Source organism: Cnephaeus nilssonii, assembly GCF_951640355.1.
Source record: "Cnephaeus nilssonii genome assembly, chromosome: 4".
Classification (NCBI taxonomy): domain Eukaryota; kingdom Metazoa; phylum Chordata; class Mammalia; order Chiroptera; family Vespertilionidae; genus Cnephaeus; species Cnephaeus nilssonii.
Genome location: NC_137075.1, coordinates 69,111,349 through 69,233,885, shown reverse-complemented (window position 1 = coordinate 69,233,885; position 122,537 = coordinate 69,111,349). Strand labels below are relative to the sequence as shown.

The 122,537-nt window shown below is 42.8% G+C and overlaps 1 protein-coding gene across 1 annotated transcript; it reads left to right on the top strand.

The window, feature by feature from the left end:
* Positions 1-9,222: 9,222 nt before the first annotated feature.
* NIN (ninein) lies at positions 9,223-108,491 on the top strand. Its single transcript, XM_079767563.1, has 31 exons — positions 9,223-9,513; positions 10,032-10,085; positions 18,963-19,166; positions 30,459-30,540; positions 40,035-40,216; positions 54,125-54,164; positions 56,001-56,191; positions 60,255-60,401; positions 61,192-61,359; positions 62,086-62,222; positions 62,527-62,667; positions 62,907-63,081; positions 65,804-65,914; positions 66,300-66,389; positions 69,421-69,559; positions 72,635-72,756; positions 73,881-74,386; positions 75,555-77,705; positions 79,208-79,333; positions 79,442-79,511; positions 81,231-81,443; positions 82,793-82,906; positions 86,771-86,893; positions 87,607-87,720; positions 88,481-88,627; positions 89,835-90,014; positions 91,928-92,077; positions 94,616-94,717; positions 98,192-98,392; positions 101,790-101,903; positions 104,048-108,491. Exons 3-26 carry the CDS (start codon positions 18,984-18,986, stop codon positions 89,934-89,936), a joined length of 5,574 nt encoding a protein of 1,857 aa, XP_079623689.1. The 5' UTR covers positions 9,223-9,513; positions 10,032-10,085; positions 18,963-18,983; the 3' UTR covers positions 89,937-90,014; positions 91,928-92,077; positions 94,616-94,717; positions 98,192-98,392; positions 101,790-101,903; positions 104,048-108,491.
* The last annotated feature ends 14,046 nt before the right edge of the window (positions 108,492-122,537 follow it).

The following is a 122,537-nucleotide window of genomic DNA, read 5'->3' as shown; positions in this document are numbered from 1 at the left end:
TACGCTCCTTAGTGTAGTGGGCCCTGTTGCCACCCAGGCATCTCCTGGCCACTGGATGGCGAATCACTTCTTAGTCATCCTTATGCCCCTAAGGCAGTAACTTCAGCCTCTTTCACCTCGTGGCACACATAAACTAATTACTAAAATTCTTCAGCACACCAAAAATATATATATTTTTTGCCAATCTGACCAAAAAAATAGGTACAATTTTTATTCATTCACACCAGATGGTTATTGTTGTGTTGGCGGTTGTCATTTTTTTAAAAAAAATTTGACAATCTAAGGGAAAAGAGGTCAGTGCCCCTGACTAAATAGTCAGGTATTGCATGTTTTTAAAATTCCTTCGGCACACCGGTTGAAAATCGCTGCCCTAAGGCATGGAAGATATATATCACTTTTGCACCTGAAAAGTGCTTAAATAGCGTTTGTTGATACAAATCGAACGCTCCTTTTCTAGGTCTAGTGTGACGTTTTGCTACTCCTAATCATATTGCTGAGATTGTATTTCCCAGCTGGTTCTAGTTCCATAATAACAGATACGGCGCCTGGGGTTTGAGAACCGAAGGCTCAACTTTTCACCTCACACTTTTCTTCCCGGGGCAACCACTTGCTCCACACACCGCTCTTCCTAAATTCCAAGACAGGCTGCTCGCTCTGTTCAGGCAAGACTGCCAACCCAAGAAACGTTTTTGAAAGATCACAGTCAACACCATTGCCAAGAGAGAAAGTTCTTGGCACACAGAGAACCTGGTTCAATATGATATGCCAGATGGTGATTTCAACTTCAGCTAAATTCCTGCTGAAAAAAAAAGTGTTTGAACTGCAGATGAGAAAAGCTTCTATGACAAATTTCCAAGTGTTAGAAGCTTCAGAGGGAAATGGCAAGTGTTGATACACCCCCACCCCCAACCACATGCACACGTGCCACAGAGCTGCTACCTGCATCTGGTAGCTCAGATTCCCACAAAGACGCCTTTGCTCTTGAAGAAGACTCTGGCCCTGATTAGATTTTTCCTAATATTTAAAGTGTACTCACCAAATGCAGTGAAAGCAAATGCTATTTAATTATGTGCAGTGTTTTTTCAAAGGGCGTGTCCCTTCGTATCTGCTCTGTGCTTTTCTGGTACCTGGAGGCAACTCTCTTTCCTCTTCACCAATAACTCCATTTTTGGGGCCAGTTGATATGCAGTGTGTCTCCCTCCCTAAATACTTTCAAGTTCCAGGGGGATATATGGAAAGTATAAGTTGATGGTGCTTGGCTTGGATGCCTTTGGGTCCCTGACTTACTGGTGTAAACTCTGAGATGCAGTCTATGCCTCAGAGGGCCACTCGAGTTTCAGCTGAGGCTGGGCCTTTGTCTGAAATTGCACGCTTGCTGACTCCTCTGCTTTCTCCGTCTTGCTTCCCCCTCCCCTCCTGTTCCTCCACCACACCATGTCCCTTGCAGGTTTCTCCTGGGAGCAGCTCTTGAATAAAACTCTTGCACACAGATCCTCATCTCAGGGTCTGCTTGTGGGAACTGAACTAAAATTCTGGATGATGGAAAAGTCAAGGTATGTTATGCTAATAGAGAGAAGGGTCATTGTTTCTGGAGCATGGGGTGTATGTAAACTACTTCATCAATCAAGATCTCAAAGGGAACTAGTGGATAAATTCAAGTTAGGTATTTGGAGAATAGTTAACAAAGGGTCTAATTATAAGATGGTGGGCCAGGTGCAGAGAAACAAGCCTAGTGCCTGCCTGGAAGCTGATGTCAGGGGGCTCATTAGCAATCCCGGGCCTCACTGGCAAGAGGAAAGCTGGTGACAGAGTTGTGGAGAGGGCTGTGAGGCAGAGCTGTGATCTTTAGGGATGCAACCAGACTGCACAGACCCTATAGAGAGCAAGCTGGGTGAATAAATGCCCCAACCTCTCGCTCCTTCCTCCTTCCAATCTTTTGCCAGTGACTCCATCAGCTGGGCCTAATGGTATGCCTAGAGCCCTTAATGCAGTGCATCTAGGTTATCTAGGTTGGCCTCTTAGTGCATAGAGCAGGTGGAGGAGGGCAGAGAGAACAAACAAGCTACCGAGCACATCTACCTAATATCTCTCTCTCTCTCTCTCTCTCTCTCTCTCTCTCTCTCTCTCTCTCTCTCTCTCTCTCTGTGCACGCACACCCGCACAGACACACACAGTTTGATCTGCTGTTGACTTGTTGACTTGTGACCAGTGACACATAAATAGGCACTGATTTTTCTCTCTGCTGATTTTAGGGGACCCAGAAATCAGCTGCATGATGTGGGGGAAGAGACCTCAATCATCAAGACTGGACCAAATATGTTTGTGTTGAAGCCTGAGTATGGCATCTGGGCATCTCAGCCTTAGCCCCCAACCCTCAGCCTCTAAAGTGGCATTTTACTTAGATTGAAATCGGACTCACAGAGCTCACTGCCATAAGACTTGCCATCACTTTGACCTCCGTGATTCTGGTGCAAAGAGGCCTAAATTATATCCTTAGAGAACCATGCCCATTCTCTCCCAATTGAAAACAAAGTTCAAATCAAAGGTTTACGTTGCCTTTCGAAATGGTGTATGTATTGCTTTCTCAGCAATCCAGGTGCAAAAATGTCCTCATTATTCGGTTTGCTCCCAAATGCCCTCGTTATTGGAAGCCACGCTCTTCCTGTCAGTCTCATTTTCTGTTTGAAATGGCCACTTCTCTGAATTCAGCTCTGGCTTGGTTCAGAAAGTGTGCCAGTGGAAGACAAAAAGTCACTCAGTTATTTCAGGGTCTTGAAATTAACATGGACAACAACATGGGTCCTCGGGATGCCTGCGGGAGCTGATGCGGGTGGGGCGGAGGGTGGGAGATGGAGAAGCACCACTCCCACGGGTCCCGGGAGGGCCCGCGTGGCACTGCCTTCTTGTCCTCCAGCTTCTCGCTGTGGGTGTGCTGCAGACGCAGCTACAGCGGAGGAGGAACAGGCAGGCTGTGGGGCAGGCATTAACAAATGGCTTACAGGGTTGTCCTTTCTAAGCACTAAAGGAGTATGCTACATTTGGGCTATTTTCTTCTGAAAATTTATTTATTAAAACACTTTGGGAATCCACAGGTCCCATTTAGGGGAAGGTGATTTTAAACACATTTTTAAACACTGTTTCATTCTGAGACAGCTGTTTGCACCACCCATGAACCCTCACAGGAGGCCAGTGCTGGGGTGCATGGGCCCAGCCTACAGGTCTATGGCAATCGCTGTCTGATCATGTTGAGCAAGGCACCAAACCCTCCTGACCAGGTTCCTTGTAACGGGGGAGTGGGGTAGATGGAGCTGGCAGCCTCCTCCTGTTCTAACATTGCACTGTCTGGTCAGTGCCACTGGCCACATGTGGCTGGTCTGTATGGAGACCTGCTGTACGTGCACAATACACACCAGATTTCAAAGGCTTCATACAAATGATAATGCAAATGATCTCATTAATGCTTTTTACTTTGATTACATGTTGAAATGACACTATTTTTGGGTAGATTGGGTTAAATAAAATATAAAAATTTTACTTTTTGAAATGTAGCTACTAGAATTTTTTAATTGCTCATGTGCCTCACACTATGTTTCTATTGGACAGGACTGTTTTATTTACTTATTTATTTACTTATCTATCTTAAGAACTATTTTAACATATATACTTCTGGGTTCCCATTTCCTTTGTGTGTCCTTTAAATGCTAGAAAACTTAAAGTAGTCTTGTTTGGGGAAAAAATGTTACAGCATTTTCTAGTCAAAGTCTTTTTTATTTTTTTGGTTAATCCTTACCCAAGGATAATTTTTTTTTTCCATTCATTTTTAGAGAAAGTGAAAGGGAGGTGGAGAGGCAGAGAAAAACTGATGTGAGAGAGACACATCGATTGTTTGCTTCCTGCACGCATCCCTCATGCCCTTGACCAGAATTGAACCCGAGACCCTTCAGTTCCAGGGCCCAGGCCAACATTCTAATCCACTGAGCCAAACCAGCCAAGGCCAAAGGTCTTTTTTTTTTTTTTTTACAAAAAGGTGAAGATTTCATGTCATATTGGCTAAGAGTTTACTAAGAGGGTGTGAGGGGAAGAAACACCAATGTTTCTTAAACTAGGATTTCATTTCCTTTTACTTCAAACAAAGCTACGTTGTCTATCTTCAGGCACTACAGTCTTTAGAACAGCAGAACAGGTCCAGATGCCATGAAAAAGGAGAGTTCCAAAAATGATGACCAGCCACCCCCACCCCCACGCACATGTATGCAACATCTCTTCTCCATGTGAGTGCCACATAGTTGGAAAGCACCTAAATGTTCAGCCCATGAGTTCTGAAACCACATATTTAGTAACCACTTCCTGAAGTGCATGAGTTGCTGGGTCAAATAAAGAACAGTGGACAGAGATAAGGCATCAAGTATGCCTCGGGACTGATGACCTGGGTAGGAAGAGCAGCAGCAGGAAGACTCAGCAGCACACAGGAGCAGAGTGGAGGAGGGTAGGTTGTCTGGGGACGTTGAGAATACATGTGTTTGCATGAACCGGCAGGGCCTTGAGTATTGGGAAGGAGACTTAGGACCTGCTATGAAAAGCCGTGGTCTGAATGACCCGCCGGAAGCCATGTTTAAAGGGAAATCACTCCTTTCTTCTCTGCCATGCGGTATGTGTGCCCTCCAACCGGAGGGCCTGATTGGAATCCAATGCCACCTCACATTCTTCCCTTACTCCCTCGTGTGTGCATATTTTTGCTTCCTCAAGGTGCCGGGGGTGACCAGCAGACCCTGAGTGACGGATGAACAGATTACTCCGACACAGGTGTCTGTGAAATAGAGGCTAAGGGACTGTTTTACTTTAGAAGTAAAAGCAGTCCGGTTCGCCTGCCTCATAGTCTTTTTATTGTAACAACAGCTTGAACTCAAATTAACCTCTAGGTACAATCAGCAGGGTAAGTACCCTTGAGAAAGTATATGCTTCTACAAGGTCGGGTCTTTAAAGACTAAACATAGAGATTCTAGCAAAACGCCCTGTTTAAAAAAGTCAAGGCAGGGGTGGCCGCCTTCGGCAAGGTCCCCCCAGCGGCCCCCGACCTTTCAGAGAATCCTCCTTCCAGACATTCCAACCAGGTCCCGTGCTTCCCCACACCAAGGGAGAACGATACATTCCTTAGGGGCAAGGTTGATCTCTCTTGAATATCTCATGAATTCCAGGATAGTAGCAGGCACAGAGTAGGTGCCCAATGCTTACTTGAAAAAAAAAATCTTTTTAATTAGATTGTGCCAAATCCACTTCCTCTTCCTTCACACGAGGGAAAATGAAGAGAGAATCCCAATTCCTAATGAAAGCCCTTCCGGAGCAAAAGTGTACCTCAGATTGCCCTCTGACTCTTTCCTGTTCCCTTTCTGTGTTTTCCTCCGTCCTTCCCGCCACTTCCTGGGCTCATACCAGCAACATTTTGTCACTGAAAACTTCTAGTCTTTGACTCTCATGCCTGGAATCCAAATTTTCCCCTTCTTCCTTTCGCCACCCATTTCCTTAAGATCTTGGGAGAGTGTGCGGTCGCTTTTAGCCCCACAGTCCGAGGGCTGGACCATAACTAGTAATCTCCTTGAACCAGTTGGCCCTCCCTGAGCAGCTCTGCAACTTACCTGAAGACTGTTCTGATCAGTCCAAATGCTCAGCGAAATAAGAAAGACATGTATTCAAGAAATGTGGAAGGACCTGGGAGCTATTACGGAGAAATAGCTCGGACAGAACTGTGACTTTGGGGGAAATTAGACTCAGTTGGGTTAGAGGTATAGGCTTTCCCTGACCAGAAAACAAACAAACAAAAAAAACCCCACAAAAAAAACAAAAAACTAACTCTGCAGATGCCAGGAAATTTACAAAGCCTAAGTTTGCTTTGTCTCTCTCTTTTTAAAATTCAATTATTGTTCTCCTCACTCTAAACTAATTATCACGAAGTTACTTTCAGGAAGAAACAAAAAATAACCTTCTCTTCCATGAATTACTTTGTACTTAACTCCTTAGAGCTTTTAATCATCTGAGAAAGCCAGTTCAATATGTAGCAGAAAGTCACTCAAAACTGTCATCTAAAAATACTTGAAGGATCCTAGGTCCCAGAACAAGGCTCTTTGTAAACTGAAAGTCAGCATCAGAGGCAGACAAACTGCAACAGCTAACAATAAAGTGTAGTTTGTAAAGGGTATTAACACAGGGTAAATGTTTACATTTCTTTTTCCATTTTTCCTAACCCTATATAATAAAACCCTAATATGCAAATCGACCAAACAGCAGAAAAACCAGTCGCTATGACCTGCACTGACCACCAGTGGGCAGACGCTCAATGCAGGAGCTGCCCCCTGGTAGTCAGTGCGCTCCCACAGGGGGAGCACCACTCAGCCAGAAGCCGGGCTCATGGCTGGTGAGCACAGTGGCAGCGGTGGGAGCCTCTCCTGCCTCCGAGGCAGAGCTAAGGATATCTGACTGCCAGTGGGGAGTGGGCCTAAGCCGTCACCCGGACATCCCCCGAGGGCTCCCAGACTGCGAGAGGGTGCAGGCTGGGCTAAGGGACCCTCCCCCCCAAGTGCACAAATTTTGTGCACTGGGCCTCTAGTGTTGCATATAATGCAGAATTGGAGCTTGGCTACTATTTCTGCTGTTATTTTCATTTTTGTGGGGGTTTTTTGTGTGTTTTTTTTTAAATATATTTTATTGATTTTTTACAGAGAGGAAGGGAGAGGGATAGAGAGTTAGAAACATCGATGAGAGAGAAACATCGATTAGCTGCCTCTTGCACACCCCCTACTGGGGATGTGCCCACAACCAAGGTACATGCCCTTGACTGGAATCGAACCCGGGACCCTTCAGTCCGCAGGCTGATGCTCTATCCACTGAGCCAAACCGGTTTCGGCTCATTTTTGTTTTAACAGAGAGGAAAGTTCAAGTGATAGGTTCTAAGATAAGTCCCTGTTTTCTTCCAGTGACTCGAGTGGACAAAGACTAACCTTTCACCCTGTGCAACCTAAATTGCAGGAACATTGTGTTAAATTATCTACCTTAGTAGAATGGCTCTTGCAAAACTACACCATGGAGTAACCATGCTACTTCCTCCACTTTTGTAGGGAGACTGGAGGCTGTTAAATGTAATTTCCAGTTCCTAGCCTCAGCACTAACGCCATGCCATTCACTACTCTCAAGAAAGAATATCTTGCCTGGACGGGTTGGCTCAGTGGTTGAGCATCGACCTATGAACCAGGAGGTCATGGTTTGATTCCCAGTCAGGGCACGTGCCCAGGTTACGGGCTCGATCACCAGTGTGGGACGTGCAGGAGGAGGCTGATCAATGGTTCTCTCTCATCATTGATGTTTCTATCTCTCTCTCTCCCTCTCCCTTCCTCTTTGAAATCAATAAAAAATATATTTTTAATTTTTGTTAAAAGGAAAGAATATTTTTATTTTTCAAATTATATAACCCTCACCAATTCTGATCTTCCTCCGTAGAGAGTAAATACCCATTCCAACATCTCTGGCCCCCCAGAATCACTATGCCATAAACTAGTGAGCAGTCTCATCCTTAAGAATTCTTGCAGGTTAAAAAGGGAAGTTTGGAGAGAAAACCAGTAGAATGAGGCTCCCATGGCAGAAATGAGGCAAAACAACAAAAACATCTCTTTAGTCTTACCTTCTAAGACTTTATTTAGGCTGTTTTAGTCCACAGTGAACATTATTCTCTTATATATATAGAATGACACCTATGTAAGTATTCTGATAATAAGTTAGCTATTTACTTAACAGAGTGTATATGTGTTGTATAATTATTATTGGTCTGAACGACCTGCATAAAGTACACAGAACATGAACCTCTCCTCTTATTCTCCAGGCATACTGTGTTGAATGAAGAGAGCTTGGGTTCTAAAATAAGACTGATCTGCTTTATTTTTTATTTTTATTTTTTACTTTCTACTTTGAAGTAGCTGTAGATTCACATTAAGTTGTAAGAAATAATATAGAGATTCCTTATATGCCCTTTACCCACTTTCCTCAATGATAACATCTTGCATAACTAGTACACTATCACCAGGCAATTGACATTAATGCAATCCTCGGGCCTTATTCAAATATTGCCAGTTTTACATGCACTGGTTTGTTTGTGTTCTTAGTTCTATGTAATTTTATCATGTATGTGACCTGCTTTTGAATCCCAGCTCTTCCAAGTACTAGTTGTGTGATCCTGAGCAAGGTCCTTAACATCTCAGTTTTCTCAGCTGCAAAATGGGTATAATAATGTCTGCCTCCGGAAGGTGGGGCAAGGATTAGGGAAGGGCATTTCTGTCCACTGGATTCTCAGATGCTAGCTTCCTTCCTGTCTATCCCTAGTTCTCTCAGTAGCAAGGGGGCTTTCTCCAGTTCCTTGTTGAAACAACCAGACTTGTGGGTTAGTAAATCAGGCAGCTCCTTCTTCAAGGGCAACACTTTCAACCTTGCAGCTCAAAGACAGAGCCTTGGGTATTTCCCCAGCCCACAGCGGCCACCCATGTAGGCTGGCCTTGGGATTTGTTTGCATCCAGATCAGAAGTGTAGGGATGGGGGAGCCTTGGGGACGGGTGGAGGGAAATAGGAGGAGGTGGCAAATCCAGAGCAATCGTTGGCGGGAAAACAGCCAACGCCAAGGAGTGGCCGTCCTGTGCGGTCAGTGAGGGAAGGCGGGACCGGTGGGAGTCTGTGGGAACGTGGGGGCGGGGGCGGGAGCCGGTCCAGACCTGGTAGGAGAGGGGCACTCGCTGTAAAGGGTGCCCGCCCTTCCCCTCCTGGACCTTTCCTCCAAGAACGGCCCACGGGCGCTCCCGGGCTGACAAGTTCGGGGCTGCCGAGGGCAAGAGGCGCCCAAATCCTCACCCCCAAGTACCACTGGCTGGAGGCGGGCCTTTCCTCCGCACCCAGAAGTGGCCGCGGGTGTCGGGGCGCAGCGGGGTGTGTGAGGGCGCGTTTGCAAGGCCCGGGAGCGAGCGGGCAGGGGGTGGAACGGTGGACGCGCCAGTCTCTGTCCCGCGGCGACCTCGGGGCTCTGGTCTCCTCCATCTGCACCCCCTTGAGCCCTGGCCGCTCCAAGTTCAAATCTCGAAGCGACCGCCCCCGCCCCCGCCCCCCAGCGTCACGCGGCAGCCAAGACGCGACCGGGGCTTCTCGGGGCTTCGTCGACCCGAGCAGTTGGGACCCCGGGGGGCACTCCGGGTCCAGGTCGGGGAGACAGACCCCGCGGACGCTCGGCGCTCTCCCCTCCGCCGCCCCAGCAGCGCGGGTCGCGGAGGAGGAGCCGCGCCCGGGCCGGCACCGCCCCGGCTCCTCCTCCCCGCGCCCGCCCGGCCCTTCCCACCGGCGCCCAGAGCTCCGGGTGGCCGCGGCCGAGCCGGGAGCCGAGCGCGCTGGGCGCGGCCGTCCCGCTGCCGCTGCCGGCGCGTGAGAGCTTGCGTGCACCCGCGGCCATGGTCCCCGCGGCGGCCACCGGCGCCTGAGCCCCCGCACGCGGTAAGCGAGAAGCCCGCTTCCGGGACCCCCGCCTGCGGCCTGGGGGTGCTCGGAGGCCTCGCGCTGCCCCCGCGCCGTCGGGGCGCCCTGCACGCCCGGGCGTACCAGGCACCGGGACAGGCTGGGGCTTCCCCTCCGGGGCCCGGGGCCGGAGCGGGAGCTGTCCCCGCGGGCCGGGTGCAGGGAGCAGCCTCGAGGAAGCGAGTGGCCTGGAGGCCAGTCCTGCCCGAACGCTCCCGGGGGGCCCGGCGGGGAGGGGGCGGCTTCGGCGGCGGGAGGAGGGGCGGGTCGTGGAGGCGCGGGCGGGGGCGGGGGCGGGCCGGGGGCGGGGACGGCGCGCGCCGCAGCCCCCGGGAGCCGCACGTTGGTAAAAGCTGGGTCCTTACATATGGAAATGACGGTCGCGCGGGTTCCCGGTCGCGTCCTTTTGAAGGACGCCCGTCCCGAACCTCGGCGCCGCCCGCGAAGTATTGTCCCGCTCCCGGCGCCCTAACAAAGCGCCCGCCTTGGCTTTGCAGGGCCCTGGAGGCGGCCGGCCGGCTGTGCGGGCGCGACGGAGAGGCCGACGGAAGGTAGGCGAGGACGCCGCGGGCAGGGGGCGTGCGGTCTGGCCATACAAGGGGGTGTCTGAGGTTTCTGGGGGCGGCGATGGGCCGGCGGGTTGTGGACGCCTCTCCATCGCAGGGTTGCCAGGGACCTGGCCTCCGCGCCCGCCCGGCGGCGCAGCGGGTCTGGGCACCTCCTCCACCGCGTGGCCCCATCCCGCAGCCGCCAGCGGAAAGCGGCCACTCTGTGTTGGTCCAGGAGCGGACCTGAGTCCCCGAGGGAGCAGAGAGGGTGGTTGGTTCTGTTGCCGTGTGCCACCCAGGCAGCCTTGTGATGGAGCACCTGAAGAGAGCCCTGTCTGGAGAAACCCGAGGTGTGAGCCTGGGCTGTCTGGAGTGTCGGAGAGCTAGCTACCCTTAAAGTGTGATTTTCCCCAGGGGTGTGGGATCGATACATATGGAAAGACTTTCCCAGGGCAATTTACTACTAAGAAAGGGAAAAGAACAAAATGATACTCTGTTGCCTGGAAGCCCTGCTCGCCAGCGCAGCAGAATCAAGTGTGGAGTTTCTGCGGGAGCCGCGTCCAGGGTCCCGGAGCGGGGCTTCTGCAGCCACCAAACCGGTCCCTGACAAAAGGACAGAGCTGGTGGGAACAGTTGCCTGCAGAGGGCTCTTTCTGTGACGTTGAAAGCGAGAGAGATAGGAAGAGGCGATTTCCTAGCCCCAACCCTGCACGTTAAATGGGGGGCTGGGAAGATGGTTCCTCCAGGTACCCGGTGTCTAGACAACTAAGCTATAATGAGATCTGCTGCTGTCTTGACTTCACGGGAACAGATCCCCTCCTGCTGTTGAGGAATTCCCGAGATGGGCTTGCCATACAACTTAACTCCTGAATTTGTGAAATGAGATCAGATGGCTTGGTTGTCTTTTGTGAGTGAGGTGGTAGCTGTTTAGGATTGGAATCCTAATAAAGTCCACTGTGGCACATGGCTAAGCTCCTGAGACCCTCCACAATCAAAATAAATGCTTATGTTTACTTCTTTCCTGAGGCTCAACATTCTGCAAGGAGGAAATGTTTTGTCTGGGGCTTGTTTGTTTTTCAGTGTCAGCTTAATTTTATCTTGATCTTCTCTAGTGGCAAGCACATTGGTGGCTGACCTAGAATATTGGCAGATCTTGTTTGGCGTTGGAGGGGGCTGTGAACATTCCCGGACTACGTGTAAGAGTAACCTTGTAGGCTGAATGCAAAACCAGTTTCTTATGGTCTCCTCAGCTGTTGTCAATGTCCTTAGGGAGGTCAAGGGAACTGCTGGGGAGTTTCTTGGCAGATTTGTTTACTTTCACCTATTCTCTGGTGACAGCTTAGAGGAAAGCATTCTGAGCCGGGCATAGATAAGGGGTAGGACTTATGGATGTTCCAGATGGGTCGAACATGGGGCAAAGGCAGGAAAAGGCTTTACAGGGGACAACGGGAAGGAAGCCATCACAGGCACAGTCTTTGCATTAAAATGTCACGGATCAGTCATTTCAATAGGCACTTACTCAGAATGGCATGGGTGTCTTTTTTCTTGGTCTCTTCCACCCCCCCCCACCTCCCTTTTAAGTATGTGATGATCCTTAATACCAAAAGATATTAACTGTCACAGAGGGGGAGAACAGGGCTCCAATGAATTCTGAACAGCCAATCTTAATAGGCAACATTCTTATCATACGTTAAGTGTTGTTCAAATAAATGGTTTTAAATGTCACTGCAAATGGCTTTCTAAACTAACATTTCAGCCATCTTGATGCTTCCACTTTATGTTGATAATGAAAATACATTTTTATCAGGCTAACCTTGATAAAGGGTTGGCAAGTTTAACCAGAGCATGTTTGAGGCAGACAGCCTAAAGTCTTTTCAGGAGGTTTATTTTTGTAGAGGCCGATTCATTTGTAGGCCAGTAAATTGTGTGGTTTGAATTCTGGCTATTGAACATACATTTGTTGGGCAGGGGCTTATGAAGAGACATACTGAAGCTTGCAAAAAAAGATATTTTATCTTAATTACAAATAAAATAGAACTTTAAAAAGATGATGGGTATATGCAAGTGAGCAACTTTGAAATTAGGAGGATGTGTCTGTATTGCAACTTAGAGCAGCAATTAACCATTTATTGCAGCTTTTGGATGGGAAAATTACAAAGTATTCCTGTCCTAATGCTCACTTAAAAAAACCAAGTTGAGAAAACCTATTGTTTATAGATGTAAAAAGTGAAGCTCTTCACGTTGATCCCAACAAACTGTTCTCATACCTGCAGGCATTTTACATTAATGTGAGTTAATATGGCTCAAGAAGTGAAAGTTGTTACCAACAGTTTCTTTTAAGAAAGTGACAAACAGGCCCCAGTTTTTTGATTCTGTAGTTTTACTTGGTAGCTGATTACAGGTTATTGACCCTACAGTGTTCGAGGCTCATGATTTTATTCCTCCAGCTGTCCCGAGGTAACAACTTGATTGGGTAATCCACCTTGCTGTTAGAGTTAACAAAAGCTTGGCTTTGCTACATCATTCAGGATAGTAAAATACTAAGTTTATGTTTTAGATTGAATACTAGTAGGATACCCTTAGCAAAATTAAATTTTATAGTGTATTAGCAAAGGTGGTTATTCTTTCTAATTTAATGTGGCTTTTTTTCTCTCTCTCTGTGTGGTGGCATTTAAGCTTTTGTGTTATATTTTTATACCATGATTTTATTCTTGTTGATACTCTTTGTGCTTTTGGTATCCAGCTGGAAATGAGGTGCTATCTGAGCAGAGAGGAGGCTATCGCACAGTAATTAGTGTGAGCAGCAGTTTTGGGCAGAAATATTCCATATAACTACGTAAATGGGGACAATTGCTTTTTCTATTAAGCTTTTGCTAAACTTAAATTTAGTCTTGTCCCTATTTCATTTTATACTGAAATTAGTCCAAAAGAGTAAGGCTGGGAATCTTCGCAGCAAATCAAAAGTGCAGAAAAGAGAGAAGAAAAGGAAACATTTTAATCTGATCATTGGCATTATGAGGCTCTGATTTGCCAAACGGTGAAAGCTTGTTTATCGTTTTAGTTATAAAGTAACTAAATTAGTCACTTGGTGGCCACTGTCTGGTCTGTGGGCCCCCAGCAGCTATGTCTGATCACAGACCCAAAAGCATCTATTATAACACCCAGCGAAAGCGGCTGAGCCAGGAGGGACATGCAGACATTCCTCGTAGCTGTTCAGCTGCTGGACCATCTGGAGGGGAAATAAAAGGCCTGGGCGAGGGGCTCTGGCATTGTGCTCATTTATTACTTGGCCTTCCCTGCCAGGCTTTGTCCCCCTTTCACTCCCTGTGGCCCGGAACAGACGTCCCCTTTGGCTGGGGTGCCATTCTTACGAGCTCCTTTCTCTATCTTGGATGCTGGAAAGTTCACAAGTTCAGGCATCCACTTCATGCTGGCCTTACGATGGGGACTTCATCGTTCCAGCTGCACCCGCACCTATGTCTCTCCCAGCCCCAGTTGGCACGGTGACTTCATCAGCCAGGGCTGCCGGGTAGAGCACAATGACACAGCTCTGCCGTGGACCTCCCTGTCAGGGTCTGCGCATTTTGGCAGCCTTGTTTTGAGTTATTTGGAAGGAAAATGCTCCGAATAGTTCTCATTATGGGTGGTAAATGTTTTGATTAATGGCTCTGTGCATCTGCCTCTTATTTAACCAGCCCCAGTTAGAACTTCAAAATATTGCCCACACTGCCCTTTTGTTCCAGAGGAGTGGCAAAGGCTTTTGACAGTTCAGTCGGGAAGGTAGATGGTTGAAGGGAGGCCCAGGTTGGTGGCAGGCTTTTATAAAACTGGAATTGTTCTTTGCCATTTGAAAAAAGATTCATGACTCCAAACCCAACTCTCTTCATCTCTGAGTAAGATTCCCGTCCTTGGCGGGTGTCCGTTAGTTAGGCTTTGACTCCGGGAAGCGTTGAGTTGCACAGATTAGACCTATTTAAGTGTTTGGGGGAATTCATTTAACAGCTCTCAATCCCTGGACTTTGCCCATTATGGAAGAGATGGGATTCTTCAAGATCATTTTTACATACAAATGTATGTCTTCCTTGCTCCAAATCCCAAAGCTGCTTGAGTAAAAAGAGATTGCTTTTTCTGTGTATCCCTAATGCCCGGGAGGCTATAAATATTCAATAAATGGCTCAAGGGTGGGAGGGAGGAAGGACCCACCATTCCCCATTCCGACCTGGAGGAGCCTGCGGCCATGGTGTCTAGTACCGGGTACAGTTCAGCTGGTTGACACATAAAAGGCGGAGAGAAGTGATTTGCCGATGATGTCATTGCAGGGGCCCCATTCAAGAGTTACTACGTGTAGGATTGAGAGGCAGTAGAGTTCAGAGTCAGACCAGGGTTCCAATGTTGGCTCACACCCATGTTTGTGTTTAATTCTTAGACAAGTTCTGTACTTCTGCCAGCCCCCAATTTCTGCATCTTAAGTGGGAAGGTGAAATCTATCTAAAGTATTAGGAAGATTCAATGAGATCATATAGGTAAAGCACTCTGCATAGGCCAGACTTATAGTAACTGCTCGGAAATTTTTTAAAAAATTGTTTCTGCTGAACTCCCAACTATATTTCAGCCTTTCTGCTTTTGTTTCACATTAAGTTTATTAACAATCTGCCTTTAACGATTGAGGCAACATTGAACATTACCTGCTGCCAATATCGTTTAGCAATATAGCATTTTAATATACATCACATGTACCCTGCCCGTTCTTGCTCTCTGGATTCTGGCATCCACCGCTCCTGCTCTGCGCCTGTAAAGGCAGATCTGTGGCTGATGGGCCTGTGTGAGTTACCTCTCTTCAGTTTAACCCCTTCTTTGTACGTCACACATATTTTCTTGGTGGTTTTCTCAATTCCCCTCTTGTATCAGCTTTCTCTGGGATTTGCTACTCTCAGTTGCTTACCATATTTAACCCTCAGGACAACCCTTCCAGATGGGTATTACCCTTCCCGTTCTATGAACGAGGAGGCCTTTAGACAGACTGTCCCCCAAAGCCACGTTCCATAACAAACAAACGCAGCTCAAGGGTGAGAATCCACTGGCTCATTTACTTACTCCTTGAACCAAACTTCAGGTGGGCGACTCTGTATGATACAGTTTGGCAGTGGGTGCTGGCTTTCTACTTCTGTTGGCTACGTCTGGGACTGAAAATGCCTTTGAAAAAAGGTTGGATTGAGGTGGGGGATGGAGGAGTAGAGGTGTGTTTGTGGAAGAAATAGGCATTTCAAACTCTTTGTGTGCTCATTTATTTCTGTAGCTCTCATTCAGGATAAGTTTCCACTCAAGAAATCTCCATCGGTCTGCGGACTGGAAGGTCCCGGGTTCGATTCCGGTCAAGGGCATGTACATTGGTTGCGGGCACATCCCCCGGTGGGGGGTGTGCAGGAGGCAGCTGGTCGATGTCTCTCTCTCATCGATGTTTCTAGCTCTCTATCCCTCTTCCTTCCTCTCTGTGAAAAATCAATAAAATATATTTAAAAAAGAAATCTCCATATACCCAGTCAGTCCGTGTTTACTGCGTCCTGGTGCAAGGATCACACTGTACTGTGCGTTTGGGGGACACTATAAAAGAAATAGAAGTTGTGGACCTTCTCCTTAAAAAAATTTCTGGCAAGTGGGGAGAACAAAATTCTTGCACATGAAATTACTGATGAACATTTGGGGAATGATATCAACCAGTAAACATGCATTCTGTGCCAGAAGAGTACTGACAACTTGTCACCATATGTAACATCTTTTGGATGTTTCCTTACATACGATCCTTCGATCCTTTGTTCTGCAGGGGTAGGGCTGTTTTCCCCCTTAAGTGAAAAGAATGTTCTCCTAAGCATGGTGTCTTGGGAAGGAGAGAGATGAAATACAGAGATTAAAAAAAAAAAAGAAAGAAAGAAAGAAAAGAAAGCTACTGTAAAATGAAAGAAGTTTTATCTAGCAAAAATCCAGTGACCTCTCAAAGAGCAGGGCATGATAGTCTATCAAATTCAAAGCCATGAATCAGCTCAGGACTCCTTGGTATATTGTGAGTTTTATGGCCCTTTTTCATTGGTTTAGATGGACAAGTCCCAACCCTTAAAAATAGTTCTTAAAAGAGGAAGTGTTAGAATTCTTTTTCTTTGGGTTTTTTTAATATGCAAAATCAAGCAAAAGCAGAATAGTCTGACATTTATGAAGTTGGTCAGATTACAGCCCAAGGGACAGTTAAACTCAAGAGAGTGAGTCTGAGAGCTATGGCAACCCTGAAAACCCCAGAGCACCTTGGGGATTCTCAGCAGATCTTAGCTGACAATTAACTGGCAGACGCTAAGTGGATCTCATTAGCCAAGCCTTGCCTCTTATAAATTCCCAACTTTTGTGGCTTTGCTTAACACCTTGGTGTTTTGTTTCTGTTGCTTTGATGTTTATATAGCACTCTCAACTTCGTTTGAAAACATTGACATGGTGATTAGTTAACCCAACAGACCAGCCCGGAAGGTAGCCAGAACCAGCAGCACCTTAGTAATATGAAGACTGATAATTAGGAGAGACCTTCTCACACCAGGAGTCTGGACCAGAGGGGCGCCACTCCACCCACCTGGTTCTGCTGAAGATCAGGAAGATCGGGGCTCTGTTTCACCTTGTCATGTTTTGTCCAGTTGTCGGTAGAAAGAAAGCCACACAGCCTAGAGCATCATTGATTTGTATGGAAGGCTTTCTTATTTTCAATTCTGGCCGTGTTCAACACCTCAGCTCACACACTTCCCATGTTGTAATGATCTGCTCCATGGAACATCACCTCTAAGTTAGAGTTTCTGACCCACAGCTTGTTTTACTTAAAAGTGCTGCTTTTCAAAGTAGGATGGTGTTTGCAGGGGCTGGGGAGGGGGCAGGAAGAGTTGCTGGGCTGGGAGTATAGAGCTTGTCACATAAGATGAAAAAGATCTAGAGATCTGCTGTACAACAATGTACACGATGTAATGAACAATACTACTGCACACTTAAAATTTTAGAAGGCTGGGTTTCATGTTATGTGGCTTTTTATCACAATACAAATTATATTGCAAGATAAAGAAACCTTTTTTTAAAGGTGCTGCTTTTTACAGTCCAGGGCTGGTTCTGAGAGCCTTGTTTCAGAGAGCTGAGGTCATCGTCTCAAGGGTATAGGTCATGGGTGGCTTCCATTGCATCATGGGGAAGGTACCTTCAGATGTGCAGGTGCCCGACTCTGATGGGAAGGCCCGACACATTATACATGAACTATTGTGCAAGCAAATAAACAGGTATCATTCTTCAAGTATGATGTACCTAGTACTTTATGATGTACTAGAGGCCCCGTGCACGAAATTCGTGCACGGGGGGGTGTGTGTTCCTCAGCCCAGCCTGCACACTCTCCAATCTGGGACCCCTCGAGAGATGTCCGACTGCCCGTTTAGGCCCGATCCCTCTCACAATCCAGGACTGCTCACCTGCCTGCCTTCCTGATTGCCCCTAACCGCTTCTGCCTGCCAGACTGATCACCCCCTAACGACTCCCCTGCCAGCCTGTTTGCCCCTAACTGCCCTCCCCTGCAGGCCTGGTCCCCCCCAACTGCCCTTCCCTGCAGGCCTGGTCGCCCCCAACTTCCCTCCTCTGCCAGCCTGGTCACCCCTAACTGCCCTCCCCTGCAGGCTTGATCGCCCACAACTGCCCTCCCTTGTATGCCTGGTCCCTCCCAACTGCCCTCTCCTGCTGGCCTGATCGCCCACAACTGTCCTCCCTTGCAGGCCTGGTCCCTCCCAACTGCCCTCCCCTGCTGACCATCTTGTGGCAGCCATCTTGTGTGTTGGAGTGATGGTCAATTTGCATATTACTCTTTTATTAGATAGGATAATTTTAGTAAAAATGATTGTGAGAGTTATAGATGACTCCGTGTTTTTACTGATCCCATGGAAAGTGGGAAAGCAGAAGGTCTGGGGTTTGGGTGGGTCAGAGAGATGCAGGGGGGCAATGGCATAGATGCTAGAGGTCCCCTGAGATTCTGTGAGATTCATATGATCTGTGGCTCCTTCGAACCTCACCGTCTGAAAGGTTGGAGTATTGTTTTCTCCTCTCTCTAGGCAACTAATCATTACCTAAACCTCCCTGGGACTAAAGCCAACTTCAGGGAATACTCTTCCTGTCACACCTCATGCAATTGCACCAATGGTTCATTGAGTTGCTTTTCTGAGGAACTCTTGGAAAAGGCATTTGGTCCCATGTAAACAGGGAGGTGGTTTTGTATCAGACGTGCTCATCCAGTGCTTTCTGCTGCAACCATTTGGTCTAATTGCAACGGGGACATCTAGGCTGCAGGAAGAGAAACTAAGCAGCAGCTCATCCAGCCAGCGACTGCAACATCTGGACAGGTCGACTAGAGCGTGCGGACATGCATGGAAGCTCTGGTCCTGTGGTCTGTTGACACCAGCAGTTACTTTATTTGAAAGGGACTGGGTGTCAGAAGTGGCCTTTCACTGTCTGTAAGTCCTGGGCCAGATGAGCTGATAGAGAATCGCTCTCAGTCTTGAGTTTGAGAGACTGGCTGCTCACCTGTGGGGGTGCCCTTCTGCCTACAAGACTCCCTCATTCTGGTAAAGTTAGCCCGTGGTGACCGGACCTTGTGGGTGTGCCTGTGGGAGTGCATGGGACTGGTCAGGGCTGGTCCCGGAGAGACCCATGCTCTCGCTGGTGGGTGTGAGTATTCCCTCTCCTGCTGGCTCTCACCAAGGTCCCTTTTGGCCTGCACGAGGGGACCAGGGCGTGCAGAGGATAGGGATAGTGGTGCCGAGGGGTGGCAGTGGCAGGATTCCAGGGGCTGCCACCACTTGACCTTGTCTCTGTCCCGCACAGGTGAGCGCTGTGGGCTATGGGATGGATGAGGTGGAGCAGGACCAGCATGAGGCCCGACTCAAGGAGCTGTTTGACAGTTTTGACACGACGGGCACTGGGTCCCTGGGACAGGAGGAACTCACCGACCTTTGCCACATGTTGAGCTTGGAGGAGGTGGCCCCGGTGCTGCAAGAGACGCTGCTTCAGGACAACCTCTTGGGCAGGGTAAGGCCTGGGGAAGAGCACCGGGTGGAAGTGGGTGCGGTTTCTGTCGGGGCGCTGGGGGTGGGGCAAACCACACCTATTGCAACTTGTTTCTGACATCCTGGCTGTGTGCGCCCTCAGCTCTTAACCTGAGACACAGACCAAATGTAACGGGCGTGAGGTACCGTGCAGTTTGCTCGGGAGATGAGGTCTTGCTATGATTTGCACCCTGGAAAGGTGTGCCCTGAGCATCTTAGATAAAGAGAGAAAAAGAGGTCACAAGAAGATGTTTTCCTACCTTTTTCTTGTTACTCGTGGATCGTTGTATGGACTCCACTTTCACCACTGAGCCAGCAGGGAGGTGCCGGATTTCCAGGGCAGAGAATGGGAGTGCAGTAAGGAGGCTCCATTCACAGGAGAGCAGATTGCCGTTACGAATTTTACTCCCGATAAAGCCCTTTCTGCTGTGGATTGTTTCTGGGGTGAAGTATTAATTAAACTCTTCACCCAGGAAATAAGACAGGAGGATAAGTAAATACAGTGCAGGCTCATTTAAAACCCAGCACGACTCGCTTCCAGCAGGGCTGTGTGTGTGCTGATGTTAACTTCTGCGTTTGACAACAAATAGTCATGTTCTCCCTGTAGATCAAGTCACGGAGATCTTTTTTGCCCCTCTTGCTGTTAGTGGGGAGGATGTTTGATCCGTCACGACCCGATATTGCCTTCCATTCTCATAAATATTATTAAGAGCATCATGTGTATGGCTTTGGGTTGAACCTGCCTGTTGATTTTTTTGAATGAATGAGAGGAGAAAACGGGCAGTACTTTTGAGCTCTGCTTGCCGTCACTTTGTAGACAGGAGTTTCTAGCATGTGGTATAAACTGAGGAAGCAGTTGGGGATCTCAACTTTATTCCAGTGACTGAACTTCCTTTTCTTCGCTTCATTTTCATTGTTTCTTAGCTGACAAGTTGGGTAAGTGACCTCAGACTCTGTAGGATGCCCTGGCTCTCTGTAACGTGAGACAGACAGGAGTAGCAACCACCCTGAAATTAATGCCAAAGGGTAATATTCTCAGGGGCTGGCACCATGAATGTGGTGTTTAACAGGGCTCAGACTTAAAGGAAAAAAAACTAAGTTTTTGCAAAACTGGGGTCATTCTTGGTCACTTTGGAGGCGTTAGCTATGTGTGAATACATGTGGTCCCCCCAAAATGCTAAAAATTTTGCTTGGAAACCCGTAGAAATGGGGGATTTGAGGATTAAACCATTTGCTCCTCATCATGTAATGTACACAGGAGCTTTTTAGTTCTGCCTCACTCCCAGGCGCTTTGGGGAGGCAAAGGAGTAGCGTTTCCACTGTGGGCCGTGGAGATCTCAGGCTTGTCGGGGTCTAAGAAATAGTATGAAAGAGGGGAATCTCATTTAATGCTCATTAAAGCCCAAGAGGACAGAATAGAACTTAAGGTTTCCTTGAGAGATGTGTTGGAGGCAGTGTAACCATGGGAGCCCCTGCTGTAAACAGATCACACCTCGGCAGCAGGTTCGCAGTTTGCTGTCCAGATGTTGCACATCTTCGCCCTCATTTGGCAAACTGGAACAGGGGAGCAGTTATCGATTGATTTGTTAACGACCTGACACAACCAGCCCGCTTTTCATGTCTGCTGTTTGCCTGTGAATAAGGAACACCTAAGTGGTCCGTAGCGTGATATTTACTTAGTGAGCCTGTGATAAAAGTTAAATAGATGTCTGCATATTGATTTCATGTGGGAGTTCCTGGTGATGGCCTTGAGAGCAGGGCTGCCATGAATTAATACACTATGTTCCATTTGCATTTTTTATGAAATTGAATTATTCTCAGATGATCGCATAAACGTGGCCATATGCTGTTAAGACACTATATGGTCTATAATTTTAAAATGTGGGGGAAAAATTCCTCAGAATTCACAGAAGCAATCCATGTGCTAGCACCTTCTTGGGTATATTGAGTAGAGTCAGAAGTTGTAAAATGCTAAGTTTTTAATGTCAGCCATATGTTTTCTCTTCAGATATTATTTATAGAAAACTTAAAAGGGTTAGGAGTTTGGTTTAATAAAACAGGAGAAGGGAGTAGAAGCATGACAAATCTAAATATAGTCATCTGTTCATTAATTCAACAGATATGTATTGTGTTGTATGTGTCCTGCATGTCCAGGCATTCTACTAGTCTTATGGGTGCAACTTATGTTTATTGTAAACTATGGTTTTCCATTAAATTGGCTTTTGGATGCACAGTATTGATCAGTTTCCTGGTTTTAATTTTATCTTTTAAATCTTAACAAATATAATTTTAAAATAAAATAAAACTTTAAATTTACCTTTATTGGAATTAGGCTCAATTAGTCATGTTTCCTTGAAAATAAATAAGATAAAAAGCACTGTCCTCCTCAACTAAGAACATGAATATTGTCTATTATTTTCTTTTAAAATCCATCTTAAATAATTCTTTGTTCTTTTTTTTTTTTCTTAAAGCCCAATGTTTCTTTTGACAGTTGTTAAGGAAAGTAATTTAAATCGATTTGCCATTTCCATGAATTTTTCTAATAAGCCATTTACCCCCAAATTATGTTTCCATTCATCTGTCTGATCTTGCTTTATAACTTGAAACCATATTCCCCCCGCACAGTGGTTATACAGGGTGGGGAAAAAGTAGGTTTACAGTTGTGAGTACACGAAGCACAGTTTATTCCTGTATTATTATTCACTAGTTATTGTATTATTATCCCTATGAACAACTGTAAGCCTACTTTTGCCTCACCATGTATGTGTTTGAAAAGCCGAAAGATTGTGAATCACCAATTTGAAGGAAAAAGGATATTCCTGATAGATGTTTCCTACTAGTTTATCAGACGAGCTCCATTCATATCTTTGCCACAGTTAAGCAGTTGTCAGGTGGGTGACACCCCAAGACAAGGGACTCCTCAAGACACTGAAGAATTTATAGTCTGGTCACATAATGTAAGTAGTACTGGGAGCAAATACTACAAACATTTTAAAAAGGGAACCACATTAGTTCTTTTTTTTTTTTAATCTTTATTGTTGAGAGTGTTGCAGATGTCCCCCAGTTACCCCCCTTCACCCGGTTCCCACCCCACCCCAGGCCTTCACCACCCTATTGTCTGTGTCCATAGGTAATGCATATATGCATGTAAGATCTTTGGTTAATCTCTTCCCCCTGCCCCCCTTCTCTCTGAGATTCGTCAGCGTGTTCCATGTTTCCATGCCTCTTTCTATTTTATTCATCAACTTACTTTGTTCATTAGATTTCTTGTTCATTGAACTAAGTTTTCATCCAAACCTCCAATACCCATTGTAGGTGCTTCCTGGTTTTGTGTCTTTTAAATGAAGTGTTTCTATATGCCTCTCTCTCTCTCTTTTATTAGAAATCTGGACATAAATATGATCATGTACCTTGGTTTTTTGAAGCCTTTCGTTCTATCCTGTTTTAAAAATGCATTTTCCTTTCATTATGGAATATTCCAACTTGAGACAGAACAGCCCCCTGGGGTTCTGGTGAGTTTCCTTGCTATACTTTTGATGTGAATTTGGACGCTGAAGGGCCCCATGCCCTTGGCACCCTCTAGATTCAGAACAAGCTACCTGAAGCAGAACTCATCATCGCTCCGAAGAGTTCTGTGGGTATGCAGTCTTCAGTCATCAAAGGCACTTTGAAAAATTTTAGTATTAAATTTTGATACTTGTACAAATATAAAATTTAGCTCAGCTTTCCCACCTTTTATTTCAAGTGCTTGGTGTTCTTTTATAAATGTCAAGGTTAATTTCCCATAGAGGATTGCTTTTTTGTTGTTGTTATTTCCAATTCATTAAAAGCTTTTTAAGGTTTCTCTTATACACATTTTAACCATTTGAAAAATAAGTCAGAAATATGGAAGTATTTCCTGATTTAGAGAGAGAGAGAGAGAGAGAGAGAGAGAGAGAGAGAGAGAGATTTGTTGTTCCACTTATTTATGTATTCATTGGCTGCTTTTCTTCTATGTGCCCTAACTGGAGATTGAACCGGCAATCTTGGTGTATTGAGAAGATGCTCTAACCAACTGAGCTACCTGGCCAGGGCCCAGAAGTACTTTCTGGTGGTGATTATTTGGATTTGTTCTCCATGTGCAAAATTACGCTTGATCATATAGTGCCTATTTATAACCACCTTGTGTTCACGCTTCTGTTTCATGTTATTGATCTGAGGCTTTTTTGAACGCCTTGGAGGGAATGGTGGAAACATTTCTCATTGCATCTCTTAAACGTCTGAAGCTGTGCTGTATCTTACTGTTTAGCCACCATAGAGCAACCTGAAATAGTGAAGGGTATTTTCTGATTCCTAGGTTGGTCTTGTGACTCGGTATCTCTCCATCACTCCCTTCTTTACAATAATCTCATCTGGGGTCGAATTAAACTCCTAAGGGCATGTGATTCCCAATTATAGACAAGAAGACATTCTAAGTCAGAGGATACAAGAGTTGTCTCCATTCTGTATTAACACTTTCTTGTCAAATTCACTGCAGAATTAACTTTGGTTTCGCATACTGTGAACCTTGAGTCTCGTAGAGGTATTTAGTCTGACAAAGGCAAGGGCATAGGGGAGAGCCGTTGGGAAGGAGGGCCTTGTGCTCTTAGCATATGTTGAGAACAAGTACTAAATAGCTTTTCTTTTCCACCTGCTTTATTGCAGTAGTGGTCATCTCTTTCGTCAGAGAAAGTAGGGCCAGGAATGCTCACTAAGTTTCCCACAATATCCCATCGACCATTTTATGAGTAGCGTCTTGTCTGCATGAGGGCACTTAAAGTTCTTCAGGGTCTGTCTCAGGTTTTTGACTTAAATGTTCATCTGTATGACAGAGAAACCTGAGATCCAGAACTTGGAAAAGTACAGTGACTTGTCCAAGGTTAGGCAGCTCACTTGAAGCAGCACCAGAATGGAAACCCAGGTTTCCCAGTCCCCAAGTATGATTGCTGTCTCCACAGCCTCTTCAGACTCCAAATATGCAAAGATGAATCTCATTCTCTGTCCCCCTTCAACCCTGCCCCCACCACATCAAGCTAGGACACTATTGGAGCACCGTCTTTGAAGTCAGACCTGGATTCATATACTGACTCTTGCCACATTTTAGCCATATGGGCATATTATCTTAAATATTCTGAGTCTCGGGTTGTTTTTCTGTATAATGGGAAAAATAATGCCCTCCTTGTAAGCTTGTGGTTAGGGTTGACCTAGATTGTATATTTCAAATACATCATAGAGCCAGGTCCACAGCTAACTACTGTGCTCTATAGCTCCTTCCTTCTCTTACACACCTAGAATGCGTATTTGATAAGTAATGAGTTTCCAGCAATGATTTTCTGAGAAATCTTAAGAGTAGAGAATGGATTTGCTAGAAACTCGTATGGTGGTGGTATCATCTATTTCTATCCACAGGCAGGGTGGCTTGGAGCACAATTTCATACAGGTGCTTTCAGTTTTTAAAACTTGCCTTTTCAAATGGCCTTTGCCTCTCTCCACATTGTCTGAAGTACATGACAACTAAGCTGCAATAACTTGAATGCTTTACTCAGTATCTAACATTTTATAACTATGTCTTTCATTATGAAACCCAGTCTCTTTGTTCCTCTATGTCATTTCTCTTTGCATAATGCCGGAAACATTATTTTCCTCTACATTGACCTTCTGAGGAGTCCATATTTCTATACCCGTTTCAGCTAACACTATTTTGAACCTTCTCTCCTTGGCTTCCCTTTGTATATGAGATACAGACCTCCTTCGTGTGAAGGTAGTCACATGGACCTTTGTCTTGTTTCACAAGCTCACTTTGTTGAATGCTGGCTCCAGCTCTCTCATCTTGGGTCTGTTTGAAGCACTGCCTGCACACACATGGAAACTGTATGCATTTGATCTCCAAGATTGCACAAGATGATTTTATGCAACGTTAGGTTCCTTATTTTACTTCCTGTGGCTTTTGTGTGTGTGTGTGTGTGTGTGTGTGTGTGTGTGTGTGTGTGGTTTACAATAGTATTTGTTTCTTATGTGGTGCTTAAATTCTTTTCTCAGAAAGGCAAATTGTGTTTCTAAAATAGCATTCATGTGAAATTTGGGGAGCAAAAGTGATGAAGCACATTTCTATTAAGCGGTGGTGACACATGACAGAAAAGATCAGACTTGACTGGTCTTCCTGTTAATTTAGTTTAAATGTCATGTGTGTTTTCAGTCAGTCATGTAATTTTCCCATTGCTGCAAACTGCCCTTTGAGGCATACAAGATATAGGAATGCTTGTAAAATGAATGGCAGCAATTATTATTCAAATGAGGAGGTACCAGCCAGGGTATGCACAGCTCCGAAGCTTGTTACCCCGTGAGATTTAATTGCATTGTATATTTGTGGTGATTTCTAAATTTTAACATAATACAATAGTAAAACCCCCTTGGAGGAGAAAAAAATGGTACTTAAAAATTCCAGTTACTGAAGTCAGTGAGCCCACTGATGCACGATTCTTCACAATAGAGGGCATTTGTTAACATTTTGGTTCTGGGTTGTGCCCTAAGGGGCTTTTCTGCCCCATCAGTATTCATGAGCCTCGATGGAAAATAGCAGTCACCTGCCTCTATTAGAGAACTGTCTTCATGAAAGATATGAAATTTACTTCTGTTTCAAGTGGGGGGTCCAGAATCTATATACCCTTGCAAGAAGGAAAATGAAGATCAATTTAAGAATTAAAGCTGTTCCAATATTTTTTAAATTGAGGTAATATTGGTTAATAATATATAAGTTCCAGCTATAGCAGCATTAGCATTATAATTCACTATCTTTATACACTACAACATGCTCACCACCAAAAGTCGAGTTTCCATCGGTTACCATAGAATTGACCCCCTTTACCCATTTCACCCTCCCCCACTGCTCCAGTGGTTTTGAACAATTTGCCAGGTTTCTGTTTTTGCATTTTTAGATTTTTCTTGTTTGTAGGGGAAGAAGGGGTCACCTAGGTAGACATTGTTGGATTATAAAGTTCTCTGAGCTAATAATGATGTATAGTATTTTATAGACCCTTTTCTTCTAAAATGTGGTGGATTTAATACATTAAAAGTCCATTTTGGCAAACTTTAAGCTCTGCCTGTGAATATCTTGGAGAAGTCAGATGTCACCAGAGTCCCTCTTTTCCTCCCCTTGGCCGGGTAGGATATGCCCATTGGTCAGAGGCCCCTACCAGCTTGTTTTTGTCTCTTTCAGAACACTTACCAGATTCTACCCTGTAGTTACTAATACACTTTCTTCTTTTCTTCCCCTTTCCACCCTCCCACCCTCTAGAGTCTAGAGAATAGCTGATAAACTCCGTGAGGGCAGAGCTTCTGTGTCCCTTGATCTTGTATCCTCTGAAGTCCCAGTGGGCTGCTTTCTCCTTAGTGGCTTCGTGTAAAGTTGAGGATTTGACTTGGAGCAGCTGAGGGATTTCCCTGAGAGGTCAGACCAGGGTGCAGCAGCCTGGGGCAGACGAGTTGCTGCACTTTAATGTGTCCAGTGAGAAGGCCTGGTTTCTCCAAGTAACTCCTTCACCTTAAGACGTGTGGCCTTGGGCGAGGCACAGCTTTCTCTGAGCCTCTCTCAATTCTAAGGAGGGATGCCTGCTCTGACCATCCACATGGGCATTGTGAGGGCCAGATGACCAAATGCTCAGGAAAGAAAGAACCTACGCTAGTGCCCCCATTCATCTAGTAGTTTTATCCAGGACCCACATGAATAATATTTTCTAATAACTGCATCTCCTACCCCAATTAGTGGCAGCCTTTTAAAAGAAAAAATAGGTTAACCGTTGGGAATTAAAACTTTTTTTACTAATGTCTTGCCCTATTAAAGAGTATATTAAGCAATACAAGATTTTTCTTGATCATTTAAATCTTCGTGGTCTATCACTTATTCTTCTATAAGAATGATACCCTCCAGATTTTTAAAATAATTTCTAAATTTTTTAAATTGATTTTAGAGCAAGAGGAAGAGAGAGAGAGACATCAATGAGAGAGAAACTTCTATCTGTTGCTTACAACCTGGGTATGTGCCCTGACTGGAAGTCGAACCCGAGACCTTTCTGGGCACCAGGTGATGCTCCAATCACCTGAGTCACACTGGCCAAAACTAATATCCTCAGGATTTACTTAGCAGCACATAGATCCTTGCCCTAACACTAAATAATCCCAACCTATTAAGTTTTTTAGGGCATGTGACCTTTTTTATGTAATTTATATCGTTTTTTAAAATAGTTAAAGTACAAAATATTTATACTCTATTTTTGTTAGAGGGAGGTTGGTTAGTCTTTCTTCCTTCACACTATGTCAGTACTTATTTCTTGTACTTCTTGTACTTGCCTTGGAGTACTCCATCTTTTTTTTTTTTCCTGCTTCTAATCTGTAGCGGGTTAGGAAACAGGATAATGAAACTTAAAATAAACCAGGTAGAGTGAGAATGAAGAGCTTGTGAGTTGGCTCTGTGGCACTCTCTATGAGAGGACCGAGAGCTTCATGGTGCTGTCCTCAGCTTTGGACACCACTGCGTGTGTCCCGATTGTCTGCGTGCTCTAGATTACTGAGGCTGAGAGGTACGCAGCCTGCACATACATGAGGAGGATACTCTCTCAGAGGTGGGTGTGCTTGTATGAGGCCTAAGCGTCCCTTAAATATGGTATAATCAAGCCTTGGGAGTTGATTAGAATTAACTTCCAGATTATAGCTGTTTTGGTCATTTGGGGAGGGGGTGTAAAACTGAGGTACAGAGACCCCAGGATGATTTTCATGGCTAATGCTCACTGAATTGAACGGTTAGGACAAAATTCAGAAGGGTTCTTTCCTGTTACCTCTCTCAAAATATCCTCAGAAGACCCAGCAGAGGCCCCGAGACAAGGATAGCGGATTTGAAAGTCTCAGAGCGAGCACCTCTACTGAATCAGGAGCCTCTTTCTGTTCGTTTCATAACTCTGGCAGTGAGAGGCTTCGGTTTCATTCAGGTCACCTCCATTAATATCTTAAGACAGAGAAGAAAGCTGGAGTTGGGGTCCCTAAACACAGTAGGCTGGATCATTTGCTCCAACGCTGGACAACTTCCAGAGCGTGGGGGCGAGGCTTCCCTGCTGTCATCCTCCACCCTCCCCCAACACACACACACACACACACACACACACACACACACACACACTCACACACATTCTCTCCTACTCAGCTCGTTGGTTACTCTCATGGTCAGTTGCTTTGCTTGAGAATTCGGCCATGTTTCTCTGTAAAGTGTTGGAGATAGTTATGATGAATATTATACCTGTTAGTAGTAGTAGTAACTTCCACTTGCTGAGTGAGTATCTAATATGTCCCAGGAAGTTCTAGACACTTTATAAAACTCCCTAACACTTCTATGAGGGAGGTGATATTATAAATAACAAAATGTATGCAGTGCTGTTAACACAGCACCTGCCTGACTCCCATGACATTTCCTGAGAATGTGTGCTCCGTGGCAGCAGGCACCTCGGTCACTCACTCACTGCTGTATCACCAGGGCCTAGGACAGTGCCTGGTGCATAGCAGATGCTCAGCAAATGTTTGTTGAATGAATCATAGATATTAGTTGTTAGCCCCATTTTTACAGATGAGCAAACGAAAGCTCAGAGAGGTTTAGTAATTTAGCTAACTCACAGAAGGAAGTGAGTCGCTGAGTCAGGATGGGAACCAAAAGCCTGTGCTCCTAACCTCCCCCGCCCCGCCCCCGCCCCCCCCCCCCCCAAGAAGGCATGACTGTGGCAGGAAGTAGTAAATGCCTGGACATGCCCCTGAGCGGGGAGCCCTTGGGTGTGCGATGTCTGGACTGGCTGATTGGAAAGATGGCCTTGCCTCTGGGAACTGGAGCTGGGATGCCACGGGGCCTGAACCCCTCCCTCTGACCTTGGGACACTGCAGGGTCCCTCCTCCCTCCCCCAGGCTTCTCAGCGATTTGTCATCTGTGAAACCTAATTAGCACAGTTTCCATTTCTACAATCTTTTAACCCTTTCATGGATTGTATGGCCCTGGCTCCCTTGACAGATTTCTGCCCTGGCTCTGATTATGCTGATTTTTAGTCTGCATGATCTGCAGGAATGTGATTTTAGAATGTAATTCCAATTAATCAAAACGAATGTGGTAGGGAAATCACATGTGCTTTGGGAGAGTCTGGTAAGTTGCAAGTATATACAATTTTATGACAGGAATCTCAGTGGATTCCTCTCCTTTGCCTTGATTTGCATGGATAAGACATTATATGCTTCTTCTTCCATTGTTTAAGTGACTAGTGAGGTTTGTTGCTTTTCTGGTTTTAATTTGAAAGTGTTTTTCATCTGTCACCTATATTTAAACTCCTAGGCACTGTTTTGTAATGATATCCAAAGAGACCAAAACAGCACAGACAGATTACAAATTTGCGGATTTTGTGTTTAATGTGGGCTTCTGTATAAGTAGATGCCACGTTATCAAGCTAGAAATATGGTGAGAAGAAATACAATCTCTCTCTGACCCATGGTGAGATCCCATACATTTACATTATAGAAGAGTATACTTGGCCAGAAAGAAAATCATTAACCCCTTTAGCCAAAGCGATATTCCTAGTCTAAGTATTTACTTAAGTGAAGGTAACTGTGTTTTTAAGAATTCAGGGAAATGCTTTCCAATGTCCTTTTATCCTTTGTGTTTGCAATCGATTCCTGCTTGTTTATAGAATCATAGGGGCCTTAGGACATAAATATTAGATACCTGCCCCAGGCAAGACAATATTCAAGTCATCCTCAAAAGGTAACTTACTTCTTTCTAGAAATCTTAAGAGATAAAAGCATCTTTGGGGCATCATTACAATGGATCATTTACTTGGGAAGTTTTTCCTAGTATCTAACCTAACATCTTTCTTTTCTGGTCTTGTTCAGAAAAATAAAAGTAGTTAAGAGTTCCTAACACATCCTCTTCTGTGTTCATAAAGAAGGTTTTGAATAAGTATTGATATTAGCATTTGTGACTCTGGGTTGAATAAATATTGATATTGATATTAGCATTTCTGACGCTGTGGTGTCAAAAATAATCAGCCCACTTTCCCTCTAGTGCTTTAGAGAAATGAAGGGAAGGGGAGGGAAAAGGGAACAAAAGCAGGTTATGACTTACTTCAAGGCTCTCAGGCTGCTAACGCATGGTTCTGGTACCTTGTATGTAGATGGGTTTGTTACCTTAAGACTGTGGGAACTTGTTGTGAATTTATTTTTAATTGCTTGTTTTTAGGTGCATTTTGACCAGTTTAAAGAAGCGTTAATACTTATCTTGTCTAGAACTCTATCAAATGAAGAACACTTTCAGGAACCAGGTAAGGACACTACCTGTTTTCTCTACACTCCCCTTTCAAAGTTGTGCAGGGAAGAATGTGGGGACCTCAAAGCATGTCTGTGAGAGATTTGGGGCATCTGCCTTTCCCAGATTGAGCAGTTATTTTCAGTGGCTTGTCTTTTGATATTATCTTAAAAGCCTTGCAGCTGTTGAACACTAAAATGAGACTTCCTACAACAACAGCGAATTGTGGAAGAAATAATTGGGTTGTTCCTAGGCAATATGTCGGATGGTGGGCAATAACTCATATCATTCGAATGATACTTCCTCTGCCCTTCTTTCCTGTGTGCATGGAAGGATGTGCTTGAGGGAGAGGGGAGTTTTGCCTGAAAGAAGAAGGGTGGCCCATCTAGAGATAATTGTATTTAGTTCCCAGTGAATGGATAACACTCCACTGTAGACATGATTACATTTTATTATAATTGTTTATCTCCCCCCACCTCAAGTGAAAGTTTTTGAGGACCATTTGATTCATGTTTGTATTTTCAGGGCCTAGTAGAATGCTTAACCCATAGTAAGCATTCAAATGTTAATGGCTTTAATGTTTCATTGAGTTTTAAAAAGGCACCATAGATTATAAAACACATTCTTTTATGTATATCTAAGAAGAAAACTTGTTGCCAATTATTATAAAATGGGATCAATTGTAAACACATCCTAATTTCAGTGTTCAAATCTATTTGTGTGTGTGTGAGTGTGGCAGGAGGGGGAGGCGGTGTGAGAGAGAGAATTGATGAAATATGATAAACATCTAAGGGGAAGTTTAAACAGTGTTGAAATTTGAATTAAGTACAGTCCAGTTTTATCAAATCAGTGGTTATTGAGCTAGGGCTAGAGTTTGACTATAATGGGGTATGAGGGAATTTGGAGTGGTGGTGATGAAACTGTTTAATGTCTTCACTATCGGTGGTAGTTACAGATTTCATGAGTTTTTTCCAACCCACAAAACTGTGCACTAAAAGGATGGAATTTACTCTGTAAAGATTTTTATTTATCTTAATATAACTCTACTTTTAAAAGAAGAACATCAAAAATATAGTCCAGTTTTTGAGACTGAGGAGAAATCATTAACATTTACCGCTACAAGGAGTCATTCAATGTGACCTATTTAGACGAAGCACAGATGGGAACTCGTTTCTTATCCTCACTGGTGATCCAGTTCTCCGTCCACCTTCTGAAGTGCTGCAGATTCGTGTCACATGTATGAATGCTGTGGTTAGCACTGTTGGATTCCGGGTCTACTCTCCCCCTTTTGCATATGGTGACCACCCCTGGGAAGGCTATCACTAACCTGAGGCCTGCCAGAGCCTGGGAAGCCCACAGTGAGCCTGGGAGCGAGGTTGTCGCCTTCCACACTAACATTAGAATTTCTGTGTGTGGCCACTGCTGGAACATGGACTTTTGCTCTTCTGGGGTCTCCCATTTTATTGATGTTTTTCCTCATTTAAGGTTGTCTGTCATCTTGACAACAATAGTGCAATATCGAGGGGCCCTGAATAGAGCTGTGGTGACATCACCACATTGTAGTTAATGTGAGCATAGGTAATGGGAGCATAAGGTCCATATTATTCTGGAGACTGTAATGTGCTTTCATGCAGGTTTGGAAGGGGCAGCCGTGCTACTAGTCCACATGATCCTCTTGCTGCCCTTTCTTCAAAACCTGTACTGTCCCTTCAATTATAGACCATATCGTTGTCGGGCTGGAGAGAACTCCGCCATTTTCCCATGAGCAAATTGAGGCCTGAAGAGGGTCATAGCTTAAATTCTCACACATAGTGGCAGAAGAGGAGGCTGACGCTGTATCGCCAGGATGTGACTTCAGGAGCCGTTAGGTTCAGGGTGTCGACCCTCAGATGGATGAGCTGGGGATAAACCCATCCTTAGGGCAGCCTGGCCTGGGAGATTCTTACACGTGGCCAGAGGCAGCAGGAAGGCATGAATAAGAGTGAGTTTCACCTGATCGTTAGTGCCGGGGAGGCCTGTGCCCTCAGCGTTATTTGGCTGTTCAGCACTTAATTCATCTTCTACCATGAAGGCTGTGGTATTTTCATCTTGCCTTTTGAAATCAGAGGATCTCCTAGACTTTGAAAAGGGACTGAAGACATACGAGGGCCATAATACATACATAGCCTTAGAAACTGAATAAGTCATGAATTGATATTTTAGAACATCTATGGTTTTTATGCATTAAAAATCCAAGATGCTGTACCAAATCGTAATAGAAAAGCCAGCTTGATGTGGTGGAAAGAGCTTGGAGCCGGGAGTTATGAAATACTGTCCAGGCCCTTTTAAGTGGATGGTCACTTTGTATGTAAAAGTGTTTGTACTGGAAATACTTAGAATACTTTTGGCTCCAAGATTTCATTGTGTTGTCTCCTAATATCTGAATGACATTATCTACTTTTTTTAAAAACTTAGCTTTCTGTTTCTGTAACATTTTACCGAACATAAATTGACACTATAAAGTTTTGCTTCCTAAGACAGATGCCCAGTATATGACATGCTATCATATCCCCCTAATAAAAGGCAGTTATCTATAAATAATACAAAAACAAAGCTATAATAGGATTTGAGAGGAGATGGAATTATGTCATTATTTCCATCGTCTTGGGTTCTGCCGTTTATATCTTCTTTCAGGTACAGATTCTTTATGTTTAGAATTAGAAGGTATGGACTAGATTATTTTCAGCATCCTTTTAACTCTGATATTTATAATTCTAAATTTTAGGAAGAGAGTGTTTTCTTTTAAAAAAGCAAAAAATAACCACCACAACAATATGACAATATAATGAAAAATACTGAAATTCAGCGAAGGGCAGAGAAATGGATTGGGGTTATAGGGAATCCTTTTGTAAATTCCAAACTGATTAACATTGCTAGTGGCATAACTCCCTTGTATCTCAATCTACAACTTTGTTTTTAAATTATTTTCCTGGAAGAAGTGAGGGACAACGACTTAATTATTAGTCATTTATTCAGTTTGCTACGGCCTTGGAGGAGAGGGCGTTGGATGGAAGCGCTGGCACAGGCTGTGAGCTGCGTGGCATCAGCATGCTGCCTGGATCTGCCCCCGGAGAGTTTGTCCTCACTTGATGCATCTTGCGTTGGATTTCTGTTCTGTAGTCCATGCTAGCATAATGCAGCGGGCCCTTTCTTTCCCTGACATGGTTAATGTGAAATATCTTTCCTTTGTTTATCTGGTGAGGGAAGACTCAGGTTCAGAAAAGCCAAATCATTAGAAAAATAAGACTAGACATGGTTTTGGTTCTTTTGTAATAAACGTTCCTAATTCTAGGAATTACCCTACTTTTAATTATTTTCCTGATATTATGAAGAAGTTATGACTATAATAAACAGATACCCTCCATTCAGTTGGCTAATGTGCCTTGAAGCGGGTCTGATGACCAGACATTATACTAGATCCTGAATTGCAAGGTTTGAAGATTTGGGTTTGCAGCTATATTCAGAGGCCTTGGGCCAGGCCCTTCTGTTTTTAAGAGTTATTATACACAGAGAGCCCAACAGGCGTGTTCTGCTGCCCTCTCTTTGGTTAAGTAAGATAAGGAAGAATTGTATCTGTGAGATGCAACCAGTAAAGACCGGAACATTTCTCCATAAATTAAAAGCAAAATAGCCCTGGCCGGTGTGGCTCAGTTGGTTGAGTGTCATCTCATGCACTGAAAGGTTGTGGGCTTGGTTCCTGGTCAGGACACATGCCTGGGTTTTTTCGGGTTCTGTCCTGGCTGGGGTGCATACAGGAGGCGACAAATCCATGTTTCTCACATCAATGTTTCTCTCTCTCTCCCCCTTCTTCTCTCTCTAAAACCAACAAAAACTTTTTTTAAAAAAAGCAAAATAAAACCACTACTACCACTGTCACTACCAACAACAGAGGAGAGTGTGGGGAGTCAGTTCATGAGGTCAGGGGGAACAGGAAACGCTCCCACCCAGTGGTGGTCAGGTAAAATGGTAGGACCTTCTGGAATTGTGAAAAACATTAGGCACCAAAAACTATAAAAATGCCTTTGGCTAATTAACGGTACTCCCAGATTTTCTACTATAGAAATAATTTTGAGTGTGTACAAGGACATGCATATAAGGATAGTCATTTAAAATAGGGAAAATATATATCCAGCATAAATATTTGATAATGGATTGGTTAGGCAAATTATGATGCATCTGTATAATCAAAGACCAAGCAGCTATTAAACTGCTGTAGAAAATACTTATTATTATGATGACTTTACTAAGCGTAAAAAGGCAATCTTTAAAGAAAATATATGATGTGTGCAAAAACATATTCGTATTACTTAAAATGAAATCAGTACGGGTGGTGAGAATTTTTATAATGAAACAGTTTACTCAGGAGTTCTGCTGATGTTGTAAGTTTATTTCAACTTCAGTGTATGAGAAGGTTTCAAACGGGGAATGATCGATGATCGTTTCTACAGGGAGTGTTAGAGCTTTTGCTGTGTCCCTTGCACATCAGCCCACTGCCGGAGGGAAAGGAAGAGAAAATGAGGGCAATAATGAGAGGGAGGCAGCTCTAGTTTCTGAGATGAGGGACTGGATAACGTCACTATGCATTTGCCACTGACCTTACCTACTACACAAAATGAGGTCAAGGAAACTTGCTGGGAGATTGAGGGCTGTGAGATTCTCCCTGACTTCGCTGCACTGGGGCCCCATGTGGGTGCCCTCCCTGATCCCTGGCTCCTCCTGGGAGAAGGCTGGAGAAACAATCCTATCATCATCATCATCATCTACTCAAAAGAGTTTTCTCTGGACTGATCTTCACCTGCAGTCACCCTCCTGCGATGCTAACCTTCCCCTCCAAAATCCCTCCCAGGCAAGGCCTTTCTGAGCCACCGCCATTACCTTTATGTCTGGAGGCAGCTGTGTTCCGGCACGATGCATCGTTGAGACTGATAGGAACTGATGCCTTTGCATCCAGGGAGGACCTGAAAGCATCAGCAGAGAGGAGGAGCTGGGAGCACTGTGGCATGGGCCTGGAAGCTGCTGCCCCAGAGGGCTGTGTGCACACAGTGGGGGGTGATGACCTTGTCTGCTGAGGACCTCCCGAGGGGCTGGGAGCACGCTGGGAGGCAGAAGGAATGGCGGGTCGTGCCAGAAGACTTTTCTGATGTCCTTTTTATGTTGTTCGTTCTCTCTTGGCCTTTCTCTTCCCCTCCCCTCCATGGGACAGCCCCCACCTCACTTCTTTCCACCATTCCAATTCACCTCTACCCTCCTCGCCTCCTTTCCCCTCTCCCCACTTTTCCTTAACCTCTTGGTCTCCTCCCCCATCTGTTCCTCCTGGTCTGACTTCCCCTGCCCTCCGTTAGCCTCTGGGTCTCTACCCATCTTCTGTTCTCACCCCCTTCTCTGTCAGTCTCCATCTGTCTTTCTATCTCTCTCTGTCAAGCGTGTCAAACTCGCAGTCCATGGGCTGCATGCAGCCCACATGAACATTTTTGCAGCCCAGCCAATATAACAGTATGTAAGAACCGTTTTAATAAAAATTTTTAGGAACAAGGAATTTTGATTTTAAAAAAAATGATAAAATATCCATATTATTCCTCAATAGGTATAAGATAGCACCATGGCAGGTGTTCCGTAACCATGAGCTAAGTGACCCGGCCTCGTACCGGATGCATCTTGAAACTCTGCTTTCACTTCCCATAATGTGCTCTGGATGCTGCTTCATTCCAGCTCTTCAGCTTGTGTTTTTGTACACAGAGCGTTGATTGAATGACTGGTGTTTAGGCTTTCTGGTAACTGTCTCAGCTTCCTCTGGGGCCCTCATTGCTTTGCCTCTGGCTTCGGGAGAGCTCAGCATTCCAAGTGGCACTCTGCGTCACCCTGGGGGCTGTGGCGGTTCTGGGAGAGGGCACTGCTCCGTCAGAGTCGGGGAAGGAAGGGCATCGGGTCAGGGTTGGGGTGGGGGAACGTCAGTCATTTTCCCTGCCTGCAGCTGGCTTATCCCCTGAGGCTTATCTCACTGACACTGTATTTCAGTTTTTCTCTTATTGTAAGTACGGGACCTTCTGGTCACAAGTCATACCTGAGCCAGGTGGCCCGTGCTGCTCCTGGAAGGTGAGCATTATCACAGGTGCCTCTTCTTGGGACAGATGAGACGTGGAGTGAAGAATGTGGTGTCTGGGCATCGAGATTTTGTTTCATTTCTAAGGCTAGAAGGAATGGTTTGGTGGGTTTTGTTGTTGTTGTTGCTTTGTTTTTTGTCTTCTGAATTCTAATTAGATTTTTTAAATGTTTTGCCCACCTGCTCTTTAGAGACTATGAGTTGCTTCCATATTACTCCAGAAGTTTTTAGAAATTGAATCAAACCAACTGTTTGGTTTATGGAATAAAGCCTAGACCATCAAATTAGGTCAGGTAGGATGCATCTCATAATAAGGTCTCCAGGGTGACATCCAAGACTCCTCCAGGCAGGCAGGGTTTGCCTGCTTTCCTTCGAGGCCCGTTTTTATGTGTAAGTAGTGATGACAAATAGGAGACATGGAAAATGGGGACGTAGGGGAAATGACGTAGACGCGTGACAATCCAGGTAGGATTATGAAGATGTTCAAGGAAATGAAACACCCAGAGCAGGGCACTCCTTTATGATTGTGTTTGTCCCACTGGTGTTTCCCCTCTCTCCTTGGAGCTCATGATTGGAGCAGTTACTTACAGTTATGTCAAGGGGAGCAAGAGGATGATAAAAGTGTTCAGTATGAAACCCTGAACTGTGTATGTGACATCTGGATGCACTCATAAAATACATGAACTTTGCCCCAGGGCTGCGGGTTCACAAGCCATCATTGGGCATGGTGGGGGAGGGGGCAGGCACTCTTCCATTCAGGTGTGAACGTGTCTTTAGGTCCCCATGCGGCCTCCTGCTCCGTGGTCTGCCGCTGTGCACTTGGAAAGGCCTGATTGAGGTTGATAGGAGAATAATGGAGTTTTCAGATACTTAACAACAATGACTGTTGACCACGTATGTTCTCTCTGGATCTCCTTTTGCCCTCTTTTCCTTTTTTTTTATCTTGTAAGTACAATGATGCTGACACTCTGAATAGGAGAGGGATGCGTGAGTGTGTAAATCTAAGAAGTAACTTTTTCATTGGTGCGATTAGTCTCATTTATTGGTCACCTAGGTAAGTTGGGAAATTCAGTATGAGGAAACCCTAATACCCCATTTATCCTTCGTGTGTGCTAATATCCCTATTCCAAAAAGATGATACTGTTTAATAAAGTTTCTCTGACAATTGACTTTGTGATATATGTACATTCTGTGAAAAATGTTAAAGTTTGCTCAAAATTAGTAATAATAATAAAATAAATAATTTTTTAAAGTTTCTGGCAACACAAAAATAATTAAGTGAATAGATTGACTCAAAACCCACAGGATTCCTAATGGTTCACAATCCGTTACCTTCCGCTGCTTAGAAAAAAGCTGTTTCAAATCTCCCCCTGCTCGCTGCGCAGCGTGGGGTATTGAGTGGTAGACAGCTAAGGAGTTGTTTCTTGCACAGGTGGGTTTGGATTAAATTACAGCGGGTTTTCGAACATCGTTGCTTTGACCCACCGCTGGTTCTCCTTGGGGGAAAGTGCAGCGTGCATTCGGAGCTCCTGGGCCACTTCCGGCCACAGACCATGGCTGTTCCCGCACTGGGAAAACCCTGCGTCCCGTTTTCTGCTGTTACCATTTTCCCTTTCATCTTTTCCAAGCCCCCACCATCCCTAAGGGTGTATCTTGTTGTCTGTCAGTAAAATTTAAGAATATGTCATAAATTAAGGATGGTTCTGCATTGCCTCTTATCTGACTAGCATCTGTGGGTGTCAGCTGCCAACAAGTAGCTCGGGTGTCTGGGCCGATCCTGAATACTCACCGGCTGACACACTCTCTTCTGATAAGAGGTACCTTCAGATGTGCATGCGGGTTTCAGTATAAATGCTGTGTGCCTCAGTACAGCTGTAAGAGAATCGCTCGACCTAGTACAATGACTTGGCTGGGACTTTTAAAAAGCTGGATATAAATATCGCTAGAAATTATAGAGCAAGCATAAGTACTTCACTCGGAGCTCTGCTGAGCATTTTCAGGATGCTTCTGACTGCATCTGTGAAATCTGAGCTTATACAGAGGAAGGGCAATGGGGGAGGGGAGCCGAGATAGTCAAACCGGGTCACCCGTCCTTCCAGGGAAACTACCAAGGAATGGCGAACCCCTAGCGTGGTTTCAGTGATGATAAAGGAAAGGTTTTGCACTTTTCATTCTTATCTAATCAGCCACCCTCATTTTGTTGGTGTGTGTACATACCTCCTCTCCAAGTCTACATGCATGAGTTCAGCCATGTCTTGTTAGGGCTGTCATGTTCAGACAGAACAGATTTTTGTTCTCCAGAGAGACATTCTGTCTGTGTGGATGATAAGAATCAAAGTATTGCCAGTCTTTTGTATGTTAATGAAGTATTGTCTTCTCCTAATTCTGTGCAACAACAACAGAAAACAAACCTATATCTAAGGTGACATGTGCATAGAGTGAAGTATTTATTTTATTGCTTTAAAGCTGGTAAAGGGGAAAAAGGATAGTTTGTAGTGGTGATGGTGATGGTGGTAGTGGTGGTGGTCGTGATGATGATGGTGATGGTGATGGTGATGGTGGTGATGGTGGTGGTGAGTGTTGAACCTGTGACACATTATGTCAAAATGCTGAAGTCCTTTAAGGTCAAGAAATGACTCTCTCCTTATGCATAAGTCTTTTTATTTTGTACACACTGAAACTCTTAAAGAAGGAAAAAAAATAATACACTTTTCTTAATGCAGTTTCACATTTGCTATTTAATTCCACAGCGTTTAATTTTATAATGAGCTCTGGATGCCAGGTTTCGTATAGGCGGTGAGCTGTCATTAATTGATTCGGATCCGCTATGTCAGTTTCTTTGTTCTGTCATCCTGCTTGTCTGATAGATCAGAAAGGAGGATGGTTAACAAAGGAGCCACTGAGGTACGAGAGGGATGCGTTTCAGACTAGTTGGTGTGAATCCTAACTTTACAGTGCTGATGCGGTGTTGGTTTTATGACTTTCTAAGACTTCCTCCAGTGTGTCTCCTTGTTAGTATGATCGCTCCTTCTTCCTTTCATGCAAAACACCAGCTTAATAAACAGAACACATATGACCCCTTGCTTTGTCCTCATCTTCATTCCGTACTTTTAACCCAATCCGTCCCTGCCGGCATTGCCTCTCGCCCATCATGTGCAGAGAGGTACTCGGGTGCGGTAAATCCTTCAGAATTAGAAGCCGTGCTCAGCATTTGACCTGGTGGCTCACACACACCCTCGTCCACCACAGCTGGCAAATGGTGGCGGTTTATTTTGGGGCTGGTATAAGAGGCTGCGTCTGACGGCTGCGAGTGTCAGCTCAGGGCTGAGATTGTCCTGTAATGTGGCCTCAACTCTTGTCTCCTTGCCCAGACTGCTCCCTGGAAGCTCAGCCCAAATATGTCAGAGGTGGGAAGCGTTATGGACGAAGGTCCTTACCGGAGTTTCAAGAATCCGTGGAGGAGTTCGCGGAGGTGACTGTGATTGAGCCCCTCGAGGAAGAAGAAGAAGAAGAAGCAAGGTCTTCACACATCCCGGCCGGAGACCACCATGAGGTAAGGCATCGGACAGACACATCCATCCGGACCGCAGGTGTGGCTGTCCAGGACACCGCATGGCTGTGATGCAGACAGGAAGCCTGAGGGAGTTGATGGCTTTTCTCTGTTACCAACTGCTTGCTAGTCTTCTCACTTGCCTTTTGGACACACATGGCTAACTTCTCTATTGTTTGAAATGTTTTCATCCGTTTCGGCTTTGGGAGAGCTGATGTTTCTCTGCATGCTTTATGTCCATACATTTTTTTGATTCAGTTATTTTCAGATGATCTGGTGTCTGCTACTTCTAGCTGTTCTTAGAAATAGATCTCTCCTCCATGACCCTGTCATTTTCAGTGGTGAAAAGCTAACCAGCCCCAGCCCCAAACAAGAAAACAGCGCCCCTGACAGGCAGGACATGAAGGCAGTGTGTTGAGGCACTGCGAGAGCCGGCATCTTATCTCTTGTGGTGGGGGAGGCAGTTTTAAAACTTGGTTCTTGTCGCAGCTCCCAGCAGTTGCCATGGTTCTTCCTCCCAGTTCCGCGGCACCCAGCTCGTCTGGCTCTCCAGCAGTCAGACGCACCTGCCTCCCTCATCTCCCGCCTTTTCATTTTACACGTTGCCATCTTGTACCAATAAAAGAGAAGCAGTAACAACATTTTCTTGATTCTTTTTTCCAGCCCATTGACTGGCATGCCATTTATAGGACGTGATTGAATGTGTCATGCTGAGCAAGCTCTAAACACTTCTTGCACATCCCAGCTCCGCCTGGGGGTGCAGATATTTCAGATACTAATATAAACTGGAAAAGAGACCAAATGTCTGTAGATTGTGGGTTGACTGTGTGTGTGTGTTCATTTCTGTCTAACGTCTCTGTGCAGCTTACTATGACTTACAGGAAGCTTGCTCCATCAATTTCCCCAGCAATCAGACATAGAGCACCCTCTGCTTTCCAGAATGCTCACAAACCCAAAGTAACGAAAGAGCCCCAGTCCTGAGCAGAAATGAAACCAGCCACAAGTACTGCCGTTTAGATGACGCGTGACTGGTCGGCCAATCAGAAGTTTGCACCACTTTTTTAAAAACAAACAATACCCGTTCTCACCCCACAAGTGAAGGAGCAGTGTCAAACATGTGAGCCAGAACGGAAGAAAGGTAGCTAGAGAAGAGAGAGAGAGAAACCACAAAAATGGTGTCAGAGTCGTGTGGGTGAGAAGTGACAGATGAAAACAGAGAAGGCCGTGAGAAGCAAGAAGGGAAACGCCGCCTGGAACCTGGAACGTCACAGCCCTGGGGGCCAGTCGGTCTGAGGCAGCGGCTCCTTCCTGTCTTGGTTCCGTGGGTTGGGTTTCAGACCCCTTCCTGGGTCCCATTGAGAATGTAGATAGGGCCTTTTTCCCAATGAAACACATACATTCACATGCACCAACATTTAAACTGCATATACAGTTTCAGGGAGGCCAGTAATTTGCATGCTTCAGTTTTTGCAGTGTTGGTAATATTTATCTTGCTGTCAGGAAGGGCATCATTTTATTACACAAAGTCTGTTCAGTAACCCTGAGTCCTGTGGAATGTGTCTGAGACACCTCTCTATGGAAACATGGTTAAAACATGTCTTAACACTTTAGGAGGTAAGCTTTTGTTATGTGGAGAACACTTTTAAGACTGGCATCTCCCTTTTCCAGCTATTTTGAGTACCCGAAGCATTAGTGTTTGGTGTTAAGAAATTAAATGATTACTTAGTTTTTAAAAAAATATTTTTATTGATTTTTAGAGAGAGAGGAAGTGGAGAAAGAGAGAGAGAGAGAGAGAAACATTGATGAGAGAGGAAGTCATTGATTGGCTGCCTTCTGCACTTTCCCCATTGGGGATCGAGCCCGCAACTAAGGCATGTGCCCAGACTGGGAATCGAACAAGCAACCTCTTGGTTTCTGGCTGACGCTCAACCACTGAGCCACACCAGCTGGGCTGATTACTTAGTTTTTAATAAGATAGTTTCTAGTTATCACCTGGGGATACCCAGAAAGTTCTCGGGCAGAGCTGATTTTGTTGCTGGCAGTATATATCTTACAGCCTTGTTTTATCTTATCTATTGACTTCCAGTGAGATTTATTGTTTAAAAAGTGAGAGTCTGGTTTCATGTCTAAATAAAGATAAGAGTTGAGGCCTGAGTCTGGGCAAAAGATTGGAATAGAGAGGGCAGAGAAGGAGGGGAAGAGAGAAAGAGAGACAGACAGACAGACAGACATTGATACGTTGCCTCCCGCACACATCACTACCAGAGGCCAGATCAAACCTGAAACCCAGGTACGTGCCCTTGATTGGGAATGGAACTTGAGACCCTTTGGTGCTCGGGCCAAGGCTCTAACCACTGAGAACACTGGCCAGGGCGGGTATGATCTTTTGATGCTAAATATAGAAGCTTTGGTGTCCAACTACCCACCGGCAACCGAATAGCTAACAGAGGCCTGGAGGGGTCATTTCTCTCATGGTCTGCTTCCCGAGGACTTCCGCCTCCACTTTGATGGCCTGTTATGTCCTCCCCAGAAAGCCTCCAGGAGTTCCAGTTACCGCCTCTCACCCTGTCTTTTTAAATTCGGGAATGTGGACTCAAACCGAAGCTCCTCGAGCTGCTTTCTTGCTTAAAAATGAAGTATTTGGGGAGCTGAAGGGAGCCTGTCAGTTTTCAGATCAATTCATCACTTTAAAAAATGAGAGCGTCCCATGTGACATTTTGGATGTTCCTGTTGGCACTAAGACAGGCCAACCCCAGCTTCGTGCCGTACCCGTGGTCGTAGGTCACAGTCACGGATACCTGCCGCCTGCTGGCAGTGTCACCAGTGTGTCCGTCCATTGCAGACTTCTGGGCCCGGATAGCAGACCTGTGTCCTGGCCCATTTCCAGAGTAGCCTCAGTTTGGCCAGCAGAAGTCCACGCTCTGGGCAGCATGGGCAGCATGGGCCTGTGTGAGAATACCCTCGTCCCTCCTGCAGAAGCGGTTCGGGTCTCCTCGGAGTGCCTGGTAGCCCCCAATGGGGAAGCCGGAGAGGAAACCATTCTCAGTGACCTGTGGGATTTATTTATTCTTAATTTATAAAGAGTTCAGAGTCTGTCAGGCGTTCTTTGTTGTTCTGTTGACTTCTTTTTTCTCCTTCTGGTTGCCTGAGGCCCTTTGGTCTCCTGCCCTTGGGTGTTAGGAATTTATTCCTCGGTTGTGTTTTTTATCAGTGGCTCACACTTCCTCTCAGTGCCACTGGGCAACACCGAGGGAGGGCGGGCTGGGCCTCCCCCTCCCCCGCGGGACTGTTTCATGAGAAGCAGTCAGGCAGAGAGCTGGAGACGGGCTTCTCGGTTTTGATCGTGCGTTTCCTTTGACTCCGGATCCTGGCTCAGGGGCCATGGGACTCGGGGCTGCCTCCGGGCTGCAGTTTCTCCTGCTCTCTGACACGCCTGAGGTTTTTGATGAAGACTAAAGCACCCGTACCTGCTGTCAGAAGTTAAATTGGGGGGGTGAGGGGGGGTATGGCTGTAGCTAACCCAAGAGACTAATTTTAGCTCTAGGGTGAATCGAGTAATTATTTTACGTATCTGAGGACTGGGTAGGGGTGGGCAATGGAAAGGAACAGTGTCACAGGCACCTGTAAAAGCTGTCCTCGTGGTTGGCTCGCTTCCTTCTAGGAACTCATCCTGTAGGGATATGTGAGCAGACAGTCAGCTGAAGGGATAAAACAACCCCCCCTCCTTCTCTCTAGGGCTATTCCACAACAGGGGAGTTGCTAAAGACTGACAGTTCATTCCGAGGCTCCTGGGTTAGTGGTTCAGAACCTTTTTCTGCACCTTTCCTCGGAAGGCCTTCTCCCACCATGCCTATGACAGAAACTCCAGGTAATTCTCAGTAGCCATACTCCTCTGCGTCTCCCTGTAACGCCACCCTTCCCCTCCCACCCAAGAAAACATAGACACGCAGGCCAGGGAGAGTGGTGCTAGGACAGATTTTATTTTTATATACATTTATTTTTAATGTAAGTGCATGTGACGCTCCAGGCGTCCTCGGTTACAGCGACTTGGAACTCCTCCCGTGGCGGTTGGTGGTGCCCCGTTGTGGTCGGGAGCCGTGGGTGAGAACCTAGCGTGGTTAGTCTGGAGTGACAGATGCTCCACCACGTGGCCTTGACTCTGAATAGAATAGATGAGAATAAATCTTGTTAGGAGGTGGTGTTGATCATATGCCACTTTTGTTTCAGTTCACGTATGTTAAAGCCCTAACAAATAGTAAACATTTTATCGTCTTCATCCTACCCTTCCCCTCCCCCAGCTTTATTTAGGCAACTGGATTCTTTCCTGCTGAAACAGGAAATATGTAACCTAGCTACTAAGCATGCCTCCCCTACCAAGTTTAGTTTACAAGCCCTTAAAAGCCATTCCATAGAGAAAGACCACTGTTATCTACTCCGTTCTCAGCCCTGAAACGTGTATTATGGAACTTCATTTGGAAGCCCTGGAGCAAAATGTCCTAATTCACCAGGGACAGGTCGGTTCCACCTCAGGCTGAAACTGGCCTCCACCTTCTAGCTTAGTGCATTTATCGGGCAGGTGGATCCCTTGGGAGTCTGACCTCTCGTTCTGGGTGGTATTGAAAGGAAAGTGGTGATTTTTTTCTCTTTTCATGGGGTCATTTTCACTCGAGGCAATTCAGCTGGACATTCTATTCTGAATTAATCCACACGAACAAAGGGCACATTCTTGATGCCGACGTGTAAGGTGTGATTAGTGAGAAGGTTTTGGTTGTCATCATTCTTGCTTCACGTCATTAAGAAACAGAAGTGAGTTTTTTAGGTTCTAAAGAGTACATTCCCCACCCCACCCCCCGCCTTTTATATGCATATATGCAGTGGCTACTAAACTGACCTTGAGTTTTATGTTCATGCTTCTTCTAAGGGTAGGTGGTAGGGGGCAGACAAAACAAAACGAATCCTCAATTCTGTTCTGTATCAGTCAGCCCTGGTAGGAAAGGTTGTTCCATTAATACAATTGGGGCAGGGCCACTTTGCTTTCTGCCCTGGTTGAAAACAGGGGACACCTTGTTAACTGTTTTCCTCCACAGGAATAAATCAGGTCTAGTAAGATTCTTATCAAGAGCAAGAGGCTTTAAACAATTATTTTTTCAACTGTAGACAATAATAGTGTAAGCCAAAACCCTGCAGTTTAAGTGAGGACCTGGGAGAAAAGTTAAAGCCAATTGCTTCATTTGCCCAAGAATGGACAAGCAAATTAAGTCTTTGTGTTGGGACTGTGGGGCTAGGAGGATGGGAGACAGTGGTGGTTTAAAAACTTAAAAAAAAAAAAAAAGCTGATTTTACTACTCTACATAAAATCAAACTTCTTTAAGACATGTGAAACTGACTTATAGTCCCCTTATGTTCATTTTCATATATGCATAACTCTGCAGTTAAACTTTATGAATTATTCATTTATATTGTACAGAGTAAATATTTAATTCTGGAACAAAAATCTTAATAACTGGGAGAAGTTCTGCTAATAGCTTTTGTAGTTGAAATGCACCTGTTTTCCCATTACTTCCATAGCATTTTTTTTTTTACGTTCTCTTTCAGACAGTTTTTTAAAAATATGTTTTTATTGATTTTTAGATAGAAAGGGAGAGGGAGAGAGAAACATCAATGAGAGAGACATCCATCGGCTGCCTCCTGCACGCCCCCTATTGGGAATCAAGCCCACAACCAGGACATGTGCCCTAACGATGGGATGATGCTTAATTCACTGAGCCACATCTGCCGGGCCTTAACATTCCATAACATTTTTGGTTTAGTCTTTTACTTTGACAGTCTGTAAGCAGTTTCAATATTATTGTCATTTATTTCCATCAAACGATATGATATCACCAGGATACATTTTTTATTCATGGAATTCCAGTGTTTCCCTTTATATTTCTTAAGTCTGATTAGATCATCTGGCTATTCCCAGAAATGAGACACTCATCCAAGATGCAATTGTAGGACATTTGAAAGTGGTGTAAAGAAGCCCCTACAAAGCTAATAGGGTGTTGAGGCTTTCAAGCTTTGCTGTTCTGGAAAGTCTTCCTGACTTGACCCTAAAGGGAATTCCCCTGGAGTCAGCCTCCACCTCGTCCACCTTCCAGGTCAGCGGTTTCTAATACTTACTTTCTAACTAACACAGACAGCCAATCAAAAACTGACAAGTTAACTTTAATGATAATAGTAACATTTTCCAATTACACACCATTAAGGGTTTTCCAAATGGAAAAGCAGTATTCACACTGTCAGTTGAGAGCAACTCTGATGAGCAAGATTCCATGAGCAGATGTATTTTAAAAAAAGAAAAAAAAATCCCTTTCCTTTAAGGTCTTTAAAGTCCTGTGAATCAAAACCAGTTTCCAGCGTTGGTAGGAGAGTCGTTAAGAATAAAACTCTTTTTAAACTGAACATTTCTCCACACTGGCAGCACCGAAGGCTCGTTGGCATCTAACTATGTGTGCATTTAAAAATCGTGCATTGATTCCCGTTCTCAGCACTGACTTGTAACGTTTCCTTGCTTTAAAAGATAAAGGCACTGATTTGCATTCTAGAAGGGACGGCCCTGCCACTGAGCCACTTGTCCCTGGTTCTGAGCGGAGATTAGGAACTGGGCTGTCAGGGTCTCCACTGACCACTTTGCCTTCAAAGGTGAGACAGCGGGGAGCGAACCAAAGCCCCAGGAAGTGTGTTCCTGCAGAAGTAGTGGCCAGTCCTGCTGGCACACTCGGTTTCCAGGGCCTGGCCCACTGCTTATAAATAGTTAGGGCGTAAATGCCATAGATGCTATGTTTTTAAAAGCCCTGCAGTTCTCATCATAAGCACCCTCCTAAACCAATTTTTGTGCGTGTCTTATTTTCCCAGAGACTCCTTTGCTTAGCTACTCTTGTAAAACAGGCCCTACAGCTCCGTTTGTTTGGGGAGCTTTGCTATTCTAGTAAATTTCCTTCCTCTTCTTTCTGGGCTTGCTAGGCTTTCCCCTTTCCAAACCAAAAACAAAACAAGACAAAAAAAAAACACACACACACAAAAAAAACCCCTGCTTAAAGCTGTTGAGATCAGCTCAGCAACCTCTGCTGGGAAAGAATAGCCCGTGTGTGCCCCCATAATCGTTTTAATTAGCCATACATTCTGCGGGGCACAAGGTCTGCCCTGGAGCAGATGGTTGGTGGGGGCTGTGACTGGGCTATTGTGGGCAGAGGCCGTGCCAGGCCCACAGGCTGCAGATGCTGGCCTGGCCTCGGCGCTGGAAGCCCGGGATCCAAGAGGCCCGGGCCATCTGCTCCGCAGTCCAGCCAAGCAGGTGTCCCTCCGAAGAAAGCATTCCTGAAAGCAGTGCCTCCTGCGCGGCCCATGTGTGCGGGGCAGCCTCGTCCAGCTGCAGGGAGCTGGCCACAATGGCCAGCAGGACACGAGGTGCACAGCCCGCGGGGCTGAGGCCGGCACGGGGCTCCCTTTGTCTGCCTGAGGGGGGCGGGGCTACAACCTCTGACCCTCTCCCCTCTGTCTGCTCTCAGTGGGGCTGTGGGCCAGCCCGCTTGGCATGGTAATGTGGAAGCGCAAGCAGCCCCTGCCTGCTGTGGCCACCCAGGGGACGCTGTCCCACATGGGACGGGCCCCGGGGAGGCCCTGCTCCTAAGCTGAATCAAAAGTTGATTGCTTCGCCGAAACCGGTTTGGCTCAGTGCATAGAGCGTCGGCCTGTGGACTGAAGGGTCCCAGGTTCGATTCCGGTCAAGAGCATGTACCTTGGTTGCGGGCACATCCCCAGTGGGGGGACGGGTGGCAGGGGGTGCAGGAGGCAGCTGGTCGATGTTTCTCTCTCATCGATGTTTCTAACTCTCTAGCCCTCTCCCTTCCTCTCTGTAAAAAAATCAATAAAATATATTAGAAAAAGAAAAAAGCAAAGTTGATTGCTTCATCGAAACGTCCATGCTCAAAGCTGTCATTTCTAGAGGTCTCTTCTATGCTTCTTCTTAAAGCTGACATTGGTCTGTCTGCTGTTTCTGTCCTCTGCCTTTGGCCTAGTTTGAACAGCCAGGTGTAGAAATAGTCGTTATAATATTTATTTACTTAACAGACACTTAGCACTAATTTGTACCAGGCGCTGTTTTAAGTGCTCTCCAAACATGAGCACACCCTCATAGGTGGGCATTGCTGTTTACTTACCCAGGAGGAAACTGAGGCACATTGGGCGTTAGGTACCCTGCCCAGGGTTGCTCAACCAGCCTGTGGTAGAACTGAACTGAAATTGAACTCGGGGAGTCTGGCTCTGGAGTCCAAGCCCTTCACCACATCATTGTTCTGGCTGCAATAATAACAAGAGCAAACATTTCCCAGTGCCGTGCCCCCATTAGCTGTGTGTTCCCACTTTGCAGATGAAGTGAGGGACTGAGGGGTCACACAGAACGGCGAGCCAGGCGGACGGTCTCTCAGCAACCCCTAGTGCTCACGCATGCCACCGTTTTGCCTCTGGCGTTGGGAGTAAATCCCTCAGAATTAGTCTTTTTAATTTATTAATATCTGTTCTTTCTCTGGTGAGGGGCTACATGAAATTTTAAGGGAAGAAATCTAAAATCCTTTTTTTGTGTGAATTAGTACTGGAACACATCCCAGCAATTGCCCCTCCCTTTCTCTCCATTTTTCCTGAGATTTTTGTGATTATCTTCCTTCCAGTGCCCCGGCTGGTCTGTGTCTCCAGGCCACCTGCCAGGCTTGCACTGCCTGGGTAAACCAGCAGCAATTAAACGACCTTGTTCCGGAATGATGCCTCCTTCTATTGGTGTTGTTCCAGTAGCCCAATGATCTAATCCCCCAACCTTTTAACCTGCTTCTCCCCCCCCCCCCCCGCCCCGCCCCCGCTTTTTAATTGGAATTGCTGGCTCCAGGCAGTGAGAATGAAAATAAATGAGCTGTGAATGAATTGAATCTCCTCCCCCGCCCCCCCCCCCTGCAGCCCCCCATTGCCCCATTGCAATTTAATAAACGGTCAGCCACCATGTGCTTACCTCCCTCTTTATCGGGATGGCAAACTCCCTCTCCAGTTGAGGTGGTCTTGGAATGAAAATGCAGCCATTAGCATAAGCTTGCTTCTCCCTATCAGGGCTGCTCCTAGCTGGACCTATGTTTCTCCCACAGGGCCAGGGGAGGGATGCTTGGGAAGTTGTTACCCCTAGAGATTTTAAAACAAATTATCCCTTACGCTGCCACCCCTGGCCCTAAGAGTTTGTGTGAAGCCCTTTAAGCTGCTGGTGCTGCCTGGGGTTTAGAGGTTTTGCTGTTCCGAGGCCATTGGGTTAGGCCCGTGGTCGGCAAACTGCGGCTCGCGAGCCACATGCGGTTCTTTGGCCCCTTGAGTGTGGCTCTTCCACAAAATACCACGGCCTGGGCGAGTCTATTTTGAAGAAGTAGCGTTAGAAGAAGTTTAAGTTTAAAAAATTTGGCTCTCAAAAGAAATTTCAGTCATTGTACTGTTGATATTTGGCTCTGTTGACTAATGAGTTTGCCGACCACTGGGTTAGGCTATCTTAAGAATGCCTCTTTTGGATGGTCATGGTCACAGTCCCCAAGGTAGGTCTCAGATGAGTGTCCCTGATCTTTCCACACTCTGTCAGCTTAGGCAGCACTGGTTCCAGCAGGACTCACCCCCTGGACAGCTCCTGGGCCTCCCACCACGCCGTCTCTCTGTCAGGGGCCCACAGTGCTAGAGGACATCGCAGGTACTGCATTGTGGTAAATACAGTAATTTAAGGGAGAGAACTTTCCTTTTCTCCCACCCCCACGTCACAGGAAATTCATTCAGTGAGAAGTTGAAGAATAGTGAAGTTGTACCTATTTATGTTGCATAAACAACATTTATAACAGTAAAGGAAATAAGATTGTTTCTCGTGTCCGTCAAGCTAATGTATCCACTTCATTGTCTCTATTTCCTTCCGGTCTTTGTCTAATTGTATAAATATTTTTGCCAGCGGTAATATTAGTGTAGATAGCATTTTTGTTATGGTCTTCCATCTAACATTTCATAAGACATTTTTCCATGCTCCTACATGCTTTTATGATTATTCTTTTAATGACTACGTTATGATAGATCATTACACTTTTATGCCCCAGTATTGAATATTTAAATTGTTTTCAATATTCTGCTCAAAAAAATGCTAAATGTATGTACTTATGTCTATGTTTTTATTCTTCTTTTGGTTTTATTACCATATGAAATTATTGAGTTAAAGAGTATGCATATTTTTATGGCTTTTGATACATTAAGTCATTTGCTTTACTAAAAGGGTAATATCCATTTACCCTGCTACCAGTAACATATAAACAGGCCTATTTTAAATTATGGTCTTGATGGTAATAGGAGTCCCATCTTACTTTTCTAATTCAATGGGAACCAAATGATCCCTTGGTTTTCATTTCTACGTCTTTGATTGCTGTGGAAATGAGCCTTTCCCTGGGGTTTAGGAGGTTGCGCTGTACCTGATGCCACTGGGTTAGGCTATCTTAAGAATGCCGCTTTGGGCATTTGCTCAATTGTGTTGCCTCTTATGCAAAGTGTCTGTTTGTATTCTGTGCATATTTACTGGAGACTTGGCATTTTTCTTACAAATTGATACAAATAACGATACCTTCCCAGGGCTACCCAAATTAATGCTTTAACCCTTTGCACTCGCTTGCTTTTTTCTCGATTCCTGCTACCGATGCTAACCGTGTCGAGTCACACTCGACATCCGAGTGCAAAAGGTTAAGTTTAAATGAAAAAAATTGTAAACATACATTCAATATGTATTGCATAAACACAGGTCCAATAAAAATAAGACTTTATATAGTGCTTATTATGTGCCAGGAACAATTCTAAGCATTTTACCCAGCTCTGTGAAATATGTACTACTTTATTCCCATTTTACAGATGGGAAACTGTGAGGTGAAAGAGGTTAAGAGATTTGTCCAAACCCAACCTGGTAGGTAAGCCAGGATTCAGAGCCTGGCAGTCCAGCTCCTACGTCCGTGCAGTAACCCCCACAACTCAATCTCTTATTAGTTAGGGGTGAGAGTTAGGAAAAGAAGGTGCGGGGAAGTACCACCCTGGGGATTGCATCAGATACATGCACCCGGTCCCATAGCCTCAGGAGATGTTGGAGACAGTATAGTATAGCCTCTTGCTCCTCTGAACTAATTGCTCACTGTTTTAAAATGCATTGAGAAGTGAGAAAATTTAAACAATAAACGTTTATGTAGCAAGATGCACACCTTGTTGCTTTAGGAATTGTTACCAAGGATTTTTTGAAGGTGTGTTTGCATTTTTCCAGCTGTATCCAAGCGCGGCTCCCTTTATTATTCATATCCAGTAATATTCATTTTGCCATTTCTCCTGTCAGTTTGTGCTGTTTAAAACCATCCCCTGCTTGTGATTTGGTAGGTTTTATTTTAACCAAATCATTCTTAGACCATAGAAACCTATTTTTATTTGTTGTAGGTGGATTTAATCGATTTAGGGTGTGTCCAACTTATAATATTGAATGAGTTTTCACATTTGGAGTGCCAAAGTAGTATGAGAATTTAAATCATTTGCTCTGAAAAAATAAAAATCTATATATGTAAAAGCCTAATATGCAAATTGTCCCTGCAGAAGTTCAACCGGGAAACCGATCGCTTTCTATGACGTGCGCTGACCACCAGGGGGCGGCGTGGAATGAAGGAAGGCCCCGGCCAGCAGCCAGAAGGCTCCTATCGACCCTGATCACTGGCCAGGCCTAGGGACCCTACCTGTGCATGAATTTCAAGCAACGGGCCTCTAGTAAATAAATAATTTGCTCTGTTGGATGAGGAAATAAATAGAGAAGGACAGACAGGCAAGATGCTTTTATTAATGGGACTTTATTGATTTAAAACTTTCAATATACAAACAGTTAAGTACTTCCCAAAAAAATATCGGAAAATCTATGGAGGACTATTTACTCCACTGCTCCCTCCCCACACCCACCATTCGTGGACATCCGCCAGGTTGGATCTGTCTTTATGTGGAAATGTAGGCTGATAAAATTGTAATCAAACAAACAAGCAAAAATCACATTACACCCTAATTCAGTTTCCACAGATACCATGTGTATCAGTGACTTTCAGTTGTAACCTGAATGAGTTGTAGTGAACTTATATATTTTGAGTTATTGCCTTTTGATGTCTTTTCTGTAATCCATCTCATCATTGTCAGTGTGTGGTTTCAGTTCAGTGTGCAAAATATGGGGAACTCTCTGAATTGGTGTTACCTTCAGTATGTTTTTAAGTAAAGTATGGAACTGTGACGCCCTGTTGGATGGCTGTCCTTCATTTAAGAGGAGAGGACTGAGTGTCAAGAGGAACAAAGTAGGCATGCTTACTCATATCAACTTGCACTAGCTACTGAAAGTCAACCTGCACACTGCCTGCCGTGAGCAATCCAAGCTCTGGAGACAGGAGTAACGAGGCTTCTTTTCCTGTTGAGTTTGTTTCAGGATTCTAAGAAATCGGCCAGCACAGAGAGTGGGCTTGGTAACACGTCCAAGGCAGTTTCATTGGTAAAGTTGGCTCTTTGCTGAGACAGCAGCCAGGTTTTGAAGGGGGGGGGGGGGGGGGAGTGATACACCTTTTTTTTCCTCCATGAGTTTTCCTGCCATGGTTGTAGAACCTCCCAAAAGCAGTGATTAGGCAGCTCACTAGTGAGGCCAAGGCCACTGCGGACCTACTCGTTGCCCGTGGTTGGAGCAGACCTGTGCCGTGTTGGCCAGTGGAGCAACGCCTGGATTGGGGTTCTGACTTGTGTCCTTGGCCAAGTGCAGTTGTGCACCAGCCCAAACCACAGCTCTATGCTGTGACGTGGAAAAGACCCAGGAGCAGTAACATAGCATATGCTAAGGGGGTAAAATGGCTCGGGTCAGACAAATGTCACTGCTTTTAGTGTAAGTTACTGGCAATGTACATTTGACCTTTCTAGCCAACCTCTTTTTGGGTTGCATCTGTACCCTCTTACTGTGCCACCAACACACTAGGCTCATTCCTGCCTCCATGCTTCCTCAAACAGCAACTGCTCCTTACTTTTCACGTGGCTGTCTCCTGCTCCTGCTCATCCTTCAGGTCTCAGTTTAGACCCGTGGTCGGCAAACTGCGGCTCGCGAGCCACATGCGGCTCTTTGGCCCCTTGAGTGTGGCTCTTCCACAAAATACCACGGCCTGGGCGAGTCTATTTTGAAGAAGTGGCGTTAGAAGAAGTTTAAGTTTAAAACATTTGGCTCTCAAAAGAAATTTCAATCGTTGTACTGTTGATGTTTGGCTCTGTTGACTAATGAGTTTGCCGACCACTGGTTTAGACGATTGATTCTTTAGGAAGTCTACCCAGATCTCCCAAGTCTGAAGGATCCCGTGTATCCTCATAGCATCTTGAACTTCCCCATCATAGCTCTTAATATACTACTGTATTGTACCTCCTGGTTTGATTTTTTTGGTTTTTCTTTTGTTTCGCCTGCATGTCTGCATTAGCATGTAAATTTCTCGAGGCAAGAAATATGTTCATCCTCTTCATAGTTGTAGTCCAAAGATGGAGCAAAATCCCTGGCACCCAGTACACATCTGTTGAGGAACACATTCATCCATGCATGCATGCAAATGCTTGTTGGTTGGTGGGATCTGAATGTTTGCTCCGGCGTGGTTTTATTGGTTGTGGCAGATTGTGCTGTGGAATAAGTGACTTCGCAATCGTGAAAGGCAGTTCCTTGGTGAAACGCCACGGAAGGCTGTGTGGTGTTTCTTAGGAGGCCGGTTGAGGAGGAAGCACTAGGGGGTCCTGGATCTGTGACTCACGCAGATGATGCTTTCAGGGGCACTGATCTTCTTCTTTTGCCTTCTCTAGCACTGGAAGACGCAGCCCAGTGAGGAGTACGAAGCAGAAGGTAGGAGCTGAGTGGGTGTCAGGGAAGGAAGCGCTGCCGTTCACGGGCATTCTCCACACTCCCCTTCCTGCATCTCCTGGTTTCTTCTAACAGCCTTGCCTGCTGGAGGCCAGCTAAGAAGTAACCTTAAGAACAGCAGCAAGAAAAATTCACTCCCAATTGATAGTTTATAGTTCTAAAATACCAACTTTTAACATCATGCAAGATAGGAGAACTAAGACATAGAATTTCACTATGGTTAATTACCCTCTTATATAGACTTCGAAATTAATCTGTAGCTATCCTGAATTAAATAGTGACCTATCTCAGGCGTCCTCAAACTACGGCCCGCGGGCCACATGCGGGCGTTTTTGCCATTTTGTTTTTTTACTTCAAAATAAGATATGTGCAGTGTGCATAGGAATTTGTTCATAGTTTTTTTTAAACTATAGTCCGGCCCTCCAACGGTCTGAGGGACAGTGAACTGGCCCCCTGTTTAAAAAGTTTGAGGACCCCTGACCTATCTCTTGACAAGTTTTAGATGTATTTAAGAAACATCACTTGAAACATGTATGGTTTTATTAAGCACAATGTCACCCCCAATAAATTCAATTAAAAAAAAAAAAAAAAAAGAGCCATCAAAACACGTTGATCTTCTGGCCAGCAGATGGCACTGTGGGTCAGCTGACAGAACCTCAGCTGGCTGCACAGACTACCCTGGCAGGCTATCTGTACTTCAGTGCAATTACAGCGTGTTCTCCAGGTCTCCAGCCTGGACACACACAGCAGTAATGGGCTTAATCTCTTCAATAAATAACACTAAATGCTCTTCTCAACCCTCCCAGTTCTTCCAGGCACACAACATTGTGCCAGTGATTGTCTCATGTTTAAGTAATGACGTTAAAGGCTCTAGTAAATGGGTGAGTCGAAAATGTAACTAGATGTGAGAACTTTTAATAGAAAATAAATTTTGATACTTAAATAAGTAATTTTATCCATAATTCTTTACATAGAACTTATCCTTCATATAGAGATAATGAATAACTTGCAGCTCACAACCTTTTATTCTTTGGAGGTGGACTGTTTTGCCAGTCAAAATATTGATAGGTGTAAAGATTTTGGAACAAACTAATCTTGAGACATGATTGTTTCATTTATATTTATCATGAAATTATTTTCTTCTCAGTAAAACCAGTGCCAGACTAGACTTTCTAGTGCTTAGACTAGACAGAGTGGAGGTAATGGAAGCCCTCGTTGAGGTGGGTGGGTAAAGCTCTGTGGAATGCCTCTCACCCAGCCTTCTCTCCCGCTGTCACCAAAGCCTGAGGCTATACATGTTTTCCGTTGTACTGAAGCAGGACTAGACCCTTGGCATGGCTGCACGAGAGCTGCTTCTTCCACGGGTATGTCTGCCAGTGAACAAAATAAAAAAATGCCTGATTGCCCTAGGTCAGTGGTCGGCAAACTGCGGCTCGCGAGCCACATGCGGCTCTTTGGCCCCTTGAGTGTGGCTCTTCCACGAAATACCACAGCCTGGGCGAGTCTATTTTGAAGAAGTGGCGTTAGAAGAAGTTTAAGTTTAAAAAATTTGGCTCTCAAGAGAAATCTCAATCGTTGTACTGTTGGTATTTGCCTCTGCTGACTAATGAGTTTGCCGACCACTGCCCTAGGTGCAGCCCGAGAACCAGTGGTTCCATTGCATTTGAACTTCAGAATTAAATCAAAATGGAATCAGCATTCATAGTCTTTTTTTTATCATTTTTACTTTCAAAAAAGCACTATTTTATTTTTCTTTGAGAATAGGTCTCTCTCTTTGTAATCCCTTTGGAGACAACACAATGTATGCTTTTATTTCAGGCCAGCTAAGATTTTGGAACCCAGATGATTTGAATGCCTCCCAAAGTGGGTCTGCCCCTCCCCAGGACTGGATAGAAGAGAAACTGCAGGAGGTTTGTGAAGATTTGGGGATTACGCGTGATGGTCACCTGAACCGAAAGAAGCTGGTCTCCATCTGTGAGCAGTATGGTTTGCAGAATGTCGATGGAGAGGTGAGCCATGCATCACATGTTTATTCATGAACAGTCATCACCATAAACGCTCAGCTGCCCACAGGCTGGGAACAGCCATGGTTTGGCTTCCTGCAGTATGTTACAGAGACTTCCTTCTCTTTTTTTCTGGGGAGTCAGCCACGAAGATTCTGTCCTGGAGGAGCTCATGCTGTGTTGTAGAAAAGAAAAACGGACAATAGCTGACACCTACTGAGCCCATACTCCATGCCCCTCACTTTACCCCATACTATAATATTATAGTCAGGAGTCTGGTACAGCCATCATGTCAGATATATAGGGTGTCCCCAAAAAAATGTCTACACACTTTAACAGCCGGTAGCTCAATTTTGAAAATGAAATGTATCTTAATAAACACTGCCTTTATAATTATTCAAAGTGTATGTATTCATTTTGGGAACATCCTATCTTTGTAGACATGGCATTCATGAGTGTGAATGTGGGGAAGGTGTGGAGGAAGGATTGAGCAGGCAGATTGGAGTTGGGGAAATCATTTGAAGGCCAGGCTGATGAGATTAGGTTTTTGGAGCGGTCCCAATACCAGCCTGGGTGCTGCAGCAGACTACCATATAGGAAAAACTGACTTGCTGAGGGTGGTCTGGGCATCTTCCGGGGGCGTATTGGAGTAAAGAGAGCATCTGGTTAGAAGACCAGCTAGGAGCCATGATACTGTTCTAGTCATGAAGAATGGAAAAGGGTCGCTCGGTGGTTTTGAAGATACACAGGAGAGAGTTTGAAGGAGCGCCCAAAACTCTTGTTTAGCAAAATTGTGAGCTTTGCATTTTCTGAGCTTTGCATTTAAGAAGAGAACAGGCAGGCCTGGGCACAGTAATCGTTTTGAAACGTAAGAATATACATAATTCCAATATATGTCTTTCAAAGAGCTGAAAAAAGGGATTGGAGGGACTTAGAGGTTAGGGCTCAGTTGTAGCTTTGGGAACCTTTGATTATAATAATATTTGAAGCCTTGCTGTCTGTTTGCTCAGGGATCAGTAGCATTTCCTAGACCAGAAAGAGATTTATCATCAAAGCTCCCAAGCAGCCTGGCTTGCGGAGTTCTTTTTCCCTTCTTCCTTGTGTGTGTGACCATTATACGCCGTTTGACTACCTTTTTAATGATTTCTTTTTCAGTGGTGGCTGTTGAGTCATAAAATTAAATGCATCCTCCTAAATTATAAACCAGCGCAGTATGTACAGTCTTAGGTTGTTTTTGCCAAGAAATAATTGCACAAGCATGGGTTATTTATCCAAGAACAACTCTTGGAACAAACTGCAGCCACTTGCGGGCAGTTGGTCTTTTGTGGTGGAGTTTCCAGAACCCAGTGCAAGAAGCAGCCCGCTCCGTTATTTTCCTCTCATCGGAGGCCGAGGAGAGGATTGCTTACTGAGGGTAGCTTTTCCTTACCACAGAGGACCTGAAAGTTCAACGTGATCTCATCAACATACGATTTGGAATCCTAGAATTTTACAACCGAAAGCAATTTTAGGTTTAGTTATTCCTCATTTCATAGATGAAGCGTGAGATCACTGCCGCTTGCCGTTACCACGAGGAGGGCCCGAGGCACTGGCTGACGGCTGGAACGTGGACTCTTCAAGAAGCAAGGACATCTATAGGGCAGGGATGGCAAACGGTCGCCCTCGCTGCCAAACATGGCCAAAGGCTATTTCATTTGGCCTGCGCAATGTTTAGAAATCGGACTTTTTTGCTGCTCTTTTTTAAATCAGGAAGTTTTTTTTTTAAGGTTGGATTTGGCTCCATTTGCTGGCAGCAGGAAGTGCCTCGGGCCTCTGGGCAGGGCATGCCCTCGTGGGTTCGGTTCACTGCTTTAAAGGGCACTACTTGCTCACGTCTCCGGACCATCCTGCCTCCTACATCACCTTCTGGTCTCCGTGGGTATTTGGGATTCATGGTCCCTATTCTAGTGCGTTATTTTGCTACTTACACATGGGGAAACCAGCCATCCAAAGATCTGTCTGGTGTAGCCTGGGAGTAAGACTGTCCGCAGGGGTCTAGGTTTGGCTCCTGCACAGGCTGCAGGGGGGGCCCCAGTTGCTCAGTTGACTTGTATTCTTTTCAGCCCAACCCTGCTCACCCACCCTCCTCTGAATCCACATCCTTTTGACTCACCCTTTGCCCACTGCCCCATGCACAGTAACTGGCAGGGCGCACTCTAAATGGATCAGGTGATGGGTGTTGAGGCAATCCGGAAGCTATACGTGGATTTGGCCAGGGTCACAGAGTTAAGCAGTGTGGGTCTAAGGTTCGAGCCACAATACGCTTGTTAACTCCAGTTAACTGCAGCTGGATTTTACTGTGACTTCTGGTTTGATGGTCCGGAAGGCCTAGTCGTCTAAGAAAGTGTACTTTTGGTTGATAAGAAGGGGACTGAGAAGCTAAGGGATCTTAGCAAACATAGAATCTTGACCCAAATACCTTTGAGTTTCATCACACAATTCTCTGTTTGGAGCTATTGCTTCTGCCAAAGATTTCCACTCTTAAGAATGGTTTTCTTGTTTTAGAGTCCTCTCCAGAGGAAGTGGTATATAAATAGAAATAGAGACAGATGTTTCCTATTGGTAGGAATTGGGGGGGGGGGGGGGAGCATTTGACATGAAAGAAATGCCTCAAGCAATTACAATAAGAATAAAATCAACAATTCTGAGATGACAGGAATCCTAGTTATAGTCCAGACTTAGGAAATGAATATTGTAAATTGAAGGACGTGTTACAAAGAGGCCTTTGTTAGAGTGGACCCAATTAATTGTAGGCTCTAATGCAATAAGAGTAAATTTGATGTTGACTCTGTTTATTACTTAGCAACACGGGCATCACCAGGGAGCTTGTTAGAATTGCAGAATCTCAGGCCCCACCCCCACATTAACTATATCAGAGACCACATTTAACAAGATCCTCCGCTGATCTCTGCTTTAATCCTTGGAGGCATGTTCCTATAGAAAAGAGGAATCCAACTGCCAGGAGGAGAAAGAGGTCTTTACCTCCCCTCCCTGTTTTGTGTTTCAGTGATTCATCTGCTTTATTCTCCTTTCCTTTCCTCTATTGAGCTGGGGAACAAACCATCTCGTAGGCAAGCCTGTCAGAGAGACTGTAGTCCAGTGTCCTCTCCCCCCATTATATGATGAGGACCACGTGATTACTGTCAAAGGTTGCAAAATGGCCAGAAAAATTCCCTTCTCTTTACACCTCTTAGAATCCTTCTATTGCACACACACAAAATCCTTCTTCTCCAATCTTCATTTCTCCCATGCTAAAGCATTAAGACAAATAAAAACACAAAACACGCAGTATCATTCCAAATAACATTCTAAATCCCAAGTCATGGGTTTCAGATCTAAGTTTTTAGGCCATTGCTATCTGCCCTAGACCAAATTCTAACATACCAGTTTCAAAAATTTAATATACGTACAATATTATGTGGAGTAACCACAGTACAATGACTCAATGTCCAACTTTTACTATTACATCACTAGGAAGCTATATCTTTTAAGTAATTTTTTAATTTGTGAGAATGATGTGTAGTAACATTAAAGATTACCTGCTCACCTGGCTGCCATTGCTCAGTGGTTGAGTGTCAACCTGTGAACCAGGAGGTCATGGTTTGATTCTGGGTCTGGCACATGCCCAGGTTGCGGGCTCAATCCCCAGTGGGGGGTTGGGGTGCAGGAGGCAGCCAATCAGTGATTCTCATCATTGATGTTTCTATCTCTCCCTCTCCCTTCCTCTCTGAAATTTAAAAAAGAAAAAGGATACCTGCTCTAAAAGTGTGAGTAAAGGAGAAAACAGTAATTGCTAACTTGTGTAAAGATTGTGAAGATGTTGAAATGGACTTTTGTTTAGTTTGTGTGAGGTAGAAGGACATATTACTAGAAAGGAAAGTAAATTTAGTGAAACTAGAATAAAGGGACATATTATATTTCTGGAGTCCTGGGATCAACATTGGTGCCAATTTCTATTGGCCAGTAGTGTACTTTGGGCCTTGTGTTATTTTGAGTGAAATATTTAAAACATTTGGTTACCTTTTTCTAGGTGCTTGAGGAAGTCTTCCATAATCTTGATCCTGATGGTACAATGAGTGTAGAAGATTTTTTCTACGGCTTGTTCAAAAATGGAAAATCCCTTACACCGTCAGCATCTACTCCATATAGACAGTTGAAAAGGCATCTCTCCATGCAGGTAAGAAATAAATGGGAAGTGATCTCTTTTTTTTTTTTCTTTTTTCTTTTTAATATATATTTTTATTGATTTCAGAGGGGAAGGGAGAGGGAGTGAGAGAATCATTGATTGGCTGCCTCCTGTGCCAAACCTGGGCTATGTGCCTTGACTGGGAATCGAACCATGACCTCCTAGGTCATAGGTCAACACTCAACCACTGAGCCATGCTGGCCAGGTGGAAGTGGTTTCTTTATAAGTAGAAGTTAAACCCATATGAATAATTTTTAATGACTTACCCGGTTGTTTGAAGAAAAATACTAAGGAGAAGGAGTGAGGCAAAAGAAGAATAAGAAAGGATAAGCCAGCATGAGTGGGGGGGGGGGGAGGGGTTGGGAAGGTAATAGTGGGATGAGGACACATATGTAATACCTTAATCAATAAAGAAATTTAAAAAAAAGAAAGCATAAGCCATTGAGAAGGAAAAATCAGGTTTGCAAAATGACCATAAATCACAGAGTGGGATGACCACTAGTTGTGTCCCTTAATGTTAACTGAAGAAGAAACCTGGTGCTAAGTAGAGACACATCTCATCTATAGCAAGGAACTCTCTGCCAGAGCTCCTTGTTTTTGATAAGCTTTGCATTCTTGCCTCACTTGGGAAAAGATCAAAGGGGCTGCATGACTCTCCCCGCCCCTCGTGTAAATTAGAGAAACACACCTTCTGCTCTTGTGGTCAGGACTGACCAGGTTTGGTCTTCACCAACACCTTGTCGAAATACCTGAGCTTGCTCAAGTCTCTCTCTTCCTCCAGTCTTTTGATGAGAGTGGACGACGTACTACAACCCCATTGGTGATGACGAGTACCACTGGCTTTCGGGTCTTCTCCTGCCTGGATGATGGGATGGGCTACGCATCAGTGGAGAGAATACTTGACACCTGGCAGGAAGAGGGCCTTGAGAACAGCCAGGAGATCCTGAAGGTGTGGCAGCAAAAATGGGAGGAAAATGACAAATTGGGAAAGGGTTGAAAAATTCCAGGTGTTTTTTTGAAACTGTGATTTGGTTATTTGATTTCTCCTTAATGATACTTCTATTCACAAGACCTCAAAGATAAGAGGTAACTTTTTCTACCCCCTTTAACCAGGAGTCTGTTGCTAACTACTTTCTATGTTTTTAACCCCTAAATTATTGATCAGAGAAATGCTCTTAACTAATCTCTGGTTGGTAAGGATTAGAATTATACCATTGTGTTTATTTAAACTGCCAGATAGCATTTTCTTTAAAAACATGTAAATAACTATGTTATGGTTTCCTTAAAGAGAGCTAGTTATGTTCCGGACTAAAGATTGTTCCTTAGCAGTCACTAAAGAAATGTAATCATCCATCTTCTAGACCAGTGGTCGGCAAACTCATTAGTCAACAGAGCCAAATATCAACAGTACAACGATTGAAATTTCTTTTGAGAGCCAAATGTTTTAAACTTAAACTTCTTCTAACTCCACTTCTTCAAAATAGACTCGCCCAGGCCGTGGTATTTTGTGAAAGAGCCACACTCAAGGGGCCAAAGAGCCGCATGTGGCTCGCGAGCTGCAGTTTGCCGACCACGGTTCTAGACTATACATTTAGTTCTCTGGGTTTGTTAACCTTCACTGTCTGCTTCCAGAGGATAGAACTTGTGATTCTCTTGAACTTGTTCTGATCTCCAGGCCTTGGATTTTAGCCTTGATGGAAATGTCAACTTGACAGAGTTGACACTGGCTCTTGAAAATGAACTTTTGGTCACCAAGAACAGCATCCACCAGGCGGCTCTGGCCAGCTTCAAAGCTGAGATCCGGCATTTGCTGTGAGTTGTTTCATTCATTTCCTTTTCTACTTGTCCAGCAAAAGTCATTGAGATGCCTGTGACATACATTTTTTTCCATATGCAGATGTGGCTAATCTGCTATCATCTCTCTGCTGTAAAAATGAGGGAGAGCGTAGATGTGCATGTAGGTTTTTGAAGGGAGCTATGGAATGTCCTTGTTTTGTAAGGTGTTTGGTTGTCTTGGTTTTGTGTTTGTATTGAAGCAAGCCAGATGACAGCATTTTGGGGTCTACTTGTTACTTAGAAACAGTTTCCCTTTAACTCAGTTTATTTCTGATTCTAGGGAGCGTGTTGATCAAGTGGTCAGAGAAAAAGAGAAGCTACGGTTAGATCTGGACAAAGCTGAGAAGCTCAAGTCTCTAATGGCCTCAGAGGTGGACGATCATCATGCGGCCATAGAGCGACGGAATGAGTACAACCTCAGGTGCGACTGGTAGGGCCAGATCCCTCCTTATCCAGCACCCTGGCCCAGGGCGGTGGGGCTCAGCCTGCCTGCCTGCTTGGCCACACCTGGCTGGCGTGAATGAGGTCTTGCTACACCTAAAGAAAAGCAGGATACACTAGATACTTTCTCAAGTTGCTTGACTGTTTCCATTTTTGGTAGATCCACATAGGGATCTCTGAGGGATTTGATGGCAGCTTGCTGGTCTTTCCTTCTCCCAGGAAACTGGATGAAGAGTACAAGGAACGCATAGCAGCCTTAAAGAATGAACTCCGAAAGGAGAGGGAGCAGATCATGCAACAGGTGGGCAAGCAGCGTTTGGAACTTGAGCAGGAAATTGAAAAGGCAAAAACAGAAGAGAACTACATCCGGGACCGCCTTGCCCTCTCTTTAAAGGTAATCTTCCTGTTAGTTCTGCGGCCTGTGGCCTGCTGGGGAAACCGCAGCTGTGGAAGAGGGCCAGTCTGCCCAGGGCTCGGGCAGGGTTCCCCGTACGTTTTCCCTGCTGGGCCATGACCCAGGTATAGCAGACTCCCGCTGGGGTCTCCGTTTCAGGGGTATCCAGGCTTCTGGTTTGTCAAGAGCTGATTCTTGTTCTTCTCTCCCCCTGAAGCTGCACTGGGTCCTCAGGGCTGTTTGGCCAGGTTGATGCCCTCTCCCTCCCCTGCCCTCCCCTCCCTCCTTCCTCTTAGCCAATGGACTTGTCTCCTGCCACACAGAGCCCATCAGCTTTGCTTTTGTGCTTCCAAATGTGCCTTTTCCCTCACTCATCCTGCTCTCCTTTCCCACGCCTTGTAGAGGAAGTGGTCCTTCTCTTTACTGGACTCTGACACCAGATACTATGGTACAGTGTAGTCTAGAGATAAGAGGGGAGTGGGGTCTGGACTCAGACTGCCTGGTTCCAATCCGAATACCACTACTTACTGGAAAACCATGAACGAATTACCCAAACCTGCTTCCTAATGTGCAAAATGGGCACCATCGTTATGCCTACCCCGAGGCATTGAAATGGGGATTAAATGAGACGCTCCACATACGGTGTCTGGAAGGTAATTGGTACATATGGAATATGCACTATTGTTGAGGTTATGAAAGGTTTCCAAACTCCACACATCAAAAACGGAGCTGATTCTCACTCCCTAACCATCCAACTATTTCCTCTGTTGAATTTTCTCCCTGGTCTGCATCATCGCCATGTGCTGTGTCCCAGTAGCTCAAGTCCTCAGTCATCCTCACTCATCAGTCTTTAAGTCTTGATGCTCTGCAATGCCTCTCAGATTTATCCACTTCCTCTCCATTTCCATAGGCTCTGAATAGGTTCAGAATTCATCATGATTTCTCATGGACTTAATGTGCAGCCTTTCTTCTATCTGTCTGACCTCCATATGGCCACCAGAGTTGCCTTACTAAAGAACACGTTCAATCACGCTCTTACCCTTTGTAAGTGTTCAATATGATAGCACTGGAGGCCCCTAAAATGGGGCTTGCCATACCTTTCTAGCCTCAGGAACCACCAGCAATCTCCCCCCCCCCACCCCACTCCACCCCGTCCCTGTTGTCATGTCCCCAACCCCACTGCCCCTGCCATCAGCTCTCTCTGTTACTCAATGGGCTTTTAAGCTCCTTCACTGCTTTCTCCAACACTGCAGGCCAAATTACTTTTTCATTTCCATTTCACTTACTTTGTTCATGCCAGAAATAAGGCAATTTTCTGATCCATCATAGGTCATTGTATTCATATCTGACTCCCTTCCACATCCAGACTGCATTCCCTGTTGTCAGTAACAGAATCTGATTCTGCAGTGGCCAGAGCACCCCCTCAGGCCCAATTCCTTGAGATGGCTGCTCATTGTTGACATCTAAATCTAGACATACTTTGAAGGGTTAGAGTTGTAGAATTGGCATTTTGGGGGAACGATATATTTTTTAAATGCTTCAAACATATTCTCTTTTACTCCATATTGCTGTGAGAGGGTGTGAACATGAATGTGTTAACATATATTGGCTCTATATGTTTTTGGCAAAATGTACTTTGAAAATACTGTTCTTCCAATCAGCCTTTAACATTGGAATAGAAAATAGGTTGAATGGCATGTCTGTGTGACTATATATATATATATATATATATATATATATATATATATATATATATATATATGTATGTACTAGAGGCCTGATGCACAAAAAATTGTGCAAGGGGCTTGGCCCTCACAACCCTGGCTTCATCCGGAAGGTCGTTCAGCTGCCCAGTCTAATTAGCATATTTTGCTTTTATTATTATAGATATTAACAAATGTGGGTGGAAATCTCTCTAACAAGTATTATATATACAGAAAAACCCCACCCTTTGTGGACTTCATTTTATGTATTATTTTATTATAATAATTTAAACATATACCAATTATGAAAAACCTCTATGTGTGTAGCTTTTACATCTTTAAACCAAAATAAAATTGTAAACCAAACTCTATCACTAAATAAAAATTCAGGGCTATTCTACTTTTTTATAGTTTTTCTGACTTCTCTTTTGCTGTTAGCGGAACCAGTTTTCTCTCATTTCATAATATGTTGAGAATGTCTTTCATGTCATTAAATTTTCTACTGCAATGCTGTCCAGAAGAAAGATAATGCAAGCCATACATGTAATTTCAAATTTTCAGATAGCTGCATTAAACGGTTAAAAGGAACAGGTGAAATTAATTTTAAATCATTTTCTTTAATCTAGTAGTATCTCTAAACATTATCATTTTGATGGAATCAGTATACAAAAATTATTGAGCAATTTTATATTCTTATGCCAACTCTTAGGCATCGGGGGAGTGTTCCACACTTCCAGCACGCCTCAGTTGGTGCTGTGCGTGCTTCAGGTGCTCACTGTCCACACATGACTGCCAGTGGCTCCCTATTGGACAGCACAGTGCTGTAGGGAAAAAAAGGCAGGCTTTTAGATTATAAAATAAACGTCTATTTTTTAAATATTTACTTTTGTCTAATCTGAAACTTTCAAAATGAACAAATTCTCAATCCAGAGCACTGATTTGTATGCCTCCTATAAAATGGTACAACAGTTTTCTTATTTTTCAATCTGTGCCTATTTAATTTTCCCAAATTTCTTCAGGAAAACAGTCGACTAGAAAATGAGCTGCTGGAAAATGCTGAGAAGCTGGCAGAGTATGAGAATCTGACAAACAGACTTCAACGGAATTTGGAAAATGTGTTAGCAGAAAAGGTAAATCTTTTTAAATGTGACTTCCTGATACCCAGCTACCTAAGTGTAGTTTACGCAAAAGATCAGGAGCAATGCCACCAAGAAAATGTCTATTAGGGAAGGATGTAGGTGGCTAAGGGAAGCAGTCACTCTTTGCAGAGATTTCATTTCAGAGGCTGGATGTGAGGAAACCATTGCATGGCACTGAGAAATGATCCCTGGGTTAGCTGAACACATCCCTCTAGAATGTTCTTCCCATCATCCAGTTGGTAGTGTTCCTACTTAAATGTCACATTCCTTTCATACTCAAGAGACTGGGTGAACACCAGACTCTGGGACCTTTGGAATGTTGTAGGTCAAAGAAGGACACTGGGAAAATGACAGCTTTCTCCTTTTCCTTCCCTAGTTTGGTGACCTTGACCCCAGCAGTGCTGAATTCTTCCTGCAAGAAGAGAGGCTGACACAGATGAGAAATGAATATGAGCAGCAGTGCAGGGTGAGTGACTGGAGAAGACTTAGCAAGTGGAGGCGTGCCTGGGTTCCCATCCCGCTTGACCGTTTCCTAGCTGTGTGACCATGAGCAAGTCACTGACTCTGTGGGAGCCTCGATGCCTCATATGTAGGAGGTAGAGATAATGGGGTTGTTGTGACGATTCAATGAGTAACTGAATGGAAAGTGCTTAGAGCCTGGGACATGGTAAGCACTTAACCCAAATGCTAGCTGTTAATATTATTATTTAGTATCTTGAAATATTAGGGAATCATGCACACTGCATTTAAGTCTGCTTTATCTAGGTCGGAAATTACCGGTGGGTGCTTAGAGGAAAATATGGTTTATTCCAAGTAGAGGACTCTGTGGTCATGTTGATGTGCTTATTCCAAAATTAGCCTTTCCTAATTCATCATTACAGACCTAATCGGATGTAGTTGGCTTTGGTCCCGTGGGGTTTTTTTTCTGATTAGATTCCTTATTTACAAAATGCAAATGAAGCAGAAACCGCACAAATCTTTAGCTAGTAAATAATTACAAATTCTTACCAGAAGAGACCAAAAAAAAATCCTTATATAAATAATAGGAATATTGGATTTTTTAGCTTAATTATTTGAATTGTTTTTCTTAAATCACAAAGACTTCTTTATTCTAACAAGGTAAGCATAACTGAGTTCTGACTGCTATAGATGAACAGTCAGAGAAATGAGGAGAACATCTCCTCCTTTTGAGGTTGCTCATAGTCTGCCTTCTCAGGAAATATATATGCACATCTATATAATAAAAGCCTAAGCGACTATACAGTGGAACAACCAGAATGACCAGTCGCTATGATGTGCACTGACCACCAGGGAGCAGACACTCAATTCAGGAGCTTCCCCCTGGTGGTCAGTGCGCTCCTACAGGAGGAGTGCCATTCAGCCAGAAGCCGGGCTCACGGCTGGCGAGCGCAGTGGTGGTGGCGGGAGCATCTCCCACCTCTGAGGCTGTGCTAAGGAGCAGCGAGCCAAGCGGTAAGGAGCAAGCAGGCGGACAGTAAGGAGTGAGGGATCCCAGATTGCGTGAGGGATGTCTGCCTGTCGGTTTAGGCCCAATCCCTTGCCTGGGGGGATCGGGCCTAAGCCGGCAGGCAGACATCCCCCAAAGGGTCCCAGACTGCTAGAGGGCACAGGCTGGGCTGAGCAACACCCTCCGCCAGTGCATGAATTTCATGCATCAGGACTCTAGTCTTAAATAAAGAAATGAAACATTCATGCTACTTTTACAATTAAGTTTGGCTGTTGGCTCTAATCAAGTAGAGGTGTTTTTATATGTCTTTAAAGTGAACTATGTTATCAGTAAAATCTGTCAGTTCTACCTCCAAAAATTCCCCAAATCCATCCACTTCTCTATTTTCTTGAAAGCTTTTCGTAACTATACAGTTCACCCATTTGTGGTATACAAATCAGTTTTTTAGCACATTCACAGAATTGTGCAACCCATTACCATAATCCATTTTAGAACATTTCATCACACAAAAAGAAACTCTTACTCCACTTTATTATACTTTCTCTCATGACCCCAGCCCTGGCAACTAATCACCTACTTTCTCTCTCTATAGATTTGCCTGTTGTTTACATTGCATATAAATGGAATTATACAATACATGGTCCTTTGTATCTGGCTTGCTTCATTTAGCATGATGTTTTCAAGGTCCACCCATGTTGTAGCATGTATCAGTACTTCATTTCTTTCAGTTGCTAAATCATATTCCATTATATGACTGTACCAGATCTTATTTATCCACTAGAGGCCTGGTGCATGAAATTCGTGCACTGGGGGGTTGGGGGAAGGGGAGGGGTCCCTCAGCCCGGCCTGCACCCTCTCCATTCTGGGACCACTGGCTCCTAACCGCTTGCCTGCCTGCCTGATCGCCCCTAACTGCTCCCCTGCTGTCCTGATCGCCCCTAACTGCCCTTCCCTGCCGGCCTGATTGCCCCTAACTGCCCTTCCCTGCTGGCCTGATTGCCCCTAACTGCCCTCCCCTACCGGCCTGATCACCCTTAACTGCCTCTGCCTCGGCCCCCCGCCACCGTAGATTTGTCCGGAAGGACACGTCCAGAAGATATCCAGTCTAATTAGTATATTACCCTTTTATTAGTATAGATTCATTAGTTGATGAACATTTGGATTGTTTTGAAGATTGTGTATAATGCTGATGTAAATGCTTGTGTGCAAGTTTTTGTGTGGATATATGCTTTCATTTATCTTGGGTATATACTGAGGAATGGAATTGCTGGGTCATATGATGGCTGTATGTTTAACTTTTTAAGGGAGTGCCAAACTTTTTCCAATGGGTTTGCACCATTTTATATTTCCACCAGTATGAGAGTTCCATCTCTACAACCTGGCCAGTACTTACTATTGTATGTCTTCTTTTATTATAGCCATTCTAGCAGCTCTGAAGCAGTATCTCACTGTGGGTTTGATTTGCATTTCCCTGATGGCTAATGATGTTGAGTGTCTTTTTATTTGCTTATTGGTATATCCCAGTGGTTGGCAAACTTGCAGCTCGCTAGCCACATGCGGCTCTTTGGCCCCTTGAGTGAGGCTCTTCCACAAAATGCCACGGCCTGGGCGAGTCTATTTTGAAGAAGTGTCATTAGAAGAAGTTTAAGTTTAAAAAATTTGGCTCTCGAGAGAAATTTCAATCATTGTACTGTTGATATTTGGCTCTGTTGACTAACGAGCTTGCCTACCACTGGTATATCCTCTTTAGAGAAATATCTATTTAGATCCTTTACCTAATAATAAAATGAGTTATTTGTCTTTTTAGTGTTGAGTTTTAATAGTTCTTTATATATTCAAGTTGCAAGTCCCTTATGTAATTTGCAAAAACTTTTCTCCCATTCTCTAGGGTTTTTTTTCTTTTTTTATTTTCTTGATGGTATCCTTTGAAGCACAAAAGTTTTTTTCTTTTGGTGATGTCCAATTTATCTGTTCTTTCTTTTGTTGCTTGGTGTCACATCCAATACTCATGTTGGTTTTTAAACTCCAGGTATTACAAGACCAAGTGGATGAACTCCAGTCTGAGCTGGAAGAATATCGTACACAAGGCAAAGTTTCCAGACTACCCTTGAAGGACACACTGTCAGAAGAGCTTGGTGTTAACAGTGGTTGCCTTGAGCCTGACCAGGGTAAGCCATTCAGACACCATCTTTTCAGAGCCTCTGCCTTTGACTTTCCTTTTAGAACCATGGTTGAATGTAGAATAGACAAACTTTGGCAACAATAACAACAGAAAAAGACTTTGGCAATACTATTTTCTTGAGCTATTTCACTTGCGGTCTGTGTTTTCATTCATTCTTGAAGTCTCTATGAGAATATTTCTATCTAATTTTGATATGCAACAACCAAGGAATGGGAAAATCAAACCACAAAGATATTTGCTTTGTTTAAAAAAAGAAACTGGCTACAAGTCTGAGAATCCAGGCCTTGGGAGTATTAGAATTCAGACACTGAACTATTGCTGAATTCTCCCTTTCTAAAAGAGTGAATAACTGGTATGACAATGATTTTTTTTTTTTTGCACGGGGGGGGGGGGGGGGGGAGGGGGGCAGAAGGGTGGGTGGGGGTGCCAGAGACCACAAAATTTGGTTTTCTTATGCTGGCTGTGCTAAATGTCTGTATTGCCTCTGCAAAACAACAAATAAATGTGTTGGTTGTCTGTGCCTTTGAGGAAGATTTTGAGTGGGAGGGCTAGGGAGCCTTCCTCTATTTATTATCAACTCTTTTCCTCCTTCCTGGTCTTCTGCCTCTTTCTTCCAGTGTGTTGAGTTGGAATTGCCTAAAGGGCTCATAATAAACTTTCCTGTTATAAATACTTTTGCCCACTAATAGTTGTTACAGGAGTACAGGTCCTTATAAGAGTTATTCTTCTCCTCACCTATTTATTCTAGAATAAATAAGGGATGGGGGAAGAGACAAAAAGAAGCCTTAAGACCTTTCTTCTGATTCTCAATCTGTAGCTTTACTGTAGTGTAAGGGTGGAGCCCAACTGATAATATGACACATTTCAGAAGCTTTTCTGGACTTTTCCATAGGTGACCAAGTGTTTGGGGCTCTCATGGGTACGTAACTTGCACTATCACTTGCCAGTTGAGGATATGCCATGACATATGAAGCAAAACAGCTCAAAGCAAGACTGTCAATTCTAGATGCAAGATTTATGCCCTTTCTCCCTTCTGCCTGTGTACACTCACATGAAAAACATTTTTTCTTTTTTTTTTTTTTTTTGGTTAATCCTCACTCGAGAATTTTTCATTGATTTTTAGAGCGAGTGGAAGGCAGGGGGAGAGACAGAGAGAGAGAGAAACATATCGATTGGATGCCTTCTACATGTGCACTGACTGGGGTTGGAGCCTGCAACCAAGCCCTTGACCAGAATTGAACCCGGGATCCAAACTGGCTAGGGCTGAAAAACACTTTTGAGTCCCCTGCCTTAAAAGATTTCTACATAATATTAGCTATAATCATTTTGTCTATTTACTAGTTCAGCCCCCAACTTAACACTTTACATTTCAATGTCCCTCTTAGTCATCATCCTGGGCCGTTGCAGAAGTGAACTCATACAGTTGAGTTGAAAAAAGTTCCCCCAGACTTCCTATATCTGTGTTCCCAATCTACGCCCTATTTGTCCTTCTTTGTCTTTTATTATAGCCTTTGTTTTTAAAATCTGTATTGCTATCCCAGCTTTCCTTGCATTTCCATTTGCATGAAATATCTTTTCCATTCTTTTACTTTTAGTCTGTGTATATCTTTCATTCTGAGGTGGGTCTCTTATAGACAGCATATATATGGGTCTTGTTTTCTTATCCATTCAGCTACCCTATATCTTTTGATTGGAACATTTAAGCCATTTACATTTAAAGTGAATATTGATAGGTACATATGTATTGTCATTTTAATTTTATTCATTATAACTGTGTTCCTCTGTTGTTATTGTTCTTCTTCTTAACAATGAAGACCCTTTAACATTTCTTGTAATACTGGTTTGGTGGTAATGAACTCCTTTAGCCTTTTCTTGTCTGGGAAACTCTTTATTTCTCTTTCAATTTTAAATAATAGCTTTGCTGGGTAAAATAGTCTTGGTTGTAGGTCCTTGCTTTTCATCGCTTTGAATATTTCATGACAATGCCCTCTGGCCTGAAATATTTCTATTGAGAAATAACCTGACAGTCTTATGGGAGCTTCTTTGTAGATAACTGTCTTTCTCTTGCTGCTTTTAAGATTCTCTCTTTGTATGGAGTGGCATGCTCCACCCAAGAAAGATGGAAAAGTGGAAAGATGGCATTGTGGAAAAGTGACTCAGTACAGGAATCCTGGAAACTCTTCCATCATCTCTTTCCTCAGAGCCACAACCCCCCATCTCTCCTCACATGATTTTAGTATGCTCTGCCCTCCCTCCACCTGAGCCCAGGTTGAGTGGCTGCAAACGAAATTTTGTGTGTTGTCCCTTTAGGAGGGCACCTGTGTCCCTAGTAGAAGACTCCTGTCTCTCCCTGGTGGACAGAATCCCTCCTGCTTTTCACAGCCAGATGTTATGTGGATGCCTCTTGCTGGCTCTGGTGCTCTCAAGGGGAACCTTTGCAGCTGAGATACCCCACCAGATTCTCAGCTGCAGCCCTTGGGAATAGGGCCAGGCCTTTTCATGTTTCCACCCTTACTACCAGTGTAAATCCTTGGTTATAAGACTTCTGTTCAAATAGTCTTCGTTTGGTTATTCAGGTTGATTGTTCTATATTTTAATTTTAATTCCAGTTTAGTCCTGGGAAAAGGTCCATGTACCTTCCATCTACTCTGCCACTATCTTGGACCTCTGTCCCTACCTAATTTGTTACTAGGTATTTGTTAGATGGATAGAAGGCTGGTTGATTTGACCAAACTACTTCATTCCACAGCATTTTTGTTAGGAGGCAATCCTGTTTAATAAAGAGTTTCCACATCTACTCCCCACCTACTGTCCAAAAAGATGGATTCTGTAAAGTTTGGTGCATTGACTGTATGTGACAGAATCTGCTCACCTTCCTGTTTCTCTTGTTTTCCCTGATGCTCAAAAACAGAAGAGACTTCTCTTGCCTTCTGCAGTTTCCTAGTAGATCTCATCTGTGGCAATTTAGGCTAAAATTATTCCTTTATTCAATGGATATCCCTCCTCTGGTGCCAGCTGTGTTACTGAAAGATCAGGGTCAGTAGATCTCATGTATTTTCAGGGCTTGGTTCTGAAGACTGCAATCCACTGAATATGAGCCTCGAGGCAGAGCTGGTCATCGAGCAGATGAAAGAACATCATCAGAGGGACTTGTGTCACCTAAGACTGGAGCTTGAAGATAAAGTAAGTCCTTACCAATCCTGCTCTCTAATTTCTTTGCTAGGCTTTTGCATGTAGTAGATTCTTAGTTCTTTGTTCTCATACAGCAGCATTTTCTATATATTTTCTCTTGTATCTTCGTGGCTACCGGGAACCCAGTTCCTCAGGATGGTTTCATAGGCCAAAGGTGAGATCTTTTCCTCAGAGTTTCTCCAAAATGTAAGATCTTCATTTTCCTGCAAGCATAGAACTCGAAGGCCATTACATTTTCAACTTGTTAAAAAATGTCTTGATAAAACAAACCAAAAAAAGCCCTTTATCTAACATTATTTCTTAAATTATGTACAAGTTCGGAATATTGGCCTCCAAAACCCTTCCTTAACCTTGTCGCTTCAACTTATTTTTTCATTTTTCTCTTTTACCATTCCTTGGAGTTATCCTATCCTTCAGTCAAACCAGGTAGTTTTCTGTTTTTCATCAGACTGTGCTCTTTTGCTATTACATGCTATGCTATTTCTCTCTCTCTTGAAAGTCTACTTACCCTTCAGAGTTTATTTATATCAAATGTTTTCCTCTTGCTGAACCCATTCCTGAATTCCCCCCACCAAAGGTGCTTTTTCCCTCCTTTGAATCCCCTGGTTACATTGTAGCTCTTTCTTCTATACCTTTTATATATATATATTTTTTTTATTCTGTCTCGTAGTACAATTCTCTGTGTTTGTCATAACCATGTCTAGACAGGTTTCTCCTTGATGGCAGGGACTATGTCTTACCCACCTTTGTGTCCCCACGAGGCTTGCAGAGTGCCTGATAGGTGTTCAATAAATATATGAATTTAATTAAGTATGTTAAGCCCCTAAGTTCACAGTAGGAAGGGATGCCTGGGATGACCAATGGTATCTATGGGATGGTCTAGTCAGTTTTAATAGAGTTGTTCAGAAACTAATACAATTCAGCCAAGTTAAATAAAGGAAAGCAAACCATGCCTGATTTAAATATACCTTATTTAATGCGTTTTTGAATTGTTACTTTAAAACAAAATGGGAATGCTGAGGAATGCATTGTAGGAAAGAAAGTACTTCTGCCCCATCACATTTCCACGGCCTGGACCTGAGTAACATTGTGGTGGTTTTGCTTTCTGACTTTAGGTGCACCATTATGAAAAGCAGCTAGACGAAACCAAGGCTGCCTGTGAAAAGGAGCAGGAGAACATGAGGCAAAAGTATGAGAATGAAGTGCACATCCTGGAGAAACAAATAAGTGACCTTAAACATGAAATTGCAGAACTCCAGGGCCAGGCAGTGGTGCTCCAGGAGGCACAACATACGACTAACTGCAAACACGAGGAGGAGAAGAAACAACTGCAGATGAGGTGGGATGAGGAAAAGACCCTCCTGCAGGAGACGCTGAGGCTGGAACATGAGGCAGAGCTCAAGGACAGACTGGAGCAGGCTGAGGAGAGCTTCGCCCGAGAGAGGGAAGGACTTCTTCACAGTGGTGCTTGGACAGAAGAGAAGGTGAGGGGCTTGACTCAGGAACTCGAGCAATTCCACCAGGAGCAGCTGAAAAGCCTGGCGGAGAAGCACACCCTCGAGAAGGAGGAGTTGCGAAAAGAGCTCTTGGAAAAACACCAAAGGGAATTTCAGGAGGAAAGGTAAGAAAATGGGGGAAATGGAGCAACCTGGGGTGCTGTCCGTCCCAGGCACCAGAAGTTCTAGTCGGAGAAGGAGACTCTAGTAAATCAGAAAGCATAATAGCCACTTGAAACACTTTTTCAGTTTTTCAACTTGTTTTGCCATTGTTCAGCCATAAACCGTCTTGAGGTTATTGAAACTGTTTTTCTTTTAAAAGGGGAAAGTATGCTTGGTGACAGACTTGTATTTTTTTTTTCTTTTAATCCTCACTCAAGGATATGTTTTTATTGATTTTTAGAGAGGGAGAGGGAGAGTCAGCGAGAGAGATGTCGATGTGAGAGAGAAACATCAATTGGTTGCCTCCCATATGCACCCTGACTGGAGATCAAACCCACAACCTAGGTATGTGCCCTGACCAGGAATCGAACCTGCAACCTTTTGGTGTACGGGACGATGCTCCAACCAACTGAGCCACCCGACCAGAGCTCAGACTTGTATATTTTAAGGTCATAAATAAGGATAAGATTATTGCAAATGTGGGTCCTTCCTCATTCAGTCCTGTTGTTTTCTGAGAAAGGCTATTTATAAACTACATTCTGGGCAAAGTCACATTTCCTCCCAGAGTTATGAAACTCTACTGTGTGCTTACCTTACTCATGTGAACTCTCAGGTACACATGAGGCCTTTGGCGCTTCATAGTCTGATGACCTCAGTGCTACTTCATTAAATACGAGGCAAAATCATAAGGGACTGTAATACTTGTGGTTTATGTGATTATTATCCTTCAATGCATACTTAATTAAAAAGATAAAAAATTATATTTCCCAAGTTAGGGGGCTATACATGCATTTGATCATTTACCGTGAAATATCAGTTTAAGTGTTTAGTTAAAAATCTAAAAACAAAGGCATCCAGGAGAATGCCAAAGAATTGTTTTTCTTTCTAAATTTTTCTTGTAAATGCAGAGAGTACTGAGTCTTTTCCATTATGGCTGCTGGTCTTGGCTCTCAGAAATGACATCCCTTCTCAGTATAAATGAATCACAGAGGGAGAAGTGAAAACTGCCTCTAGAACGTATTGAAATTGTTTGCTTGGCAGCTTCTCCTGTGCGTGGGAAATGTTTTCTTTGTTTGTTTGCTTGTGGAGTTGATGGCAGTTTCAGTAATGCTGTATGTTGACCACATTTAGGGGAAAAATGGAAACTGAGTGTACTAGAAGAACCTGTCAGATAGAAGCCCAGTGTCAGGCCGACTGTCAGAGAGTCACTGAGAGGTGTGAAAGTGCTCTGCAGAGCCTGGAGAGGCACCTGCGCCAAGAGCTGAGGGAGCTCCTGGAACAGCAGCGCGAGGAGCGGTCTCAGTGGCAGTTTGAGAAGGACGAGCTCACGCAGGAGTGTGCCGAGGCCCAGGAGCAGCTGAAGGAGACTCTGCAGAGAGAGAAAGCGACGTCCCTGGTCTTGACCCAGGAGAGAGAGATGCTGGAGAAAACATACAAAGAACACCTGAACAGTATGGTTGGTGAGAGAGAGCAGCTACTCAAAGACCTGGAAGACCTGAGAAAGGTGTCTGAAAGGCAGCAAAGCCTACTGTCCGACCAGATCCTGGAGCTGAAACGCAGTCACGAGAGAGAGCTGAAGGACCGCGAGCAGGCCCTGTGCCAGGCGGGCGTCTCGGAGCAGCTGGCCAACCAGCGGCTGGAAAGGCTGGAAATGGAATGTGACCAGGAGAGGCAGGAAATGACGTCCAAGCTTCTGGCCATGGAGAGCGTCCACAGAGTGGCCTGTGAGAAAGCAGATCGAGACAGAGCTGAGCTGAGCACAGAAATCGCCCGGCTTCAGAATAAAATTAAGGAGATGCTGCAGGTGGCATCTCCTCCCTCCAGGCTTCAGAATGGCAGCCAGGAAACGGGAGGGGAGGAGGCAGAAGGTAGTGGAGCCCTGTCCCTGCTCCAGCAAGGAGAGCAGCTGTTGGAAGAGAATGGCGATGTCCTCCTGAGCCTGCAGAGAGCGCACGAACAGGCAGTGAAGGAAAACGTGAAGATGGCTGCTGAAATCTCTAGATTGCAACAGAGGCTGCAGAAATTAGAGCCAGGGTCCGCCCTGTCGTCTTGCTTAGAGGAGGCAACCAGTGGGCTTTTCGGAAATTCTGTGGAACCAGCGGAGCAGTGTTTGCTGCAAAACCGAGGGAAGCAAGCAGGCGGTGTCCCCAGGCGGCGCGTCCTGAGCGACCTGCAAGGCGATGAGGCCCGGGACCTGGGAAGCACAGGGACGAGCTCTGTTCAGAGACAGGAGGTCAGAGTGGAGGCGTCTGAAGCATCCCTGGGGAGTTTTTCCGAGCTTGAAAACAGTGACGAGACCAGGACTGAGACCTGGGACCTGAAGAACCAGATTTCTCAACTGCAGGAACAGTTAATGGTCTTACGCGCAGACTGCGATCGAGCTTCCGAGAAGAAGCAGGACCTACTGTTCGATGTTTCTGTGCTAAAGAAGAAACTAGGTGTGCTGGAGAGAATCGCCGAGGCTTCTCCCAAGTACAAGCTGTTCTACGAAGACGCGGGCAGAGACAACGACGGTCTCCAGGAAGAGCTGCGCGCGTTGGAGACGCACTACGAGGAAGCCCTGGAAAACAACAAGGAGCTCGCTGCAGAGGTTTTCCGCCTGCAGGACGAGCTGAAGAGAGCCGAAGAAGTGACCGACACGTTCCTCAGCCTGGAAAAGAGCTACGATGAGGTCAAAAGGGAAAACGAGGAGCTGCACGTTGTGGTTTTGAGACTGGAAGGCACGATTGAGAGGCTGCAAGAAGGAGCAGCGCTCCAGTGTGGCTGCTCCTCCCTGTGGGGAGCCCAGTTAGAGGACCTGGCCCCCAAGCCCGAGCCTGACGGGGAGGTGCTTGTGCTCAGTCAGACACTGGAAGCACCTTCATCAAAGGCTTTGAATGTATGCCGGGTTATAGAAGAACATTATCAAGAAAACCAGTACCTTGAGCAGGAGAACACGCAGATCCTGGGGAAAGTACAAGCACGTGAAATTGCCTGGCTGCACAGAACCATCCAGACTCACGGAGAAAAGCCTGGAGAACAGAACCAGGTGATCATAGAGGAGAACACCACCCTCCTAGGCCTCCAACACAGACATTGCCAGCGTCAGGCCGTGATAGCGGAGTTAGAACTGGAGAAACAAAAGCTGCAGGAGCTGACTAGGAAGTTGAGGGAGAGAGTCACTAATTTAGTGAAGCAAAAAGATGTCCCCGCTCAAGGAGGGAAGGAGGAAGAGCTGAAGGCAATGATGCATGACTTGCAGATCACGTGCAGTGAGATGCAGCAGAAAGTTGAGCTTCTGAGGTAACGTATGCACCTTCTAAAATTCACGGACTCCCACCGAGCACCTGGCCACATCTAACTTCCGCTGCTTGCTGTACCTAGAGACACTAACCTGTTAGTCTCCAAGAAGAGAGCAGTGCTTTAGACTTCCTTCTGCTTCTGTCACCTTAACAAGTAGAATAACCTTGCCTAGGAGGCACCCCCTTCCTCTGTAGGAAATAAATGTCATTCACTGACGTGTGAAAGTTGATAACGGAGCGTGTTTGCTGTTTAACCATGTGCCTCATCCGTGTGTGTCGAGTCTTTAACTCTTTTCTAGCCCTTCATTTGGACGGGTAGAATTTTTGTTGTTGTTAAATGTTATTTTCCTCATGTTGATGAAACATGTTATATGAGAGTGAATGCCTTTTGTATATTATTAGCTTGCTTGGTAGATAACTCTCTTTTTATACTAATAGAGGATAAATGTGTTTTGTAGCTTATAGTTTTTTCCCTTATGCCCCTTGAAGATACATGCCAATATTCCGTAAACATCAGAAACTTATCTTAGGACATATAATTTAATTGAGGAGCTATCAGATTCTAATAAATGTGCTTGAAAATAAAGACAACAATAAAAAGACTTGAACCACTGCTCACTTGACTTTATAAAATACGTTGCAATAGTCTTCTAGCCCAGTGGTCGGCAAACTCATTAGTCAACAGGGCCAAATATCAACAGTACAACGATTGAAATTTCTTTTGAGAGCCAAATTTTTTAAACTTAAACTTCTTCTAACACCACTTCTTCAAAATAGACTCGCCCAGGCCTTGGTATTTTGTGGAAGAGCCACACTCAAGGGGCCAAAGAGCCGCATGTGGCTCGTGAGCCGCAGTTTGCCAACCACAGTTCTAGCCAATTTGGTTTTTTAAAAAATGTGTAAAAGATTGCATCATGTCTGAAATGTCTTAATGATATGAAACAAAATAATTTAATTCTGGATGTAGTTTTCCCTCTTCTTACTTCAGATGATTTTCCATTCTAAAAACCAGAATATATGAAATGGGAAAAAAATCCCAAAGTAAACATAGTGTATATTTCAGCATGGCCCTTTTATTCATGTAGTGAACTTTCTTTCTCTGGGTGCCTTGGGGCCTAAAACTGAAGCTAGTACAAATGAGTAATAAGGTGTATGTCCACTGGCAGCAGGCAGGCCTGGAGACTGAGATAAAGGAAGGTATTTGCTCAAAGCAGTAGGCTCGCCACAGACACGATCAGCTACCAGAGTGGGCATCGCGTCTCCCTCTGTCTCCATGCGCAAGTGTTTTAGCCACACTTCCCTAATGTCTTAGTGAGAGTCTTACTTCCCATAAGAAATGAGTCAAAATGTTATAGTTTGATTTCTAAGAACAGAGACTACTAATTTAGACTTCTCATTTTAACTGGCATGAAATGCTTGTTTCATTGGAAATTACTAGAAAGTATTTTCCAAAGACTCCAGATGACTGCCTTGTTGTAACTACTTTTCAAATCTCTGCTTCAGATATGAATCTGAGAAGCTTCAAGAAGAAAATTCTATTTTGAGAAATGAAATTACTACTCTAAGTGAAGAAGATAGCATTTCTAACCTGCAGTTGGAGAAATTAAATGGATCTCAGGAAGAAATGTGGTAAGACATATACTTACGTTTTCTTAAGGCATTTTTGCAGGGACTGAAACTATTTTACTTCAACATTTAAAGCCTAACTCTTAAGTTATGTTTTCATTGTCCCTTTAGGCAAAATATAGAAACTGTAAAACAGGAAAAAGCCGCAGTTCAGCAGATGGTTGAAAATTTAAAGAAACAGGTAAGGAGATATTTCATACTTCCCAGTGTTACTTGAGTCTGAAATTTTCTTTTTTTTTATTTTGAAATTTACAGGTTTATAGGATATGCTATTGGAATAACATGTAGCTAGTAGTGGTAAGGTTGTAAATTCAGAGATTCAAAATGGAGACTCACCTCATGATGACTCTAAGTTTCTATTTTTTGTGGGTTTAATAATGTATTATCATTTCTTGGCTCTGAGTGCTTGATACAAGTTTGATGTCAGTGGGAATGGGTAGGTGATACTTCTAAAACCAAACCTATGTCATACTAGTTCTATCCCTCAGACAGTTAGTTGCAACTGTTAGCTCCTTCCTCTTTTCTCACCAGGATTGAAAGCAGAAAGTTAAGTACAAAATTTCACAGATACAGAATACCAATTAGTCAGTATCTTTTCACAGAATTATGATTTATTTAGATAACTTGTGCCAGTCAATGCCCAATTTGTACAGTCTCACAACATGCAATTGTGTGGGTGAAGGCCACTTAAAAATCTGTCTGAAACAGTCAGGGCATCCTGGAAAAATAGTAGACAAGGTGTTAATGTCCAAAATGTATTTTGTACACTTATAAACAAACTTGAGGCCCAGTGCACAGGTGGGGTCGGGCCGGCGGGGGGGGGGGGGGGGGCCACGGGCAGTTGGTGCCAGTCCTGCCCCCAATCAGGGTGTTGGGGCCGATGGAGGGGGTGGGAGGGGGAGGCGATCGGGGCCTGGATCAGGCTGGTTGGCTGCCACAGTGCGTGTCATAGCCACTGGTTGTTCTGGTCATTCTGGTCATTCCACCGTTCTGGTCCATGGGCTTTTATATATATAGATGGCAAAACCCAGATGAAAAATGAATAACCGATATGAATGGTCAAGTCACAGGAAAAAAGAAAAGAATACAACATATAAAAAGATGGTCAGCCTCATTAGTGATTAGGGAAGTACAAATTAAATGAGTTTGTTTTTTCTGATTAGCAAAAATTAAAGAGTGATTTCATCAAGATAAAAGAGGTGGTGAGGAAACGAAGGTGCTCATACCTAGTTGGTAGAACTGTAACTTGGTAGCACTGTGACAAAAAGACGTTTTGGGGATATCTATAAAAATAGTAATGTATATGCATGCCTTCTAACCCAACAGCCCCACTGCTAAAAAAATAAAAGATCCTAAATACAAAATGCTAACATGTGTAAGTGAATTTTCCAAAAGATTGCTTTGTTTCTTCATCATTAAAATTCAATGCATTATGCAATGTCTTGATCCTTGGAATACTCGACAGCCACTAAAATATATAGCATATGGTGGTTTCTGAATGCAATGACTTAAAAGATGGGTCTGTAAGATAGGGTAAGTGGAAAAACAGGCTGTCCAAACATCTGAAATGATTCCAATTTTTGTTATAAAGACAGAAATCTCCCTGTGTACAGTATACGGGTTTTGTTATATGCATAGAAAACAATCTGGAGGGATACACATGTATCCAGCTGTGAACCATGGCTACTCATGTGGCGTGGATTTGGACTGAGTATCTGTCACTTCCTCACACACTTCTGAACTGACTGAATGTGTAACAGTTACTCTGTATTATTTCTGTTATTGAGTGTGTGTGTGTAACTTCATCTACATATCGAGGGAAAAACCAATTAGTCTCTAAATCTGTTTTTTAGCAGAAGTAGGGTAACTAGTTTTTAAAACTTATTTCAATTTTAATTAGATTTCAGAATTAAAAACCAAAAACCAACAGTTGGATTTGGAAAAGATGGAACTTAGCCAAAAGAACTCTCAAAATCAGAGAGAATTGCAAGAGCTTAATCAACGTCTGGCGGAAGTGCTGTGCCAGGAGAAGGAGCCAGGGCGCGGCACGTTTGAGGAGTGGGAAGAGGAGAAGTCTACTCTGGAAGAGGAACTGGAACGCTGTAAAGTGCAGGTACGGCCTGCAGCCACCCCACAGCCTTTGTGGAGGAAATCCCAACAAATAAAAGAAATGCTTCTACTGTATTACATTTCTTGTACATAAAGTCTTAGTAATGAAAACAGTGTGGCCCTAACCGGTTTGGCTCAGTGGATAGAGCATCTGCCTGCAGACTCAAGGGTCCCAGGTTCGATTCCAGTCAAGGGCATGTACCTTGGTTGCAGGCACATCCCCAGTAGGGAGTGTGCAGCTGATCGATGTTTCTCTCTCATCGATGTTTCTAACTCTCTATTCCTCTCCCTTCCTCTCTGTGAAAAATCAATAAAATATATTTAAGAAGAAAACAGTGTGATACTGGCATACGAATAGATAGAGATATATAGATGTGTATTTATGGATGGCCCAGATCTTGGTTTCTAAACACCTATCTCCTATAAACGGAACCAGGGCTCCTTGGAAAAATGATTGATTCCAAGGCTGGAGGACAAGGAAAATTCAAGATGAGCCTGGAATATTTCATGGTGCCAGGAAGAAAAAAATGCTCAGAAAAAATGGGGCATGTTGAAAGGACACAGGGCCTAAACTCCTTTAGGCCAAAGATGGAACGATTTCAACAACAAAATAATCATAATAAAATATAAAATAAGGTTATAAACATAGGCTAAAATAAATATCTATATGACCACACCGATACAAAAAACTGAGTAAGTAAATAAAAGGGGGAGACACACTGTCTTCCTTAGAGTAGAATTCCAATTAATAAATGTTGAAAAAAATAGAAAGTCATTAGAAGGCAAACACCAGAGTAGTAATTGTAGACAAAACCCACTGATAGACACTAAAATTAATAAGCAAAAGTTTAAGGAGAAACACGATCTTCATAGCCTCAAGTATGTCTCCAAGAGAGAGAGAGTTACTTTACAGTGGGGAAATCTTCAAAAACTACCCTAAAAATCATGTCCTTGCCTTTTGAGAGGAGAACCTTTTAAAAGATCGTTCAGTTAGTTCCATTCAGTATAAGGATGAATGGCCATAAAACGGTGTCGTTGATTCTCTCTCTCTCTCTCTCTCTCTCTCTCTCTCTCTCTCTCTCTCTCTCTCTCTCTCCCCTCTGGAGCACATCTGCGCCTCTCCTTCCTTGTTTGTCCCTCAAGAGGCCTATCTCTCTCCCTCTTTCTCCTAAGCACCAAGGGTCCTTCTACTTCCTCTGTAACTTTCTACGTAAATTTTCCCTTATTTAAAAACAAAACTGTGTGCCATTGAATTTGTGCTAGTGAGTCCCTAACGCTGCCTTTTGTGGCCTAGTAAGTTTCCTCGGGCTAAATGAATGTGTCTGTTACTTAACTTTTTAATTTTTTTCTTAGTCCTCCACTTTAGTGTCTTCTTTGGAGGCAGAACTCTCTGAAGTTAAAATACAGACGCATATTGTGGAGCAGGAAAACCTCCTTCTCAAAGATGAACTGGAGAAAATGAAGCAGGTAAGACTGCTGCTTAGGAGCGGTCCAGGGGGAACCTCTTGTGGAACAGTATGTACCTGATGGCCTGGCTTTGCCAGCCGCCAAGTGTCCTTTTGAATGAATCCTGTCAACTAGCTTATTGCTTGGTCAAGTTGAAGGCTTGCAATACAAGTCTATTTTTAAGGGCTTTTATTGCTAAATCTCTAGTTCTAGTTTGTAACTTACATATGTCGTAGACTGAAATTCTGTTGCTATGAATGATCACAACCACTGCAGTTAAGAAAGTTGATGTTCTACTTTCTCCAAACCAGATGAAAAAGTAATAGAAGTTTGTCTAAAAAGAAGGTAACTTTTTCCTTATAACTTCAATAACTACCCACCCAGATTCATGAGACACAGGCGAAGTTGGTCCTTCTTATCCTTTCCTCCCAGCAAGTCTGAGGCGTCTCAGGCATAAGGGTAAATTCTAGAGGATTATCAGGGATGCAGTCTCACTTATGAATCTGACTTTCAGAGCCTAGTTCCAAGTTTCAAAGACTTAATTTTAAGTATAAAAGAGAGTTTACCTTAAAGTTATATCCTGGACATTGTCCTATTTTATTCTTTACTAGAGGCCTGGTACATGAAATTAGTGCAGAGGGGCAGGGGGAGTGTCGCTCAGTCCAGCCTCTGCCCTCTCACAATCTGGGACCCCTCGGGTATGGTCCTTAGGCCTGGCCAGTGATCAGGGCCTATCAGGGCTTTCCTTCCCCCAGCTGCCGACAGCTGGCCCCGCCCACACCGCTGACACTGCTTGCCATCTATGCAGCATTGCCCCCCCCTCCCCTGCCACTGGTCACCTCCCTCTGCAGGCGACAGGTGTGGGGTGCAATTGCTTGGCTGGCCTGGGCCTACCTCTGCGGAGCGATCACTCGCCAGCCCCGCACACCTGGCACAGCGTCGCTGGCCTGTGGCCTGGGCCTCCCTCTTTGGGGCGATCGATTGCAGAGCCCCCACATCGATTGCCCCGCAGAGGGTGGCCGGGGCCTCTGTCTGCAGGGTGATAGTGGGGTGATGGTGGGGCCCCCGACCAATTGCATTGCACCTGCCTTGGCTGGCCTGGCACCAGTGCATGTCATAGCATGGTCGTCCGGACGGTCATTCTGCTGTACAGTTGTTCATCAATTTGCATATTACACTTTTATTATTATAGATTCTGAAATTTTCAGTGAGTACAGGAATCTTTCTGCTTGAGCAAAACTGATTTATAAAAAAAAAAAAAAAACTGGTTTATAATAGGAGGATTTCATCCTTCTATTTTACTTAATTTGCTTCACAAATGGATTACTTTAACATTATGACATCCTTAGGTTATAAAATTCTCTCTTGTATCTGTTCCTACCACTGAGTGTTCTGTTCGTGCTGACCTCTAAGTGACTCCTGTCAGTCTTGATTCCCTAATTCTATATAATAACAGAGGAATATGCAAATTGTCCATGATGCTATAACATCATGACCGATCAGCAGGAGGCATGTACACCAGGAGGGCCTCCACACAGCCCGGCCTGGGGCAGCTCCCAGTGGAGGTGGCCCCTGCGTGGCCCAGCCCGGAGGCTGCCCAGCCCGGGGGCGGCCCCTGGCGGAGGTGCGTGCAGGCCCACCAAGCTGCCCGGCCTGGGGGTGGCCCTTGGCGGAGGCACACGCAGGCCTGTGTGCTAATGTAACGCTGCCTGCATGCCTCCCTGGCCTGGGATGTGGTGCTGCCTGCATGCATCCCCACCCAGCGCTGAGGTGAAGCTGCCTGCCTGTGTCCCTGGCCTGGGATGTGACACTGCCTGTGTGCGTCCCTGCCCAGTTTATTAATAAATTTATATATTATTTTCATATACATTTTACTAATTTCCTTTTTATCTCTGACACTTCTATTATAGAGAAAGGGCAAATAGCAATATTAAAATATTTCCTCTAATTTAAATTCCCTTTTAATGTGCACGAATTTCGTGCACCGGGCCACTCGTAGAATTATAAAACTCTCAGGGAATTTGTGTCCCTCATAATGCCTAGCACAGTACTGTTGCCTAATGGGGACTTTAACAGAACCTTTTCAAGTCAGATGCTACTGTGCAAGGCATCTCTCTTCTGCCATAGCAGAAGCTGTCAGTCCACATAAACATTGCAGACGCTAAAACTTGCAGGGCCCTTCTCTGGTGGATAAGTATCCCAAGGCTCTGATTACCAACTTCATCCAAATTAACCTGGGCACACTTTTCTCCTTTACCTTTGAAAGCCGGCCTGTTGTTCAGCCTCTAAGATGATAAGGATGGGTTCCAAATCCGTAGCAGGGGAAACGTGTGCTTTGTGACTCTGCTACGCTAGAGATCAGGAGAAGAGGAGCAGAGCTGGGAGTAAGAGAGCTTGATGAGGACATCATTCCGCACTCCTTTATTGCACATATTTTACAGAGGCGTTGACATAAACTGTGCTCTGGAAAAACAGTGAGCCCTGTCCCCCGTTGGCAGGAAGCTGTTGTGTGGCACTCCTTTGGGTCACAGAGCGGAATGGTGTCAGCCATACAGCTTGGACCTGGAAAGCGTGGGCTGCTCTATGGGACATAATGACTCCTCATTCCATTCACAAAGCACTTTTGTTAACCGTTGCTCTGAAAAGAAACGTGAATAGCGTCAGCAGAAGCCACAAGGCTGTTCGTAGACGCCTAGCAGGCTTTGTGAGGGCCCAGGGTTGGGGAGGCAAGGCGGTGAACAGAGGAGAGAGGCCCTTCATTCAACCCGTGCCCCGGTACTTTAAAATACATTTTCCTACATCCTTCTGGCGTGTTTAGATTTGTAAGGTATGCTGGATTTGTTGCCAGTTGAAGGCCAAAGTCAACCCTCAAAGACTGTTTTGTCATAGTATTCCTAAAGCTAAATGGAAAAGAACTTCAGGGAGGAAGTAGAAAGAGGGCCATAAAATCATAATGATAATAAAGAACTGAAAACGGGAAAGCCACGTGAAGTGGAGGGAAATGGAAAATGCACGAACTGTGGAAAAGAGTTAAGAAGTGTAAGAAACCAGTCTCTTCGACGCAGTGTGTGGGGGAGGGGAGGTTGCTCCCCCACCCTGGGACGTTTAGCGATGTCTGGGGGTGTTTTTTGGTTTTTATAACTGATGTGTGGGGAAGGGGGAGGGTGCTACTGGAATCTGATTGGTAAAGCCAGGCATGCTGTTAACGACCCTACAGTGCACAGGGCAGACCCCACAGCAAAGAACTATCTGGCCCAGAAAGTCCATAGTGCTAAGGCTGATGCTGAAAAGAAACAAGAAAGTCTTTGGTTTTCCTGATTCCATAAAGTGGAGAGGAGGAAGCCAGAGTGTCCACACAGCAACATTTTACTAAGCAAGTGGGTTTGGGCATCTTCCAAAGGGAAGGGATATGGAACGAGCCAAAAAATAACGTTTTGTCTTTCACCTTGTTCTTGTGATAATACATTGTACTTGGTTCATACCAATTCTGTAACCTTGACTGAGATTTTTGAAAATGATTTACTTAAGAAAGCATGAGGAAAATGTATTGTGCTAGATGTACACAAGTTAAATTGATGACAGGATGTCAGTATGTTATTTATTTTACCCTGAACGTAAAACAGAAAGCTAGGACCATTATTTATCAATGTCTGTCTGGTTGAGTCTATCTGAACAGACATCTCAACAATGCATTGGAGAACGGAGAGAAACTAGCAGGGAACATTTTGTTAATGTTAATTATAGTCCCCAAGAGTTTATGTGTCCTCTGAAATATCTACAGATAGGGAAATAGCAGCAGCCCTGAAAATGCCCCGTTTATAAATACCTTTTTATAAATATCGGCATGAGATGTGAGGGGAGGGCTCGTTTGTTTATCTCTTCCAGCTGCACAGATGTCCCGATCTCTCTAACTTCCAGCAAAAAATTTCTAGTGTTCTAAGCTACAATGAAAAACTGCTGAAAGAAAAGGAAGCTCTAAGCGAAGAATTAAATAGCTGCGTTGATAAGGTAGTAAAAATAAGATGACTTTTTACCATCATTGTACAGTGTGCACCATAATGAGCATTTCTCTTTGCCCTTGGCACACAGGCCTAATTGTTCTGGAAGATCCTGGAATAGCATTTCAGCTGGCATTATGTGACCTTAGAGCTCCCCAGGCCATGATTTTAACAGGAGTTTAAAGTAGTTGTCTAATAACTACATCATTAAATATAGTAATATAAAGTTTGCCTCATTTTAATATGTAGCCATGCTACTTAATCTATAATATTATTTAAAGATATCACTATGTACTTATATATAGCATAAATAATATATTGTTGCATTTAATAATATGAGATCTAGTACATAGACACTTTTTTTTTTCTATTGTGTTTGCCCTAGCAAATCCAAAACACTGCTTTTGTCCCACCTGCCTTAGTAGGTACTCTGTATTTTCCTATTATGCTACACTCTTGAGATTTCTAATTGCCTCCCAGTCTACCATCTCTAACCCGCAAAATATGAGGCAATGAGAAAGGAAAATGGAAATCTCCAAAGAAAAGAGACTCCTCCAAATTAAAGGTAGAAAAGGAGTCGGGAAAACTTCTTTCTTCTGCCTTGCTCTGCTCCCCCTGTAAATAAATGGTACTTGATCTTTTCAGTATAAGTGGAGGCATGTAAATTGAGACTAGATATGTTTGCAAAGATGCCCTGTTACCTCTTATCTTTCCCTGAAACAGTTGGCAAAATCAAGTCTTCTAGAGCGCAGAATTGCTACTATGAAGCAAGAACAGAAGTCTTGGGAAGAGCAGAGTGAAAGCTTAACGTTGCAGCTAGCGGCTTCACAGGAAAAGGTGTGTGGACAATTCTTGCTTCATTTGCATAGTTAGTGTTTTCCTGTATCTTCCAGCAGAACCCTCAGTGGAAAGAATGGACGTGGCCTAAAAGGACTCGGAATGATTCAGTTTGACTAATCGTTGATACATACTTATAGTTTAGTGAAATAATTTGAATATTTCCCTCAAATTTCATTATTATGAGATTATCTTATTATGAGGATACTTACTTATAAAAGCTTGAGAATAATGTGTAAAAAGGACTGCTTGTCCCAAATTTAGAAATGGAATTTCTAAGGCAGGTGCATGCCCTATTCTAAAGATCTCTGTCAACATTCCTTTTACCAATTTAACTTTTTTAATTGAAATAATTGAGATGTTAGCATGGTAGACTAGGGTTCTACCAGTATATCTTCTTATTTTTATCTAAGAGGTCCTTTACAAACCAACACCACAGGCTAAAATTTTTATAGAAATTCTTACAGTTTCTATAAAATTAGGTAAAACCAGCTTTTGTGGTGCCAGTTGGTCCTCATTGCTTCTGTAAGATATCACTTGGTAATATATCAGCAATACCTGCTCCAGGCATAGTTCATCATCATCATAAATATAATTTAACATCCTGTAAATATACATAATATACTGGGTTTCCACAGGCTACTGTAGAGAACTGGATATAATAAGTTATCTTGTCCTAGCTCGTTCGTCATACCTGGACATGCTATAGGTGAGACCACAAGGATTTGGGTCACAGTGTAAGGTTGTTCTCATGATGCAGGTTCAGAGTTTAGAGGACACACTACAGAATGTAAACCTGCAGATGTCCCGGATTAAATCCGATCTCCGAGTGACTCAGCAGGAAAAGGAGGCTTTAAAACAAGAAGTGATGTCTTTACATAAGCAACTTCAGAATGCTGGTGACAAGGTAATTTTTTTATTGAGGTTTAACTTTATACAGTAATGTGTACACATTTTAAGTATATAACTTGATTATTTATATACATATATATGTAAAATATTACATTTTACATATCTGTGTGTGTGTGTATGTGTGTTTAACCACCACCTCGTTCAAAATATAGAACATTCCCAGCTCCCAGCAGGCTCTCGTCTGTCCCCTGCAGTCGATAACCTCAAGGGACCCACTATCCCACCCTCTGCACCATAGATTAGGGACACTGGTTCTGAACTTTATATAAATAGAACCATCGTGACAAGTTAACTTTTCGTATTGTGAAAGTCAGAAGACCATGACTAAGTTGTTTTGTTGTAAAATTAAAACATTTTGATGTTGTAGAAAGTGTGTCTCATCTTAATATCACAATGCTGCTTCATCTGTGCACAAATAAATTAAGAAAATGTTATGGATGTCAGCCCTAGGTAGATTTTGAGATTTTGTCCTACCATAAAAGTAGGCATTCAGCTATTTTCTCTCTTAATAGTTGTTTCCATTTTAAAAAATTACTTCTGAGCTGACATTTTTCTCAAAATGAGATGGTGCCTTTTTTTCTTTTTTATGTTTTAACTTAAAAGGCTTAACAAGTTGTGTTACCTTTTTTGTTTTTTAAAGCATTTTTCAGGATCAAAAAAATCGCTTTGGTAGCTTAAACTATATTTCTGTGCTCAGGCCTCAATCACATGGACAATATGTGCTTTGGAATCTGAAAAAGGATATGATTGCATATGTGAAAATGAAAGTAGAATTGAGCTTGTGAAAGCGTTCAAGTTAGCAGTGCATTTCTGAGTCCCTTCGGTGTCCTCTGTTAACCAAAAGAGCAGTTATCTGGGTTCAAAGCATAACTTCTTAAGAATGAAGCAGTTTGTATGGCCACCAATCTCTATGTACTTGTGTCCTGTATGGAGCTGGGCCTTGTCGAACCATCACATTTGCTATTAGACTTGATGGGGCTATTTTGCCAAAGACCATTTTAAACTGAGTTTACAAACCTTTTTTTGTTCAAACACCAATAACATTGTTTTATTTATATCTATATATACATACATTCACTCCCATTAGAAGACAAAGGTGAAGGTTGAAAGGTACCTACTAAGAATTGTCATTAGGTAAGCATGACACTGACAACAGAAATCAGCTTTGTTTTTAAGGCTTAACTCTGCAATTGTCTCTTAAGAACTGGGCTCCAGAAGTAGCCACCCACCCATCAGGATTCCATAACCAGCAGCAGCGGCTGTCTTGGGACAAGTTGGATCATCTAAGGAATGAGGAACAATAGCTGCTTTGGCAAGAGAACGAGAGACTCCAAACTGTGGTGCAGAACACCAAAGCAGAACTCACACACTCCCGGGAGAAGGTAAGTTGCACATGATGGCATATGTCTGAAAATGCTTACTTTGAAGTGAAAATGAATGTTTTATATGTTTAAAATAGTTCTAGGGTGTGGATTTGAGTATTCTGTTACAGCAGACTTATTTTGAGAATGGGTAATTTATCATTTACTTCCATTTAATTTTATCCTGGTATGTTTATACAATAGTTTTCATTTTGTATAAGCAGTTCTGTAATAAAATCTGTGATTTTAGCCCAGCCAGTATTGCTCAGTTGGTTGAGCATCATCCAGTGCTCCCAGAGGTTACCAGTTCAATTCCCCATCAGGGCACATTCCCAGGTTGCAGGTTTGATCCCCAGTAGGAGGCATGCAGGAGGCAGCAGATCAGTGTTTCTCTCATGGATGTTTTTCACTCACCCTCTCCCTTCCTCTCTCTCTCAAATTAATAAAAACACATTTTTAAAAATAAATCTGTGATTTTAATTCTCATATCCAAAACATAAACTCATGGAAGTGTTAACCATATATTCCTCTTCCAATAGGCTGGACATTGAGACTAGTAGTACAAAAATGGTAAAACAAGGCTCAAATCTTTTTCTTTTTCTTTTTTAATATATTTTATTGATTTTTTACAGAAAGGAAGGGATGGGATAGAGAGTTAGAAACATCGATGAGAGAGAAACATCAATCAGCTGCCTCCTGCACACCCCCTACTGGGGATGTGCCTGCAACCTTCACTTTTGTCTTCTAATGGGAGTGAATGTATGTACATGCCCTTGACCGGAATCGAACCTGGGACCCTTCAGTCTGCAGGCCGACGCTCTATCCTCCAAGCCAGACCGACTAGGCAAGGCTCAAATCTTGTTGGTCTAACTCCTTGTAAGAGAAAAGGTTCCCCCTTTGAAAGGTTATTTTCAAGGTTTACAAGTTAGAATGGTTTTTAAAAATTAGATTTAAATCTTTCTAGTTTAGAATGGTCTTTAAAGGTTAGAATGGTCTTTTTTTAATGTCTAAATTAGATTTATTAATTAGCATGCCAAATTGGAAAGAACCCAAATACCATTCAACTGGTACATGGAAAAACAAACTGGTACATCCACACAATGAAATACTATTCAGCAGTGAAAAGGAATGAACACCTGCATACACAACACCTCATACACAGAATCTCAAATGCATTTTAATTGAATTTATTGGGGTGACATTAGTTAACAAAATATATAGATTTCAGGTGTACAATACATCATCTGTATAGTGTATTGCGTGTTCACTACCCCAAGTCAAGTCTCCTTCCATCACTGTTAGAATGGTCTTAAAGATCATCTCTTCCAACCATTAAACTGATGTTTAAATTACTTACTTATGCTAAGTAGTGAACCAACTATGTTTAACCTTTACTTAATCACCTCGAGCCACAGATTTTCCTTTAGAACACCCACTGTGTGCCAACAGCTCTGCCGTCACTGAAGCTGCGGTGTTGCACAAGACAGACAAGGTCACTGTCCTCATGGAACTTAGTTGATGTAAATATATTGTTTCAGGAGTGAACAGTCCAATACAAAGTGGATGGCACTGCCGCCTCATTCACTCCTAAAAGGTCATGCTCCTGGCAGAGCAAAAGTGCTGGGACCACGTCTGCTTCCTTGACTCTCCTCCCAGTGGTTTGGTGGAGCCAGAAGTGCCCTCCTTCCCTGTCTGTTCCTTACAGTGTTGAATTTTTAGAGCCAATCAGACCAAAATTAGATTTACCTAGAAAGGATCTTTTGATACACACAAAAAAAAGTAGGATTCGAAAACTAGCAGACTTGAATGAAAAAAAGAGTGTTTTTAATACAATAATACCCAAGTGCTGTGTAAAAACTTTCCTTACGTTTGCTGTTTGTTTTCCTGGCTGGGTGATCATCTTAGCATCTCTCCCTCTTACATTTGCTCGTTAGGTCCGTCAACTGGAATCCAGCCTTCTTCCCCACAAGCACCAAACACAGGTAAATGCATCAGGTACTGTGAAGCCCACAGAGCAGGAGAAGTTGAGCTTGAAAAGAGAGTGTGAACAGTTTCAAAAGGAAAGATCTCCTGCAAATAGGAAGGTGAGTTTTTACGCGTTTATACCACGTGTCTGCGTTCTGACTGTGATGTGTCCCTAAGTGTGTGTTTCTTCCCCTGCCTACAGTGGCATATTCTTGTCCTCCCTATGGTTGTGCTCTTGTAATCTTGTCAAAACGGTATATTTCTTTTTGATTGATGTTTGAAAATGAGCCATTAACTTTAAGCTTTCATAAATAAGACAGCTAGTCATCTTCATTAGTATTATATAGCCTTTATAGGTTAGTAATATAGCCTGAAAATTAGGAACATTTTAAGGTCTGTATGATCTGTTGCTATATCACAAAACAGCAAACAATTGTTGTCGTACGGTTTCTGAGGGTCAGGAATTCAGAAGCAGCTTAGCTGAGTGCCCCTGGCTCAGGGTGTGTCATGAGGTTGCAGTCCAGGTACCAGCTGGGGATCCACCTCCAGGTTCATTCACACAGCTGTTAGGAGGAGGCTTCCTTTCCTGCTGACTGATTGCCAGAGGCCTCAGCCCCTCACGCCTGGGGCCTTTCCTAAGGACGTGGCAGTGAGTGATATGAGAGAGAGATCCAAAAAAACACCAGCACAGGATCTGTAGTACCTTTTATAAGCTAATCCCAGAAATGATGCACACCACTAGTTCTGCTCTATTCTGTTGGTCGCACAGACTAACCCTGGTAGAGTATGGGCGGGGATGATGCAAGGGTGTGAAGACCAGGAAGGAGGTGATCATAGGGGACCATCTTGGAGGCTGGCTCCACCATAGTTAAACTTTTGTAACACAGTTCAGTTCTTTGTTCCATGAAGTGAAGAGTTCTGGACTAGTGTTACTTTGAGAGTTCTTGTTGTTACATGTTTTTTCTTTCTTTTTCTGAACTAAAACTCAGAGTTTTCACTGTTACCTTCCTCTTCTGAAACATATGGTTTAAAATCTGGGGAGAATAATGATCATTTACTTTGTTATAAAAGTGTGTTGTAGAACTTTCACCTGAAACTTGTATAATTTTGTTAACCAATGTCACCCCAATCCTATCTAATAAAAGAGTAATATGCAAATTGACCATCACTCCAAGACACAAGATGGCCGCCCCCATGTTGACACAAGATGGCCGCCACAAGATGGCCTGCAGGGGAGGGCAGTTGTGACCAGTTAGGGGTGACCAGGCCAGCAGAGGAGGGCAGTTGGGGGTGACCAGGCCAGCAGAGAGCAGTTGGAGAAGACCAGGACAGCAGAGGAGGGCAGTCAGGGGTGACCAGGCCAGCAGGGGAGGGAAGTTAGGGGCAATCAGACTGGCTGGAGAGCAGTTAGGTGTCAATCAGGCTGGCAGGGGAGTAGTTAAGGGCAATCAGGCAGAGGCAGGCAAGCGGTTGGGAGCCAGCAGTCCTGGATTGTGAGAGGAATGTCCGACCGACCGGTGGGATTGGCCCTAAACGGGCGGTCGGACATCCCTCAAGGGGTCCCAGATTGGAAAGGGTGCAGGCTGGGCTGAGGGACACCCCCTGCCCCCCCATGCACGAATTTCATGCACCGGGCCTCTAGTAAATTCAATAAAAAGGAGGGGGGAAAGAAGGCAGGTTGATTCTATTAAAAAAAAATTCATAATTTTTTTTTTAAGTTTGTGAAAGTTATGATGAGCATTGGCAGTAAGAACACTGCTCTAAAACTGAAATGCCATTTAATTTTAGGTACATTCAAGTAAACTTTTCAGGATAGACAGTGGGTTTCATTCAGCTGCTCACTAAGGGAAAAGTCTAATGATAAGTTTTAACATAAGAAATGTAACTGTACCTTGAGAGATTATACTCTTTTAACAATTCTTACTACTCTCTTCATCTCTTTTGATAGAAGCAAAAATCAACATTTTAGAATATTGTCAAATATGTTCTACTTATCAGTATTCTGAATCACAGTGTTTGCTAATTAGATTCTTCCTATAACAAAGAGAATTCCAGAAATGGATACTCATAAAGTCTTTAAATTTTGTCTTTAAAATTGAGAAAGTAGTTATAAAAATCAGGTTTTATTTAGTCCCAGTTTTAAACCTTTAAACTTTGCCTTAAGACGGTATTTTTTCCACTGCAGATCCATAGTAGAGGATCATAAAATTGATTTAGTGAAACATCAGCATTTTTTATGAATAAACTATTCTACAAAGTATCAGAGTACATGGTAGGATAAGTATTATTTCTGAAAGTTTTCTCAGTGATATGTACTTATAACTAATTATGCATGTATACATACACGTGGGTGTGGGTGTATTTTCTAGGTTGCAAGGTAAAATGTATTTTATACAGTGAGTGGCATTGAAGTTTGAAAGCCAGCTCCCTTAAGGAATCTGCTCTGCATAAGGAGTGGTGATTAAAACTAGACTACTTAAATGTAATACATGCACTGAATTATACTGTTTGCTTTCCTTCAAGGAATGAATTCAGCTTTCTTCCAAGAGATGAGATTTCTGACTAGCATAAGCTTGTCAAAATAAAGTAGAGCAACTCAGATGGGTTTGTTTTGTTTTGTTTTGTTTTGTTTTAAAGGGATTTTTGTTTTTTAACAGGTCAGTCAAATGAATTCCCTTGAACGAGAATTAGAAACAATTCATTTGGAAACTGAAGGCCTGAAAAAGAAACAAGTAAAACTGGATGAGCAGCTAATGGAGGTAAGCTTTTAAGCAAATGGCCTTAGCTATGAAGAATATTTTAATCCATGAATGAGCCATTTGTTGGAAGAGACTAGCATAGCATTGAATTCGTCTTATGAAAAAGTGAAAATCTAAGTATGTTGCCAACCAAGCTGAATTCTTTGGTCTATCTTACCACGTTTGATGGACATTTTAGCTTAATACACAGTCATAGGAACTCATACTGTTTTATAGAGGAATGAACAATGTTGATTATCATAAAACACAAGGACCTCAGCAGGGACTCTGTCCAAAACTATCCAAGAAGCCCATGGCTCTCTCACCGTTGCTATGGTTGTAATGATTTCTGATACCTTCCATATTACAGTGTGTTATAGATATGATTGCTCTCTAACAACCTCTTCAGTTAGGAAATCCATGCAGAGAATATGAGAACATTAGCATTTAGAAGTTTAACTTTCAAGTATTGCCACTGCTCATTACATTAGTAACTCAGCACTAACTTGGGAGAGGTAGAGCTGTTAAATATAAAGATGGATTTGTGAAACTTGTCAGCCTGGACATTGGGTTTCAGTCTACTAGATTGCTTTCTGAATACTGAGAACAATGAGAGGCTGTAAAACAAGTTAGGTACAAGTCCTCCTTAATAAGTTATAATTTCATTGAGATACTTTGCTTTAGGTAGGTGAAAATATTAATCCAATGTTTAGTGAACTGTAAAATCTCTATAAGGTAGAGAGGCATGAGTAGGAAATGTCTTTTTTGTGCTCTTAAAAAAAGTACCAATATTTTTAGGCCAGAATTATAGGAAGGGAGAGAGATGTTTACATAATTTTGTGAAGCTGGGCACATGCAAAGGTAACCTGAAATAGATGCTTGGGTTTTGAATGTGAAATATGGGTAAATATATCACATTGACATTTAAGTGACCACTGAGGTTTCTGTCACTTTTATATCCTCTGATTTTATCCACTAATAGAGAGATTAGTGAGCTATAAATAGTGAAATCCAAACCATTTTTTCTCTCTCTGACAGCATATAATAAATGTGTTCAAAACCTTGAGCTGTGGGCTGTGTTTAGATGTAGATATGCTTTTCTGATGAAATAATTATATACTGTAATGAATAACATAGCTGAAGCTAAGGCTGACATGTCTAATACCAAGTTGAAAAGTGACAGGGTATACTTAATCAATACTGGAGCCTCTCCCAGCACTGCCAACAGGCCAGTTCTCCCACCTGCTCTCAGAAGCCCCTTACCTCCCAACCCCATTTTGTTATTTGCTGCCCTATGCAATTTTCCCTCATTATTTTTCTCCCTAATCTAATAGTAAATATTTACAAATGGATGAGGAAGTATACTTGGCACTAGAGCTGAATAAAGAAAAAGCATGAATGTTTTATTGGAACACTGAAAAGAACATCTTATACACTATTGTAACAAAACTTTAGGAAAATAAGACTGCACTATTAACTCTCTATAGATCTATACAAATTGGATTCTTTGGTAGTTTTATTGACTTATAATCCACATATTACAATTCACCTATTTAAAGTGTACAATTCAATGTTTTTTTGGTATATTGTTCATTTTTAAACTTGTGATAAATATATACATAAAATTTGCCATTTTCACCATTTTAAAGTGTACAATTCAGTGGTGTTAATTACATTCATGATGTTCTACAACCATCATCACCTACTTCCAAATGTTTTTAATATCTGTACAATTTATATACAGAAAAATGTAACTGTTGGTCCTTTGTAAGTTCTTACTGACTAGAGCACACATATTCAGGTATATAATATACCAAATTTGTACTCTTCTTTCTCTTTTTGTAACTAATACTTTTCTTCTCTTTATAACTCCTGTAATTTTCTTTTGTTTTTGTTTTGTCTGTGGCTAACCTGTACCTAGAACTCTGTGGTTGGAACTAGCAGAGAAGGGTGCAGTTCTCTGCCTGAGCTAGTGTGTGAAGGTAGAACATTCTCTTTCAATGAATTTCATAGCATGGAGACATCTCATTAAATTCCTTGTACATGTAATCATTTCTAAGTTAATAAGTACTTCAGGTAAGAGCCAATATTCATTTTCATTTTGCTTTAACTGTGGAATATGTCTGTTTACATTTACATGGGATTTTCCTCAGTATCTAAAACTCAGTGTTTGAAGACATGTGATGAAAACCATCACAATGATATAACATCATGGGATTTATAATTCTTCATATACTACTTTATTCCTGAAAGTAAAGTGGTGGCTTTTTTGAATTTATGGCCCACCTTAGAAATTTAAAGAAATGGATAGTGGCTCTGAAGTTTCATAACATGTCACTACAGTTGTGTCTTCGAGGCCCTGTTTCCCTTCTCACAAGCCTGGGGGTCCTACTTGAGTTTAGTACTTAGTCATGTTTATTGCATGCCTCCCATCGAGCCCTGTGTGCTGCTGAAATGTGTCGACAGATGTGAACTGGCATGCTTCACTGGCCAAATGCAGTGCATTCTCTGCTCCTTCTCCCTCTCCCCAACTTTGATTGGCATGTGATACACATATCATTTCCTCATTATCTTGAACAAATACTTCCATTCCATGTACTTCAATTCCCAGATGTCCTGTGATATCTCCTTATACCCTAGAATTGATTGTCTCACTGTACTATTTAAGAGTATAACAATGACAAGCTAAGCTAGGTTAGAATTATTGTAGATGCAAGATTCTTTGAAAAAAATATTGCTAACTTGAAAAACACGTGGTCATTGAATGTTTGCTTTTAAGAATCTTTATGAATGGTAAGTTAAGTGGCAATCCCTAAAGCATAACCACTTTCTCCCCTTTGTCTACTCCAACCCTGGTGGTGGATGTTGTTTCTTAAAGGGGGATAAGTAAAAAAATTCTAGTGTAAGTAAAAAATGAAGTAGGATTCAAACATTATGGACATCATGTACCTCATACCCTTACAGTCAAGTGAGGAAGAACCATTTTAAGTCTAAAACTTTTCAGAAGGCCTGATTTACTTTTTTAATTTATCTTTATTGTTGAAAGTATTACATAAGTCCTCCTTTTTTCCCCATTGCCCCCCTCCACCTGATACCCCACTCCCCCAGGCCTTCACTGTACTGTTATCTGCATCCATGGGTTATGCATATTATCTCCTAAGCCAGTGGTCGGCAAACTCATTAGTCAACAGAGCCAAATATCAACAGTACAACGATTGGTACATTGTTATTAACTTAATTAGGGTACTCCTAAGCTGGCCTTTGCTAAAAACTCAAGGAGCCAAAGAGCCGCATGTGGCTCGCGAGCCGCGGTTTGCCGACCACTGTCCTAAGCAAAATGATTCTTCCCATTTACTTCTTACTTGGGCTCAAGCATTATCCTGATTTGCAAGTTATCAGTGGGTCAGGCTCCATTGCTCTCTGCTTAACACCTCTCAGGGCAGCTCTGTGATTGGAGACACTGCCGCTGACCAGGGCTTTGCCCTTCTCCTCCAGATGCAGCACCTGAGGTCCACTGTGATGCTTAGCCCATCCCCTCACCCATTGGATCTGCAGCTTCTCCAGCAGCAAGCCTGTCCCATGGTGCCCAGGGAGCAGTTTCTGCAGCTTCAACACCAGCTGCTGCAGGCAGAGAGGATAAACCAGCGCCTGCAGGAGGAACCTGAAAACAGAACCTCTGAAACCAGCACACCACAGGTATGAGGCTTCTTCCCCTTTATTAGAAACTCAGATCACCTAATTTAATTTTACCTGTTTACTGAAGTTATGCCAGTTGAAAGGTGGAGATGAAGAATGTAGATCTTCTGTTGGAGATTACACCTTACCTGTATTACAAATCCACTGAAGTGCAGTGCCTTTTTTGTTTTGTTTTGTTCAGTGCTGCTTTTGAGTGCTCAGCTTCTCAGCTGGCTAATTAAGTGTTCTGAGTCTCTTTTGCACATTCGTAATTGATGAGGTATCAGGATCACTTGCACATAGTGAACAATTGACCTAATGTTCTTCTCTGATGCCAAAATATTACAGAATTCAAGTGCAACTCTAGGATACGCATTACTAACAAAGCTTCCTGGGTTTTCTTGGTCAGAGGGGTGCAGCCTGCTGATTCCATGGAATTCACAGCTGGGGACTTCTCACAACTAACAAAGTTGAATGTGCAGTCAGTGACTCTTTAGATGACATAGTTCACTTAACTTAGAGTTTTTCAAAAATAATTTTTTATATAATGTAGTTTAAGATAAAAAAGATCTTCCCCTTCCCTTTCAATTAGCGTTATCCCAGCTCATTACCAGGCACCATCTTATATCACCTAGATTTTCAAATAGTTATTTCTCTTCATTCATAATCACCCCTTTCCAGAAGTCTCTTAACTGTTTGGTCTTGCACATTTAGTTTACTCAGAATTAGAACTAAAATTTAAAATACTCAGTTTATAGAATTCTAAATTAATTCTTTTGGATGCCTTTCTATTTTCAAATACTTTGCTTCTCAGTTAACATTTGATAAGGAGTTTCCCAACTCTTTTTCTGTAATCCCCTCAAAGTGGCTTTGCAAAGTCACATTAACACTATAATTAAACATTAGAGCAGTTGTCTTTTCCTCTCCTAATATATATCTATGCTTTGTCATGATGTACTTCTGTCATCTATTCTTGCCAACAAAACTGTAACAAATTTTTTTCTTTTGTGCTTTAAAATTCATGTCTTTAGAAGCTTACTACACTCTACTTCAATTAAATATTAAAATTAGATTCTTAAATAAAAATTGTGATGGTGAGGTATTAGATGCTTTAACTCTTCATAACAGAGTTGAATTATAAAACCTTGACCTCAAATTTACTGGACATTTTAAATCAATGATTAGGCTGAGATTCTACTCACTGCTTTCTCAAACACAGCGTTTCCAAAGCATGCTCTTCCCACCAAGGTTTAAAAATAAATATCCCATTACTCTAATTACTTCAGAATTAGGTAGACAGAAAAGGTTACGATTTTTATACTTTAAAAAAAAATATCTCCAGTCAGACGTCAGGGTGGACTGCTTATTGCTCTCACTAGAATGCCACTACTGGTTCTCCTGTTTCTGTAACTGAGCTGACACTAATTTTAAGAATATTATTAGAATCTGCATGTTGTCTCTGGTGCATGGAGTGATGTGATTTCTTCTCTCTTTGTGTTGCTTTGCTTGCATTATGTGGTGTTAATGTGTGTGCTTTAAAAATTGTTTGCATTATAAATGTGTGAATTTAGACTCCCCCCCAAAAAAACATATCCTGGACATCAGGGTGAAGTGTACCACTTGCCTTCTTTCTCTAGGCCTTGCTACCGGAGCAGCGAGCAGTGCATGCAGATTCCTACAGAAGGATTGGGCACCTGTGAAAACTGGGCTGCTATTGATGGCATTTCTTACCATGGCAGATACTCAAATGCACACACACACACACCACACATACCACACAACACAGAAACATAAGCTGAGGAATGTTTTGGAATCAAGTGCTCTTTTAAATTATTATTATTAATTATTATGCCTTTGCAGTATTCTGTCTCTTATTTATTTATGTAGAAATGACAAATTTTGTGAATCAAATTCACAAATTTCAGCTTGTTACAAATCATTTATACCATCTAAAGAGTGGATTTGAGGTTCTTTTGAAAGGATGTGTTCTATATATTTTCTCATTCCATATGTTGTAACTATTTTTAATAAAAGGTACTACTTTTATATATGGAATTTGAAGAAAATCAGGGTTTATTTATACTGTTTTGTATAAGATGTACAGTACTTTTCTGACAGGAAAAAGGAAAATTTTGATGAAACAATAAAATAAATTTTAAATATGACTGCCTTTGTTTTTCCTCTTTCCCATTCTTTTGCCCATGCTCCATGTTCTTTGAATTAATTAACTGTTGTTTTTTGTTTGTTTAGTTTAGTATTTTTGAAGGCAAGTGGAAATCAGGCACTTTCTATTTTTAGTTTGAATTTTAAAAAGCTATTATATCTTAAAATATAGGATTTTTTAAAAAGCTGGATGCTCTCAAAGTCTGATTTCTTGAAATTTACTTTCTACATTATGCTTTTGCCTACTATGATTTTTATCTTCAAGTCAATCTCATAGTTTAGTTGTTCCTCTTACGTTTGAAGAAATGCTCTTAATTAATAACCAAACAAATGTTGGCTTTCAACTCATGTTTGGTCATTCTGCGTGCTTTTTAAAGGATGCCTTTTTGAGACTATTTTTAAAGGCTGGTTATGCCATCAGCCACTAACACCTGCTTAACATTTGAAGAACCTTTTAAAATCTGAAACTCCTTATGTGAACATTTTGGAGGACTGTGGGGAGGGGCAGTCAATTGTACTCTAAATCTCTCTCCAGAGCCCACATATTCCTTGATCTGTCACTGTTGCGTGAGGAGAGGAGAAACCAGAGCTCTTTTGCTGCCCTATTTTATCTAGGAGTTGTTTGTGGGGAGAAGATTCTTAATTTTCAATCTGTTCCGATGATAAACCCACCCTCCAATCCAGATGTTTGCCTCACATTGACAAGTCAAACTGGAAACAGATGAGGAGAATAACTGGGAAGAGGCTGATTATCACTAACACCTCCCCAGCAATCGGCCATTTCGAAGGAAAAACAGACATGCATATTGCAAGCTGATTGGAGATGTTAGACAACCCTGAATACACTCAGTTTTTGTTTTGTTATTAAGAGGCCCACAGTATTGCAAAGACCCAAATCACAGATGGAAGGTTAATATCCATCTTTTAATTTACTTTAGATACCTATTTTACAAAAAGTGCACACAGGTATTAAATTATGGGTCTTAAGAATTTTGCTTTATCTCAGGGGAAGATGGTAACACAGGTAAGATTCTTTTTTTTATCTTTGATTCTTTCTCTGATAGGATTAGTTTCCTAACATGTACAACCCATGCAGTGTTCAGAACTCCCATTTCATAAGAAATCCACCCTTCCTGTTACAGAGGCAAACAGTTGCTCTCCTTTCTCTAGACATCTTATGGGGAAAATAAACTACTAGTGTTTTCATTTCAGTGTGGCATGATTTTCAAATGAAAATACATTTTTCCCCCTTCAGGAAAACCAGGAACAAATGGTAACTGCCATGGAGGAACGAATGATGGAAGTTGAACAGAAATTGAAACTGGTGAAAAGGCTTCTTCAGGAGAAAGTGAATCAGCTCAAAGAACAAGTGAGCCTCCCAGGTCATCTCTACCTGCCCACCTTACATTCCACTTTTAACTCCCGTTTTACATTCCTTTATTGCCATTAACTTAACTGTTGTCTAATAAAGGCAAATCCTACTATGAATGTATATAAGAATTTAGGACTCACATTCCCCTATACCCCTTCAAAAATATGAATTCTGTATTCTACATTACTTTTTTCTGAAGCTCTTTTAAGGCATATGTTTGTCCACAATTTTTAAAATGTGTATTTGCTAACAGTGACTCACAGATTTTTTTTTTTTACTCAAGACAGGAAATATTCCTACTTAAATTAACAGAAAATTTATATTGTTAAAAAATTGGAGGATAATATATAGAACTTTAGCTTTCCTGTTTGTAACAGCCATGACAACCTCAAAAAATACCTTATTGTTATAACCAGACTCAAAAGGCTATGCTTTGAATTAGAATGCAGACCCTGAACTCCAAGATCACCAAGCAGCCTGAACCTTTTCACCTTCTGGTGGCAGGTATGGCCTCTGTGTTTAGAAATTATATGTGCATCCACTGAAGAGACATGCAACAAGGACTAGGTTTTTAAAAAGTTTGAGATGAACTGGTAGGGGTTAACCAAAAAAAATGTTGGTTAGTCAGGAGAAAGTTGTCCACCATTGTTTTCTAGATACATAAAATTAGGAAGAATAATCCAAGACAGGGTCTTAATGCAGAGGTAGACAGCAGCTTTCCCTTGTCCTTTATCTTAATACACAGAATGAAAAGAAAAAGTCCTGTAAAATAACCATTTATTGATTCAATCCTTTAATCATTAATTTATTCAATACATAGTTACTATGTGCCAGGTACTGTTCTGAGCACTAGGGGTACAGAAGTGAACAAAACAATATCTCTGCCCACAGGTAGTGTAGTTCACCTACAAAGTACTGAGCATATGGCCAGTAGTATCAAAAATAAAGAAAACGGTGTCCACTCTATTTTCAGTAGAGGGGAACACAAAAGGAATACTTGATGCAACCCAGGGCGTTTAAAGAAAGTTTCCTAAAGACCTCAAATCTAGTATTGTGGGTTGAGTAAGATTTTAACAGGTGAAGAAATGTGGGAAGGGCATTTTATGCTATGGAAACATCATGGAGTTATGACAACATACGGGGTGTGGACATCTGCAAACACGTTGGCATTAATAGTTTGGCATAACATTGTCCAGGGAGAAGAAGGAGAAGAAACTAGAGAGACAGGGAGGAGTTGGCAGTAGAGGGCCTTACATGCTGAGCCATGGAGTTTGAATTTCATTCTTTAGATGATAATCATCAACGTGTCTTTTAATTGAAGGGAGGGAGGGAAAAAATTGTATTAGAACAGTTCAATAGAGAGTAGGTTAGTAGTATGTTACACTCACCAGTCATCTAGCTTCTGGGTTTCATCCTTACCCTATGAAATGCTAATAAATTAATTAGCCACTCTTTAGACCCCTTCAGCCTTTATACTTTTAGATGTCCTGTTTGAAATTGGGTGTAAATGAGGAGTTAAAGGTATAATGAGGGAAGAGGGATTAGAAAATATTAACAGAAGCAATAATAAAATTATCCCAAGGCTGCTGACAAGTTTTCCACCCTAACCTAGACTATATGTTCTAACTATAATTATTAGAATATATCTTGTGGACAAGGCTCTATGCAAGAGAGGAAGAATTAAGGAATATCTTCTCTTTGTTATAACACATGAGCCACATTTTAAAATAATCAGTAGGTTGTAGTTATGAATGGGAAGCTCAAGCATCTACTGTTAAGAACAGAGTTAAACACAGTCACACCCTAAAACTCAGAAATTTTAAGTTATAAATTATAATATTTTTAGAGAATAAATAATACCCAATTTATTTAGATGGAAAACACTTTCATTTTTTAACCCTCCAATACCAATTTGTTCTTTTTATTAGCGACTTCTCTAAACATATTATGCAAAGTAACAGCCTGGAATAAGTGGATTTGCTCCATTTGTACCTCTAATGCCAATCTGATATTAAAGCTGTATTGTAAAATAAAAGAAAATAATTGATAGGAGCCATTTGCCTTTATAAACAACTGTCCTTATGTCAGACTCTAAAAGAATTACAGAAATGGAGTCAAGATGTTTCTGGTTCTGTTTCTAGCTCTGCAAGAACACTAAAGCAGATGCAGTGGTGAAGGATTTGTATGTTGAAAATGCCCAGTTGTTGAAAGCTCTGGAAATGACTGAACAGCGACAAAAAACAGCCGAGAAGAAAAATTACCTCTTAGAAGAGAAGATTGCCAGCCTCAGTAACATAGTCAGGAATCTGACACCAGCACCATTGACTTCTACCCCTCCCCTGAGGTCATAGCAAAGCCAAAGGATACACTCATGTTTGTGCACTTTACTGAAATGGATGGAACATTTCAGTGGGTTCTCTCAACCTTTTATTCTTTTTTTTAATATAAGAAACCTTTCATGGCTTCAAGTTAAGCCTAACCTAAAACTGCCAGCAACAAAATTGGAGTTTCCATTCATTGTAATGAGTTTTTCAAAACAGACTTTAATGGGAGTTGCAAGCAAATATTCACATATTTCACTGTTTGAAGTGTTCTCAAGTCTTGAATTTTTAAATATTTTAGTAGCCACCAAGAAGGTAGATATTAACAGCAATTTAAGAACCTTAAAACCCCAGTTTTTAATGAGTTTTTAAAAATAATTATTAAATCCCAGATATTTTTAAGTTTGAGATCTAATTAATTTTGTTGTTTTGATCTTTATTTGAAGCCAAATATATGCCTTCTTAATATTTAAATATGGGAAAGTCATTCTGTTTCTAATAGTTTCATTCTTTGAATTAATTGGTAGACTTTCTGCTTGGTAACAGAAACTGGGCCCAATTACCACTGAGGTCAAAAAAGCCAGAGTCCATAGAGCTCTACCTTCTACCCCCTATGACAGTATTATCACTCTTACTGTATTATAGATGTAAAACTGTTTTACCCAACTGCACTGTTAACTAATGTTAAAACTTTACTTTCTTTAAACAGTCTTTTTTTCCCTTCTTGTAAGCTTCATTTAGGAGCTTGTCTCCCAAAAAAGAAAAAAAAAATGGATAAGGCCACATCCTTAAAGCATTTGAACTACAGGGAAGGCACTGGACAAATCACTTCGGAGAACAGCTACTTAGAAGAAAGATAAGCACACCATGTGGGTTTCAGTCTCTCCAAAGTCTTGGAATTCATGAGATTACATATGGGGTTTCCTCAAGAACTCAGGGAATAATACTTTAAACTGTCTTTCTGAAATAACATAGGGCCTCTTTAGGAATTTAAAATGTATAAAGCATGTGAACATATTTATTTGTCTTATATTAAGAGCCATAGTGGGATTTTTATTTCTATACTTTTAGTGAATACAACCTTCGGGGGGGGGGGGGGAGGCCTTGGTTTTAATTTATAGAATAGTTATTATTTGCTTATTTGTTTAAATAGTTCAATATTTCCACACTTCCTACTCCTCTACACCTCAAATCTGATAAGAATTTCTTACTGTGATAAGCATTGGCATACCATCTGAGGTAAAGAGGTGCCAAATAGGATTTCCCACTCAGCCTCAAGACCAGAACTTTGTAGAACAGTAAACATTGTAGACTGGATAGCTTTTTGCCCCCCAAGTAAAAGCTATGTTGTAGCCGACATCAGCCAGCAGTTGGTGGAAGACTTTATTAGCTGTAGAACACTAACAAAAGCTCATCACAATCACCTATTTGTTTTTGTGGGAGAGCAATTAGATAAGAAATATTCACTTAGATGTATCCCAGGAAGGCCAAACCCATTGATTTACAAGAGGTATAACAGCAAAAGCAGACACTGCTTTATGGGCAGGAAAAAAAGATGAAGCCTCAGAAGTCATATGTTAGAAACTCAATCACAACACAACAATTTGCTTCAAGAAACTTTAGAGTTCCTCCAGGCCTAACCACCTACTATTAGTCCCACCTGCCAACACAGGAGTCCTCACTACAAGAGTCCTGACAAGGCATGGGAGTTCCCTCTCATGAAGCAAACCTTTTCATTTTTAGACAGCTTTTATAAGAAAATCCTGATTTCCTCCTGGACAAATAATTTTAATCCTTCCCTATAATTATACCTCAAAGTATCTGATATCTGCCTTCCCTCATCTTTTTTTTCCAGGGCGAATATTACTAGTAAATGCAACTACTTTTACCGCATTGGATTTAACAGAGAATCTTTTTCACTTTTAAAACTGTGGTTAGGCCTAGGGCCCAGTGGTCGGCAAACTCATTAGTCAACAGAGCCAAATATCAACAGTACAACAATTGAAATTTCTTTGAGAGCCAAATTTTTTAAACTTAAACTTCTTCTAACGCCACTTCTTCAAAATAGACTCGCCCAGGCCGTGGTATTTTGTGGAAGAGCCACACTCAAGAGGCCAAAGAGCCGCATGTGGCTCGCGAGCCACAGTTTGCCGACCACTGGCCTAGGCTTAGGTCATAAATAAACTAAGTATCTGTGGTATGCTTATGTGATATGCTTCAAGTTACTCAAAGTTATTGCCGTCAGAAATGAACACCAAGCATATTTCTCAAATAGTTGACATAGCATGCGATCACCTGTTGTATTTTAATTTTTACATTATGAAAAGTGTAGGTTAATTTGTTTATTTCTTATAAATCTGTATTTATATGTATATAAAATGCTTTACAATGAATGTGAATGTGACTTTCTGGAAAGTTTTAGACTACATTTAGGATCCCTTTATCCAAAATCAAAATGCTGCTCCAATGGAAGTTTATTTAACCAACATCTAGGTGCTTAATTTCTTTCTTTACTGCACTTTTGAAATTGGGAAAAAAGAACAACATGAGAAATATATAGCTACCTTAATTGATACATTTGTGCAGCAGTTTATTTTTGTAAAGTAGATTAAAATTGGAATTTAACTGGCAATTTATAGTATAACTTATAGCTTTTTAAAAGACCCTTTAAGGAGATTAAACTCTTAAAATGTTTAGATTTTGCTTTTAAACTTTATAATAGCACTCTTTAAAATCGCAAGTTATATATTATTTTATAGACATTTATAGCTGCTTGTTTGTTAAAAGCACTTTTTCTTGACTTCCTAAGAACAGTTATTTAAATTAAGTTCTAGATGATGGGCTCTTCATTTCAAGGAAAGAGACTCAAGTTTGCCTTTGTGATAATATCACATTGCACTAAGAAGAGGGTAATAAAACCTGTGTTCTGTTTCACACTCTTCTGCTTTTTAGAAGCCTGAGCTCTTAAGCTCAAATTTGTGAAGGAAGAAAAGTAGAAGGGGAAGGAAGGGTAGCACCACCACAGTATTTTATTTATTTTTCTAAAATTCTTAATAAACTCAGATTTTAAAAACCGTTTTAAATGCAAATCCTCCCCAGAAGCATCAAATGCATTGCTTATATATTTCATCTTAAGCATATTTTACATAAATAGATCACCAAGTCATACGCTTTAAAGGTATTGGACACGCCATTACAGGTCTAGTATTTCAATAATGTACCAATACCCAGGGCATGTATTATTAATGAGGAACTTTTTTTTAAAGAATAAGACTTTATAGCAGATTTTAACATGTCGGGATGAATTTATTTTTTGTGATATCTTTCTTTCTGAGTGAAGGAAAAAGAAAGGTGTTGCTACTGTCAGCATTAAAGGTATTCCCATCAAGGGAAGGTTCAGTGCTTTGCAATAAATAGTATTAAGCAAGTCTGGTTTTGAACGGGTTACCTGGAATGACTATTGGAATGATATAATTATACAAGTAAACCAAAAACCAAGTCAAGGCCTAATAACCAAAGCATTCCATATTTAAAACTTATTCATTATATCATGTTTGGACCTATTTGAACATCTCAGCCTCATACAATTGTTTTGGTTTTATGGCATATGTATAGCTGTTTAATAATAAGTCCAAGTTAGTTTTTTGTTTCTCAGTTTTCCTGAGAGATAAGTTAAATTTATTCTTATGGGAAGACATCTCAGCATGATTTAAGGAACATTGGTTTTGTGAAGGAAACCTGAGTTCATCTAAAGCCATCTCTAGGATTCTTCTCAGATAATGGTTAATGTGTATATCAACCTTGTATATTTCATCTTAGCCATTCTATCTTAGAACATTCTTAATGTGAGCTAAAAAATGTAAATAAATAATTTTTAAACATGGCTTTTGTTTTTTATACACCCTGAACTTTTACAAACAGTTTCAGTGTACTTATCATTGGTATTTAGAGTGAAAACATGAAAATATTGCACTAAAAATTCTGCAAATGCAGAATCTGAGTCTCTTCTCCAGACCTAATAAACAGATTATGCATTTTATAAAGATCCCCAAATGATTCGTATGTGATTGAAGGCACTACTACTCCATTTCTGTCACAAAATTGATAACTCACACTGGTCAGTTTGGGTCTCTGTCCCTCTTTTGGTTCATAATTTCTAAAATCCTGACTTGCCCAGCTAGCATGGCTCAGTGGTTGAGCATCTACTTATGAACCAGGAGGTCATGGTTCAATTCCTGATTCAATGACTGGGTTTCAGGCTCAATCCCCAGTGACGGGCCATCCACGCAGTGATTCTCATCATTGATTTTTCTATCTCCCTCTCCCTCTCCCTTGCTCTCTCTGAAATCAATAATAAAAATTTTTAAAAAGAAGATCCGGAACTCATCTGTCACACCCACCCACTCTATAACTACATATGAAACAATTCCTTCTGAAAAAGACCTGAAAACTAATTGGAAGCTCCTTCACAGTAAATGGTAAAAGGGCCACTTCAAGATGAGTAGGAGAACCCTGTTTGGATAGCTCAGTTGGTTGGATCCAAAGCACCAGAGTTGTGGGTTTGATCCCCAGTCAGGGCACATAAAAGAATCAATGAATGCATAAATAAAATGGAAAAATGTTTTTCTTTCTCTAAAGTCAATCAAAAAAATTTTTTAAAGAACCTAAAAGCAGCCCTAGCCGGTTTTGCTCAGTGGATAGAGCGTCAGCTTGCGGACTGAAGGGTCCCAGGTTCAATTCTGGCCAAGGGCACATGCCCGGGTTGCGGGCTCAATCCCCAGGAGGCAGCCGATAAATGATTCTCATCATTGATGTTTCTATCTCTCTATCCCTCTCCCTTCCTCTCTGAAATCAATAAAGAAATATATTTAAAAGAAAAAAAAAAAAAGAACCTAAAAGTAGCAAAAGGAAAACATCTTGTTGGTACAAGGGAAGCCATAGAAGACAATGAGCAGATTTTTCAGAAGAAACTGCAGGCCAGGACTGGCACAATATATTCAAAGTGCTAGAAAAAAAAAAGCTTCCAACCAAGAATACTCTACCAGCAATGTTATCATTCAGAATTGAAAGATACTTTTCCAGACAAGCAAAAGCTAAAGGAATTCATTATCCCTAAACTAGCATTATGCCTGGCTAATGTAGCTCAGTGGTTGAGCATCAACACATGAACCAGGAGGTCAGCAGTTCAATTCCCAGACAGGGCACATGCCTGGTTACAGGCTCCATCCCCAGTAGAGGACATGCAGGAGGCAGCAGATAGATTTTTATCTCTCATCAGTGTTTCTATTCCTCACCCTCTCTCTAAAATCAATAAAAACATTTAAAAAGTAAAATGGCCTTACAAGAAATGTTAACTTCTTTAAGCTGAGAATAAAGGGCATTAGTAACAAGAAAACGTATGAGTATAAATCTCACTGGTAGAGGTAAATATATAGTAAAGGTGGTGGATTAATCATTTATCCTATATAATAAAAGCCTAATATGCAAATTGTCCCCTTGACCGGAGTTCCGCTGGGAGTTTGACCACTCAACCAGTCGCTATGATGTGCACTGACCACCTGGAGGCAGACGCTCCAACCGATAGGTTAGCTTGCTGTGGGTCCTGGTGGGCTGGACTGGAAAGTGAGATGTGAGGTGAGAGCCATCAGGAAGCTCCCAGGGTTTGGCCCAAGCCCCAGGCCAAAGGCTGTTCGGGGCCGGGCAGGGCTGTGCAGAGCAGGTGAGGCAGTGTGGGCAAGCTGTGCAGGCCCTGCAGTGGTGCAGAGCTATGTAGGGTGAGCCCAGGCAGGGCTTTGGAGGAGAGCTGGGTGACAGGTCACAGGGAGGAGAAGGGAGGGATGTGGAGCCAGGCTCCTCGGCTGCCCTGACCCAGCAGCTTTTCTAGGCCCCTGTCAACCTCCACACCTCACTGCCTCCCACTTCCTTTCAAGTTTTAGACTCAGTTTCTCTGCCTCAGCCCCGCCCCTCTCTCTGCTGCATCCCGGGAGCCCAATGCTGCCCCTTGGCCTCAAGCAGGCACACCTGGCCCATCCCCTAGTAATGGTGCTACCCACTCACCTGGAGTAGTTAGTAAAACTTAAATAAAAAGAAGCAGCTCTGAAGATTATAAATTGTGCACTGAGAACGCTACAGGCCTTGGGTCACTTCCCGTGCACGGATTTTGTGCACTGGGCCTCTAGTCAATAATAAAACATATCCTCAGGTAAGGATAAAAACACACACACACAACAACAACACAACAACCCCAATTCCAAATTCTTAAAGAATCTGATTGACCAGGCAGGGTATTTCTATGATCCAATCAACTATGGCCAGCAAAGGTCAGTGTCTTGGTGTAAAAGCTGCAGAGGCCACCACCTGAGAGAATACTCACAGATAAGGAATAAGCAGTAAATGAGGGATATTTGGGCTAACGGTGTGTTGGCAGTGGATACAAATGGCTTGGAAGTAAGATTCCAAGGACAGATTTTCCTGTTTATGAATACTTTTATGGAATGTCCTGCCCATTCTAAGATAAGCACCATTTTTATTCTCCCCCCCACCCCACCTCAGATAAAGTTTATTTACATTGGGACTCTCAAACACTTGCTTATCCATATCCTATTCTTTATTTTTAGAAATCCTCTTGAATAGTGACTCTTTACTGTCTAATGAATATTTATTTTAGATCATGACCCAGCAAATTCATGATTCAACTTTCTTCTTTTGTTCTTAAAAAAGCAACTTCTGTTGTTGTTTTCATGCTCTACTCAAATTCCTTGAAGTGGAAAGCCTTGATGAATTACATAAAGGTTTTACCCCTTAGGATATATACTAGTATAAAGTCTGAGGCAACTTAAGCCATTTCTGAGTAGAGTAATTCACAGCTAAATAATGGTAATGAAGTTTGTGTATAGTTCCCTATCCTGTCACTTTTTTCTTTCTTTTTAAAAACTTTTTTATTGAATTTATTGGGGTGACATTGGTTAATAAAATTATATAGGTTTTAGGTGTACAATTCTATAATACATCATCTGATATTGTATTGTATGCTCACCACCCAACATCAATTCTCCTTCCCCTTCCATCACCATTTATCCCTCCTTTACCCTATTCCAGTGGTCAGCAAACTCATTAGTCAACAGAGCCAAATATCAACAGTACAACAATTGAAATTTCTTTTGAGAGCCAAATTTTTTTAAATTAAACTTCTTCTAACGCCACTTCTTCAAAATAGACTCACCCAGGCCGTGGTATTTTGTGGAAGAGCCACACTCAAGGGGCCAAAGAGCCACATGTGGCTCACAAGCTGCGGTTTGCCAACCACTGCCCTATTCTACCTCCCCCCACCCTTCTTTCCCTCTGATAATCACAGCAAGAACCTTAAAGGAAATTTTTTTCATAGATAGAAAATGATACCAATTAGCACAGAAATCTGGATCTAAAAAAAAAAAAATGAAGGGCACTGGAAATGCTAACTATATGGGCAAATGTAGTTTTTTTTCTCTAGCTGCTATAACAAATTACCACAAATTTTGTGGCTTTAACAATACAAATTTATCTCACAGTTCTGTAAGTCAGAAGTCCAGCACAGGTCTCATTGGGCTACAATCAAGATATAGGTAAGGTTGCATTCCTCTCTGGAATCTCTAGGAGAGCATCCATTTCTTTGTTTTCCAGCCTCTAAGATTATGGCCCTCTTCTTCCAATTTTGAAGCAAGCAATGTCTAACCCTTTTTTCATAGTCACATCTTAACTTTGATTACAGCTGGGAAAAGCTGTCTTCTTTTAAAGACTCATGTGATTAAACTGGACCCACCTGAACAATCCAGGCTACTGTCCCCATCTGAATACCTTTAACCCAATCATGTCTGCAGAGTTCCTTTTGTTATGGAAAGTAACATATCACAAATTCTGCGGGTTAAGACATGGACATCTTTGAGGGACTATTAGTCTGTCTACCACAGATATAAAAGACTTGAACACTATCAACAAACTTGAATTGACATTATAGAACTTCACACTCAAAAGCAGTAGAATATACTTTCTTTTCAAATGTGCATAGAACATTTACCAAAATAGACCTTGTTCTGGGCCATGAAAGGAGTCTGAATACAGTCAAAATGATTCAAATAATATAAAACACATTCTCTTTTAAAGGACTTTTACCATGTATCATGAACTCTTAAAATGCAACAATAAATAAATCAATAAAATTTGGCAAAGATTTGAACAAGTACCAAATAAGATATAAGAATTATAAATAAGCACATGAAAAGAATTTTCAATATCATTAGTTGTTAGGAAAAGGCTCATTAAAACCACAATAACTACATAACTATTAGAATGGTTGAAAGAAATAACCGAACAAGACAAGTGTGGTGAGAATGGTGAGACTATAAAAAGGTACAACTACTTTGAAGAACAGTTAGGCACATTCTTAAAAAGTTAAAAACATACTTACCACATTACTCAGTCATTGCTTTCCTATGTATTTAACCAAGAGAAATGAAAGCACATGTTCATACAAAGGCATGTACATGAATGTTTATAGCAGCTTTATTAATAACTAGAGGCCAGGTGCATGAAATTCATGCATGGGGGGGTCCCTCAGTCCTGCCTACACCCTCTCCAATCCAGGACCCCTCGGGGGATGTCTGACTGCTGGTTTAGGCCCTATCCCTGCAGGCCTAACCACCTCTGCCTGCTGGCCTGATCACCCCTAACTGCTCCCCCCTGCCAGCCTGATTGCCCCCTAACTGCTCCCCTCTGCCAGCCTAATCGCCCCCTAACTGCTCCCCCCCTGCCTGCCTGATCACCCCCTAACTGCTCCCCCTGCTGGCCTGATCGCCCCTAACCGCCTCAGCCCCTGCCACTGTGGCTTTGTCCGGAAGGACATCTGGAAGATGTCTGGTTTAATTAGCATACTACCCTTTTATTAGTATAGATGACCAAAAACCGAAAACAATCCAAATGTCTATCAATAGATGAATGGATAAACAAATTGTGGCATGTCCACACAATGAATTACTATTCCAATAAAAAGAAATAAGTTACTGTACATACAACAGCATGGATGAATCTCAAAATAATTAGTGTGAGTAAAAGAAACAAGAAAAAAAGAGTAACCACTGTATAATTTCATTTACATAAATTTCAAGCACCTGAAAACTAATCTATAGTGACAGAAAACAGACAAAACAGGAGGTTGTGGGAAGGAGAAGAAAGGAGGATAGAAAAGAGGACAAGGAATCTTTTGGAGGTGATGGCTAGGTTAATTATCTTGGTCATGGTGATGGTTTCTCAGGTTTTATACATACCAAAAACTTATCATGTTGCATGCTTTAAACATGAGCATTTTACTGTATGTCAATTATACCTCAACAAAGCCATTACAAAGAAAAATGAAAGGGTAACCTGATAGAAACTTGCATTAGAACACAGGTAGAAAAGAATGAGGGAGAATGAGTTAATCATTATCAGTGTTCAGGTATCTGCATATTAATCCGTACAGTATGATATTTCTATTTCTTATCATTTTCCCCAATTCTCTCATTTTAGTCACAAAATAACATAGTGACTTGCCCTTTTAGCATGAGATATAAGGAGTTCCTGATTTCTTTACACCTACTATTTGATGCTTTTCTTGTTTTTATTCAAAACACATTGATACTCCACCTAACTTAGAGGCTTCAAAGTGGAACTTATGCATTTCTTTTTTAAAAAATCATGTAAAATATTTTTTCTGTGCCTTCTTACTTTACTAAATTTCATCAACATTACTAATATATACTTTTGTGGCTCTATCAGGCTCAGGGTATTTGTGGGAGATGAAAAGAGAGGAAGAGGACATGTTCTATACTCTAGAAAAGTTTACAGACTACTTATACAAAAAAGAACATAAAGTAGAGATTAAAGAGAGGTGCATACACTGCTGATGGGAAATTTAGTAATCAAAACCTTGAAACAATTTGCATTAGCTTCCTGCTATAACAAATTAAAACAACACAAATTCATTACTTACCTTTCCAGAGCTTAAAAGTTCACAGTCTCACTGGGCTAAATTCCAAGTGTCCACATGACTGGTTACTTCTGGAGACTTTGAGGGGAGAATTTCCTTGACTTTTTCAGGTCCTAGAGGCTACCTGTGTTCCTTAACTCATGGCTTCTTTCTCACATCACTCCTACTTCTATCATCACATTGCCTATTTCTACTCTTATAAGGACCCTTGTGATTACATTGGGTCCACCTGGAAAACACAAATCATTTCCCCATCTTGAGATTCTTAAGTTAATCACATCTGCAAACTTCCTTTTACCATCTCTCTATATAAAAGCCTAATATGCAAATTGTCCCCACAGGAGTTTGACCTGGAGACCAATCGCTCGCTATGATGTGCGCTGAACACCAGCAGGTGGTGTGGAACGAAGGAAGGCCCCGGCCAGCAGCCGGCCAGCAGCCAGAAAGAAGGCCCCAGCCGGCATCCAGTAGGCCCCGATCATCCCTGATTGCCGGCCAGGCTTAGGGACCCTACCAGTGCATGAATTTCGTGCACCGGGCCTCTAGTCTATATATATAAAAGCCAAGCAACCAGAATGACAGAATGACCAGAACGACCAGTCACTATGACATGCACTGCGGTTGGCCAATCAGCCCGATGGGGGTGGGACCAGCCAGCCCCAGATCAGCCCTGATCAGGGTGGGCTAGCCGGACCCCAACTATACACAAATTCATGCACCAGGCCTCTAGTGTTAACATATCTATAGGTTCTGGGAACTAGGAGGTGAACATCTTTGGAGTGCTATTATCTAGCCTACCAACTCTTTGACCCAAAGATTCTTCTAAGCTTTTAATCTAAAGCAAACATGAGCAGGGATTCAACTATAACAATATTCACCAGAGGAACCAATCACTGACTTGATCCCGGGAGAAGGAATTTCTTTACATCCAAAACAAAAGCTTTATTCTAGCCATGCATCACATTACACTCAGTAATGTCAGTAGTTCAAATATTAGTTATTAATATTACCATTAGAATTCAACAAAGTTTGGGACTTAGATGGGAGCAGTTTTTACATGAGAGAAATGGAAACAGGTAAGTAAAATAGGCTGAAATTCATTTTTTTCTCCTACATTTTCAGTTATTGTCATTCCAAATCAGAAATATCATCAAAATTGTCACTGGAAATATCAATGATACTATAATTTAAAATGGGTGCAAAATTTATCAGGATGATCACTAGGTAAGGTATGTAATGTCTAATCACTGTGGTGTACACCTGAAACTAATATGATAATGTCAACTGTAATTGAAAAAAAATTTTAAATGATTTAAAATTTAAAAATAATCGCTTCTCGGCCTTTTGGCTAAGATCAAGTGTAAAATTTAAAAATAAATTTGAAAAAAAAATTATCTCAATTGCAAGATATAATCAATTCAATTATTTAAATAAATTATGTATGATAATTGGGCCCTGGCATGCAAGTGTATAATTACTCTAAATTTGGAGGAGACTATTACGGAAATTCTGAACATTAATTTGTTTAGAGGCCTAATAGCAATGTGAGTTTAACAGTGAAGCACATCAGGAAAAAATACAATATTTGAATGCTACTACTGAGTGATTTGGAATAGAAGTTTCAAACAGAACTTCTCCATAGAAGTTCTAGGAATTCATAAGCCTCTCATGAATAATAAGGGGAAAAATCTGTTACTTGTATGCCTTTTATTCATACTATCCTTTCCTTTTCCTTATCTACTGATTTCTTGGACATTCCCTTCATCCTTTTTCAATGGCTCATGGATTTTTTTGTTTGTTTGTTACTGTATTACATGTCTTCTGACATGCTGCCTTCACATTACTTAACTTACTCAATTGCATCACTTCCACCTGTATTCCAACTACTGGCTAATGTGGTCACACCTGGTAATTTATCATTTAAAACTCTTGGAATTCCTTTCTGACCACAACTTCCTGTTCATGCCCTTCCATGTCCTCACTCCACTGAATCTGTTCTTTGTCTACATTGTTATTCCTAGTTTTTTAGTCCTGATCAGCATGAGATAAACAGCATTACCAGACAAACACAAAGGATCTTGATATTTAATGACCTGCTCAGACCTGCTTTGACTAAAAGCATGATTTGGGTTAAGTTTTAAAGATATTAAACTCTTTAAAGTAAAAAAAAAAATTAAAGATGTATTTGACAGGAGAAAACACAAGGCAAAGTCTGATTCCTTTAAAATCTTAATTTCCACAATTGTTTAGGCTTTTCTATATTAAAATGTATTTAATGCTTACCACCAGTCCATTTTCAACTGCTCCTCCAATCCCGATTTTTAAATTTTGACTTTCTGGTTTGTTGGATTTCATTCTCAAGCAAGTCTTTTCAGAGGGCCCACAAGTTTTTCATGTTACTGCCTTTCATTTTTCCTTGCATCTTCAACATTTTTCACCTTCTTAATTTGTTTCAAATTGTACAGATTTCTTAAATTCCATCTTTCCCTAGGTACTTCCTTCTAGAGTCCACTTAAATCCTATTCCAATCTGGACTGATTGAGTTCCAGATGTACAGTTGTGGTACTGAAACTTAAATTTATTATTTTCTTTAGATTCACTATTTCTTTAATCCCTATTTTCCTTCTTTTGTTTTGTTTGTTCTTTGAATGTAGAAGAGTTTATTTTGTTAGAACTTATCACCAGAGGATATTTTTTCCATTGATTTTTAGAGAATGGAAGGAAGGGGGAGAGACAAAGAGAAACGTCGATGTGAGAGAGACACACTGACTGGTCATCCCCTGCATGCACTCTGACCAGGGGCCAGGGATCTATCCTGCAATGGAGGAATCGAACCCATAACCCTTCAGTCCGAGTGCCATTGAGCAAAACTGGCTAGAGCAGAATTTATATTCTGACAATTTACTAGGATAGGATATATGGAGAGTATATTTTGAGTTCCTTTATGTCCAAAAATGTCTTTATTCTCCCTTTTCTTTTGATTGATATTTTGGATGGGTATGGAATGGCCATCCAAAATAAAACAATTTTAAAATAAAACAATTTGAAGGCATTGTTCCATCTATATAATAAAAGCCTAGGCGACCATTATGGCGGAACGACCAGAATGACCAGTTGTTATGATGCATACTAACCACCAGGGGGCAGATGCTCAATGCAGGAGCTGCCCCTGGTGGTCAGTGCACTCCCACAGGAGGGGCGCCGCTCAGCCAGAAGCCGGGCTCACTGTTGGCAAGTGCAGTGGTGGTGGCAGGAGCCTCTCCCACCTCCGCAGCAGCACTAAGGAACAGCAAGCAGGCAGGCAGTAAGGAGCAAGGGGTCCTGGACTACGAGGGATGTCCGACTGCTGGCTTAGGCCCGATCCCTGGGAGCGGGCCTAAGCCGGCAGGCGGACATCCATTGAGGGCTCCTGGACTGTGAGAGGGTATAGGCCAGGCTTAGGGACCCTCCCTCTCTACCCCCCAAGTGCACAAATGTCATACACCGGGCCTCTAGTTGTTTTATAAGAGTCCTTGTTGATGATGAAAACACTGATGCTAGTCTGATTCTCATTCCTTTAAAATTGGCCTTTGCCTTCAGTTAAAGGGAAGCTTTTAGGACCTTCCGTTTATCTTTGATGTTCTGAAATTTCACAATGTCATATTGAGACATGAGTCTTTTTTCATTATTTTTGAGGGGCACTTGAGATATTCTTTCAATACAGAAATTCCTTCATCTTTGAAAAAAAAAATTTTGTATTAACCTTTTGCACTCAGATGTCGAGTGTGACTCAACACAGTTAGCATTAGAATAAAGGAATCAAGAAAAAAGCAAGCGAGTGCAAAGGGTTAATTTTTTATGATGTCCTCTCCATTTTCTCTATTATCTCTTTCTGGAACTCATGTTTTCAGCATATGGGACTTATACAGAGACTATTTCTTATTTTTCCTTATATTTCCTGTTTCTGTCTTCTGTTTCCTGGGAGATTTGCTCTTGTTTACCTTCCTTTCTTCTGAATATTTTATTTAGCAACCCCTATCTTTAAATTCTAGGAGCTATTTATTGCTCTTTGATTCTTTTTCAAGGCATCCTTTTGTTGATTTATGGGTGCAATATTTTCACACAAATATCTCTTTTAGTGGGAATATGTGTTGTTACTTAAAGTATTCCTCTAGAGGGAAAAAATTTTAGAGAAAAAAAATAAAAAAATAATAATAATAAAATAAAAAAAGTGAAGTGTCTAAAAAATAAAATATAAAGTATTCCTCTAGAGAAACCAAGATGGCGGCATAAGGTATACACCTGTACGTGCTGCCTCTTACAACCACACCAAAACTACAACTAAAAGACAAAACGTCTATCATCCAGAACCACGGGAAATCTGGCTGAGTAGAAGTTCTACAACTAGAAGGAAAGAGAAAAGAGCATTGAGAACGGGTAGGACGTGCACAGGTGTGGAAAAGCAGAGGTACGGAGGTGCGCGAATCAGGCTGGTGACTGGGTGCACTGTTTTTTTCAATCCGAAGGGAGACACAAGCTCCCAACTGCTCTGAACTCCAGTTTCCAGCGAGACTCTGGTGACCCAGTGTCCTACGGGGAGAAGAGGGACTATCTGCCATTGGGTCGGAAAGTGAGGGTGGCTCTCTTGCAGAGGTGCTCACAGGAATCATTGTTTACTGTGCTGGGGCGCGGGACGCGTGGACATGAAAACGCGGAAACGCAGAGAGGGCTGACTGGCAGCCATCGCTGTTTGCCACGTCCTAGCCTAGTGACTCCCTGAGACCCTGCCTGCCCAATTTACAAACCCACCCAAACTGTGCACAGCAGCTTTTGCATATGAATGGCCTGCCCTTTCGCAGCTTAACCTAACAAACTGCAGCTGGGTCAGCTCCAAAACTCCCAAACCCCAAGCAAAGAGGAGAAATCTGCAGATCTTGCTGTAGCTCCTGCTGGGTGGCCTCAGACAGTAGCTGACCTGCACCCCATTGGAGATCCAGGAGCCAGTGTACCTAGTGGTCAGTGTGAGACGACACCAGATTTCAACTGCTCACATCCATAAGTGACACACTCAAGAGGCAGACTCAGTGAGCACCAAAGCCCCACTGAAGTAAGTCCTGCCCCATAAGGGTGTCTCGAGCAAAGCAGTTCTTCCATTATAGACACAGCGGGTCCTCACAGCCAATTGGCCTGGAGGTCAATTCCTCCCAGTGTACCAACAGCAATCAAGGCTTAACTACAACAAGACTGTGCACTCAGCCCACAAAGGGGTGCACCAAGAGTGTCCACCTCAGGTGATTGAGGAGGCTGAACCACTGGGCCCTATAGGTCACCTACCACACAAAGCCACTCCATTAACACAGGAAAGCAGCCAAAATGCAGAGACAAAGAATCATGTCAAGAATGAAAGAAATGGCCGAAACCGGTTTGGCTCAGTGGATAGAGCGTCAGCCTGCAGACTGAAAGGTCCCAGGTTCGATTCCGGTCAGGGGCACGTACCTTGGTTGCGGGCACATCCCCAGTAGGGGGTGTGCAGGAGGCAGCTGATCGATGTTTCTCTCTCATCAATGTTTCTAACTCTCTATCTCTCTCCCTTCCTCTCTGTAAAAAATCAATAAAATATAAAAAAAAAATGAAAGAAATGGAGGAAAGCAAACTACTGGATATAGAGTTCAAAATCAGTTATAAGGTTACTCAAGAATCTTCTAGAAACCTCCGAGGAACTTAGTGAGACCTTAAAGGATCTTAATGAGAATGCCAAAAAAATGGAAAAGGACCAGTCAGAAATTAAGCATACACTGTCTGAAATAAAGAATAATATACAGAAATTCAACAGTAGACCAAAGGACCCTAAGAATAAAACCAAATATTTGAAATATGAGGAAGCAAAAAACACCCAACCAGAAAAACAAAAAGAAAAAAGAATCCAAAAATATGAAGATAATATAAGGAGCCTCTGGGACAACTTCAAGCGTACCAACATCAGAATTATGGGGGTGCCAGAAAAAGAGAGAGCAAAATATTGAAAACCTATTAGAAGAAATAATGACAGAAAACTTTCCCTACCTGGTGAAAGAAATAGACTTACAAGTCCAGGAAGCGCAGAGAACCCCAAACAAGAGGAATCCAAAGAGGACCACACCAAGATACATCATAATTAAAATGCCAAGGGCAAAAGACAAAGAGAGAATCTTGAAAGCAGCAAGAGAGAATCAGTTAGTTACCTACAAGGGAATACCCATACGACTGTCAGCTGATTTCTCAACAGAAACTATGCAGGCCAGAAGGGAGTGGCAAGAAATATTCAAAGTAATGAACAGCAAGAACCTACAACCAAGATTACTCTACCCAGCAAAGCTATCATTTAGAATTGAAGGTTAGATAAAGAGCTTCACAGACAAGAAAAAGCTAAAGGAGTTCATCACCACCATGCCAGGATTATATGAAATGCTGAAGGGTATTCTTTAAGAAGAGGAAGAAGAAGAAAAAGGTAAAGATAAAAATTATGAACAACAAAGTGACAACAAATACATATCTATCAACAAGTGAATCTAAAAATCAAGTGAATAAAAAATCTGATGAACAGAATAAACTGGTGAATATAATAGAATCAGGGGCATAGAAAGGGAGTGGATTGACAATTCTCAGGGGGAAGGGGGAGTGAGGGGAGCGGGAAGAGATTGGACAAAAATCTTACACCTATGGATGAGGACAGTGGTGGGGGGTAAGGGTATGCGGTGGGGGGGAAATCGGGTGGAGGGGAGCTATGGGGGGAAAAAAGAGGAATATCTGTAATAATCTGAACAATAAAGATTTATTTAAAAAAAAAAAAGAATATGTGCTCTCTTGCCCTAACTGGTTTGGCTCAGTGGATAGAGCGTCGGCCTGCAGACTGAAGGGTCCCAGGTTCGATTCTGGTCAAGGGCATGTACCTTGGTTGCAGGCACATCCCCAGAGGGAGGTGTGCAGGAGGCAGCTGACTGATGTTTCTCTCTCATCTATGTTTCTAACTCTCTATCCCTCTCCCTTCCTCTCTGTAAAAAATCAATAAAATATATTTTAAAAATAATAATAAAGTATTCCTCTATCTCCTGAATTATTTCTTTTCTTTGAGTCTATTTTTTGTTTAACTGTTGTCTCTCATGTTGCAATTTTTCCTAAAATCTCCAGTGATCCTTGGTTACACATTTATATTTAACTAGAGGCCCAGTGCATGATTGAATCATGCACGTGTAGGGTCCCATACACGCTTTCGCTTTTCGCGGTGGAGCTGGGTGCCTGTCCGCTGGTGCTGGAGCAGACAGGCACCCAGCTCCCCCGCTTTTGATGGTCTGCGGCCGCTGAGGGGGGCTACCCTGCTGTTGAGAGGCGCAGGGGGGCCCCTGCGCCTCTCAACAGCAGGGTAGCCCCCCTCAGTGGAAGCAGATCCGTGCCTCTCAATGGCCCCAGCCACGCTCCGACCCCGCCGCGCCGCGCTCCGCCGCGCTCCGCCCCAGCCACGCCGCGCTCCGCCCCCGCCCCGCCGCGCTCCGCCCCAGCCACGCTCCGCCCCCGCCGCGCCGCGCTCCGCCGGCTCCGCCGCGCTCCACCGCGCTCCGCCGGCCCCGCCGGCCCCGCCGCGCTCCGCTCCGCCCCGCCGCGCTCCGCCCCCGCCACGCTCCGCCCCCGCCGCGCCGCGCTCCGCCGGCCCCGCCGCGCTCCGCCCCCGCCGCGCCGCGCTCCGCCCCCACCGCGCCGCACTCCGCCCCGCCGCGCTCCGCCCCCGCCGCGCCGCGCTCCGCCCCGCCCCGCCGCACTCCGCCCCCGCCACGCTCCGCCCCCGCCGCGCCGCGCTCCGCCCCCGCTGCGCCGCGCCCCGCCCCCGCCGCCATCTTTGTTGGGTAATTTGCATACTCACCCTATTGGCTGGTGGGCGTGGCTTTGGCTGGTGGGCGTGGCTTGGGTGTAGCGAAGGTGCGGTCAATTTGCATATTACTGTTTTATAAGGTAAGATAATAATACATTTAAAAAAAAATACCATAACACTTGGCCTCCCTGGCTGCATGAAGATCAAACTCTATTATGAATAACACAGTAATTATCTGGAACAGGAAGTTCATGACCAACAGACTACTTCAGTGGAAACAAATGGTCATTGATGTCCTTCACCTTGGGAAGGCAACAGTTCCCAAGATAGAATTTTGGGGAAAACTAGTCAACATTTATAAGACTATACCAGATATTATCTTTGTGTTTGGATTCTGAGCCCATTTTGGTGGTGACAAGACCACTGGTTTTGGCATGATTTATTTTCCTTGGATTACACAAAGAAAAATGAACCCAAACACAGACTTG

What these genes read in the sequence shown, in the direction of transcription:
- NIN (XM_079767563.1), top strand. Translation starts at nt 18,984, where the DNA reads ATGGATGAGGTGGAGCAGGACCAGCATGAGGCCCGACTCAAGGAGCTG. An exon ending in ACAGCCAGGAGATCCTGAAG is followed by an intron (nt 61,360 to 62,085) that starts GTGTGGCAGCAA and finishes TCTGATCTCCAG; the next exon opens with GCCTTGGATTTTAGCCTTGA. An exon ending in TAAATAGCTGCGTTGATAAG is followed by an intron (nt 86,894 to 87,606) that starts GTAGTAAAAATA and finishes TCCCTGAAACAG; the next exon opens with TTGGCAAAATCAAGTCTTCT.